Source organism: Acipenser ruthenus, chromosome 14, assembly GCF_902713425.1.
Source record: "Acipenser ruthenus chromosome 14, fAciRut3.2 maternal haplotype, whole genome shotgun sequence".
In the NCBI taxonomy this organism is placed as follows: domain Eukaryota; kingdom Metazoa; phylum Chordata; class Actinopteri; order Acipenseriformes; family Acipenseridae; genus Acipenser; species Acipenser ruthenus.
Window position 1 is genome coordinate 2,334,165 of NC_081202.1, and position 124,012 is coordinate 2,458,176.

At 40.8% G+C, this 124,012-nt stretch overlaps 6 protein-coding genes and 1 pseudogene across 9 annotated transcripts; 3 read left to right on the forward strand and 4 right to left on the reverse strand.

Annotated features, from left to right (window-relative positions):
* The first annotated feature begins 13,480 nt into the window (after positions 1-13,480).
* LOC117419721 (glycogen [starch] synthase, liver-like) lies at positions 13,481-42,611 on the forward strand (annotated as a pseudogene).
* Positions 42,612-42,964: 353 nt separating this feature from the next.
* On the reverse strand, positions 42,965-49,219 carry LOC117419488 (spexin prohormone 1-like). Its single transcript, XM_034032263.3, has 6 exons — positions 48,004-49,219; positions 47,455-47,535; positions 47,294-47,351; positions 45,544-45,606; positions 45,147-45,233; positions 42,965-44,648 (listed from the first exon to the last, which is right to left on the reverse strand). Exons 1-6 carry the CDS (start codon positions 48,007-48,009, stop codon positions 44,584-44,586), a joined length of 360 nt encoding a protein of 119 aa, XP_033888154.2. The 5' UTR covers positions 48,010-49,219; the 3' UTR covers positions 42,965-44,583.
* Positions 49,220-52,416: 3,197 nt separating this feature from the next.
* On the reverse strand, positions 52,417-60,300 carry LOC117419596 (vesicle transport protein GOT1B). 2 transcript variants are annotated; one of them, XM_034032488.3, is made up of 6 exons: positions 60,139-60,300; positions 58,491-58,582; positions 55,655-55,833; positions 55,106-55,187; positions 54,832-54,866; positions 52,417-53,336 (listed from the first exon to the last, which is right to left on the reverse strand). In XM_034032488.3, the coding sequence occupies exons 1-5, from the start codon at positions 60,161-60,163 to the stop codon at positions 54,858-54,860; spliced, it is 387 nt and encodes a 128-aa protein (XP_033888379.1). In that variant the 5' UTR covers positions 60,164-60,300; the 3' UTR covers positions 52,417-53,336; positions 54,832-54,857. The 2 variants fall into 2 exon arrangements, with proteins under 2 accessions (XP_033888379.1, XP_033888378.3); XM_034032487.3 differs by lacking the exon at positions 54,832-54,866 and having other exon boundaries at positions 60,139-60,298.
* A 208-nt stretch (positions 60,301-60,508) lies between these two features.
* Positions 60,509-79,723, forward strand: LOC117419779 (ATP-dependent DNA helicase Q1-like). 2 transcript variants are annotated; one of them, XM_058985555.1, is made up of 15 exons: positions 60,509-60,608; positions 64,749-64,828; positions 65,050-65,235; positions 65,385-65,561; positions 66,036-66,142; positions 66,225-66,423; positions 66,727-66,893; positions 67,724-67,805; positions 67,997-68,145; positions 68,669-68,786; positions 69,582-69,720; positions 70,917-71,008; positions 71,897-72,116; positions 72,830-72,956; positions 78,032-79,723. In XM_058985555.1, exons 2-15 carry the CDS (start codon positions 64,813-64,815, stop codon positions 78,641-78,643), a joined length of 2,391 nt encoding a protein of 796 aa, XP_058841538.1. In that variant the 5' UTR covers positions 60,509-60,608; positions 64,749-64,812; the 3' UTR covers positions 78,644-79,723. The 2 variants fall into 2 exon arrangements, with proteins under 2 accessions (XP_058841538.1, XP_058841539.1); XM_058985556.1 differs by lacking the exons at positions 60,509-60,608; positions 64,749-64,828 and having other exon boundaries at positions 65,034-65,235.
* A 4,666-nt stretch (positions 79,724-84,389) lies between these two features.
* Positions 84,390-97,081, forward strand: LOC117419720 (ATP-dependent DNA helicase Q1-like). Its single transcript, XM_058986490.1, has 15 exons — positions 84,390-85,021; positions 87,793-87,892; positions 88,463-88,539; positions 89,130-89,209; positions 89,441-89,626; positions 89,776-89,952; positions 90,427-90,533; positions 90,616-90,814; positions 91,118-91,284; positions 92,104-92,190; positions 92,655-92,871; positions 93,759-93,978; positions 94,693-94,819; positions 96,517-96,696; positions 96,962-97,081. The coding sequence occupies exons 4-14, from the start codon at positions 89,194-89,196 to the stop codon at positions 96,673-96,675; spliced, it is 1,662 nt and encodes a 553-aa protein (XP_058842473.1). The 5' UTR covers positions 84,390-85,021; positions 87,793-87,892; positions 88,463-88,539; positions 89,130-89,193; the 3' UTR covers positions 96,676-96,696; positions 96,962-97,081.
* A 1,459-nt stretch (positions 97,082-98,540) lies between these two features.
* Positions 98,541-110,815, reverse strand: pyroxd1 (pyridine nucleotide-disulphide oxidoreductase domain 1). 2 transcript variants are annotated; one of them, XM_034032879.3, is made up of 12 exons: positions 110,456-110,815; positions 110,063-110,143; positions 105,945-106,064; positions 104,024-104,152; positions 103,445-103,518; positions 103,112-103,272; positions 102,672-102,772; positions 101,690-101,828; positions 100,801-100,913; positions 100,049-100,171; positions 99,554-99,691; positions 98,541-99,204 (listed from the first exon to the last, which is right to left on the reverse strand). In XM_034032879.3, exons 1-12 carry the CDS (start codon positions 110,531-110,533, stop codon positions 98,956-98,958), a joined length of 1,506 nt encoding a protein of 501 aa, XP_033888770.2. In that variant the 5' UTR covers positions 110,534-110,815; the 3' UTR covers positions 98,541-98,955. The 2 variants fall into 2 exon arrangements, with proteins under 2 accessions (XP_033888770.2, XP_033888769.2); XM_034032878.3 differs by having other exon boundaries at positions 102,672-102,787; positions 110,456-110,814.
* Positions 110,816-117,762: 6,947 nt separating this feature from the next.
* On the reverse strand, positions 117,763-121,046 carry LOC117419514 (islet amyloid polypeptide-like). Its single transcript, XM_034032307.2, has 4 exons — positions 120,962-121,046; positions 120,587-120,675; positions 120,075-120,191; positions 117,763-118,149 (listed from the first exon to the last, which is right to left on the reverse strand). The coding sequence occupies exons 2-4, from the start codon at positions 120,664-120,666 to the stop codon at positions 117,960-117,962; spliced, it is 387 nt and encodes a 128-aa protein (XP_033888198.1). The 5' UTR covers positions 120,667-120,675; positions 120,962-121,046; the 3' UTR covers positions 117,763-117,959.
* Between the last annotated feature and the right edge of the window lie 2,966 nt (positions 121,047-124,012).

The window sequence follows — 124,012 nt, forward strand, 5'->3', positions numbered from 1 at the left end:
ATTCAACTCAAAATACACAGTTAACTTTACAGCATCAAAACTGCCAACAACTCAATTTACAATTGAAACAAACTATACTTACAAGAGCGACCATTGTTTGCCATGTTTTTATCTACCAGATGGGTGTCCATTAAGAAACCAATAAAGGAGTATATATAGTTTCGTATTCCTTTTGTCTTAAGACAAAAATTCTTAAGTCCAACTTTTTTCTTAACTTTTAAAGTTAAAAACTGTTATTCCTGAAAAGAAGTCAAGTATTTTCTTAACTTTTTTCTTATCTTTTTTCTTAAGAACAATTAGTATTCTTAAAAAAAAGAATTAAAGATGTTCCTAACTTTATGTGATGTATTTATAGCTAAATCACAATACATGTTAAACGCTGTTTACCAGCGTTTACATGTAGGGTGATTTTTTAATTATTATTTTTCTTAAGACAATATTTAAGAAGTTCTAAGAAGAAATTTAGGAAGATCATGAGAAAAATTGAAGAATTTAACTTAAGAACAATCTTAAGAAGATCTTAACTATTTTCCTAAGAACTTTAATAAGTTTTATCTTAAGAAGACTTTCAGGAATATGGCCCCTGGGTTCCAGTTTCAGGGCAACACTGATCAATGCTTTTGGACACGATGTCTACAAAAAGGGCCAGTTTATACATTTAAAAAAACAGCCAGTTAAGCAAGGCACGCTTGGAGCTTGTTAGGAAACTAATAAACTAATTGATGTCTGTGAACGAGTGACACAATGTCAAGTAAAGTCAAGATTTTCTTCAGCATTATTGTCAACTTACCTATTAAAGAACTGCTTCATTGACACTTCAATACAAAAAGCGGGCATTCCAGGTCTCTTGACCAGACTGCACCCAGCTACCTCCAGACCCTCATCTCTCCCTACACACCCACTCGCCCTCTCCACTCCTCCTGCACTAGAAGACTGGCTGAACCTCCTCTACACTCCCCTGCTTCCAGAGCCTGCTCCTTCTCCACCCTCGCCCCGCAGTGGTGGAATGACCTTCCTACAGATGTCAGGACTGCCCAGTCCCTGACCACCTTCCGGCGCCTCCTCAAGACTCACCTCTTCAGACAGCACCTGTAGAACTCCTCTTTTCCCTCTGGACACTTTATCACTCTTCCTTAATGTGCTTTACTTGCACTTATCTACTCCCTATTTTACTACATTTAATCCTGTACTTTACAGAGTACTGTACTGTAATCTGTCACAAGTGTTATTTAATCTGTAGTATTTTGTATTTAATCGTATCCTGATGTAACTATCACTGACACTGTTATCTGCTCCGTTATTGAATCGTATTTTGTCATATACTTGTACTTGCTAGAACTGAAGTCATTGTATTTTATCTTGCACTTAATTGTATAAATACTTGTACTGTGATTCTTGAAATGTATTTTTTGTTTACGACTGTAAGTCGTCCTGGGTAAGGGCGTCTGCTGAGAAATAAATAAAAATAATAATAATAATAATCAGGAGAGGATTCAGGTAGCTGTTCTCACTCACACTAATGAGTGCCTATCTTGCTTAACTGTGTGTGTGAAGCTAAACTTTGCGTGCTCTCTGTTTTCTTAACCATATCTCAATGTTAATTTCTTGGGATGTCAGCAATGTTCAGCTTCAGAACATCTTCTGAACAAGGTCAAATTCCACCACCTTATCAGTTCCTTGTTCATCTGTATCCTGAGCCAAAAACATCCTCCCACAACTTCTTACCTTGCAGCTGATCCACAGTGTTCTCAAGTGTGCTGTTTAACCTTCATTAACCCTGCAAGCTATTTCCCCCAAATTCAATGTTTGAGATGAGCACAGCGAATAGTAACTAGATCTCAAGGTAGACCTCTAGAATCCTGTGAGTGTGACATAGCTGATGTGAAGGGATAGGCAGCTATGCACAAGATGCATGTAAAATTGAAGTGTGACATATATACCTAAAGATAAGCAGTCTAAATCTTTTTACAGCACTCTAGCAGTCAACACACACACACATACACGCACACACACACACACACACTCGATATTAAAGGAGAACTTTATTTATCTCATTTACTGAGTAAAAACAACAAGCTCTGACATATGAAATGATCACAATGACTGAATGAAAAATACAAACGTGACATTAAGTTTGGCATAGTATGATGACAATATTCCATTTGATTTGATTCTTGCCATTATTAAACAACACTAAGGTACGAGCATCATACACGTGGTTGAGACAATTGTTTTGATGTCAATACAATGGAACCTGTGCACCCTCCCTTTAGCAGTCCTCATACTGCACGCACTCTGCCAGCCTGGTTTGTTTGAGATGCAGCAGGTATGGCAGGAGTGTGCTGCTCCCGGAGACTGGACGCCGCGACATTGTCACGCTACCCTGGTCCCGTTTCCCATAGCGGAGTCCAAATGGGTTGAAGTTAAATTTACTCCTGGTGAATCGGAGTCTGCAGGAGATCTGACTCTCAATCTCGCTCTCTTGGATAAAGTAGCACAGGCTGGCTGGCTCGGCCGAGTGTTCCGCCTCCACTCCTCTGATCTTCACAAGGGGGCTGCTTTCAGGTCCCATTGACCGGCTGGCTGGATTCAGAGGATCTGTAGAGGAAGAGTGAGCAGAGCTGGTATCAGATGAGCAGGGCTAGCTCCTGCACACGGATGAGCTGCAATGCACTAACATACTTGTCTATAAGGTGACATTGGAAATCACAGTCAAGTCATTTCTCAGCTTGCCACACTCTGCCATGTTTTTATAGTTGATAATATTCATGGGTATATTTTCAAAGCATCCACTCGACTGTCATTTATTCCTGTGTGGCTGATCCGTTATTTATCAACTGTGTCATCCACCTTTTTTCTACTCAATTTGAAACGTCCATGTCGAATGCTAACCCACTGCTGCCACTTATAAAAGTTTACAGCGGTAATTTTGCAGTTTTACATTGCTTTCCAATGGTTATACAGTGCTGTGCATTACCATAGTTTACCCTAATTGGCTATGTTTATTCATATGCTTTACCATAACTTGTAATTCTTTACAATGCTTCCCTATGCTTTAGCATAGATTCACTATGCTTTATTACACTTTGCTATGCTTTTACTATGGGAAACTATAATAAGATCAATAGGATAAATCCCTTCTCTCTTTCAAGCCAATCCTCCAAATCTAAGCAAAAAATGTTCAAATGCTGAACTGTGTCCAGATGATTTTCCTCCCCACAGACACGCAGGACTGTCCGTGCACTCCACTCACAAGTGCCTTTACTGGGAGAGACCCTGAGATCCTTTCTGTTACAGAATGAGAAACAGACACGCAGGACTGTCCCTGCACTCCACTCACAAGTGCCTTTACTGGGAGAGACCCTGAGATCCTTTCTGTTACAGAATGAGAAACAGACACGCAGGACTGTCCCTGCACTCCACTCAGCAGTGCCTTTACTAGGACAGACTTTGAGATCCTTTCTGTTACAGAATGAGAAACAGACACGCAGGACTGTCCCTGCACTCCACTCACAAGTGCCTTTACTGGGAGAGACTCTCAGATCCTTTCTGTTACAGAATGAGAAACAGACACGCAGGACTGTCCCTGCACTTCACTCACAAGTGCCTTTACTGGGAGAGACTCTGAGATCCTTTCTGTTACAGAATGAGAAACAGACACCTTCAAAGTGTTTTACAGATTACATATGATGTTACTTTGTTTTGGTTCTGGATTTGTAAAATTAACATGTGTTTTTCGCCTTCAAAATAAAATCTCTGTTTATTGCAGCCCACAGTAAAGACTTTGTGTACTAAATGTATCCCCCAGTTTGTGTTGGATTCCAGAAATCTCCGTTTGTGTTTCATACAAATATTCATGTAGTTTACCTTACAATCACATGCAGGACTGAGTTAGTACACTGAATCATTTAATTACACCATGCCATGCTTTTTACTATGCAGTGCCGCACTTCGCTAGTGTTTTACCATGGTAAACTGTTTATTTGAAAATAATGAGAAAATGACAAAGCATCACGTTATAGTGCAGCACTGTGAAGACTTGTTACAATTTACCAAGCTACTCAAACATTTGAGCAAGTATTATATGTTTGAACGATGATGGCATTTGAGATTAAAAAGATTCATCTAAAACTGTAGGAGCTGGATTCGACTAATAGTGGTGCGTGTATAGGTTCGCAATGCATTCTGCTTCGATTTAAACTTTTCACACTAATACATACGGTATATGTCTGTAGCCTAATGTAAGTGACTCGGGAGTCCAGTATCGGAGAGCAGCAAGATATTCCTCTTCAGTCCCTGCGTGTACAATTGTACCACATTAAGCTTCCTATCTATGTATCTATTTGCATAATGTTTTTTTTTCTGAGTTTTGGCTGGGCATCTTTTCGATTTCACACAAACTGCTTTCAAATTTCTAAAAATGTCATTACAAAATCGAGAACGAAAGAGACATATGAGAAGAGAAACACCTGTAAAAATCAGCCGGTATATGTAATGAAATAATTATACTACTCACTTTAGTTTAGCATGTATCTAAAATGCGACCGAAATTACTATATGTATTTATTATTATTATTATTATTATTATTATTATTATTATTATTATTATTATTCATGTTAAAGAAACAGACCAAAAAAAGACTTACCTGAAATTTCTAAGTGTTCGTCGGGTAATAAATCGCCATACACAGCTTTCCCGAGAGTCCCATACTGGCAAACTACAACTGTAGCTAGTAACAGCCCCAACCTGTTCATGTTACTTCTCTGCAAAGAAAATGAAGTGTGTGAATAGCACGCGGAGTGGCTTTTAAAGGATCTGCAGCGCTGGTAATGAGCGTCCTAACTGCTGCCCGCTGGTGTACTTCACGGAGAGGCGCTGCCTTCTTTGCTAAACAAAGCTTACAGACACTCGATTTGTTTCCCTCTGAAACTAATTGAACGAATATACTCAACTTCAAAAGACAAGCTCATTCACTTTTGGGACTAGACTATACATGAAAATCAATACGTCTATTGAGAACATTTCGTACAGCCTGGGGAGGAACTGTCCACTTTGAATAGGTGCTGAAAATGTGTAGCGCAGTCCTTCAAGCGCCTTTATTACTTCTAGGTGAGATCTCGATTAACAACTTGAGTTTTTAAAACAAACACAGCATTAGTGTTAGTCGTTGCACTCTGACCCCCGTCGTGCCCCCCCCCCCCCCCCCCCACTCCAGCTTTGAAGCGTTTTTTATGTAAATCACATTCACTTTTTTCTACATAAACATCTTTCTTTTCTTTTTTTTTTTTTTGCAACTAAAACCAGCTTTTATACAACTGTAATAAATAAATCAATCGATCTAAAAGCCGTACACTCATAATACAAATACAAAGTGCCCGCACCACCCTTCCCAGAACCAGCTAGGGCCAAACGTTTTGCATTAGGATTGAGATATAATTATTATGTTTTTAACTACTGAATATGAACATAATTTAGATATTTAATTTCACATCGTGCAATCAAGGAAACTACAAAATTGTATTGCAAAAGTCTACCAGAAGCCAGAATAATAGTGCTGTATTTCATGTTACATTTCAAAATGTCACATTTATCATTTATTGTCAGTTTTTGAGTATATGGAAAACTACAAAGCGGTATGTAATTCAAATTGTTAAGGTAACATTATTCAGCCGGTTTCATTCGATTTTATGAAGAAATGTAGTTAATTATATAGGGTGATGCAAAACTTTTGACCATAGCTGTATATTTGAGTAATATTGTACCAAACACGCGATGAATTAAAAACGATACACGTGGTTGAATCTGGTCTTGCGAGGCACGATATAGATCTGTACTTTACAATGCAGTCTAAAATGATCAGTAAACACTTTCAGACGTTACTGCAGTATCGATGTTATCTCAACCAGTGACTACAATGTGCTAAAGCCGTTGCAATAAACAAAATAACTTAAGTAACATCAACAACAACAACAACAACAACAACAACAAAACAAGCCGATTATTTAGATGTGTTATTGTGATAATCGGTCTTCAAGTGATTCACTAAGTTATAAAACAGACAAACAAACAAACAAACAATAACACAAGTCAAGGATTGTGAACAGAGACGCCTACAAGAATCTAGGACGTTGAGAAAAGCGTGAGGTTAGTGAAACAGGACTCGCATTCATTTAGAATGGTGAAGAAGGCTTTGTCTGCTTAGCTGTTGTTCGTGTCTTTTAAAAAGGAAAAAGAAAAAAGAAAAGCATACGTGATAGCGTACCTGCCCTGCTGTACACAGTATATTCCAGACACGTTTTACAGGATAAATGCGAACACCCCGCCTCGGTTTACAAACTGCCTGTATTGTACTTTAACTGAGTAAGTCGGGCTCAAGTGAAATGCTGTTTTGATTACAGTACAATAGGATATTGTAAATATGTGTCCGTGATTTATTTATTTATTTTCGGTTTGTTACACAACAAAGGAAACCCATTTTTTGTTTTATTGTTCATCTGGTTTCGCTTATAGCTGCCAGAGACCTGTTCACGGCTCCACTTCAGACAGTTAAACACGGGTCCGTTCTTATCATACACGTGATTTAAGATGTTTGTGTGCGCGGTGTAGCCAATGCTTTTTATATAAACAACAGATTATTAATAGAATACAACAACACAAACCCCTCCCTCACCCAAAGCATTCGCGTTTGGGATTAAATAAAGACAAACAGTGAGCAAATTCAACCACAACTACAGCCCACTATCAGTGCAAAGATAAACTATATCGAAATACATTTTTTTTTAATGAAAAACACTTTTTTCTAACCATGAGATTATTATATATTTTTTTAATACTGCAATTTATTTCAGTATTCTAAAGTAAATACTACAGTGTAGCGTATTACATTGCATCAGTACTGACGTATACTCTGGATTTTGGGCTGTAAATACTATAGTTGGCTATAGTTGCCATAATTTACAGCAATATCCCAATTATATGCTCTATATTGTAGTTTACTACAGTATTAAAATTGACTGATGTGAAATATGGTATGCTGTAGTAAAGATGGGCACGTTAAGTATCTTTGAAAAGATCGTTGCTACATGTCTGTTTTTGCTATAGTTTACTGCGGTACGCTTTGGAATCATGGCTTAGCTGACTGTGACTATCTGTATGTAAAATACAGCAGAATACTATTGTGCAACCAAGCGGTAAGACTTGGTTGCACAATAATGACGCTTTACATGGTGTGTCTAATTACTGTGTACTGTGTACTGTGTATTGTTTTGCTGGACTATTCTCTCTTACAGAACTGCATCGGGCTGTGGCAGGAGCAGTAGTATTCCCAGCAGGTCTGTATTTCCAATGTGAAGGAGCATATTAGAGAGCCCCCTAGTGGTTATTATTGAGAGCTATCTCGAGGGTAGCATTCGCGCTGCTCGGTGGCTCGCTCTTTCAGTCCGTTCTAATCCAGGTCCTTGTTTCAATCGGGTCTTAAATTAGTCAATGAAAATCCCAGGTTCAATTAAACAAACACCTGGACTGGAGAACCTTTACAAAAATGGAAGGAAGGAATCCTATATCCTAAATTCGAACCCGCTTCTAAATTCCAGTATCAGAAAACTCAATCAGTGCACGTGCAGTGCTTTGCGTAGTACCCGACCAATGTGTGTGCAGCTCAGCGCCTTTCATATTTTGAAATGTCATACATTTCTCATACATATGCGCAGGCCCCACTTTTCATGTCTAGGTGATATTTTGGTTATTTGTCTGTATTTTAAACTTAAATTAGAAATATTCAGATATTTCAATGACTTAGAAAAGGGACAATTTGCTTTGTGACCTACAGTAGCGGAAATGATTAGGCACCAGCACTTTACTTTTAAATGAATAGGAAAAATCCTGAATAAATCACTAAAACGACGAGACTAGTCATGTCGCCCTGGATAAGGGCGTCTGCTAAGAAATAAATAATAAGAAGAAGAAGAAGAACAAAAGAAAGTTTACAAACGAGAGGAGGCCATTCGGCCCATCTTGCTCGTTTGGTTGTTAGTAGCTTATTGATCCCAGAATCTCATCAAGCAGCTTCTTGAAGGATCCCGGGTGTCAGCTTCAACAACATTAATGCTGATTGCGTTATTGGAGGTTATAAAATGGAAAATGAGAACGATACTAATGCGAATTTACAAGGCTTGACACTGATTTACCATGTTATTATCATGCATATTATCGTTGTGCTTTAAACATATCATACCCACAGTAACCTGTTATTATTACATTCTTACATTTACTAGCTTGTACATCAACTTCCTGAATAACTTTAGTACCATAGAGGGGTCGCCTTCAGTGTCTGAACCTCCTTCAGCGATAAGAACACGTTAATAAAGCGGACCGGTAAAATTGTAACAAGCAGCATTCGCCACAAGATGGCAACAAAGACGTACGAGAGAGATTTCTCATTGCTGACAAATCTCAAGCAATGATCTGCCTCAGGTGAATGTCAACTTGAGCCTCTGTTAAATTATCTCTCTAATAAGAAAAACATGTCGAGAAACAACCAAACCCTCGGAAAATTTGGAAGCGACATAATGTAAATCATTGTGTGGATTTGATATCGATAGCAAATATATTAGAAAATAAAACAGCAAATTCGAACACTTTGCATTAAAGATGCTTTTTTTAAGGCATTGTTAAATTGATTGACACATGTTTCAACTGTGTACCTCCGGTAGTAAGCCTATTAGGGGATATATACACAAGTGCATTGAACAGTAAATCGTATGTATTTAGTTATGCAACCCTGTTGAAATCAAAACTCATCTGAAAATACTTTTGAAATCTATAAATAATAATAATAATAATAATAATAATAATAATAATAATAATAATAATAATAATAATAATAATAATAATTTAAAGCAGCCCTGAACGCGTTAAATCTTCGATACGCAGCTCAGTGTAGCAGGTTCACATCTGTACACATAGTTCAACGGTCATGACCGATGCATACCTTCTTGCGCGTCGCCCCTTGCAGCAGTCAGAAACAGGATAGGCAGAGCAGTTTGTCTTTCAGTGACAGGAGTTCAGCCGGGAGCTCTTTACTGCCGTGAGTATCCCGTTTTGGAACCAGCAAATCCACGGGATTAAGTTTAATGTAATCCCTGCAGACAGACACTTTAAAAACCCATTATCTTTTCAGCACTAATCAGGTCGAAAGGAGTGCTATTCAAGGTAAAGAAGGAACAGACAGCAGTTTTTAATAACTTACGGGGAGCAGTATTTTTTAAAAGTGCTTTGTATTTAAAGATTATTCTTTTTGTATTATTATTTGAACTTTGTGGGAGTTTAAACCAGAAGGAATATGCCTCTCTCGAGATCTCTCTCGATGACCTCTCTGAATGGATTGCCCCAATGGGAAGATGAAGATTTACCAGTGGAAGATTTATTGCTTTTTGAAGTTTCTTGGGAAGTAACTAACAAAGGTGTGTGGCTTTATTTAGTTCACTATTCTCGTGAATTCTTATAGACGCGCACCACGGGAAACGTGCAAGGTAGTTTTGCATTGAAACCATGGTTGTGGTTATACTTTATCATATCTACCTGTGATTTACCGTGCTTTCACTACGCTTTACTATGCTTTTACCATGGTATACTGCAGGGCATGACTGAGCAGTCCATTTAAAGCAATTTTAGTATTGCATAATACGTTACGTGCCTGAAAAAGAGGGCTATAACGAACTCTGTGGTTTAAATACATTGCTAGACTGTACAAAACGTTTAGTATTGTCCAGCACTGCAGTATGTAAATGTCACATGACATGCTATTTCAATTCCTTGGAGTATGATTCATTAGCCCCCTGTTTCTGAGTGCTGGGCAAAGCAGAAATGTAGGTTTTACACAATAAATAATCCTGATTCTGATGGGCTTTATTCAGACTTTCTAGAAGCCAATCTAGTTTATATGGAATCTAGGGACCGTGGGGTAGTCAGTGAGACCAGGGCCAACAAACGCTTGGCAAGTTCACAAATATTGATTTAGAAAAGTTTAATAAACTCACTCACCAGAGCAGTTATTGATATCGCTCCCTCAGAAAAACATTTACTATTAGTAAATCATTCAGTAATTGACATTGACTTTTAAAAACAGAGGATTCAATACAGGCGATATGTTTAAACAGAGGATTCAATACAATCGATATGTTTAAACAGAGGATTCAATACCATCGATATGTTTAAACAGAGGATTCAATACCATCGATATGTTTAAACAGAGGATTCATATAGGCAATATGTTTAAAAAGAGGATTCAATATAGCCGATATGTTTAAACAGAGAATTCAATACAATCGATATGTTTAAACAGAGGATTCAATACCATCGATATGTTTAAACAGAGGATTCATATAGGCAATATGTTTAAAAAGAGGATTCAATATAGCCGATATGTTTAAACAGAGAATTCAATACAGGCGACGGTTTTTATTTGTTTTTTTTGTACTGCACTTGGGGGTTTTATTTGTAATACAGTTTCTCTAATTATAAAATTTACCAACAGGTGGCACCAAACGTCAAGTTTAAAGCAGTCTTGTTTCTAAGTTTTGACTCACTGTTTTGATTAAGCAGATGCTATTTGGCAGTTCATTAAACTTCTCTTCTCTGTGGCAAAAGAAGCCAGAATGCATGTTGTCAAATTCTCCAGGAACGTCGATGCTAACTACCAGTAAATTGACAGCCTGTGACAGGAAGACACATTATTCCTGAAGAGGGTAGTTTTCATACAGTTTAGCAGAAACACTTTACATTAAGAGTCTATAATTACTGTGTGCTTACATAGTAGTTATTTAGTAAATACATGTGTACTTACACATAATTACAGTGTTATTATGCATAGATACAATGTACTTCATGTGCAAATCTTTTTGCAGGATATTGTATCAGAAAAGGGTTAGGGTTAGGGTTAGTGTTAGGCTTATATATTGTATAAAAATATTTCCACATTAAATACATTGTAACTATGCATAATACCATTGTACTTGTGTGTAAGTACATATGTATTAACTAAGTAACTACTATGTAAATGCACAGTAATTAAAGACACCATGTAAAGTGTTACCCAGTTATCTTAGTAAATACACTGCTATCACTATAACATCTGTGTCTGATGAAGACATTGGCCTAGGCGTTTGTCTGCTTGGCTTAGTTTTACCTCAAAGCATTGACAAAGGCATACATTTAACTTACTGTCCTTAATGAAGTCTTATTTTTGGAAAGAGGTAAAACTTCTGTCAGTTTTACAAAACTAAACCCAAACAACTACTGTATGTTATATATTTCAAGTTCTCTTCCGCATTCTCAAGGTGTTTTTGCATCTCATTATGTAACATTATTAACATGTTTTTTCTCCTTTAAAAAATAGGAGTTAATTAAAGAATTGAAGAAACACTTTGACAATGGCATCAGGAGAGAGACCCCACTTAGAAGAAGGACTTCCCTGATTTCAAAAGCATGGGTTTGAGTCTCAGGAATGCTTCATCATGATACAGACCCCACTTAGAAGAAGGACTTGCCTGATTTCAAAAGCATGGGTTTGAGTCTCAGGAATGCTTCATCATGATACAGACCCCACTTAGAAAAAGGACTTGCCTGATTTCAAAAGCATGGGTTTGTCTCAGGAATGCTTCATCATGATACAGACCCCACTTAGAAGAAGGACTTGCCTGATTTCAAAAGCATGGGTTTGTCTCAGGAATGCTTCATCAAGAACAGGTATTTTGAATTGTAGTGTAAACTATTTCTTAGGCAAGCCCTGCTAGCAACATACAGCTTCTGAACAGGGGATCACTTCAGCTGCAGTATCTCTGAATGCAGAACTTGCACACCCCAAATAGCACCAAAGCAGCGTTTTAGATGCTCAGCGTATACAAATGCAAGTGACTGATTGATTTGTTACGACTCCCTGACATGTATTCTGTAATATCTAAAAGCTGCATCTCCCTGTTTAAGGCTCAATCAAGATGACAAACAGCAGTAACAGCACAGCCAATGGACTTTGCAGTAGACTTTTGCTTGACAGCTGCTTCTGTACCAAGACTGCACAATTTACTGATGCTTCAAAACACATGAGCCATTCTGCAGAGTTCAACCACCAACCTCCCTGAAAGTGTGCATGGCTAACAAAATAATATTATATCTCAAATGTGCAAAGAAACACATGGTACAGTAAGCATGTATTTACACATGGTACAGTAAGCATGTATTTACACATGGTACAGTAAGCATGTATTTACACATGGTACAGTAAGCATGTATTTTCATTTGAACCCTGATAGCTGGTACTACACTACAGTGCGTAATCTCAGTTTGCTTTTAGGCAGTGTTGCAGTTCTTTGGTCATTTCGCCTGGACAGTGGAATTGTCCACACCCCTTCCATGCCTGCTTTCTTGCCATTAACCAGCTAGTTGCTTCCCCTATTAACTAACATGCTTTCAGTCAGTAACATGCTTTGACCCAGAAGACAAAGGTGAATTGACCTAGGAAGTGAAGCAGTAACAGACACTCAGAGAGCAAGGCACAGAACCTTCTTTAACCTGCTGTAGTCCCAGATGTCATGATTTAAAATGAAAATACATGTCTGCTACAACATGTGTTTCTTTCAACACTGCACACTGGGAGAGATACGTAGCAAAGGGAAGTGCACAACATGAAAGATGAATGGAATGACTTTGTAGGTCCAACCTCTTGAAGAAACTGGATGCTGTGATCAATGAGTGAAGGCTACTTATCCATCCAGAACAATATATACAGCTTACAGCCTTCTCGAATCAGTGTCTGTCATGGTGATCCCACTGTCAGCAGTGTGCTGTTTCTCATGACCCCCTGTCAGCAGTGTGCTGTTTCTCATGACCCCTTGTCAGCAGTGTGCTGTTTCTCATGGCATGGGGCTGTCACACTTCTCAAGGTCAGCAGGCTCAACCTTTTAGGCAGCTTACCTTTGATACGAGCTGTGAAGGAAGCGTATCAGTCATTGTACATTATTTTAGTTTAGGTTCATCTAATTAACTGTCTGGTAGCATTACATCTGTAACAGATTAATGCTATCATGTACACTTTAAATACTGGGAGTAAATGACAGCATGCAGTACAAGTCTTTAGCTTTGTTGTTATTATTATTATTATTATTATTATTATTATTATTATTATTATTATTATTATTATTATTATTATTATTATTATTTATTTCTTAGCAGGCGCCCTTATCCAGGGCGACTTACAATTGTTACAAGATATCACATTATTTTTACATACAATTACATTATTTTTTACACTTTATTTTTACACACAATTACCCATTTATACAGTTGGGTTTTTACTGGAGCAATCTAGGTAAAGTACCTTGTTCAAGGGTACAGCAGCAGTGTCCCACACCTGGGATTGAACCCACGACCCTGTATTTTCAAAGCTGCATGATGACAAGCCGTACAGCAATCCCATTGACCATAATGATGAAGGTGGTAACCCTAACCCTAACCCTAACCCTAACCCTAACCGTACAGCAATCCCCTTGACTGTAATGATGAAGCTGGTAACCCTAACCCTAACCCTAACCTTAACAGTACAGCAATCCCCTTGACTGTAATGATGAAGCTGGTAACCCTAACCCTAACCGTACAGCAATCCCCTTGACTGTAATGATGAAGCTGGTAACCCTAACTCTAACCGTACAGCAATCCCCTTGACTGTAATGATGAAGCTGGTAACCCTAACTCTAACCGTACAGCAATCCCCTTGACTGTAATGATGAAGCTGGGACTCGGTACACTTTCTACACTTTCCTTCTTTTCTCATGACAGCTGTTCATCCTGGCTTAATGTATTGTTGTTGACACTCATCAGTATTATTTGAAATGGATCCAGACAACGTTTAATAAGGTTCAGTAAGGCAGCTAGGAGATTTAGTTCATTCATAACAACTGTCAAGTAACTGTTTGTGGAGCAGTTGTGAAAAGCTCATGTAACTGGAGCTTGGGGATGGGGACCCTATACATGGTAAGTTTGGTTGTGCCTTACTTATAATACCTAAAGCTGGATTGCATTTTACCACAGAACCGGGAGACAATGTGCTGCAGGTTACAATGTGTTGCTGTCATTTAAATTATTATTAATATTTTGTTTATCTGCACAGCTCCCCCTAATTGATAGGTCTGGACATGTGAACAGTTTGGGATCTTAAGCAGTCAAAAAGGAAAACTCAGTGTAAGACATAACGAGTAACCCGTTTTCAAGGCTTTTCAAGGCATGGCTAGCCATGCTGTGCACAGTAAGTACTGCACAGCCACATATATTGTGCAGTGTTTACTACCTATTGTTTCCTCACCCATTCATTCAATTAGATAGGCACTGCTGCAGCTACAATGCGCTCTGCTTCTGCCTCCCCTGAACAGAGGTCGTGTCAGAGGACAGTCTTTAGTGGTGGGGTCAGTGAACTTATAGCAAGCACACTGTGTGCCAAGTATCTATACAAGTATCTATACACAAGCACTATAAATGAGCACACATATTAAAGACCAACTCGGTATGGTTCTGAAATATTACATTGTCTCTTTAAAACTCAGAAGCCTAACACAGCTCTGTAAGCTCAGACCGGCTCTAAGACATGATATTACATTGAAATGCAAAGTGATTTTGAACCAAAAGAAGAATACAATACTTGTTTTTTAAGCAACGGCTTAATTCTAGACACATCTACAGTGGATAATATTGTTTTTCTGCTTTACATTTGTGAATAGATGGATACAGTACTATGACTTGAAACTATGGAGTTGTGAGGAGGCACATACCTTGTTTATTTATTTGCTATATTTGTAATGTCTTTCAGATAACTGGTCAAGGTCTCTATGTAGCGTAACTTTTGGATTTTTCTTCAGATATATGAAAAGCTCCTATACATGCTTATTTGTGTTCTCACAGATCTAGATTACACTAGAATAGACTTTATTCAGATCTAGATTACACTTTATTCCAGCAGGGGGCAGAGTAGCGTTGCTTTTAAAGATTCTCTGCAAACACAGGTAACACTGCAGGCCTTTTTGTTATCATTCATTGCTTTTATATATAGAAAGTTATTAAAAAATTTTAATTTTTGGGCAGACAAATATGTATTTCAATATAAACTGAATCCAATTTTCATGCAAGTGTACTGCAGTGATTTCTTCTTATTTCTTTGAATCGCAGCAGGAGATGGTGAAGTCCATGTTCATGCAAATATAGGGACATTACTTTTCCAATTGTATTTTTGGTCTGTATGAAGAATCCCCTTTGTCCTCGACTCCATACAGAAAGTGAACAGCAGTAAAAGACAATGCACACAATGAGAATCACCATGTTAATGTGATTCAGCACAGAGGTTTGTAGGAACAGCAGTGGCATTGTAAACCTGCAAGCTAGTCTGGTTTCTACTAAAATACAGATTTACCCTCAGAGGATTTTACAAAACACAATGCAGATCGCTTTAATGTTTACTCCAGTAAGGCTCAGTGCTATGTTAGCTCTTGTTCAACTTTGTGAATATATTTTAATAAACTAATCACGTTGACGTATCATGAATTACACTGATGAAGGCATTACTGAAACGTTTGTCTCCCTGATTCAGCGGTTCCTTATAGGTTGTGCGTTGTGACTCTAACGCTCCTGTGTTTGCTGTTCAGGTGTATTTCGGCCGGTGGTTAATTGAAGGCAGTCCGTACGTAGTCCTGTTTGACATCGGTGCCGCTGCTTGGAACCTGGACCGCTGGAAAGGGGAATTCTGGGATGTGGCAGGCATTGGGCTTCCCTTTCACGATAGAGAAGCTACTGACTCCTTACTCTTCGGGTCCCTAACAGCATGGTTCTTTAGGTATGCATGCAAAGAGGATTTACACTTTCCTGTAGTCAGGTAGAAATCGAGACTAGCGCACATGAATATCTGGATCTGTAGATCCTCCTCTAGTGTGACCATCTCTCTAGAGGGTAGATTCAATCAAAACATGCTTTATAAACTGCTTTATAGCCCTGTAAAGTGTACTGCTTTAAAAACAGTGTATAAAAGCACAGTAAAGGCACATTGAAAGCGTGTTAAAGCATGGTAAAGTATTTGTAATCATGGGAAAGCACAATAGTATAAGCATGGGAAAGTATGGTTAAATGCAAATTTACTGTGCAAATATACCATGGTAAACCTATCTGAGGGTAATGGCATTCTTCAATGACTGAAGAACACTGGGGGGCTGAGCACACTAAGAGGCTTTGAAGAGAAATGACAGGTCTCCTGGGGAATGTATTCCCCATGTAACTTACAACCCATGATCTGAGAATACAAATATCAAAACAATCAGGATGATGTCAATAAATCTATTGTTGTAATACAGACAACAAGGGATGCAGCGAAGGTAAAGGAATGGGGTTTGTAATCACTGCACGGTGTTCTGTAACCCTTTACCATTCTATTAGCCCTTCATCTAAAAGCTGCACGTCTCTGTAACGGGCACTGCTGTGTGACGGATTCTATCCCCTGTCAGTGAGATGAGGTGAGGTTGAAAGCTCTTACACCATGAATGCAGACGAGCCTGGCTCTTTTGCATAGTGGTTAAGACACTTGCTTGCAGTCTGAGGTTCAGTTCACGCCCAGCCTCTGCCCTGTTACGCCTCCGTGGGTGATGCTTTTGTTTTTAGTATTTTTGGATTGAACGATATTAAGCAGTCCACCCTGGTGAGATATTTCTGTTACTGGAGTTTTATTGTATTTTTTTTTTTTGGTTTCTGTGAGTGTCTGGGTACAGATTTTCATACAGGAAATCCTCTTCTCCAGCTCACAGATCAGTTTCAAGGGACACCGAGCATCATTGCCCATTTCCACGAGTGGCAGGCGGGAGCCGGGCTAATACTGTGCCGCTCCCGCAAGCTGCCCATAGCGACCATCTTCACCTGTGTACCGGCAATGCTGATTTCTACAACAACCTGGACAAGGTAATCTTAGAACAACAGGTCGCACAAACAGTGTGACCATCATCTTATTATATAATGTGTAACTCTTTTACGCATTTTAAATTCTGCTTGCTACACAGGCTGCAGAGTGCGCATTATAATCGGGTAATAGCATTCTAGAATGACTGACCAAATAAATTACAGAATGGACTAAACAGTGGCTAGGACCAGGTAGCTCCCTGCACATTCTAAACAGTGGCTAGGACCAGGTAGCTCCGTGCACATTCTAAACAGTGGCTAGGACCAGGTAGCTCCTTGCACATTCTAAACAGTGGCTAGGACCAGGTAGCTCCCTGCACATTCTAAACAGTGGCTAGGACCAGGTAGCTCCCTGCACATTCTAAACAGTGGCTAGGACCAGGTAGCTCCTTGCACATTCTAAACAGTGGCTAGGACCAGGTAGCTCCTTGCACATTCTAAACAGTGGCTAGGACCAGGTAGCTCCCTGCACATTCTAAACAGTGGCTAGGACCAGGTAGCTCCTTGCACATTCTAAACAGTGGCTAGGACCAGGTAGCTCCTTGCACATTCTAAACAGTGGCTAGGACCAGGTAGCTCCCTGCACATTCTAAACAGTGGCTAGGACCATGTAGCTCCCTGCACATTCTAAACAGTGGCTAGTGTGTATTTTACAGTGTGTGCATTATACAGGGGATATGAGCCCAGGCTTTTCAGTCATGTGTGTTGAATTCTGAAATTACCAGTCTGTTTTCGATTGCACCTTTTTCAGTGTCTCGTAGTGCTTCGGCTTTCATAGCTCTGTTCAGGATGTGTACAGACTCCATTGTATCCACATCAATGTGGCTCGAGATAACAGGTGCAGTCTGTGTAAGGACTGTGGCCTGTGTCGGTTATGCTTTATAATAATACACTTTTTATACAGCTTTAATTCTCCTATTGTGAATGTGATTCCCAATTCTGAAATCAGCACATCGTAGGCTACCTGTAATTGCTTTGTTTGCTTATAACTCCTGTCAGTGCCTCAATTCTTTGGTTTTTTGTACTCGTGACATTTGAAGCAATAGTTTCATACGCATATTGCATTCCATCCTGCAAAGGGAGTTAACATTTCCCTGTATAACAAGGCAGTCTGACATTTATAGGCTAGGACCATGCCGAATAATGCCAAGAAGTGGAGCTCGCTCCTCTAGACAAGTTATTTGCTGCTGCTCTAAATGTTCCCTGTCTAACAGTAACATTTACAAAGAGATCAGAAAGCCTTGTGAGACCCTCTTTTTCTGCAAAAAGGTCAGTCTGAGCCAAAGGCCAGTTGTTAAGCTGATTGCTGATTTGCAATTGTTACATGATACAGATAGTGAAGTGGGGTTGATATTGAACAAGCTCTGGTGGAATCAAGTAAGATGGGTGATGTGCAAGACAAGCCAGGACTCTCTGTACAATGTATGATGTTTAACCTTTTACACTAAAGTTTAATCACAGTGTCTTAGTAAGGTATTCAATGTGGCACTATCACCCAAAGAGACCTGCAGGTTATACCAAATGTTAAAGTGATTGTACAGCAGCTAACAAAATGACATGACCACACACACCTGAAGCAGTGACATGACCACACACACCTGAAGCAGTGACATGACCACACACACCTGAAGCAGTGACATGACCACACACTTGAAGCAGTGACATGACCACACACACCTGAAGCAGTGACATGACCACACACACCTGAAGCAGTGATATGACCACACACACCTGAAGCAGTGACATGACCACACACTTGAAGCAGTGACATGACCACACACACCTGAAGCAGTGACATGACCACACACACCTGAAGCAGTGATATGACCACACACACCTGAAGCAGTGACATGACCACACACTTGAAGCAGTGACATGACCACACACACCTGAAGCAGTGACATGACCACACACACCTGAAGCAGTGATATGACCACACACACCTGAAGCAGTGACATGACCACACACTTGAAGCAGTGACATGACCACACACACCTGAAGCAGTGACATGACCACACACACCTGAAGCAGTGATATGACCACACACACCTGAAGCAGTGACATGACCACACACTTGAAGCAGTGACATGACCACACACACCTGAAGCAGTGACATGACCACACACACCTGAAGCAGTGATATGACCACACACACCTGAAGCAGTGACATGACCACACACTTGAAGCAGTGACATGACCACACACACCTGAAGCAGTGACATGACCACACACACCTGAAGCAGTGATATGACCACACACACCTGAAGCAGTGACATGACCACACACTTGAAGCAGTGACATGACCACACACACCTGAAGCAGTGACATGACCACACACACCTGAAGCAGTGACATGACCACACACTTGAAGCAGTGACATGACCACACACACCTGAAGCAGTGACATGACCACACACACCTGAAGCAGTGATATGACCACACACACCTGAAGCAGTGACATGACCACACACACCTGAAGCAGTGATATGACCACACACACCTGAAGCAGTGACATGACCACACACTTGAAGCAGTGACATGACCACACACACCTGAAGCAGTGACATGACCACACACTTGAAGCAGTGACATGACCACACACACCTGAAGCAGTGACATGACCACACACACCTGAAGCAGTGACATGACCACACACACCTGAAGCAGTGACATGACCACACACACCTGAAGCAGTGACATGACCACACACACCTGAAGCAGTGACATGACCACACACACCTGAAGCAGTGACATGACCACACACACCTGAAGCAGTGACATGACCACACACACTTGAAGCAGTGACATGACCACACACACCTGAAGCAGTGACATGACCACACACACCTGAAGCAGTGACATGACCACACACACCTGAAGCAGTGACATGACCACACACACCTGAAGCAGTGACATGACCACACACACCTGAAGCAGTGACATGACCACACACACCTGAAGCAGTGACATGACCACACACACCTGAAGCAGTGACATGACCACACACACTTGAAGCAGTGACATGACCACACACACTTGAAGCAGTGACATGACCACACACACCTGAAGCAGTGACATGACCACACACACCTGAAGCAGTGACATGACCACACACACCTGAAGCAGTGACATGACCACACACACCTGAAGCAGTGACATGACCACACACACCTGAAGCAGTGACATGACCACACACACCTGAAGCAGTGACATGACCACACACACCTGAAGCAGTGACATGACCACACACACTTGAAGCAGTGACATGACCACACACACCTGAAGCAGTGACATGACCACACACACCTGAAGCAGTGACATGACCACACACACCTGAAGCAGTGACATGACCACACACACCTGAAGCAGTGACATGACCACACACACCTGAAGCAGTGACATGACCACACACACCTGAAGCAGTGACATGACCACACACACCTGAAGCAGTGACATGACCACACACACCTGAAGCAGTGACATGACCACACACACCTGAAGCGACACAGACGCGATGCTACAAATTGGAAAACTGCCAGATCCCAAAGCCTATGTATATACTTTTTTTTTTTTTTTTACATATTTTTATATGGGCTCAGTTTCACTCCAAAACAAATATAAAACTATTACATTGCAACTGACAAGACTATGATAAGACTGGTACATATTAATCAACATGATGTGGAAATTAGGAGTCTTCTCTGACGGCATTTCAATATATATGGCAATACATATTGTACCAGGCATATCCAGTTCCTTCAAAATTGACTCCCATACATTATCTTTCATCTTTATTTTATAATTGCCATGACCTTTGATATAAAGCTCTGGGTATTTTTCCACAGCAAGTGTTATTTTTTTCCTTTGTCATTTTAGACACGTGCACTGAAGCTGTTCTCTGATGTCTCAATTCCTTAGTTGACGCGCAAAGAAATCGCAAAAAAGTAGGATTCAATCCTATTTATTTTGTGCCACCACAGTATTGCCCTCACGTTGCCTGAGATGTGAAAGATAGGTTCTCATGTGTAGTAACCTTTATTTGTGGATTTGTGTTAGTTGCCAAACTCCACAGTCCCACAGCCATGAGACCTGTTAATGTGCCCCCCTGTTTCCCTCTGCATGTCCTGGGCAGTTCAACGTTGATAAAGAGGCCAGGGAGAGGTAGATATACCACCAGTACTGCATGGAACGGGCTGCTGTTCACTGTGCACACGTCTTCACCACAGTGTCACAGATCACTGCCATCGAGGCTGACCACATGCTGCTGTCAGACTGGGATGAAAGCCAGGTAAGGGCCCTGTGTCTCTGATGCTGTCAGACTGGGATGGAGGCCAGGTAAGGGCCCTGTGTCTCTGCTGCTGTCAGACTGGGATGGAAGCCAGGTAAGGGCCCTGTGTCTCTGCTGTCAGACTTGGATAGAGGCCAGGTAAGGGCCCTGTGTCTCTGCTGCTGTCAGACTGGGATGGAGGCCAGGTAAGGGCCCTGTGTCTCTGCTGCTGTCAGACTGGGATGGAAGCCAGGTAAGGGCCCTGTGTCTCTGATGCTGTCAGACTGGGATGGAGGCCAGGTAAGGGCCCTGTGTCTCTGCTGCTGTCAGACTGGGATGGAAGCCAGGTAAGGGTCCTGTGTCTCTGATGCTGTCAGACTGGGATGGAGGCCAGATAAGGGCCCTGTGTCTCTGCTGCTGTCAGACTGGGATGGAAGCCAGGTAAGGGTCCTGTGTCTCTGCTGTCAGACTGGGATGGAGGCCAGGTAAGGGTCCTGTGTCTCTGCTGTCAGACTGGGATGGAGGCCAGGTAAGGGCCCTGTGTCTCTGCTGCTGTCAGACTGGGATGAAAGCCAGGTAAGGGCCCTGTGTCTCTGATGCTGTCAGACTGGGATGGAGGCCAGGTAAGGGCCCTGTGTCTCTGCTGCTGTCAGACTGGGATGAAAGCCAGGTAAGGGCCCTGTGTCTCTGCTGCTGTCAGACTGGGATGGAAGCTAGGTAAGGGCCCTGTGTCTCTGCTGCTGTCAGACTGGGATGGAAGCCAGGTAAGGGCCCTGTTGCTCTGCTGTCAGACTGGGATGGAGGCCAGGTAAGGGCCCTGTGTCTCTGATGCTGTCAGATTGGGATGGAAGCCAGGTAAGGGCCCTGTGTCTCTGCTGCTGTCAGACTGGGATGGAAGCCAGGTAAGGGCCCTGTTGCTCTGCTGTCAGACTGGGATGGAGGCCACGTAAGGGCCCTGTGTCTCTGCTGTCAGACTGGAATGGAAGCCAGGTAAGGGCCCTGTGTCTCTGCTGTCAGACTTGGATAGAGGCCAGGTAAGGGCCCTGTGTCTCTGCTGCTGTCAGACTGGGATGGAAGCCAGGTAAGGGTCCTGTGTCTCTGATGCTGTCAGACTGGGATGGAGGCCAGGTAAGGACCCTGTGTCTGTGAGAGGAAGGGGAGGACCAGTAAACAACAGAAAACTGACAACTGAAGAATAAACTAGTTATAGATATTTATATGAAATTAGGAAACCGTTTTCACCAAGTTTCTCAAATCAAACATTGCTCTGATGTTGTTGTTTAAATTCCTAAAACTAAAGAGGGTGTTCAAGTATTACATCATTAAAGTTTTTCTTCATTTTCCATCACCACAAACCCATTACCTCATTCAAAGTTCCTGGGAAAAAGTCCTGTAGAACGCGGTTGCTTGAAAAGATGCTGTTTCCATTTGTTTTCACTGTTAGCTGTTCTGGCACGTGTCACATACAGGATAGCTATGGCCTTGCTCGGTGCATGCCAGCCCATCACTGTGCTTTTCAATGCCGCTAATCAGTCGAGTCTCTGTCTCTTGGATGTGTTTCAAGATGAATTATTCACTAATAGATTGTCGACTTCTGCAGTCACTGACGCTGCCCTTTCGAATTTCACAACTCAAATTCTGCTGCCCGGGCTCTTCATGAAACAGATGAGAGCGCGAATCAGTGTAATCTTCCTTATCGGAGAGCTGAGGGCTGATTTCACTCAGCCTCGCAGCTTCCCTTTCCCTGCATGTTTTTCGCGCTGCAGTCATTGTTCAGCACGTACACTGCAGTACTGATGGATGTGACCAACGCCAGGGAAATGATTGCCATTCATAAGCATAGACAGCGTTCACATTGCCTGCCAGCTAGCCCACTAAACTCGTTCATTACTAATACAAATCTAAAGTATTGATCTGGTGAGGCTGGATGTGCAAACATCGCCAAGAAACGGGGTTTAAACTGCTAATGCATTCACCTTTGTCATCATAAGAATTAAAAGGAACCTCAAGTGGCTTTTTACAGGTCGTTTGTATTGCTGCATGTGCAATGCTAAACAGCAAAACCTTATTTAAAACACTGCGGTGGAGGCACAGTCTGCTATTCTCCCATCAGTTGTTCTATTCCTGTTTATTACATTCACAGTGATACACAGACGCTGGCTCTCAAGATCGCAAAGCTCTCTTCTTCATCATATCAAAGTGCCCAGTTAAAGAAACAGGTGTTGTTGTTTAAGTTTGCATGTCTGAAGAATTGTCTTTTTATGACATGATTTCAAGCACAATAACATGTGATTTCTCAATGCTGTTATTTTTTGTTTGTTTGGCCTCCCTGCCCCTCTGATCATTAGCGTTCTCATCCTAATTGCTGGCCAGTCTCTTCTGTATCACTTCCCTTTGCCCTGAAGCATTTTTGTTGTCACCCAACATTAGGTTTGTTCCAATTGGTGAGTATGCTCATCTAGGTATCACTCAGTAAGGATGTATGCTATTGGAACAAAGCCCCTAATGGCTTTACAACCCATTGCCCTATGACACATCCTGATACTAATTCAATTCCCCTAAAGCCACACCACAGCAATGTTTTCAACAGCTAACTGAATACAACCCATCTTAGAAATGAAGTGTCCTCATAATTGTGTGAACATTTTCTCTGTGTTCCTAAAGTACCAATAGCAGTTTTATCCCACCCTGGGGCTTTATTCAACTTGCATTATCATTACGAAATCTAATAGGTAATCTATATTTAATGGACCTGATCTTCAGTGGTGTAGTGGTAAAAAAAATTAAGTAGGTAAACTAACCTGTGTGATGTTCATAGCATACACTGAGGGTGTGCAGAGATGCTCTGAGATTACACACATGTCATTGTGATGTTCATAGTATGCACTGAGGGTGTGTAGAGATGCTCTGAGATTACACACATGTCATTGTGATGTTCATAGCATGCACTGAGGGTGTGCAGAGATGCTCTGAGATTACACACATGTCATTGTGATGTTCATAGCAGGCACTGAGGGTGTGCAGAGATGCTCTGAGATTACACACATGTCATTGTGATGTTCATAGTATGCACTGAGGGTGTGCAGAGATGCTCTGAGATTACACACATGTCATTGTGATGTTCATAGCATGCACTGAGGGTGTGCAGAGATGCTCTGAGATTACACACATGTCATTGTGATGTTCATAGCAGGCACTGAGGGTGTGCAGAGATGCTCTGAGATTACACACATGTCATTGTGATGTTCATAGCAGGCACTGAGGGTGTGCAGTGATGCTCTGAGATTACACACATGTCATTGTGATGTTCATAGCATGCACTGAGGGTGTGCAGAGATGCTCTGAGATTACACACATGTCATTGTGATGTTCATAGCATGCACTGAGGGTGTGCAGAGATGCTCTGAGATTACACACATGTCATTGTGATGTTCATAGCATGCACTGAGGGTGTGCAGAGATGCTCTGAGATTACACACATGTCATTGTGATGTTCATAGCATGCACTGAGGGTGTGCAGAGATGCTCTGAGATTACACACATGTCATTGTGATGTTCATAGCATGCACTGAGGGTGTGCAGAGATGCTCTGAGATTACACACATGTCATTGTGATGTTCATAGCATGCACTGAGGGTGTGCAGAGATGCTCTGAGATTACACACATGTCATTGTGATGTTCATAGCATGCATTGAGGGTGTGCAGAGATGCTCTGAGATTACGAGCATTTCAGTGTGGTGGTCGTGCAGGATTGTGGGTTCAAGGTTAATCAGAAGAGGACATGCCCATCACTAAATGCACCAAGTCTCTTTATATAATAAACTGGAACATACCTTGGCTTTAACCCTTGGTATAGCCAGGACCTGCTTACCTCAGGAGAGTAGGAGTGAGTAAACGATTTATTCCTTAAATGAGAAGTGGGTAAACTCCTTATTGAGAAGTGAGTAAATTCAGTTTACCCTCAGCTCCACTAACACTGATCTGCAGTGCTTGCTAAGTGAAGTATACTTCTGCTTTGCTGTTATTTACCAACTGAAGCTGAATGTTGAAATGTGGCTTATTGTGTGGATGAACCCCTAATGATTCTCTCAATACAGCAGTTAGTCAGTTTAATATGAATACTGCATTAGACATCAAAACCAGCACACACAAAACACAAAACAGGCATTTTATGGGCATAATTACCAGCCCCGGGGGTGAGAGTGTGCAGTCTTCATTCCTTCCTCTGGTCCAACAAAAGAGCTCTATACATGCATTTTTATAGCTAACCTGTGGTTATATCATTTTAACAATTCCTTCTTTTGTAACTGTTTTCCAGTGTAGCTTGATATCCTTTCAGGGCTTCTTATAAACACCCTTACAATTCATTGTGTAACTACTCCATTGCAGCTTTGGAATCCTTTTAGACCTTCTAATAAACACAATTCATGCATTTGACCCCCCCCCCCTAATAATAAGATTTATTACTACAAGAGATTACAACAGAAGAGTACCAGAAACCGACAACCTCCAGATATCATACCCAGATAAGCAATGTGAATGAATTGAAAGAAAATACACAGACAAACCATAGCAACATATACAATAGAAAAGTAACCCAAAAGGCACCCTTTTAATTCTGACAGGAGAGAAGTCCCCTGGGTCTGAACAGTGAGACCCATGTCAGAAGGTGTTGCAGTTTCTTTGCTGACCTGTCTGTACTGCTGCTTTTGTTTTACAGACGTAGTCACTCCCAACAGTCTGAATGTTAAGAAGTTTTCGGTCATGCACGAGTTCCAGAACCTTCATTCCACGAACAAAGTAACGGCTTCAGGAGTTTGTCCGCGGACACTTCTACGGGTAGAGTACCAGTAACCTGCTGCTGTAGTGAAACTACACGACTTCTCTTTAGATTTCTTTATTTTGTAGTGTATACAGTAGCTGGTGTTTAAGATTGGTACTACTATGGAATTCATATACCTGTGAGCTCTGCTGTTGAGAATTTGTAAAGATTGGGTTTAATTCTTAAAAAAGAAAAAAAGAATCAAACCCAGGTCCAAATACTTAATCTTAATTGAAGGTTTGAGAATGATAGGTGAGTAATAAATGAATAATTGAAATAATCTTTAATTAGATCAGCCGTTTTGAGATTCGTAATGGGAAATGATCAGTGCACACCTGAACTACCCCAGTGTAATTCTTATACTGGCCTCATTAAAGAAGTGCCCCCTTGCCTAGTGCTCAGCTATTGCAATTTGGATTGTCCACATTATCATTTCCTTGCTCATGTTTTGCAGATGGCTGAAGCGTTGGGTTGGAACGGGTTTTTAAAGTCAGACGCTGTTAAAAATGCATCTTTTAAAAAACATGTTTTATTTGAACTTGCAGGCACCTTGATTTCAATTTGGAAAAGATCCTGTTCTTCTTTATCGCCGGGAGATACGAGTTTATGAACAAAGGCACTGATATCTTCTTGGAGTCGCTCTCCAGATTAAACTTTCTGCTCAGGGTAAGGTATCTGGGAAGTTGTGTGAAATCCCCCTCATAATATCTAGTGCCCTCAGCAGAATTAGATTGTGGTGTCTAATATTCCCTGGACCCCGGGTGCTTTGTACAGTGAGGTGGCTGCCTTTGTTCATCATAGGAGGCTTAGCTCATGGAGTGAGGCTACAAGTCTCTCTTCAGTCTAAACCAGTTACCTACAGGGCTTATCTTGTTCTGAATGTCCACCCTTCCTTTGTTGCTAAAATTCCCTTTTGTGGGTAAAGGGGTCCTAGTCTCGGATGCCCCCATTGGAGGGTGACTCCCACCCAAGATAAGATTTATTATGCTTTATTAAAACTGTTTGCTTCTCCATTGAATTGCTCTTTCCTAGTAAGCCAGACCACAGCCACCCTCCACTCAGAAAGCTTTAAAATTCCCAGGACTCTATCATGGTACTATTGATCTAGGCTGTTATCAGGCATGTAAAAGATTCCTTTATGCATAGCATGTATTTCTACTCCTGCAGCTCAAGGTTGTACTTGAGCCAGATTTTAAGAAATGTCAGTCTAAAACTGAAGCCTTAGTGTGCCGTCCCAGCATACGGTACCCTCCTCCAGCACCAATTTTAGGACCTACTGCAGCATAAAAGACATGCTGTCGTTTGTGCGCACATAATGTCTTGTCCCAGCAGCACTAAAGTAAAGTCAAGCTGTTCTTTGGCTCCAAGGGTTTAGATGAAGCAACATCAATCCCCACGTGTGTAAAAGGGAAGTGCTGTTGAATTATTGCCAGCGTTTTCCATCTCCTGTTTCGACAAACAAGAGAACCATCTCAGTGCTGGGGTTCTCCATGGTTGAGGATAAGCTTGGTTGACAGCTAGTATATAGCTGTGCACGAGTCAGTGTTTGCAGAGATGAATCCCCTGCCTGTGGGCTTCTCCTGGATTAAATGACTTGAACTCTGAAGTTCTGCAGAGCAATGGCTCACAATATCTGCTGCTGCTCCGCGTATTCAATTTCTTTTGTGTCATTTGTGTGTGTGTGGGGGGGGGGTGTATGTGTTTAAAATAGATTGAATATATTTAGTAATATTCCCTGCAGTCCATGGGACTGTAAAAATGGTCATACACGAGCACTCCTTCCTTTAACTATACGTATATCATATAAGTATATTATATACTGCTTACAAAATACAACTAATTTTCATTGAAGAGAGAGAAAAGGCTGATGACGAGAATTTTGTGAGATACGGGTCTGATTTGGACTTTGCTGCTTTGAATTGACATAGAATTGGCAGGGAATTCCTCTTCTTCCAGCAGGTGATGTCAACAGTACCGCTATTAAACCACGGCAGAAATGTCTGGAATGGGTGTTGTTTGTGAAGCGAAGTGGTACACAGCAGGTGAAACTGGTGCTATGAAAGAAAGATCCTCAGCTGTCTTTAAAGTAATATATGTAATGTTTTCTTCAGCTGAGGCACTCATGTATTTTGTTTTTTCAGGTTCATGAGCGCGATGTCACGGTTGTGGTGTTTTTCATTATGCCAGCCAAGACGAACAACTTCAACGTGGAAACACTGAAGGGACAGGCCATCCGGAAGCAGCTGTGGTAAAGACGTCTGTCTGTTCTTGTGCTTTTGCTTCTTACTGAACCCGTGTTGAGTGCTTGTTCTACAGCTTCGGAGACTGGACTTCCATAGAGTGGAATTACAATGCTACCTTCCTCACATTATCATAGGTGTTGTTAAATGAATGAAGGTCACAAGCACGTTAGATTACAAGGCATAAATAGCCATGTAATTACAGTGTAATAATGTGGTAACTATCAATGGTTCCTGCACTTACATGGTAACTACTGTGCAAGTACATAGCAATGGCCAACACTGTGTTACCAGATGTCATTCTCAAGTTCTTTTCTGGTGCAAATTTGCTTCTGTTTAGAAAAATGTCCTTTTATGTGTGTGCCTATTGCTTGTGTTTAAAACATATTGGGATGGGTGATGCAAAATATACAGAGAAATGGCATTGCTCAAAAGCCTCCCTTTACTGTTTTACACAGGGATACTGCTCTCTCAGTTAAAGAGAAATTTGGAAAGAAGCTGTAAGAAGCATTGTTAAAGTGAGTGTTTCCTAATATCAAATTCATCATTACATTATTGAATGATGCTATGTGCTTATTGCACTCTGGCACACCCATCATCCCACTCTCCTGTCCATTTCAGGATTAGACCTGTCAGTAACTACTTTTTTTTTACTTACTAATCTGATGCTTGCTTTATAGAATCCTCCTTTCTGAGAAACCAGGACAAGATCTTTCACATGGGTGCTTCATTTCCATTTGTCATCCAGTGTACTGTGAAAGACCTCGGCCCTCAATCACTTGCCTTGTCCCATTGGTGAAAATGACCTTTTTCCCAATACATGGATAGTGGTATTGTAATTTAGAATGGCCAGATCTGGAATTAATGCATTTCTGGGTCCCAGGTTTCATCAACTGGAATGATGGTCCAGACTATTTAGTTTTGGGGTATCCCCATTCCTCCAGAACATTTTGAAGTAATCTGACCTAAATTATTACATTTACATTTTGAATCAATAAAAGAAAAAAGAAAACAACAACATTGGTTCATTTAAATTGATATAATTTGCAGCTTTAATTCAGAGCCCCTCAATGAATGGAGTGTACTTACTATCCTATGTTGTAAAACTTGATGGTATTTAGCATAAGTAAAAAATAATAATGTATTCTCATAGGAACAAATATGCATTAATAATAATGCTGTAATAATAACAATATAATAATGTATCTGTCCATAGTGGTTACAAATAAATTCAAATTGTATGATTTTATAAGTGTTTTGAGAGTGTGGACTGTTGAAAGTACTATGAATAGCATTTGCAGCTCTGGTTCGCTTAAAAAATGATATCCGTCTTTCCTGTTAAAACAAACATTGAAAACCTCTTACAAAACAATAAGCACGGTAACAGAAGCCTGTCAACACATTAAAAACCAGGCTGAGCAGTGCAGAGCCATTCCTGCTCTTAAAAGGGAGATGAGATGCTTAGAGTCACAATCTGAATTTCAAAGGCAAAGGCAAGGCCCACAGAGATTCTTTTAATAAAGAACGTCAGGAATATTTTTGAGGTTGAAATCCAAACAGCTCTATGCAAGAAAGGGTCAGCTACATCAGCGAGACTCCAACAGCTAATAAATACAGGTTTGTTTCAGACAGCAATAGAAAAAAAGTGTCTGGAGCACAAAAACATATAAACAAGCTCAGAAGAGAAAACAATCATCTGCTTTTATAAGCACACAATAAGAGCCGCATTCATGCACACTGGCACTGCAGCATACATTGAAACATCAGTTCAGAATTCAATAGGTGTACACTTTGAATAGCATCTGCTCCGCACTGGGATCCTGGTTGAATTGAAGAGCTCCGAGCAGGTACACGTTGAATAGCACCTGGAAACGGGGATGTAGGTTTCACAGCAGGTTCTCCTGGAAACGTGGATGTAGGTTTCTCATCAGGTTCTCCTGGAAACGTGGATGTAGGTTTCTCAGCGGGTTCTCCTGGAAACGTGGATGTAGGTTTCTCAGCAGGTTCTCCTGGAAACGTGGATGTAGGTTTCTCAGCAGGTTCTCCTGGAAACGTGGATGTAGGTTTCTCAGCAGGTTCTCCTGGAAACGTGGATGTAGGTTTCTCAGCAGATTCTCCTGGAAACATGGATGTAGGTTTCTCAGCAGGTTCTCCTGGAAACGTGGATGTAGGTTTCTCAGCGGGTTCTCCTGGAAACGTGGATGTAGGTTTCTTAGCAGGTTCTCCTGGAAACGTGGATGTAGGTTTCTCAGCAGATTCTCCTGGAAACGTGGATGTAGGTTTCTCAGCAGGTTCTCCTGGAAACGTGGATGTAGGTTTCTCAGCAGATTCTCCTGGAAACATGGATGTAGGTTTCTCAGCAGGTTCTCCTGGAAACGTGGATGTAGGTTTCTCAGCGGGTTCTCCTGGAAACGTGGATGTAGGTTTCTCAGCAGGTTTTCCTGGAAACGTGGATGTAGGTTTCTCAGCAGGTTCTCCTGGAAACGTGGATGTAGGTTTCTCAGCAGGTTCTCCTGGAAACGTGGATGTCGGTTTCTCAGCAGGTTCTCCTGGAAACGTGGATGTAGGTTTCTCAGCAGGTTCTCCTGGAAACGTGGATGTAGGTTTCTCAGCAGGTTCTGGAAACGTGGATGTAGGTTTCTCAGCAGGTTCTGGAAACGTGGATGTAGGTTTCTCAGCAGGTTTTGGAAACGTGGATGTAGGTTTCTCAGCAGGTTCTCCTGGAAACATGGATATTTTTGCATTTACCTCTGGATACACCGGCTCTTAGGGACTCTAGAGTTTATTTCCAGCAGTGTTGTGGTATTAACAGGTATTTCACTCTGTAAAGAAAACATGGTGCTAATAACACTTTGGAGTAAAAGTCTTTGTGAATATCCACCATAGCCTTCAAGAGTCCTAGTAAACTCTGTTTGTCACAGGGCTAATGCCTGCATGCTGCTTACATTTCATAGTGTTCCAGCGTTTCACAGGGGTCCACTTGGTGACTGCCAGTAGAGAGATTAAAGAGCTTCTTTATACACTCCTAACTGTGTCAAGGGTGGAAATTCAATACTTCCCAAGTTGCCCTTATTGCATTGTGAAAGCTGTGCATAAATGAGCTGCTCTGCAATATGCTAAATCTCTATTTACAAATCATTTCCACATGTTAATAGAGAGTGGAAATGTGTTGGTAATGTTAAACCAGTTTGCTGGTGGTGACGTTGGCATAAATAGAGTTGCTAAGTTTACTTAGGTTTAGAATGATTGAATGTATGGGAAAGCCTGTGCAGGAATGTATGGGAAAGGAGAAAATAAAACAATTCTCCACAGTAACCCTGTGTAACAGAGTAGTTAGGGGCTGGTTGCACTTGAATGGAGTAACAGCTGACTAATTAATGTCTATTATAATTTGTAAGATAACAGAAACAAACTGTAGTCTCTGAGCCTACTAGAGTATAAATACCAGGCATAGAGGCGACACAGACAGAGAAGCTCTCATTGTCTATCTCTCCAGGGGTTCAGGTAATCCAATCAATTGCTTATCTCTGTTAATACTAGTGGCACATATTGTATCTAAACAATAATATTCAACGTAGAACATAATGTGCTTGTTTGGAACTAATAAATGGTAAACATTGTTAAAATTTGAAACATGGTATAGTTTGGTATAGTATAGTGTCTCTATGTCTCCACTGTGTTAAGCTGCACACTGGGTTACCTGTCATTGCAGTGTCTCTGTGTCTCCACTATGTTAAGCTGCACACTGGGTTACCTGTCACTGCAGTGTCTCTGTGTCTCCACTGTGTTAAGCTGCACACTGGGTTACCTGTCACTGCAGTGTCTCTGTGTCTCTGTGTCTCCACTGTGTTAAGCTGCACACTGGGTTACCTGTCACTGCAGTGTCTCTGTGTCTCTGTGTCTCCACTGTGTTAAGCTGCACACTGGGTTACCTGTCACTGCAGTGTCTCTGTGTCTCCACTGTGCTCCTGCCCAGGTGAGTGTACAGTGATGGGGATCCCCAACTTCACCACCAACCTGTCTGGATTCGGCTGTTTCATGCAGGAGCACGTAGCCGACCCAGCTGCATATGGTAGGTATAAACAGACAGCTTGTACAATGTTGCTTTTGGTCTCAGTGCTTTTGGTAAGTGCAGTCCTTCTGTGAAAGGTACCTGAGATAGGTCAAATGTACCAGAATGCATTGCGATATGAGTTGAAAAGACTGAACTGTCCCAGTGAACATGGAGTCCTATGGTAACCCTATACTTACAAGCATCTGCCATTGTAATTTTTGCAAATTTAATTTTTTTTAAATCTATAATTTTCTAATCATTTACCATATCAATTTCATTTATGTAGCATCCATCATATACATAAAACGATGTTAAGCTTATATTTAAAAACATATAAATTAACACTGCATTGCGAATAGAACATGGAAGTTGGAGAACAAGATATTCTTGGAATTTACCATGGATTCAATTCAGTCTGATTTACTATGTGTGCCTGACCTTTATCTTCAATCTTTTTTTTTGTATCATTTTGGCTGGTTCTTGGTATTGAGTTATTGTCATTGGTTCTCTATATCTGTGTTCACCAGTCTGTGGACTGCCAATAACTGAACAGACTCATTATTAGAGCAACAGTACCCAGAACCACTCAGAATGATAACAAACTCCATAAAAACACAAGGGGCAGGTATATGGTGTGGTTGTGGCACCAGAGCTGACAGTGCTAATATCAACTGGTTTATCCATGGATTAAATGTAATCCACACAACCGGAGTTACAGCTGCCTCTCCTCCTCCAGGCATCTACATCCTGGACCGCCGGGTATTATGGGTCTGTAACAAGGTGATGTGTAACATGTGTGGGTCATCACTGAATTATACTGAGACAGACAAAAAAACAACGCTGACAGAACAAAATAAAAAGGTTTAACAACACCAATCTCGCAACACAAAACGAATCCCTCCACCCAAAACAAGTACCGTGCTGGTCTTTCCAGCATGTGTAGCATTTGTTTTCTTTTCATGTTCGTTTTACTTCTCCCGTCTCTCTCTCACGTTCTCTCCTCAGAACACCCACTAAAAGGAACGTTCCGCTCCAGGAACCTGCTGCTCTTCGTATCCCTCTCTATACTGTGGTGGGATCAACATCCCTTAAACTGACCGACTTCTGGGCTTCCGGAGTCCCAGCTCTCTCACAGAAACTCCTGTCTCTTCACATGGCCTTGGTTGGGCAATGCCTTCAAAAGCACCGTCTTGGAATGGAAGGGTTTTGTAGTAGTTGTCCTGTAGAGTGGACGCTCCGCTCCTTGATGCAAACAAAAGCTCCACTTAGCATCCATCTGTGTGTCAATGGCATTGCAGAAGCCCAGAGCTGTGGCACAGCCATTTTTTGAGCTCCATGCCGCATCCACGGTCACGCCCCCCGGACCTCTCGATCAGCTCAGCGCAGGGCAAGCCCACTGCTCATCTAGTCTCCTAGCAACACGTCTCCTGTTGCACGTTGCAGCTGCTTCCTCAAAGGTACACACATACTCCACGAATCAGCGACAGGGATCTCCTGGAAGGTATTGACAATGTCGACCCAGAGGACTTTCTCGACCTGAAAAAAGAAACAAGGACCAGGGGTCACAAATGGAGATTAGATAAAGGGGCATTCAAAACAGAAAATAGGAGGCACTTTTTTACACAGAGATTGTGAGGGTCTGGAACCAACTCTACAGTAATGTTGTTGAAGCTGACACCCTGGGATCCTTCAAGAAGCTGCTTGATGAGATTCTGGGATCAGTAAGCTACTAACAACCAAATGAGCAAGATGGGCCAAATGGCCTCCTCTCGTTAGTAAACTTTCTTATATTCTTATGTCATCCAAAATTATTATCAATTACAGCAAGCGTGCACAGTGTGCTCTTTTTCAATATCATGAACTTTGCAGTAGGATATGTTAATATTTTTTAATCGCATGCTTTGTACGCTTTCAGAAAATGAAGATCATTTTGGACGGTTTCTTTACAGTGTTACTGGTCCCCCCTTTTTAAAAATCTTTTGATCCTGCATAAAATGTGTTCAAATTTGACACCACAAAATACTCAGGCCCATATTTTCAAAGCGCTTGCTCCAGTCATTGAGGGAGAGCAGTCTCATCCAGCAGGGTCGTCCATAGAAGGGCATTGCTTTCCAACTGATATTATTAGCCTTACAGTGCATTTATCACCAGTCAATGATAATGCTTCTTATAAGCCAGTAAATACTGCACTGGCCCATTAACTTTTAGCGGATTATCAAGGAACTGATTCAGCTGTCAATAGATAATGTCATCATTCATTCACATCCAATGCAGACTCAGCTAAATATAGACATCAGTCCTCACTTACATATAACCATCAGTCTGACCAACAAGAAATGCAAAGAATGTGATAGTGGGCTGTTTTATCTGGCATGCCATCAACACAAAACCTTACAAATCTATTTAAATAAAAAGAAATACAAAAAAATGGTCAAATACATCTCAAATGGACCACAAGCTTCAAGACGACATCACATAGGGGAATTCTCTTTGTATGCAGTGTATCGATGTACCCCAATTCTCAACGCGTCCATTTCACCCTAATTCTATTCTTCATACTCTTATTCTTTATAACGTGCTTCCAGAGCTTTGCAGTGTCTCGGTTTCACAGTTAATGTTTTCCAATTAACCTTCCGACTGTCTCTTAGCTCTACAAATCTCACTGCCCTTTTATCAATGGATTATCGATTACACATCTGAAGAGGCTTGTTTGATGTTGTTGGTTGTCAAGCTGTTCCATTGATGTACTGGCTGCTAGCACTTAAAAAAAAATACAGTCAGCTCAAATAGAAAATGAATGTGCCGGAGCTTTATGTGTTGGGATCTTAATCTTCAGCTTTTACAGTCACCATCAGAACACTTCGGGACAAACTGCTGTACTAAATATTGAAGCTGCTTCCTGGGTTTCAATGTGATGCCACATTTATCTTGACGATTCCAATACCCCACAAACGCAATAAATCACAGGATGATTTGTCTTCTGTGGTGTTAATCTCAGCCACAGATTCGATTGCAGTTTGTGCTGAAGTAGTTGTGAGCGTAGGTGTGTGGAGGAGAGCAGTCACTTAGTTTGAGGCTTAAACTGGGACAGATGCACTAGGGCAATCAATCTGCCCAAGTAGAAGCATTGAGAAAGTTAAGGAAGGAAAATTGTGTAAGGTCAAAAAAAGTTAAGGCAGCTAATACAGCAATGGGCAGTACTGCGATACCTATATAAAAGGCTCCTGGCATCCACAGTATGAAAGGGTCACCTGCCTATTATGACCACTAATATATTCCTATTCCAATACCATTGCTACCAGATCTGATCCGTCATTTATTATCCATTACACTATGTAACACAATTTTTGTTCCTGGGTAGTAAGTGTTATTTCCTAATTGCTTATGCCTCAAAAGTATAGAAAATGGCCATTATTCCCCACAAACTTTGCTTTTGTGACCAGGACAGTGATATTTTGAAATTTACCTATTTCCAATGAGAAAACGGGAGAATTTTTGTCTTTTTGTTCACATAAAGTCAGAAAAAAACAACATATGAATCCAAATTAACATGTATTTATACTAAAGTAATACAAAAATGACTACAAAAGATTTAGAAGTGAGTAGTTTTTCGAGATTTACAATTGTACTGTAAATCACTTTCACGAATCAGCCCCGAAATGTAGTCTCCCATCATGTTCTCGTTATACTGTCCTTGGTAGCGGCGTTCAAAGTCCAGTATATCCTGGTGGAAGCGCTCGCCTTGCTCCTCCGAGTACGGTCCCATGTTCTCCTTGAATTTATCAAGATGAGCATCAAGGATATGGACTTTGAGGGACATCCTACAGCCCATTGTGCCGTAGTTCTTCACCAGAGTCTCAACCAGCTCCACATAGTTTTCGGCCTTGTGATTGCCCAGGAAGCCCCGAACCACTGCAACAAAGCTGTTCCAAGCCGCTTTCTCCTCACTAGTGAGCTTCTTGGGGAATTCATTGCACTCCAGGATCTTCTTTATCTGTGGTCCGACGAAGACACCGGCTTTGACCTTTGCCTCAGACAGCTTAGGGAAGAAGTCTTGAAGGTACTTGAAGGCAGCCGACTCCTTATCTAGAGCTCTGACAAATTGTTTCATAAGGCCCAATTTGATGTGCAGTGGTGGCATCAGCACCTTCCGGGGGTCCACCAGTGGCTCCCACTTGACATTGTTCCTCCCCACAGAGAACTCGGTCCGCTGTGGCCAGTCCCGCCTGTGGTAGTGCACCTTGGTGTCCCTGCTGTCCCAAAGGCAAAGATAGCAGGGAAACTTGGTAAAACTGCCTTGGAGACCCATCAGGAATGCCACCATTTTGAAGTCTCCTATGACCTTGATGCCATCTCAGAAAAATGCAGATATGTATCCACTTAGGCAGCTGGAACTAAACTGAACTGGTGGGCTTAAGGCCCCTGTATTTATACTACTATTTATATTACTGGAAAGTTCTAGAAAGTTCTAGAAGTTACTCCAAGTTTACTCAGCACTGAATCTATCTGGAATGTTCTGGAAAATAGGTAAATTTCAAAATATCACTGTCCTGGTCACAAAAGCAAAGTTTGTGGGGAATAATAGCCATTTTCTATACTTTTGAGGCATAAGCAATTAGGAAATAACACTTACTACCCAGGAACAAAAAAAAAAAAAAAATTGTTACACTGTGTTATCAATAATGACAAGTTAATTTCACACCAGACGCCTTTGCTACTCGAACATTCTAGTAATGAAGAAGAAGGTATAGTACAAATTCTACGGAGTAGACGCTGTAAGGGGATGCCAAACTCATGTGTGTGCACAGTACAGACATGAAATATACATCATGTATGGATGAAAGAAAGGTGTCTGCCCCACGACAGCACCACTGCTGGGAAGTAAATTAATCACTGTATTGATCAGTCACTGATTAGATCAAAGTTAAAGATGACAAACTGGCTTCACCTTAACAGAGTCAGAGAGTTGCAAGAATGCTGTTAAGCTAGTAGGAAATGTTAACATGTATTTGTAAAGACTTGGTTATGAACCCCTGAATGCGACTCAACAGTGACGCTGTCATGTCCAGACACCATCCTCTCATGCTTTATAACACTGATATATAGAAGGTATTGCTGCTTTTCTTTCAGTATTACATGCATGCATGGCACCTCATGCTGAGCAGAGCTTTTCCTGAGAAGTTCAAGATGGGTCCGACAGCCCCTCCACAGGTAGGAGACACAATCCCAGCACTGAAGTTACACTAACAGCCCCTCCACAGGTAGGAGACACAATCCCAGCACTGAAGTTACACTGACAGCCCCTCCACTGATGAAGTTACACTGACAGCCCCTCCACAGGTGGGATACACAATCCCAGCACTGAAGTTACACTGACAGCCCCTCCACAGGTAGGAGACACAATCCCAGCACTGAAGTTACACTGACAGCCCCTCCACAGGTAGGAGACACAATCCCAGCACTGAAGTTACACTGACAGCCCCTCCACAGGTGGGATACACAATCCCAGCACTGAAGTTACACTGACAGCCCCTCCACAGGTAGGAGACACAATCCCAGCACTGAAGTTACACTGACAGCCCCTCCACAGGTAGGAGACACAATCCCAGCACTGAAGTTACACTGACAGCCCCTCCACAGGTAGGAGACACAATCCCAGCACTGAAGTTACACTGACAGCCCCTCCACAGGTAGGAGACACAATCCCAGCACTGAAGTTACACTGACAGCCCCTCCACAGGTAGGAGACACAATCCCAGCACTGAAGTTACACTGACAGCCCCTCCACAGGTAGGAGACACAATCCCAGCACTGAAGTTACACTGACAGCCCCTCCACAGGTAGGAGACACAATCCCAGCACTGAAGTTACACTGACAGCCCCTCCACAGGTGGGATACACAATCCCCGCACTGAAGTTACACTGACAGCCCCTCCACAGGTAGGAGACACAATCCCAGCACTGAAGTTACACTGACAGCCCCTCCACAGGTGGGAGACACAATCCCAGCACTGAAGTTACACTGACAGCCCCTCCACAGGTAGGAGACACAATCCCAGCACTGAAGTTACACTGACAGCCCCTCCACAGGTGGGATACACAATCCCAGCACTGAAGTTACACTGACAGCCCCTCCACAGGTAGGAGACACAATCCCAGCACTGAAGTTACACTGACAGCCCCTCCACAGGTGGGATACACAATCCCAGCACTGAAGTTACACTGACAGCCCCTCCACAGGTAGGAGACACAATCCCAGCACTGAAGTTACACTGACAGCCCCTCCACAGGTAGGAGACACAATCCCAGCACTGAAGTTACACTGACAGCCCCTCCACAGGTAGGAGACACAATCCCAGCACTGAAGTTACACTGACAGCCCCTCCACTGATGAAGTTACACTGACAGCCCCTCCACAGGTGGGATACACAATCCCAGCACTGAAGTTACACTGACAGCCCCTCCACAGGTGGGATACACAATCCCCGCACTGAAGTCACACTGACAGCCCCTCCACAGGTAGGAGACACAATCCCAGCACTGAAGTTACACTGACAGCCCCTCCACAGGTGGGATACACAATCCCAGCACTGAAGTTACACTGACAGCCCCTCCACAGGTAGGAGACACAATCCCAGCACTGAAGTTACACTGACAGCCCCTCCACAGGTAGGAGACACAATCCCAGCACTGAAGTTACACTGACAGCCCCTCCACAGGTAGGAGACACAATCCCAGCACTGAAGTTACACTGACAGCCCCTCCACAGGTGGGATACACAATCCCAGCACTGAAGTTACACTGACAGCCCCTCCACAGGTAGGAGACACAATCCCAGCACTGAAGTTACACTGACAGCCCCTCCACAGGTGGGATACACAATCCCAGCACTGAAGTCACACTGACAGCCCCTCCACAGGTAGGAGACACAATCCCAGCACTGAAGTTACACTGACAGCCCCTCCACAGGTAGGAGACACAATCCCCGCACTGAAGTTACACTGACAGCCCCTCCACAGGTGGGATACACAATCCCAGCACTGAAGTTACACTGACAGCCCCTCCACAGATGAAGTTACACTGACAGCCCCTCCACAGGTGAAGTTACACTGACAGCCCCTCCACAGATGAAGTCACACTGACAGCCCCTCCACAGATGAAGTTACACTGACAGCCCCTCCACAGATGAAGTTACACTGACAGCCCCTCCACAGATGAAGTCACACTGACAGCCCCTCCACAGATGAAGTCACACTGACAGCCCCTCCACAGGTAGGAGACACAATCCCAGCACTGAAGTCACACTGACAGCCCCTCCACAGATGAAGTCACACTGACAGCCCCTCCACAGATGAAGTCACACTGACAGCCCCTCCACAGATGAAGTTACACTGACAGCCCCTCCACAGATGAAGTCACACTGACAGCCCCTCCACAGATGAAGTCACACTGACAGCCCCTCCACAGGTAGGAGATACAATCCCAGCACTGAAGTTACACTGACAGCCCCTCCACAGATGAAGTTACACTGACAGCCCCTCCACAGATGAAGTTACACTGACAGCCCCTCCACAGATGAAGTCACACTGACAGCCCCTCCACAGATGAAGTCACACTGACAGCCCCTCCACAGGTAGGAGACACAATCCCAGCACTGAAGTCACACTGACAGCCCCTCCACAGATGAAGTCACACTGACAGCCCCTCCACAGATGAAGTCACACTGACAGCCCCTCCACAGGTAGGAGACACAATCCCAGCACTGAAGTCACACTGACAGCCCCTCCACTGATGAAGTTACACTGACAGCCCCTCCACAGATGAAGTCGTGCTAAATCACTTAGTTGCTTTACTGTGCCTTTTCCTTTTTATGATTTTTCAATTATTTTTTTTTCTTTTTCTTTTACTGTCTGATGTTTTCTGAGTTGTGGTGCTTTGACTCAAGTTTTATAATGAATTGAGCCGTATCTATGCACAGGATGACACCTGTACGCATGGTACGATTTTGTCAAATCCACAGGTTTGATTGGTTGATTTCTTGTATGTGGATTCTAATATAGCATATGATTCTGTCAATACTGCTCTTACTCCAGCTCAGAGAGAGGACATCAGTAATTATCCTGGAGTGTAGCCCTTTGCTATAATCTGTTTGTTTGTGTCTTCCTGAGGTGTTAACCTAATGAAGCCTTTGGATCCTTGATCCACAGCTGAGGGATGGGCAGGCTGAGACATTAAAAGACAGGCAGGGCTGTGCACAAGTTAAATGTTAAAAACGGAATTAGATTCCTCTACAGTAATTGAAGTGACATTTTGCCCTGTGAATGGTGGAGTGTCAGTGCGGGGGATCTGCCCTTTTCTTTGCTTAATGACCCGGTCAAGGCTATAGCTCAGTTCCTTGGCGTTAACATGATTAAAGTGACAAGCAGGTAGAAAATTCGATGGACGGACAGCCAAACAGAAAAAACAAATAGATTTAGGCTCATCTGGTCTGACTCACTGATGCACCTCCAAGCACAATTTACTGATTATTCACATGGAACAGTCTCAAAGGTGAAGACTCTGGAACAGGAACACTCAAAAACAAATCAAAATCCATGCAGACTCGGAATCTCAAATCACTGCCTTCCTAGCAGCCCATGGTGGACCCATTGACAGTGTTAGAGCAAAGTGGCCACAGAATGTTTATAGGCAGAGTGCTTGGCCCCATATAGAAGCACCATCCTGAATCTGCTTTTCTGTGTTTCAGACGGAGGGCTTCCATTTCCCCAGGCCGTCATCAGTGCCACCCTCCCCCTCAGCCTCTGTTCACTCAACCCCTCACCACAGCGACGAGGAAGAGGAGGATGACGAGGAGAGGTATGATGAGGAAGAGGAGGCCAAGAAGGACAGGCAGAACATCAAGGGGCCCTTCACTGGGGGGGAGGTCCCGCACTAGTGCTACCTTCAGCCAGCTTACACTGCAGCTGCTGTGCAAAGCATGACACCCCTGCAGAGCCAGGACCCAGGGCTACTCGACATCCACTGCATTCCCTCATACTAAACTCCTTACCTGTTTAATGTAGAATGATGTATGTTCTGTGTGTTTCTACTGTATAGTGCTGAGTCCATAGCAAAAAAAGACTGTAGCAGAAACAACAATAGAGAATGATAGAGAAAAACACATCATAGGATGCTAATCGGGTAAGACATTGAATATTAGAAAATTGTTGATAATCCATACAATGGACCCATTCATTCTAACAATGACACTTTAACCATTCAATCTTTTCATCAGCAGTCTTCGGTGACTTTAATCCATATGTAATTTGTAAAAAAAATATTTTAAATTTATTCGCCAATGGTTTTATTTACACCGGTTTTCTCCCCAATTTGGAATGCACAATTATTATTTTTTTTATCCCGGTTCACCGCTGCAACACCCGGGCGACTCAGGAAATGGAGGCTGAAACACACATCCTCTGAAATGTGTTCCTGCCAATCTGTCATTTTTTGCACTGTGAATTCACAGCGAAGCCAACAGACCTATAGTGCTGGAGGACAACACAGATCTGAATGGCTCCACTGCAGACCCGCAGGCACCCTATCAGCCACAGGGGTCACTGGTGCGCGGTGAACTGTGGATTGCCCTGCCGACCTAAGCCCTCCCTACCGGGGCGGCGCTCGGCCAATTGTGCGCCGTCCCCTAGGAACCCCTGGTCACGGTTGGCAATGACATAGTCTGGATTTGAACCTGCGATCTCCAGGCTATAGGGATCATCCTGCACTCCATGCAGAGTGCCTTTACTGGATGCGCCACACGGGAGCCCCCAAAAGTGGTAATTTTGTTACTTTCTGTTCAAACCCATTTAATGTTCAAATGTAAGGTGGCTGCATAATTTAAGATGACTTTTGACTATTTTAATGTTTGTTACAGATTCCTGTGACAAATACTATTAAAATGACTTTGATAAAGCATAGCTTCCATGCCACCCCCCTGTCTTCTAGACGTGTACTCTCTGGGTCAAATAAATTATAATGAACCTCGATGAGTCTGCATGGTAAGACTATGTAAGGACTAGGGCTTTCAATTGATCAAAGATGTTAGACAAATTAGAAATATTTTACAGGAATTATAAGATGTGTGACTACAGTATGCTGAACTATTAAAAGAAGCGTCTAAGATTCTTTGGCAACAGTTTGGACTAGTATTTTCAATGTCTTCCATTGCTTTTAGTTTTACATATTGTACTTTTGAATTTAAAAATGTGTGAATGAGCCATGAACATATATATATATATATATATATATATATATATATATATATATATATATATATATATATATATATATATACAGACATGCTCAAATTTGTTGGTACCCCTCCACAAAAAACGAAGAATGCACAATTTTCTCTGAAATAACTTGAAACTGACAAAAGTAATTGGCATCCACCATTGTTTATTCCATATTTAATAGAAATCAGACTTTGCTTTTGATTTTTTATTCAACATAATATTGTAAATAATAAAACAAATGAAAATGACATGGACAAAAATGATGGGACCGATAACCTAATATTTTGTTGCACAGCCTTTAAGTTTCCTGAGCAAACTGCTCCAGCTGTCTCAGGTTTGATGGGTGCCTTCTCCAGACTGCAAGTTTCAGCTCTTTCCATAGATGTTCGATAGGATTCAGATCAGGACTCATAGAAGGCCACTTCAGAATAGTCCAGTGTTTTGTTCTTTATCCATTCTTGGGTGCTTTTAGCTGTGTGTTTTGGGTCATTATCCTGTTGGAGGACCCATGACCTGCGACTGAGACAGAGCTTTCTGACACTGGGCAGTACGTTTCGCTCCAGAATGCCTTGATAGTCTTGAGATTTCATTGTACCCTGCACAGATTCAAGGGTACCAACAAATGTGTCCAGGCCATTTTAGAATATCTTTGTAGAATAAGCAATAATTCATCTCTTTTCACAGCTTCTTTGCTTTATTCCATGACATACCAAAGGCATGCAAGTATACATGATAAAATAGCTTTTAATTTCATCACTTTTCAGGAGGAATGAAGCATTATTTCAATGAGCTGTAAGGGTACCAACAAATTTGAGCACGTCTGTATATAAGAAAAAAGAAAGGACTTGTAGTCCGAAACAACATGATAATTGATTTGTAATCAATTATTCTACCTTTTTAAGTACCTGAAATATCCTTTTCTTTTTTCTTATTGATCATTTTGGCACACAGCAGTTTTCCTTTTAAGCTTCAATATTAAACCCTGTAAGGACCCATCCTTAACTCACAGCCCTCAATATTTAACAAGTCACAAAGGGAAATAACGAGAGAGCATTGTCATTCTATCCCCAATACTCGACTCAAGACGGGCGCACTGTATAGGCTGCTGTGTATAGTTGCTACAGACTTTTAATGAGATGCACCAGCCACATAGCACAGGATGCTGTGCAAATTGTATAATGCTGTTTAACAATTCAGTGCCTGGATCATGGCTACGTGACTGGGGGTATGAGTGATGTCACTGCTTATAGATTTGGCTGTTGGTCCCGTCTCTCAAGGGGAGAAGGAAGCCACCACCCTCTGAAAGAGGAACTGATCTGACGAGGCCAGGTCAGCAGGGTGGACCGTGATGAAGCCATGCACTGCCCACCCATCGAGGGGACTGCCTGCAAATAAAGTGGAGGCTGGGGAAGTGGAGACTGGGATTGCACCAGCAACAGCCAGGTGAGTTTGCTTGAGGTTTAAACAAGTTAGGGAGGAGGGGTCAATAGGAGAAGCAAGTTCCCATGATCCCTCCCCCAAATCTCAGGCTTATCGTTAAACTTAATATGATTTCTGTTTATTGGGGGGTAAAAAAAATGCTACTTGTTTACACTTTTGTTATAACATTTTTATTGTACAAAAGAACATTTGCAGGTCAGTTTTTATAACTGTTGATCATGTGTTTCTTGAATCGCTTTAAACTTTCTGTGCAGAGACAGGAGTTTCCAGTCTCCATTTCAGAAACACTGTGATTATGGTGACTTCCCTTTTGGAGTGATGAAAGATGGCTTCTTTTGAACGCAAAGGCTTCTTTTAATTGACTTTACATTCGAAGCATGGCATTGGTCAAGTCCAAGCCATATTAAGGAATCCACAGTGTTGTACAGTATGTGTGAATATTCTAAACATGTAATAAAATCAAAGACAATCCTTTCAAACTACAATACTACACAAGTTAACAGGCTATTAGAAGTATCCTCTTTTCCATGTTGGGGTCTCTTGCAAATGTATTTGCTCTGTGTTTTCTTCAGCTGTGAAATAGAAAAGATAACATATAAAAGGGTATATATATAAAAAAGCTAACTCTGAGTACTTAGACTTCAGTGGCACCAACAATAAACAGTATACTGTAATTAGGTTCAACTGTATTTGTTTGGTCTACAAGCTGCCCACACTGTCAAGTGTTAAGTGCACAGTATTATATGCTATTGTTAATTACTAATATTCTCTTGTACCTTGACTTGTAAATGGATCAAATAAGCACAATGACATGTATTCAGCTCTAAACAGTAACAGATCTTACTGACTCTGTGATGAAAGACAGCTAGCACCTCTAACTGAGCTTCTCTTTCTGTAACACGTCACACTTTATGTGAAGGGCAGTGCTATAGATATGCCACTGTTTTAGGTCAGGTGAGTGCAATAACAGTGCCCCGTTCACTCGTTCGTGTTCCAGTTTCCAGCAGCATATTGCGTCACTGCCCTAAGGCATGAGGCTGGAGGAGCAGGGTGTGCAGTGCCTTCCTTACCTTGCTCCCCTGCCTTGCTGATGAAGGCCAGCAGCACTGCCAGTGCATCCAACAGACTCCTGGGGTTTGGGTTTGGGCTTCTGGTTGCTGATTTTTAATTAAAATCAATAATTATTTTTAATTAAAATCAATAGATAGATAGATAGATAGATAGATAGATAGATAGATAGATAGATAGATAGATAGATAGATAGATTGTCTAAATGATATTTGTCTGAAATGTATGTTCTTTGGCAACAAAACCATATCTAGTGATTCTTTTTTACAAATGCCTTGGATACCAGCAAGTTAAAATGACAATTATAATATTGTCACTTGATATCAACTCAGCAGAGCAACTTGAAACCACGTGAATATATTTCAGAATCTAACTGATCCTTAATGTCATCGTTCTTACCTAAATGTAGTCTCTCATAAAACTCGCCATCTTTTCTTTCCTCCGATATGAAACGGCGACCCTCTGCAAAACATATTAAATAGGTCATTTTTATTTTAAATTATTATTATTATTATTATTATTATTATTATTATTATTATTATTATTATTATTATTATTATTATTATTATTAAATGAGAACGAACTAGTAGTAGTAGGTTATAATGCCTCCCGTTCCCCTACCATAAAACCAGTATTCCAAAATGTGTATTTATTTATTTATTTACATATATAGTTAGGGCAAAATTAGGGCAGCAGTGTGGAGTAGTGGTTAGGGCTTTGGACTCTTGACCTGGGGTCGTGGGTTCAATCCCAGGTGGAGGACACTGCTGCTGTACCCTTGAGCAAGGTACTTTACCTAGATTGGTCCAGTAAAAACCCAACTGTATAAATGGCTAATTGTATGTAAAAATAATGTGATATCTTGTAACAATTATAAATCGCCCTGGGTAAGGGCGTCTGCTAAGAAATAAATAATAATAATAAAATCGCCCACCCTGGTACGACTTTTGAGTACCTCTGAAGCAAAGTAGAAAGATGGCCTTTCCTTCCTGGCGATGGATGGATAACCGAGGCATCACGCACTGACCACAAAATACAACACATTAATGCAACAGACCCAAGGACTGTACTAACACCCTCCTTACACCTATCGTTTCAATATTCTTCTTCGGAGTTGCTATAAGTACATTTGGACTCTGTTTTAACACTCGGTTGGTTAGCCTGCATGATTCTTGGCGTCCAGTTCTACAGCCAATCGAACACATGTGAAAGAGGTTGCAGATGAAGAGACGACTGTCTTAAAGTATATTGTAGATTAAACTGATTTGTTGACAAGAATGTCAAAAAATACGCTCCACAAAAAGTTTGATAGGCTACATCCTATTAGCCTAGAAGATACGGTAAATCCGAACGAGGGCGTCAATTAAGTGATAAGGGAACTTTACTCAAGCAGAGAACCAGCGATTACCTATCTGAAAACCTAGGAGTCCACATGTTTATCAGCCACTGCACCTGGCCAGTAAACGGGTTAATCTACACAACAAAGTCTATTTCTGATGACAAGGTAATCGTGACAATGGATTTGAGGAGCCGACACTATCTATTAGATTAACTGTTACAGACAAACTCCAGCTTTTAAAACTTCAAAAGGTGTGCATAACATTATGTAGCCTCAACGATGTTATGATGCTCATTGCACCTTTATTTAATAACATTATGTAGCCTCAACGATGTTATGATGCTCATTGCACCTTTATTTAATAACATTATGTAGCCTCAACGATGTTATGATGCTCATTGCACCTTTATTTAATAACATTATGTAGCCTCAACGATGTTATGATGCTCATTGCACCTTTATTTAATAATAGGTAACCTTTACTGTAACACTACAAATTGTGATTATTATTATTATTATTATTATTATTATTATTATTATTATTATTATTATTATTAGTTCTGATTAAAAGATCTGCAGTATATACTTGATCACTATCTATCCAAGATTGAAAGCAGATTGTAATAAAGGAAACCGTGTACATTATAATTCCATTTAGGAGGGAGTTACTGTAGCACAGTAAACACGGACTAGCTGGTTAAACTGCAAATCCGTGACAATGGAATGTATGGGACTAGGAAATGACACCTGATCTGACAGAAAACAAAAAGAGGTGCGCAGCCTCGCATAGAGTTAAAAATGAACACTTACGAGCCCCCTTCAAGTAAAGCATTGCCTGCGGGGTCCAGTTTCTCCTCTGAAAGTGACCCTGCGTAAAGAAAGTGCAACATTGGTGTCAACACAGCAGCAGCTTGCGGAGAGGTACAGTACAAATCTGATCTGAGCTGAAGGTATAGAAGCGAGCTCAATACCTGAGGCGCGCTCCAGGACTGAGGAATGAAAGCAGCCGTAAGAAGCAAAGCCAATGCGTAAGCCTTGACAGTCCCTATACCCTATAAGAATAAGGAAGCAATTAATATCGAAACTTCTCATATATGCATTATTTTAGCCTCCAAATGTTGCATATCTATCTATAATACAGGGTTGCGTTCATGTTTCAGTGCAGTTTAAAATTGTATGTGTGTGTGTGTGTGTGTGTGTGTGTGTGTGTGTGTGTATAATATATATATATATATATATATATATATATATATATATATATATATATATAGTATTCTTTATTAGTATTATTTATTAAATAAATAAAATTAACACATAAATAGCCTACTTGTATAGTTTTAGATAGTAACGAGTTTTGTTATTCTATTACAACATATCCATTACGTTTTGTAGAAGACAGTCCTGCATTTTAATTCACCATAAAGGTGATCCACAGTTCGCCAATCTGGCAAAATAAAACTACGCTTACTTGATAAATATCCACACACACACATGTAAGAAAACCAGCTGCCTGTGCTTACCTTCATCGCTGTCTTGTGAGTTCTCTGCTCACGTCTCTGGAGTATGCCTGCGCGTTAAAAGTTCCTTGCTCGGGTCCTGCTCTCCAGCTCCTTATAAACGGCTCAGGAGAGCGCCCCTGTCAGGGCGGTGGATTCCGAGGGGATCTCCTGTCAGTTCTTGTAGAAAGAAGGATATGTAATGTGACCCCCCTCTTTGTCCGGGGGGACCGGGATAAGTGAACGAGATGATTGAACGGTGGGCACCATCGCCTGAAGACCCTCAAACACGTGAATCACCACAACGCTATGAGGAATACCTCACTGACGCGACTCAGACCCGGTCTATCATGGGCGTTCTTCAAAAGCCTCATTCATTGATTTCACAGCACCTGCTATGTTTTCTTCTGTTAAACAGTGTGTATGATTAGTTTAAACACTATATCGAATGATATCTGTGGCCATTCACCGGACGTGATTCAGTGCTACATCAATATGTAATTAATTCTTCAGTACACTATTTATTTGAATGCCTTGATTTACATTAATAAAAAGAGAGGGGATACGAAATATGAATTCTTACCTATATAGTGTTCTCAGGAAACGTGTATTCATTTGTATTTGGGAGGTACAACGCCGAACATCCGCTGTCAGAATTTGAAGATTTTTTATGTTTGTTTGTTTGTTTGTTTGTTTGTTTGTTTGTTTGTTTGCCTCAACTTTTTAACCACTTTTTTAAATTTATTTATTTATTTTAACGCTCGCAGCTGCTAAGGTATGACGTCAAAGTTGGCATTTCTGTTCACATTTCCGGATATTCTGACATGTAATCAATACGGTCGTCAGCGACCAGAGGGAAAATACTCATTGTAAACATTTATCAACAGTAATAAACAGGGTATTGAACGTTTACTCCTCCGTGTCATTAAGATTTTCAACTTGCTGTTTTTTTATATTTAATAACCGCTTTTCCTAAGAGAATAAATCTTTTGGCGTGTACAGATCTTCACGGTTCATTAAAGCTTCAGCGGGTTATCTTTTTAGGACAGCAATGTTTTCCATTCTAGATCAGAATTCCAGAACTTGTGACTGGGTGTGTAATACACTCGCTAACAAATGCTGAACAAGACTTGTATTTGCTGTGTTAATCAGGGTAATAGTGATGACAGAAGATTTTATTCTGTTTGTTAGATTAAATCACTAGCTTTCAAAATCAAGTCATTTCTTTGGGTGCAAGTGGGCTTTTAAAAACAGGTGATCACATTTTGATATGCACACGTTTCTTTACATTTAAAAACAGGTGTTCACATTTTGATATGCACACGTTTCTTACATTTCCACTTGAAGAAAAGACTTACGAGATCTTAAAACATACTGATTTTCTATAATTGTTAATAAACAGGTTCAGATTTTCAGTGGGAAGTAAATGCGAATCATAACAAAATGTTGGGTCTTAAAAAAGCGTAACCAATTTGATTTAAAATATGGTCTTGTTCACACTAATGAGGATGAATAATGGGACACACCTGTCAAATTAATACATATATTTTTTTCAGTTAAAACGTAAACCTAATTTAGTATTCATAACCATGTTTATAGTTCACTTTGTATGTTTATTTCAGATGTTACAATGCTTTTCACACACACACACACACACAATTACAATTGTTTACAATGCATCAATATGCTATAAATGTGAAAATACTCACGGCATGGCCATTCCACTCCAGGTTTAACAGGTCAAATGATATAATTACCTACTTCAGGGTCTGGACGGAGGTTTCATTGGTTCAATTAAACAATTTAGAAAAGCATTGGAATAAAGACCAGGAGTGGAAGGGTTAACTTTGGCCACCCCTGGGGTACTATGCCGTTTAGAATTACTATTTCCTTTTAATGTCTAAACCAGGGCTTCTCAAACTCGGTCCTGGGGACCCCCCTGTGGCTGCTGGTTTTCATTCCAACAGAGCTCTCAATTACTTAACTGGACCCTTAATTGAACTGATCATTTACTTAATTCAACCTTTTTACTTGTTTTCAGCTCTTGAACAGTCGCATATCTCAAGTTAGCTATACCATTTGATAAGTAACTTGAACTGCAACTGTTTAAAAGCTGAAAACAAGTAAAAATGTCTAATTAAGCAAATTATTAGTTCAATTAAGGGTATAGTTAAGTAATTGAGAGCTCGGTTGGAATGAAAACCAGTCGACACAGGGGGTCCCCAGGACCGAGTTTGAGAAGCCCTGCTATATCAGGAATCTGGGTTGCTTCTAACCCAGTGGTGCACAACTCAGGTCATGGAGGGCCAGTGTCCCTCCTCATTTTTATTCTAACCATACAGTGAAATTAATACAATACGTTTTTGAGTGGTGTAGTTATAATCTGATTGAATGGGTTTAATTTAGCTTGTTTAATGTGTAGAGCAGCAGTGTGGAGTAGTGGACTCTTGACCGGAGGGTTGTGGGTTCAATCGCAGGTGGCGGACACTGCTGCTGTGCCCTTGAGCAAAGTACTTTACCTAGATTGCTCCAGTAAAAACCCAACTGTATAAATGGGTAATTGTATGTAAAAATAATGTGATATCTTGTAACAATTGTAAGTTGCTCTGGATAAAGGTGTGGTCCAGTGGTTAAAGAAAAGGGCTTGTAATTAGGAAGTCCCTGGTTCAAATCCAACCTCAGCCAGTGACTCATTGTGTGACTCTCAGCAAGTCACTTCACCTCCTTGTGCTCTGTCTTTTGGGTGAGACGTAGTTGTAAGTGACTCTGCAGCTGATGCATAGTTCACACACCCTAGTCTCTGTAAGTTGCCTTGGATAAAGGCATCTGCTAAATAAATAAACTAATAATAATAATAACCACTTGAAGTTCTGTCTTTTCACTTTGGCTAATGATATTTTTTCCCTGGGGCTACAAGATCTTACAGTATAAGACTCTTACGTCTCCAACCTCACCAAATACGAGAGAAGAAACCCTCAGTCACTCAACTGAATCCGACAGAAACCCAGAGATCAAAGGTTAAACGTCACTGTCCTGTTAAAGGTAAACATGTCACCCAGTCACCCTCAATTGGAAAGAATCTTTGGAGAGGGTGTTGTGGGGGAAGAGCTGTCATATGAAAACAGTAAGTATTGATCACTGGTGGGATTAAGACATTTCAATAATTGCAAGCCCTTTTGCTGCCTACGTCATACTTCCAGTTGTATTAGACTCCGAGTGCTTCGATGTCAATTACCGTGTTTGCTATTGATAATTGCTAGGACCCAGGGCCATTGCTAATCTCATTAGAAGGTACCTTCACGTAACTCCCATGTGCCCATTGGAAACAGATTATAGTGGTTCTTTTGATTTCATTTGAGTTTTGGAGACGTAGTTATGTGCAGAGCTGGATAGTCTGGAGTTTGTTTTAATGATTTAGAAATTATTTTAAACCCCTTGTTAGCACTCATTTAGGTTCCATTTTCACTGAACATCGTTTTGTTTCAGGGAAGCAGTTACCATGTTTAAATTGCCTGGCGACTTTATTAGGATCTGTACCTAATATTGGGGTTGGGGGGCCCTGACCACAGCTCACATGGCATCACTCCACAAGGGTCTGGAAGGTGTATTGATGGATGTGAACTCATCCAATCGGTAATAATGCATGCAGTTTGTGCAGAAAGGTAGACAGGTTATTGTGATGACAAAAAGCATCTTTCAAGTTCATCCCAAACAACCTCAACTGGATCGAGATCTGGGGATTGTAGTAGTCATGGGAGATGCCTGTGCCGTGCTCCTCAAACCATTCTGATCGAGATCCGGGGATTGTGGTAGCCATGGGAGATGCCTGTGCCGTGCTCCTCAAACCATTCTGATCGAGATCCGGGGATTGTGGTAGCCATGGGAGATGCCTGTGCCGTGCTCCTCAAACCATTCTGATCGAGATCCAGGGATTGTGGTAGCCATGGGAGATGCCTGTGCCGTGCTCCTCAAACCATTCTGATCGAGATCCGGGGATTGTGGTAGCCATGGGAGATGCCTGTGCCGTGCTCCTCAAACCATTCTGATCGAGATCCGGGGATTGTGGTAGCCATGGGAGATGCCTGTGCCGTGCTCCTCAAACCATTCTGATCGAGATCCGGGGATTGTGGTAGCCATGGGAGATGCCAGTGCATTCTGGCACGCCATTAGGGTTGAAGTGCAGCATTGGACATGATCTGCAACGATGCCGATGTAAACTCCAGCAGCTTTTTAGTGCTGTAGGACACATCATATGGCCAACCTAATTTGCATCAGGGTGATCCCAAAACCAAATTGGGTACACAGAGTCTAACAAGGTGGCCAATCAGCGTATGTTCAAGTAGTGTCTCAATTTGATGTTTATTTACCAGTAATATGATTAAAAGTAGTCCATCATTCATTTGAATTGTCTTAAATAATAAAAACACATAACACAAATTTTATTGAAAATGTGTATTTACAAAAGTTCCATACAGCAAAACAAGGTAGGTTTTAAATCCTTTCCTTCTTTATTTTTCAATACTGTACACTGATAAAAGTGACCCAAATTGTATTTAAGAAAATGATATCACAGTCTAACCTTCATGCATCGTTTTCATAGATACATTACTGGTTAGAACAGTTTTTTTTTTTTTTTTTTTTTTTTTATTAAACAGAAAAAAGGCTGCCATTTCTGGCACTTAAAAACCTAGTTGTTTCACAGTACTTAAGCTCTCCTCAAAAGAAAGTTTAGTACAGGCACAGCAGTATATTGCAGCTGACGATCTCTGTAACAGATTTCCAACGCCATCTCAAAAGAAAGTTTAGTACAACGACATAGGGTCATAGCCTACAGTAGCTGTCAGGATGCCTGTTTTAAATGATAATTATCCTGATACATTTCATTTGGTCAGCCACAGTATACATCTCTTACAATTCATTTACGCGCAGAAATGATCTGTATAGCAAAAAGGCTCATGTAAGGTCTTCATACGTGAGCCTAACCCTGTGCTAAAAGTTTCTTCAGTCACTGTGTCCCCCTCCTTTTATCTGATAATGCTGGTAAAATCGTGAGATCTTCAACTTTCATTGGCATGAAAACACTCACTGTACAGTACAACCTCGTCCAGCATTTGACTGATTGTAGATTCATCAGATCGAAAATAACCAAGAAAGTAGATTAAACTCTACTAGCTGTTTTAAAACAACAACAACAACAAAAAGGTTTTAGGTAATAACCTTCTGGGTCAGATTTGGTAGGCAGGGGATACAGTTACTTTGGGACACGATTATAAATTTAATATAATATAGCAATTCAAAAAGTTCTCATGTAGTCTGTGTTATACCATGTTGTTGCTCTCACCGACTTTATCCACTAACTGAAAAATAAAATAGAAAAAGGAGATTTGATTAGACTTTATATTAATAACCTTTTAAAGTATTTACCTAATAATAATAATAATATTTCAAAGATGCAATAACTTCAATTCAGTTTAATTTACCAACTTGTTCCAGACATCTTTGTGATAAAAGTATAGCTGGTGCATGTATTTGTTTAATGAAAGTTGCTCACACTGGATTAAGGTCTAATATAGAAGGTGGTCTTGCTATTGTTGAGGAAAACTAAATTGACTTGAAACAGGTAGAACATGTCTAGAATAGGCAATGTCTAGTCAGACCACATTCTTTACCTAGCAGCACTGTATGGCTTTTAAATATTGACGCATTAGCAAAGGACACCTGCAATGTATAGCTGTGTTTAGCCTTCAAAACAGCAGTGATAAAAAAGTACTATAGTATTTATTTTGCATATGGGGGGCTGCCCATTCCACGAGCCACCTTTTACACACCCACTGTAGTTTTCCTTATATTTTAATTATGTTTGCAAACATTCTTCAGGTGCTTTGACTGATTTCAGGAGCTGCCCTTCAGGTCTAGTTGCCTGGCAGAGACTTATGCAATGTAGGCTCTGTCAAGTGTGTTTGTATCAGTGCCACTATCTAGGGCACAGCACTGTAGTGCCAGAAGAACAAAAGGAAACTTGACCCAAAGTGGCAGATCAGTAGATGGCACTGACCTTTACTTCTATAAAGCCTATCTATGGGGGGGAAATACTGGAGAACTGAAAAGCTTCTAAACACAGACTAATAAAAAACAAGAGTGTATAAGACATTGCAGTCAGAACGATTCAGAGTGATTGCAAACATAAAAAAAAAACCCACACACACACACAAACGAATCATTTTATTTGAAGCTTTTGAATTATCTTTTAAGATTCGTCCTGGGCCCATTCAACAATTTCTTTCTACATCCAAAGCATGGAAACATACTGTGCCTACAACTGAAAATCATGTAGCGAGAATACTTGTAGTAGTTTTATATTGTAGTACAATGCAGAGAATGCTAGTAGTAGTTTTATATTGTAATACAATACAGAGAATACTAGTAGTTTTATACTGCAGTACAATGCAGAGAATACTAGTAGTTTTATACTGCAGTACAATACAGAGAATACTAGTAGTTTTATATTTTAGTACAATGCAAGGTGTCTGCAGTACAATGGATGATGTCTGTAGTATAATGCAAGTTGTCATCTCTAGTCGTTGATAGCCAGGGACAGTCTATACATTGCAGGTACACTTTGACACTATACATTATTAATTGGTGAACTTGGCAGCAAACAGATGTTGAGGAAAACACAATCTACATCATGTAAAAACACATGACATGTAGAATTACTTTAACATTGAGGATTATGTTGGGTGAAATGTCAGGTAGTGAGAGAATTACAATTACAGTGTCACCAGAGGACAAACAAAAAAGGTACTAGAAATCCATGCAATAGAAACCTGATAGAAAAAGAGAACAACTAACCATTACTGGGGATTCTTGTCTCAGCCTTACGTAGGCTTTAAAAAACACACATTCAAAACATGAAATGTTACATTAAGAATTAAAAAAAAACACACATATATCTGTACTTCATCAATGCACTACCCTACCTGTATCAGTTCATACTACAGAATTATTATTTCTGTCCATTTGTATATGTTTAATGTTGATCATCAGTTACACTACAAATACAACACACAGGTAACTTGGCGTATGTTTACGTGTGTTTCTTGAACTGCTGTTGCAGAATACTTACCGAGCTAATTCCAGGTAAATTCAGCAAGTATCCAAGTACTGGCACCCTTCTGATGAAACCAACAGCCACAGGAAAGAACCCCCTAAAACAGATGAAGAAAAACTCAGAACATCAAAGAAATATCAAATACCAGGGATGGAAACAAGAACCCCCATTCATATAGCAGGATAAGGGCGTCTGCTAAGAAATAAATAATAATAGCAGTTTAATCTATTCCTGGTTTTACTATGAGTTTAATAACACACACTTGAGCTTCTTGCCTATACACTGTGGCTAATCAAGCTTGTAGTAAAACCTGGAATGGATTAGGAATAGGAGTCCTGTTTCCATCACTGAACACAGCCATTAACATCTGAATCAACAAGGAAAGGTGTTCAATGCACCATCTGATTTACCAGAAAACATTACATTAACATGACTACTTGGAACGATTGCAAATATCTTAAAAAGGGAAAGGAAGAACAGCTTTTAGAAACAGTCAATGTGAAACTACTTGGAATCTTGTTGCTCGTTCACCTGTCCACAGGCTGCGTCTGCCTTTAATCTTACCTGAACAAAAGAAAAAACCCATAAATCTCCAGAACCATTCCGACCATGGGCCAGCCAATCAGGACAATAAAGACGCCTCCCAGGAAGAAACCGGTGGCCTTCATTTTGTGCTTCTGGAAGAAGAACTTGAACGTCCTCTCCAGGCCGATGACAAAGGACAAGCCTGCCACAAACAGGATCTACAAACACGAGCAAACAAAAAAACAAAACACAGTTACAAACCCGCGTCAGCACATCATCATCATCATCATCATCATCATCATCATCATCATCATCTCGTATGCAAACTTGATGCGTTATGGCAGTTCCAATTCGGAGAAGCTGAAAGGATCTCCAAACGTCTACCAACGAGACGAGGTTCCCTTGGGTGAATGACGCACTGGTAAACGCAAGCAGGAATTCTGAAAAGGTCACTACTGCAGGAAATCAAAGAAACAGTAAGCTGTTGTGATCGGAGACAAAGTATAAACAATACCTACAGTTCACCAATATTGTTTCTGTAGCCTCGGAGACGGCAGCAGCATTTAAATTACATATTAGATTAACAAATCAAAACCAAAAAAAGATTGTTTGTAAAACAATTCAAAGTGGAAATCAGGTGCAGAATTGTTCCTCTTTCCTGCCTTTGCCTGGATTCATGGCAAACACTCAACTGAAACTTGTGAATCACCTCCCTGTTTGTGCAAGTTACACTCCCTCTGTAGTGTAAATGTGTATCTTTATTAGGAGAAGGGAATATGTTTTATACTGCTGGTGAAATTATAAAGGACGCTTTTCAGCCCTTTAAAGAATAAGTTCTGAAAAATCTAGCAGTACACGTCCCCACGTGCTGCTACAACTGTTTAAATAACATACCTGTCATTTTAAAATCTAGCGTCACACGTCCCTGCGTGCTGCTACAACTGTTTAAATAACATACCTGTCATTTTAAAATCTAGCATCACACGTCCCCATGTGCTGCTACAACTGTTTAAATAACATACCTGTCATTTTAAAATCTAGCGTCACACGTCCCTGCGTGCTGCTACAACTGTTTAAATAACATACCTGTAATTTTTCAAAATGGCCACTTTAATGTACTGGGGTCCTGTAAATCACTGCAGGAAGAGCAATTATATATATATATGTATTAAAAAAAAAAGTGTTCTGGCTTTTGTGTTCCTTACAACATCATGGATCGTTATTGCTGTGTTACCTGTTTGACAATGTGGGCAATAATCCTTACATTATCAGTGCACTAGAACGGCCATTTAAAAAAATGCCTTGAAACACGCTTTACGTTATATAAACAGTTGTTCAAACGTGGGGACGTGTAACACTATATTTTTCAGAACCCCGCTACTTACTCTTAAAGGTACAAGGGACATCAATTTAGCTCAATTATGTGTACCTTAATGAGATGAGATATATATATATATATATATATATATATATATATATATATATAAATAAAATTAACAAACCAAAATTTTATTTCCATCCCCTGCTTTGAAATGGCTCTAGTATGACAAATGTGGTTTAGTGATATTTCTGTGGTGTGTGCCATTTATCAGCAACCAACATGCAGTTGGAAGTGTGAATAGCTTTTCTATGACCTGGTGTGCAGTTAGCAAAAACTGTCCATAATCTGCTTGAAAACAAGGAACCCTGGTATTCTGTACAGATCTTCAGTATTACACATATGTTCCATTAACAATTTGATTTCATATAGCTGAACTGGAAAAACTGGGTCTTTAAAAAAAGACATACAAATAATATATCGATATGCTGCTTTAATAAAAACAATGCAAGTATCAAGTATTTTATTTCTAATTTTGATGACAAGGCTTTATTGCTTTTGTGAGCTTTTACCTGGCCACACGCTATGAGAAACACTTCCAGCAGACACTTGTCATAAAAATTGAGCTTCACCCTTTCGCAATGGAAGTCTTACAAGAAAGAATATTGGTTTGACTGTGTAATAAGCAGTGAAACTGGGTGAACCAGAAAGAGTTACTGCTGTGCTGCTTCATTATTAGAACCGCTACTTCTCAGATTGACCTGTAAATTGCAAGCTGCGTCTTGAGCCTCCAAACTGGGACACCACTGAGAACCATGAGAACCGCTCTGTGTGGGGAAAACGGCATGAAACCTACTGACTCTAAACCTAGATTACACAATTACAGTTGGCTATTAGTTAGTCCAGTTGTGTTTCACAACAGACACAGTGCATATTTCTGTAAATCACTAGATGCAATCACACTTGTGTTGCGTGATCACATTTCAATAACATCACACATTAGTTTGACTGACATCATCGTCAAACTTCACCCATTGTTTGCTGGAGATGGACTGCTCAGAACACCTACTGAATTTAAAAAAAAAAAAAAAAGTGTGAATAGTAATACTATTCTTCTCCATTAAATCTGAGATCTTTATTATTACTACAAGTTTTATTGCACAGCATAATCGTGGATGACATTAAAATTAGAGACAACCAATTTCTCAAGGCAGGGACAGAAATAAGATTCCTTTGAGTTAAATAAGGCACACCTGAATGTGTTAGCGATACACTAGGGCTAATCAAGCTCCTACGAAAACCTGGAATGGGTGAAACTATTATGCAATAGGAGTCTTCTTTCCACCCCTGCAAAGAAAAATATTGTGCTCCTCGGGTTCTACAGTGACAGGGAATCCCTCCTGAATCGCATCCTGGGAAAACCCCAGCTAGGAAAAACTTGCAAAGCAAATAACGTCTAGATCTTACCTGAAAAGTAAGCCTTTTAGTAAGACAACCCCCAATATATATTCGGTGTGATCAGCAAACGTTCAAAAACAAGACCAAAAAAGTACTTACATTCCCAATAGCTAGAAGTGCCTTGTCAAAGAATAGGATCATTCCGAAGAAAAGGAAAAACACACCGAAGCCTGTTAATCCCATTCCGATTTCTGGAAAAAAAGAAAAGACCAATGTACTGTAGTATATGCGTTGGACATGGTGTGGAGACTATTTGAAGTGCACATTGTGTATGTTCTCATTAACCGGGGCTGGTCTCATTTTCACAGCTACACATTAAAACTCAACTGGTACGACTTATGTGTGTGAGGTTTAACAGGTAAAATGAAATAATGGACTACTTTACACTCTGAATGGAGGGTTAATAGGTTCAATTAAACAAAACAGGACTGGAACAAAGACTTGACTTGGAAGGGTCATCCCTGAGAAGCATGGTGTGCTGTATGTTCTTATGCTTAAACTATATCCTGTGCTTTGAATGCAATGCAAATGAGTCTCCTTGCCAAAACATGCATTACTGGTTGGAATTCATTTAAACCCGGAAAGGTACACCTGTTAAAGCAGCTCCCATCATCATACAGTAAACAATGAACTCCCCTAAATCAATGGATGATTTCTAATAAAAAATAAAAATAAATAAAAGGGTGGCCTTGAATGACAAAAACATTTTGCATAATAATAATGAGATAACTGTCCAATGGAAGGCACCACTTGAGCTGTAAAACGAATCCTATCTGTGGCTCTGCTCCCGGTGACAAAGGTATGACTGGATGCAATGTGTAAATGCGGGTATCAAGGTACAATGCATTTCTCTTCAGGTTTGCAAATTAACAACAAACTACTCGTGGACTTGGCTGGAAGTTTAAATATTGTACTGGTTTGAACCACTGCTGTCGTATAGGCTACAGTGTTGTAATTAACGAATCAGACTGAACTAGACGTGGTTACTACAATAAAACCGAGTCAGCTGTGAAACATAAACGGCAATGCGAACTGGGAAACAGTGCTTAGGCAACGTGGGATATTCCATATGTTCAATGTTGTAAATACTACAATGCTAAAGACATTTGACCAAAAGTAACATCTTAGAAATGTCGCTCTGAAGTGTTTGTTTGTTTTAAACCAGTAGCAGTATTTAAGAAGCTTGACAAATATCCAGCAGTTTGGAAATCCTGCATCCTAGTACAGAACGCATCTCTCCTAATGGTGTTTGTGCACACGTATGCACAATCAGCTGGCAAACAATTTCCGCTATAAAAAAACAAGATACAAGTGGGTGATTTAAATACACAATAAAGGGGTAGCGGTAACACTCCTTTTCATTAGCAGTTCCGCTACAATACATTTCCACCCTGTGAGCGTGATACCTTGCGATCGCTCATGTAACATCATGCAGACTGGCTGCCCAGGTCATGTCTTTACATTTTACACTGCACTCTTCTTTCATACAGAGTCTGTTCTCTTATTATTGCACCATCTCGCTGTACGAATGAACAGTTACACAATCGCCTGTGTGCTATCTTCTAGGAAAGGGAATAATCTGTGTACTTTATTTCTTATAGCACCAATATCAACTAGGCCTCCAAGCCGGTCCTTTCATTCATCATTCAAAAACAGACAGCACACGACCGCTCCCGTTTCCTAATTCCCCAAAATTAACACTGCCCAGAGCGTACCACCAGAACTGACTAAATTGCAAGTGCCTTACTCTGTGAATCCGATAAGGAGATCATGTTTGCAGTTGAAAGCCACGCAGACACGGCAGTCCAAACCAATAAAGACAGACAATTCTGCAGATCAACAACATACACTGCCTGTTACACAGCAGCCGCCACGTCTTCCGGAACCACGCACCCCAAAACAAGCGGGGCACTCATTGGTCGGGCGGGGAACTCAATCCGTGGTAGGTTTACAGGCTGAAGAACGCGAAGAAACTGCGCCCCTGTGTTCGCCATGTTGGACTAACGACTCAATACTTTACAAAGAGAACCGCGCTCTTGCATAGATCCAAAATGACGCCAGTTTCACGCTCCCCTTGACGCCCAATGAGAGCCCGGTATCCCTCTGATTGGCTGGCGCCAATGGTTACGCTCACAGGAAAGATTACGCAGGAGTGAAGGGTTTTTGACGAGCTGCAAACTGAAACAACGCCCCAGAAGGAGAGCAGGTGGAGGAGTGGTGAGTGTTTTAGCAGCGCTTGCATTTCAGCTCGCATGCAGCCCGTTTTGAACTGTATTGCCAAAAGGGGCTTGCTTTATCACCAGTGCCATCAGAAGTGCGTGCTTTGCTTTTTTTTATTATTATTACTGTATTGTAGTCGGATAAGGCGCGGCTGCTGTAGGAAATCTCGACTCAACTAGCACTGCATACTTTTAAAAAAAAATAAGAATACAGTGAAATTAATACAATCCGTTTTTATGAGTGGTGCAGTTATATAATCACATTGAATGGGTTTAATTTAGCTTGTTTAATGTGTAGGGCAGCAGTGTGGAGTAGTGGTTAGGGCTCTTGACCGGAGGGTTGTGGGTTCAATCCCTGGTAGGGGACACTGCTGCTGTACCCTTGAGCAAGGTACTTTACCTAGATTGCTCCAGTAAAAACCCAACTCTAAATGGGTAATTGTATGTAAAAAATAATGTGATATCTTGTAACAATTGTAAGTCTCCCTGGATAAGGGCGTCTGCTAAGAAATAATTAATAATAAAATGTACTTTTTTAAATAGCGGGTGTAAAATGTACGTATTATTGAAAGCAATTTCGTGTGATTTACGAGTAAATGGGCGGGGGGCTAGGCACAGTAAAACGGGTTAGCAGAAATACACGTTCTGGACTTGGCACTCTGCAAATCTAATTAACACACGACTTTGTGTAATTACATATCTGCTGTATGTCACCGTTTTAAACTTGTAAGTCGTTGATAGGAAATGGTGAGCTCATGGTAGAAAAAGAGAAGGAGCTGTGATAACTTTTATTGGACTAACTGATCAATACTTAATCCCAAGCTTTCAAGACCTCAAAGCTCTCTATCCTACTTTTCACCCGAAGAAGAGACCTGAGGTCTGGAAGCTTCGGGTTAATGAACTAGTCCAGTACAATGTGTCGCATTTCCTTCTCTTTGTCTAAACTTGAAAGTGAAAGTTCGGCTCTTCAGCTGTTTATTCATGATGTGCTTTCCGCAGTATAGCCCGCGTTACTATTTTGAATACACAACGAGCACGCCAGGCTGTTGCTGTGGAAATACCCGAACTGTCTCGTGTGTTATAGCGCCCCCGCTTCTCCACAACTAATGGATTGTATCTGACTAGCGGTTATGCCAATCGGAAATCACCTATTTATCACGGAGGCGGGAAGCAGATAATCTTAATTGTGTTGACTTTAATACTTTATGTTCAGGGGTGTAGTGCTGGGGGGTCGCGGGAGAGCCCCTCTCCCCCACTTGTCTCGGGCAGGGAGACACCGCTTCCATACTTCGTGTAGAATATTGAACTGTTTTGCTCCTATTAATATATGGAGATAGATATACATGCATGTAACCCATACAAATAAGCAAAGAATACAATAACCGTAAGAAACACTTGAGATAAATAATGAAAAAAGTTTGAATATAGCGTGCCTGGTCTGGAACAACAGGTGTGAATAATGAGGTGAAGGGAACCTGTATCAACGCTGTGCTGAGGTGTCAGCGTTTTACAATTAGATGTAATAATTGAAACAGTTGTTATTTTTAGACCCATATAATAAGAAATAATGTAGATAAAATAAGCTAAACATTTATTTAAAAGATAAAACTCAATCGCACCATGCCTATAAAGGGTACTTGCGGTCTTACGCGTCTTTTTTTGCAAACGGATGCACTTCTGTTTCAAAACCTCAGTCTCATTCACTCTTATAAGCGGCTGCAATAGGACAGTGAGACGAGCAGATTCGGGGGGGGGGGGCTTCTAAATATAGCACTGCACCACTGTTTATATTGACCTTGAAACTGGTTGTGAAAATATGTACAGTATTTGTGTATTTAGTAGGAGTATTTATAAGGAGAGCACAAGGCGGAGGAGTGGCAAGTATATTAGGAGCGCTTGGATTGCTACTCGCCGGCAGTCTTCTACGTTTTGAACTGTATTGCCGAAAGGGGCTTGCTTTGTCACCAGTGCAATCAGAAGTGCGTGCTTTGCTTTTTTAAATTATTATTACTGTATTGTAGTCGGATAAGGCGCGGCTGCTGTGACTTTTTTAGTTTAGGAAATCTCTCCTCAACTAGCACTGCATACTTAAAAAATAAGAATACAGTGAAATTAATACAATCCGTTTTAATGAGTGGTGCAGTTATAATCACATTGAATGTGTTTGATTTAGCTTATTTGATGCAATCTTTTAATAGCGGGTGCAAAATGTATTCATTATTGAAAACCGAGTAAATGGGCGGGGGGCTAGGCACAGTAAAACGGGTTAGCAGAAATACACGTTCTGGACTTGGCACTCTGCAAATCTAATTAACACACGACTTTGTGTAATTAAATATCTGCTGTATGTCACCGTTTTAAACTTGTAAGCCGTTGATAGGAAATGGTGAGCTCATGGTAGAAAAAGAGAAGGAGCTGTGATAACTTTTATTGGACTAACTGATCAATACTTAATCCCAAGCTTTCAAGACCTCAAAGCTCTCTATCCTACTTTTCACCCGAAGAAGAGACCTGAGGTCTGGAAGCTTCGGGTTAATGAACTAGTCCAGTACAATGTGTCGCATTTCCTTCTCTTTGTCTAAACTTGAAAGTGAAAGTTCGGCTCTTCAGCTGTTTATTCATGATGTGCTTTCCGCAGTATAGCCCGCGTTACTATTTTGAATACACAACGAGCACGCCAGGCTGTTGCTGTGGAAATACCCGAACTGTCTCGTGTGTTATAGCGCCCCCGCTTCTCCACAACTAATGGATTGTATCTGACTAGCGGTTATGCCAATCGGAAATCACCTATTTATCACGGAGGCGGGAAGCAGATAATCTTAATTGTGTTGACTTTAATACTTTATGTTCAGGGGTGTAGTGCTGGGGGGTCGCGGGAGAGCCCCTCTCCCCCACTTGTCTCGGGCAGGGAGACACCGCTTCCATACTTCGTGTAGAATATTGAACTGTTTTGCTCCTATTAATATGTGGAGATAGATATACATGTGTATAACGCATACAAATAAGCAAAGAATACAATAACCGTAAGAAACCCTTGAGATAAATAATGAAAAAAGTTTGAATATAGCGTGCCTGGTCTGGAACAACAGGTGTGAATAATGAGGTGAAGGGAACCTGTATCAACGCTGTGCTGAGGTGTCAACGTTTTACAATTAGATGTAATAATTGAAACAGTTGTTATTTTTAGACCCATATAATAAGAAATAATGTAGATAAAATAAGCTAAACATTTATTTAAAAGATACAGCTCAATCGCACCATGCATATAAAGGGTACTTGCGGTCTTACGCGTCTTTTTTTGCAAACGGATGCACTTCTGTTTCAAAACCTCAGTCTCATTCACTCTTATAAGCGGCTGCAATAGGACAGTGAGACGAGCAGATTCGGGGGGGGGGGGGGGGGCTTCTAAATATAGCACTGCACCACTGTTTATACTGATTTTTCCACTCCTGTACTATGATTAATACTGGAGACCTGCCGACTGAATGGTTTGTTATGAACTGTTTGAGGACAAACACACACACACACACACACACCCTGTGTATGACGGTGTTGTAGCCAATGAACTTCAAAAGTGTAAACATGCTTATGTATTTAAACTTTTTTGTTAAGTTATGTTGCAACCTGCAAGTCAGTAAACAAGCACACATTGTCATTACAGTCATTGGAGTCAAGTCATAGAGTGGGGAGGGGCCCATGGATCACATTTGATGAGTGTAGTGAAGATCTGATTTTGAATGTCCCTGCTTTCTAGTGGTGTGCTTGATTGAGCAGTCCGTTTGTTAGAGTGGGTTTGGAATTGAGGTTATACTGTACATTGATATGATACTCTGTTCAGTTCTTCAGTTGGATGGGTCTTCTTCCAAGCTGTCAACTGGGGTTTCACTACTGCAGCAATCCTGTAGACCAGTAGCTCTCCTTTATAGTGACAGTCTTAGAGAATGTATGCAGCAGCAATACAGTATATGAGCACTGTACTTAACAGCCTCCTTCTCTGCACTGGGCTGGAGCAGGAGGGGAGAGGGCACATTACCTTAAAAGGTAATTTGCTTGTCACTGTATTAAACATCTGCAATGTGTATATATGCAGTTCAAAAAATGAACGAAGAACTAAGTGCTTTTTAAAATGTTTTTACAGGTGTTTTGAAAAATAGCAAATTATTTGAGGACCTGAATGTTCATTGTTCAGACTGGTGTTTGAAATGGCTGATTCTGCTGGTAGGTAACTTTTAAAGTCTTTTTTAAAATCTTTTTAGAGTTGAAAAAGAAACAGTGCCTGAAAAGAATGTGTAGACTTTCTTTAGATGTGCAGGATTTATTGCATTAGGTTTGTGTGCGCATGTGTTTGGGGGGTGGGTTGGGCTAGGGGGTGGAGTTTCAAAGTGATGGGAGTTACAAGATTGTGTTTGCTGGGTTTGTGAAAATGTTGTTTCTTGCAGAGATATTGCAGGAGTTGGACTCCATTGAGAATGAACTGAAGGCAGTGGAGCTACAGATTAGTGATCTTCAGGAACGTCAGAAGGATCTGAATGCCAGCAAGGACCGGTTGCAGAAGAAGCTGAAACAGTGCACCAAGGATGCAGGGCCAAGCAAAAAGTTGGACTTGCAAAGCTTCACTAAGCAAGGTTTTTATATGTTGATTGTTGTTAAACTTGGCATCATTTATATGCAGTATATGTATAGTTTGCATGCGTAAACGTGAGACATCCGCAAAATGAAGTTGCCGCAGTTATTTAGTGTTTTACAGTATTTGCTTGACTGCTTATTTTCCCAGATTTCCCTTGGTCCAAGAAGGTTCAGAAAGCTCTCGGAATGTTCAAACTCTCCGCATTCCGGCCCCTGCAGCTCAAGACCATCAACATCACCATGTCTGGGAGGGACGTGTTCCTGATCATGCCCACCGGAGGAGGGAAGAGTCTGTGCTACCAGCTGCCAGCGGGCTGCTCCGAGGGTACTGTCTGTGCACGCCCTTCCTCGCAATGTCCACTGCAGCTTCTGTTTAATATTCACCCTTGACGTTCTGCTGTACATTTTTAGTTTTCATTCTGACTGAGACCAAGCTGGTTTATCCTGATGCCACACTATAAATGAACTTCCTGTCCAGCATGTATTAAGACCCCACCTGCCACACAGAGCCCTAGTGTCTGAGGCCCAGGTTGGCTGCACAGGTAGTAAACTGTGATGTGGTGGCAGGATGAATCGGTTCACAGTGGATTAGAAGGGACTTGTATGATTGTATAAAGTAGACAGGATGCCAAGGTAGATTTGTATTCTCAGTTTCCAAATACAGTTTCCTCATTTTAGTTAATCACTGGAAATGGGGATGTAAGAAGTGCCACTGATCATTAAGCAGGTACATGTGTTTATTTAAACACATGCTCTTGGTGGAACTGTGTAAATTAATGAAACATTCTTTTTATTGCAGGGTTTACCTTGGTAATTGCTCCACTGGTTTCCTTGATAGAGGACCAGCTTATGAGTTTGGATAAGTTAGGGATTTCAGCAGCTACGATTAATACATCTAGCTCAAAGGTAATCTTGTATCCATTCATATTTCTGTGAAGATTAGGACTGAGGCTGGAACAAAGCAGAAATGTGTTTTTTTCTTTCCCAGGAACATGTTAAATCAGTTCAGAATGCGATGCTTGACAAGACGTCTGATATGAAACTGCTTTACGTCACCCCGGAGAAAATTGCTAAAAGCAAAATGTTCATGTCCAACCTGGAAAAAGCTTACAATGCTGGCCGGCTGACACGCATTGCAGTGGATGAGGTGCACTGTTGCAGCCAGTGGGGACATGACTTCAGACCAGGTATCCATGATGGTTAGGGTTAGGGTACTCCATGAGGATTAAGAGGCTGGTATTCCTTAAAGGAACCATGTTAGTCTAATAAAAGCTTTTCTCTTCCATAGCCATCCGTAACAAAGCAGTCGGGGCTCGGGTTGTTGTTCTAGTGCGTATGTTGATGTGTTTGCACAAGACGTTGCTGTCGAAACGTCTCGGGATATTTATTGTGACGCCTCAATACAGATGTTCTTCAGCTGGAAATGATTTATTCTGATGTGTTTGCTCTTCCCATGTGGTTTGTAAACCTCCTTCTGTTTCAATATCCAGACTACAAGGCCCTTGGTATCCTGAAACGACAGTTCCCAAGCGTTCCTTTGATCGGACTGACTGCGACTGCCACCAAGAGCGTGCTCAAGGACTGTGAGGAAATCCTGTGCCTCAAAGATACCATTACGCTGTCTGCCTCGTTCAATAGGCCTAACCTTTATTATGAGGTGTGTTCAAATTAATAAATACATACTGTGAATAAATCCTCCTCAGATCCAGCTCCACAAGTTGGATGCTTTTTACTTGAATGTATCGGAGAGCAATGAATATGAAGCAAGATTTCAGCAATCAGCACTGATGGGGAGTTTTTCATTTAGAAATTATACATGGTAGGGTTTTGGTGCTGCAACCTAGCTGCCTCCACTTGCATTCGTTCTTGGTATTAATAACCTAATGTGTATTAATTCCAATGAAAACACCAATGTCCATATACTGTATATATTAGGACCAATAAGTTTGTGAGACTATTTATTTAAATACCAAACATGCTCAATTGGACTGAGATCAGGGGATTGCAGTGGCCATGGAAGGTGGCTAAAGTCTACGTCAGAGGTGGTGAAACGCGGCTCACGTGCGGTTCTTTTGCAGTTCAAGTGCGACTCCCGGTGAAATGCTTTACAGTACGTGTCTTGCAGCTCTTGACTGTATGGAAATGTATGGAAATGTTGCTGTGTGGCTCTCAGGGTCAGGAAGTTTGGCCGCCCCTGGTCTGTTTCATGGTCCTCAAGCCGTTGGCTCCTGTTTCTGGCATGGTGGATGGGTGCATTCTCTTGAAAGTAGCCATCGCCATCAGGGTACAGCTGCAGCATTGTTGGATGGACTTGATCTGAACAGCGCCAATGTAAAATGAGGCGTTGGAGGAGAACACCAGGAAAACATTCCCCACACCAGGGCAATGCCAAATCCAAGCGGATAGATAGTGCCCAGGCAGCGCATGTGTTCTGGCTTTTTGGTCCGCTGCTCCATATTGCTGAATATTGCCTTTGCTTATTTAAAGGTACGTCTGAAACCGTCAAGCACTGAAGATTTCACTGAAGACATTGTGAAATTAATCAATAAGAGATACAAAGATCAGTCAGGTATAGTACTTGGCCATAATAATAAAAAAAATCAATACTGTGGATTTATTGTATTTTAATAAAGGTACTATTTATTAATGGAAGTGCCCTGGCAATTGACTGCAATGCATGTTCTCACCTCAGTTATTTTTCCATGGTATCTGTATTGTATACATAATTACCAGCAGCCTCTATATCTGAATTTTCCACAGGTATCATTTACTGCCTTTCCCATAAGGACTCTGAGTACGTCTCTGTAAATCTGCAGAAAATGGGAATAAAGGCCAAGCCTTACCATGCCAACATGGAAGCTACTGAGAAGTCCAGTGTGCATAAAGAGTGGACTGAGAACAAACTCCAGGTACTGTGGCCAGCATGTCTAATAGCCATGCCACTGATTGCAGCTGCTGGTAGCAAGTTATTGATTTAGTCCTGTAATGCGAATCAAAGCAGTTATTAATGAGACTGGAAAAGCACTCTCTCAACTCACTCACTCACTCACTCACTTGTGAATCCTGTTGATTGATATCCAGGGAGAGGGAGAGGGGGGGTAAAGTAAATCTGAACCCTGTGTAATTCTCTATTAATGGAGAGAAACTCTCTTCTGTAGTAACAGAATGTGCGTTTATGTATTGGTCCCTTTGCATGATTGTCTTTTGATGCAGTCATTTGTAGATTCCGATATTTGGTCATTTTGGCTTCCAAGTACATTTCAAGCAGTGTCAGCATAGTAGAATACAAGTCCCAGTGCTACAGTTAACTGGTCCTGGTCTTGTCTATGCCCCTATCCCGAAACTATTTTTTTAGTTATAGCAGGGTTTATATAGCTATTTATTTATACTGTGTGCAATTGAGTTAACTGCATTTGATCTGTTTCCTTGTAGGTTGTGGTGGCAACAGTAGCCTTTGGAATGGGGATTGATAAGCCTAACGTGAGGTTTGTTATTCATCATACAATGAGCAAATCTATGGAGAATTACTACCAGGAGAGCGGCCGTGCAGGTACTAAACTATCGCTTGCTGAAACCCAACTCTCTGAAAGGGCTATTGTGATAGATCTCTGCACTGGTTTAAATGTGTCGGTTCACACTCAATTCAGCCAGGAAGATGCACATTTCAGTTGCACCCACCTGCAAATAGTAGCTATTTCATTATGTGACATTTTTACTCTGGGTTAAGTCGCTTGGAAACATCTGCTGCTTCGGTTGTTTAGGTGCAAAGGGGTGATTGGCTTGACCGGAGGAACAGAGGTGGCTCGTTGGTCTTCAGTCCACCTGGGGCGGTACATGGGTAACAGAGATGGGGGTGACTTTAAAAACTGCAGAACATAATACAGCCTGCCACTAACTAGCCGCAGCTGAACATCGGCACATGTTTTAAATTGGATCTTCTACACTGTGTCTTGGTTTTATATTCGGCTGACCTGATGCACTACATTGTGTCCTTCCTGGTCAATCTCTTTGTGTTTTTAGCCCCTTGCACGAAGCAGCTAAGTGTTTGTTTGAGGGTGCTCCACCGCTCCCTTGCACAAGTTATGGATACATGACACTTCTTAATAAGCCTCAAAGTATGTTCTGTTTAGAACTGAATTCCTGCTCTGACACATGATTGACGTGCCTCTACAGCACTGAACAAGGTTCTGACTATGAGCATCTCTAGTTAACATCTTTAGTAACGGTGTCAGTCCTGAAAGGTGCTCTGCTGAATCCAGGGGACTGGTCTTAATCTCAAAGGGATATGATGCTGTGCATGTAAACAAGTTCAGTTTTTTTATTTTTTAGTATTTTGTATTTGTAGGTCAAGATGACCGGAATGCGGATTGCATTTTGTACTACAGTTTTGTAGACATCTTTAAAGTAAGTTCGACGGTCGTAATGGAGAAAGTAGGTCAACAGAAGCTCTACCAAATGGTGTCCTACTGCCAGGATGCAACCAGGTACAGTATAGAATAATTCCTAATTATTCAAAATTAGCCTTATCCCTCATGCAAGTCAAGGAAAGTATATATTCATTAGTTTATAATGAATGTGTTTTTGCTTGTTTATCTTAAACATTCAATGTACTGTTCAAATATAAATTTGTGGAAGGATGAACATTTTTTTTCCTTTTTTTAATGTTTGAATATTCATTAAATTTAAACGAATATTGTTTAATTTTTAATTGGCTGGAAATATAAAATAATAATAATAATAATCTCAGTAACAGTAAAATCAACTCTGTACTGCATCAATTTACAAAATAAAGAAAAAAGAGAAACACTCCTGTAATTTTCAGACCATTACTTCTGAATTATATTCCTTGCATGATACTGTATCTTTTTGATGCAGTCATTTTCAAATTCTGTTATATTAAGGAATCAGGGTTGGCATCAGCTCCTGTTTTTCAATTCTCATTCCCTTTTAATCATTTCCAGCACATCATTGATTAAAATTACAATTTGCAGTATTCTGTTAAAATGAGCTTCCGCAGTGGCAACAAATTACTTAAATAATCACCGTTGGTCAATTAAATTGGCTTCACACGAAAGCAGTTGGAACAATCACAACAATTCTGTAAAATTTAAATAGATCTTCTGTTTTTCGGTTTATTAATTTCATTTTTCGGTGCTTATTTTTTAGCTATTTCAGTGGTAGTAAATTGACTGCAATGCACACTTAGTTGTACCTTCTTTCCTTTGCTGTCTTCCACAACGAAATCCTTAGTCACGGGTACATTCTTCTGGGGTTTTTGTGTCTCTCAAGCAGAGTCTCCAATAGAAATGTAGAATTTGCTGCCACTCAGTAGTTGGGTGGGTTTAAAGTATTCAGAACAAATCAATGATAGAAACGAGTCAGGAAGGAGGGACATTGCCCAGTAGTTTTGTTTTAGTTTTTTTGTAGTAGGTTCTTTTTTTTAATGGTCAGTGTGAATTGAGTAACCGTTTCCAGTGTTTATTGGCAATACACCGATTTCATTTTTTGTATCGAGGGTGTTTTATCACTTTTTATCGGTTAAAACCGAAAATCAGAAGCCACGGAATACATTTCAAGCAGCGATGGAATACATGGACCAGCTCCAATATATATTTACAGTATATAATAAAACATTTCAACCATGCAATGAAGCAATATTAATTTGGTATCTTGCTCCCAGGTGTCGCCGCGTGCTGATCGCAAAGCATTTTGATGAAGTGTGGGATACAAAGCATTGCAACAAGATGTGTGATCAATGCCGTCATAATCCATGTGAGTGTCTGCAATGCGTGACCTGCACTGCTTCATTCAAATGTCCTCCTGTGTGTTTGCAAGACTGCCAGTGTCTTTTCCATTTTACCATTAGACAATAGCATAGTGAGTGTGTCTGCATAGGGGCTCCTCTTTCCTACTTCATCCATAACTAGTGCTAAATTAAACACAGAAAGAAGCTTAAATGAAATGACATGCGTTTCAACTAGAAGTCTTTTTTTTTTAGTGTCTTCGATAAGTCCAGATCCTGTAGCTAATATCAGTGTTAAAATGCATTTTGATTTATATACTTGCATGACAGGATGTGGTGAAGTGTAAAGGCTGTCAATGTTTCTGTGCTGAGTTTGAACATTACTAGACATTAGCCTTGCAGAGGTGTGAATGGTGCTACAACAGGCAAGGCAAAAGTTAAGACATTTTAAATACTTTAAAAGTATAACAACGACAGTGCATCTTCCCTAATACTGTATGTATTACTGTCACTTTGTAGGTCTAACATTTACCATTAAGAAAGACGCAAACAATATGGTAAATGTGTTTTTGATTCGATTTATTTTTTCTGCATGAAGGAACTTATTCATTGGTTTCTGGGAATTACCTCTATAAAAGTTTACCCCCCCCCCCCTGTATTTTTTCACTGTCAGTTTTCCCATGGTTACACTACGCATTAACCATAGCCATGTTTTCCATGTTTATTAATATGCTTTACCAGACCTTGCTGGCCTTTACAGTGCTTGCCTATGCTATACCATACCACACTTCGCTCTGCTTTCACCGTGGGGAACTTTTATAAGGGTAAGAGTTTTTTTTTGTTTTTTTTTAAGAATAAAAAAAGTAGAATTAAAAGATGGCACACTTTTTATTTGAGTGGGTCTTTCTTCCTTCCAGCCTCGGAGTCGGTGGACGTGGCAGACCACTGCAGGGACCTGCTTCAGATCCTACAGCAGGCTCAGCAGATGGATGAGAAGCTCACTCCGCTGAAGACCATCGATTCCTGGATGGGGAAGGGAGCTGCCAAGCACAGGGTCGTGGGCGTGCCTCCGTCCAGCCTCCCCAGACTGGAGATGGAGATGGTCATCGCTCACCTGCTGGTGCAGCAGTATCTCAGGTGCACACTTTGACACGGCGCAACTCGTACCTCCTGATATCACACAGTAGATATGTCACACCGCCATTTAACAAAATGTCTTTGGTGATTGACAAAACGCCTAGGCATTGAGCACAAAGGAGCGATATCATTTCAAAGTTTCATTCTGGTTTCACCGACTGCCTTCAATTAAATACCTGCTGGGTTTCTTAGTCTCTTAGTCCCAGTTAAAATTCTAGCTGCAGCATTTTGTATAAGTTGCAGTCGAGATATAACATGGCTATATGTACCAGAGAATAGGGCATTACAATAATCAATTCTAGAAGATACAAAAGCATGCAACAATCTCTCAGTATCTGAGTGGGAAAGAATGCTTCTCAATTTGGCGATATTTCTTAGATGATAAAAATAAACTTATCTGGCCCAAATCAGGCCTGGTTGTTAACCAAAGTACTCAAACAGCTGACCCTAATTATCCCTTTAATTGGGTTGAGTTAACACCTGAAGATTGCATGTTTGATTACCTTGCACACCAGACAAATGAAAGAAGCACCAGGCTTTGGTGTCATTTTTTCTCAGACTCCCTCTATATACTACTACAACCCACAAAAAAATCTGACCAAATACAATGTGAAAAATGTGCAAAAGTGCAGAAAATCAGACAGGGCAAATACTTTTTCATGGCACTGTATATAATATATATAATTTTTTTTTTTTTCTTCCAACTTCTCCAGAGAGGATTTTAGCTTTACTCCATATGCTACAATTTCCTACATCAAATTGGGCCCGAAGGCTGATCTGCTGAAGAACGAGAAGCACAAGATCATGATGCAAATGAAGAAGTTCACAAGCATTGATCCAGTAAGTCTTTGTGATCCCGCTCCAGACTGAACTCTCGTCACTCTCTAAAGCTGCTATGCTGTACTTGTCCTGTTAGAACTTCAGGAGTTATTCATGTTGTTTCGGTCACATCACATTGTCACCAAAAAAGAAAAGACAGAGCTAACTTAATAATTCCAGTAAATCTTTCCCAATATGTATTACCATCGCTGTGTTAAAAAAAAAAAAAAAACACATTCTGCTAAAAGTCATTTGTTATCTTCTGTTTTGTAGCTGCAGTGAGGATAAATTGTCCCGAGTGCTTTTGCTTATTTCAGTCTGTTTTTAATAAGTAGCTGAGGCCATATATCTTACCCTTGTATTTGCCTAACACTTTACAGTACTGTTTTTTATTTATAGTTGGATGTGATCTTAAACTGCAGTATGTAATTTTTTCCTTGTAAAACTGTTTATTAGTTTGATGCTTTTTTTTATTCTATACTCGATTTCTTTTCTCTTTCTCCCTCTCTTATATTTACTTGATGACTGTGCTACCTTAAATGGAACCGTTGCGAGGATTTGAGCAGGTTTATTGGTTTTTTTAAATTTAGTGTGCCCAATTATTTGACCCCCGATTTTTATAAAAGGAAATCCCATTTGGAATGTCCAGTTATTTTTTCCCCGTCAATGTAGCAATTCCCAACACAGCACAGGGACCTGAAGGTTCCGAGGCGTCCTCCGATCCTACGACCTGAGCTCACCGGGCGCCTGGCCAGTAGGGTCCGCTGTAGCACGATGAGGAGAAACGGTCCCTGACGGTTTTACCTCCCTAACCTGCAGGAGCGCCGGAGCCAATGCCACGCTCCTTTCGGAATCCCCAGCGAAGTCCGCCGGCTCCGCACAGCCAGGATGCGAACCTGCGCTCCCCTGACTGTATGACTCACCCTGGACACCATGCGGCCGTGCTTTTACCAGGAGAGCTACTCAGGGACTCCTTGCAGGTCTATTTGTGTCTTCTGTATCTCTTATGAGATTGAGACTGCTTACAATCCTGGTCACCGGTCTTTTTTATTTTATTTTTACAGCCAGATGAGTGTGGTTTATTTATGTACTTCTTTACTAACGCTGAAAAATGACAAATTTTGTTTGTATTGTATTTGTTAAGAGTCATTTAATTTCATTCTTGTTTTTTCTTATACCTTGGACTCAGTCCCAAACTTGCCAGGAATTATTGCTAGCAAGATATTATCAGGCTTATGGTGCACTGTAACTGCTCCCCGGTTTAATGACGGAAAACATAGGGTCTTCCTCTGTCTTCTAGTGCAATCTAGTCTACCGCTTACCCCCATCTGATTTTTTTTTTTTAATTTTTTAAATTTGGAATCACCAATTATTTTTTCTGATTTTCTCCCCAATTTGAAATGCCCAATTATTTTTACTTCAACCCGGCCCACTGCTGCCACCCCCGCGCTGACTCGGGAGAGACGAAGACGGACACACGCGTCCTCAGAAACGTGTGCCATCAGCTGTCCGCTTCTTTTCAGTCTGCTGGCCTGCCATGCAGCCACCTCAGACTCTTGGCCAATTGTGTGCCGCCACCTGGGAGCTCCCGTCCACGGTCGGCAGTGGAATAGCTTGGACTCAAACCGGCGACCTCCAGTCTATAGGGCGCATCCTGCACTCCACGTGGAGTGCCTTTACCGGATGCGCCACTCGGGAGCCCCCATCTGATTTCAGGGTCATAATTAGGGGTCTGCTTAATTCGAGATTTTGTGGAAATCAGGAAATTAAGGGGTCACTGCGAAATTCACCTCTTTTAGGGGCCAATGCGTACCGGACTAGTACGGAGAGAAAAAAAATAAATTCAATGAACTGCTGCCCAAAGGAGCTCTTCAACAAATGAAATAATGAAAAAAACACACACAAGCATTGCAAGTAAAGATAACAGTCGTGTCGCTCCAGCTCCAGCGCAGAACGAGTGAGTGATTTCACTGTCTGAGTAGGGTGGCCCGGCTGCCTGCTCAACTCAATAATACGGTTATTTTAAAACGTAAAGGTAGATAAAACACTGAACTGATTAAACTACTAACACTGAACATTTAAACTCTAGAGAGTAAACTTACCTAGTAAGTACTACACATTTTTAAAAGAAGCAACATCATACAATGACAATCCCGCTCTGCTATTTTAAATATGTAAGTCAGCCACGTGTGCGCTCAACGCTCACTCGCTGCCAGCAGCCAGCTGTATTCAGTTAACCTCGCCCAACAGAAAGGAAACGTACACCAGTACGGCTGTGCTTTGATTTGAAAGGAGATTCAACATTCTTGATTTGATTGCTAAGTCATAAAGTACTACAACGTGGTTAAAAAAAAAAAAGCGTTGTCCGCCATTACAGGATTTTTCTCGTGTACCCCAGTTTGAAAACCACTGCTCTAGTGGAATGCCAATTCTAATGTACAGAGCTGTTCAAAAATGACCTGCTCATGGTAACTTTTCAACCACCCTATATTTGGTAATATGTAATTATTTCAAATATAACAAATATGAGGTGTGTGTGTCTATTTTTATAGATTTTATATATATATATATACAGTGCCTTGCGAAAGTATTCGGCCCCCTTGAACTTTGCAACCTTTTGCCACATTTCAGGCTTCAAACATAAAGATATGAAACTGTAATTTTTTTGTGAAGAATCAACAACAAGTGGGACACAATCATGAAGTGGAACAAAATTTATTGGATATTTCAAACTTTTTTAACAAATAAAAAACTGAAAAATTGGGCGTGCAAAATAATTCAGCCCCCTTAAGTTAATACTTTGTAGCGCCACCTTTTGCTGCGATTACAGCTGTAAGTCGCTTGGGGTATGTCTCTATCAGTTTTGCCCATCGAGAGACTGAAATTTTTGCCCATTCCTCCTTGCAAAACAGCTCGAGCTCAGTGAGGTTGGATGGAGAGCATTTGTGAACAGCAGTTTTCAGTTCTTTCCACAGATTCTCGATTGGATTCAGGTCTGGACTTTGACTTGGCCATTCTAACACCTGGATATGTTTATTTGTGAACCATTCCATTGTAGATTTTGCTTTATGTTTTGGATCATTGTCTTGTTGGAAGACAAATCTCTGTCCCAGTCTCAGGTCTTTTGCAGACTCCATCAGGTTTTCTTCCAGAATGGTCCTGTATTTGGCTCCATCCATCTTCCCATCAATTTTAACCATCTTCCCTGTCCCTGCTGAAGAAAAGCAGGCCCAAACCATGATGCTGCCACCACCATGTTTGACAGTGGGGATGGTGTGTTCAGGGTTATGAGCTGTGTTGCTTTTACGCCAAACATAACGTTTTGCATTGTTGCCAAAAAGTTCGATTTTGGTTTCATCTGACCAGAGCACCTTCTTCCACATGTTTGGTGTGTCTCCCAGGTGGCTTGTGGCAAACTGTAAACGACACTTTTTATGGATATCTTTAAGAAATGGCTTTCTTCTTGCCACTCTTCCATAAAGGCCAGATTTGTGCAGTATACGACTGATTGTTGTCCTATGGACAGAGTCTCCCACCTCAGCTGTAGATCTCTGCAGTTCATCCAGAGTGAGTCTTCTCCTTGTATGAGCTGAAAGTTTAGAGGGACGGCCAGGTCTTGGTAGACTTGATACTCCTTCCATTTCAATATTATCGCTTGCACAGTGCTCCTTGGGATGTTTAAAGCTTGGGAAATCTTTTTGTATCCAAATCCGGCTTTAAACTTCTCCACAACAGTATCTCGGACCTGCCTGGTGTGTTCCTTGTTCTTCATGATGCTCTCTGCGCTTTAAACGGACCTCTGAGACTATCACAGTGCAGGTGCATTTATACGGAGACTTGATTACACACAGGTGGATTCTATTTATCATCATTAGTCATTTAGGTCAACATTGGATCATTCAGAGATCCTCACTGAACTTCTGGAGAGAGTTTGCTGCACTGAAAGTAAAGGGGCTGAATAATGTTGCACGCCCAATTTTTCAGTTTTTTATTTGTTAAAAAAGTTTGAAATATCCGATAAATTTCATTCCACTTCATGATTGTGTCCCACTTGTTGTTGATTCTTCACAAAAAATTACAGTTTCATATCTTTATGTTTGAAGCCTGAAATGTGGCAAAAGGTCGCAAAGTTCAAGGGGGCCGAATACTTTCGCAAGGCACTGTATATATATATATATATATATATATATATATATTAATCCATCTAAAGATTGCAAATGACAATAATCAATAATAGTGCCTCCCATGTAAAGGAATGGTAAGTATTCTCGCTGTGTTGCAGAAGGTAATATATGTGCACTTGTGATTTGAGTCTCGGATGTTTCGCTAACAAATCCAAGCTTAGCTACAGTCTTCACGCTTTGTGTATAATATTAAGATCCAGTCTGTTTTTTGTTTTTTTAACAAAAACAAAGGTTTAATTTAACCCCGACCAGGCTTTTAGCATTGTACTTTTAATACACTGTGCCCTCCTGTTACAGTAACAAGACCAGGAATAGGCAAGCTTATTGTTATTCCAAGCTTTTTTTATTCTAAGCATACCGCTTTGTCAGTGCTGGCATTACCACTGGATATAACTATAAGCTTTAATCCCTGTTTCTCAGTTTTTATATACGGTCTCATGGTCCTGGATTGCATTGATAATCCACAGGTAAAGTCCTCTATGGATTCCAAGACACAGTCTGCCCATACAAGCGCACAAGGAGGAGGAGGAGGAGGTATAAATAGTGCAGGAATAAAGAAGGATGGGGGGCAGCGGAAAAGATCTCTTCCTGCCGATGCCGGAAATCCAAGAAAATCAAGGAAGTGATTGACCAGGAGAACAAGAAAAGTACAGTCAATTACATAATTTCCAATTTATAACAAACCCTTTCTTTTCATCACCTTAAGTGAAGCCTCAATATAAAAATAAATAAAATGGAGCATGTTTCCAGTGCATGTTACGATTCATGCTGTGTCATACTAACGGCAGGTAATCTGTAACATGGGTACTAACGTGTTCGCTAGAGAGCGCATGGTGGGTTACGCATGACGGTGCATGATTTTTGTTCTGCTCCTTTTTAAAGTATTAATTCTGTTTCTGATTCTTCCTGCAGGATGATGTATTGCCACCGATATCTGAGGCAGAGAGCTCTCCTACATTGGCTATTAGGGACAACCCCTCTGTACAAAAGAGAAAAAAATCAACAAAGAAAACAAGAAACCTGCAGCGTGACCAAGCTGGACAATGTAACCCAAGCCCCTTAGAAACCCGGGCTTCAGAAGAGGCACCGCAAATCAGTGATGACGAAACGGAAGTCGCAGATCGCCGTGTTAATGCAGAGGGAAAGTTGATACAGGGATATGCTGCCATAGAGGTTGACGTGCAAATAGATAACAAAGAGAAAGAAAGCCACGCGGACAGTCCCTCAGCATGCCCAGCTGGAGCTTCACCAGTTAGAGCGAAGCAGAAGGCAGACACACCCAAAGAGAAGAAGAGAAAGAACAGGCAGGACACCGCTCAAGCTCCTACAGGGGAACACAAGTGCCAACACAAAGCAAATCTGGCGAGTGCTCCATCTGAAATGTCAATTATTTCTGCAGCTGCGGTTGAAGAACTGCGTCACCTGCGCAGCTATTACTCCAAACAGCTGCAAAGGATCAATTGCATTTCCAGGGAAAACCTGCGAGACTCTGATTACGGGGATAAAGCCCCCTCAGCAATATGAGACTCAGCTGTGGGCCTTCGTTAATCGGGACTGTTAGGAGTCTGTGGAGACGGGTCAGTATGCAGAGGAAATGCTCCATTAGGAAGTGACAGAAAGGTTACCAAATAGATTAGTCAACATTTTCAGGCCTGGATCTCTGTGTGTGTGTTTGCTCTTCAGGGTTTCATTTTAGCAATTTAAAAAACAATTTTATTATTATTATTATTATTATTATTATTATTATTAAGCTCTCCAAAATCATTCCTGAGCCCTCTAGCTCAACTGCTAAGAACTTATTCACTGAAATCACTAGTACACAATTGTTTGTAATAAAAAAATGTATCTCTATTTAACAGTATACACTGTTAAATGGCACTTACTGTAGTCTGTAAAGTATACTTGTATTCCTTATGAGTACTCTGTTGATTGGCACTTAGCACAGACTAACTTAAGACTATTGCAAAGCAGTTTGTATGGTTCCAGATTGTCCCATGAGCCTTCATTACTAATGACCTGTACAGGAGGTACAGTATGTGGTGTGTCCTAATTAGGCCAATATTAAAAGCTTATTCCAGAGTCAGCCTACCTGCTTTAAAACACAACTTTATACTTATTTGTTTAACATGACGTGATTAAAAAATTACTTTGCATTGAATTAGCTATCCAGAGATGAATGTGTACTGTAATTCAGAATGCATTCACTGTTTTCTGCCTCAGGTATCCAATTGTAATATTTTCACTTTCCGTTTTCTAGTAACAAGGTTTTGATTTGCCTTGGCTTTTGTTAAAATGTATAATCAAGTGCAGTAGCCACGTCATAATGAACGTATGGGGACAAAGCCCAACACATTTTGCTGGGTGATGACAGCTCATTTATGCAGAAGTGTGGTGCTGTAAGCACTTTTTATTTTGTATAATTCACATGCTTTTAAAATATATATATATATATATATATATATATATATATATATATATATATATATATATATATATAATTTTTTAATTAGTTCTGCCATCACTATTGAACCTATAAAGACTGTAGGCTTTTATTAAACAAATTGTACACTGCCATACATTTTGAAATTAAAAAAAAATTAATAACCATGTAGTCCTTGGCTTTTTTTATGCTTTACATTTCCGTTACATACACTTCAGTCATCACACATTATTATGGTGTCAGCTCAGTGAATGGAGATGGCTCTTACACAAAGCCCTTTATACAGTGCACTGGGACTAGTTTGGGAATTCTGGAGGTCCCACTAGGGGTGTAATGATACCCTAATGGCACAGTATGAAATGTATCACGATACTGTACCTGTCGCGGCCCTGACTGGCTGCTTGCATGATGCATAATAAGATCAAATGGTCATTTAACGATGGACTCTTGTTAAGAAACAAAAATTACATGAGATAGGGAGGGTATGTATTCATACCAACTAAAACACACTTTCGGACACAAGACTTCACTAGACGTGGTTGTTACAATAAAATGAGTCATCTGTGACACAAAGGGCAATGCAAACTGGGAATCGGTGCTTATAATCTGGGGGCCCAGGACAGGTATTTTTCATGACATACCATCCCCTGTACAGAAACCAACAGCGATGTTATTTTGATAGACGTATCCCTTCGGTGCTTTTCTAGGGTGGATGTGGTGTTGTAAAGTGGTAGCAAGGTATGCCAATGCAAGGTTTTTGTACCCATGTCAAAACATTTTGCGCAAGTGAAAAGGCCACCAAAATGTACTTAAGTTGTCAAGAAAAGTTTGAAAGGAGAAATGACCAATAAAATGGGATTTTAACCATTTTATTTAAAAAAACAGAAACACCTTTGAGTCATGTAAAGGTTTCTTTGGGACGAATTATTACCAATTTATCTTAAAAGACAAAAACAAATTCTAGTCATAAAAAAAGGTTTGTTTGACAAAAATAATTAATAAAGCTCTAAAGCATGTTAAATGGACAGATTATTCAATTACGCAAAAGTTTTAAATACTGTATTCATTATAAAGGTATACTACTGCACATCAGGGTGCTAACAAAACACTAATAGCCACTGGATTCCCTCTCAATGATGGGTAACATGACAGTATATATGTGTGTCCAGCTTTTTTCAATATATTTGCCATACCCTGGTCACTCGTTCATATTACATCATAAGAATGTTCCTGGTTCCCGCTAAACAAAAATGGCTACGTGTGCAGGTGGACACTCTCAGTTAAACATTTCCTCACAGAACACAGGGTGTACAGACTCGGCATCTCCTCACAGAACACAGGGTGTACAGACTCGGCATCTCCTCACAGAACACAGGGTGTACAGACTCGGCATCTCCTCACAGAACACAGGGTGTACAGACTCGGCATCTCCTCACAGAACACAGGGTGTACAGACTCGGCATCTCCTCACAGAACACAGGGTGTACAGACTCAGGATGACCTGAACAAAAACTGCTGCATGTTCAAGTTCAAGTGAGCTCAAACAAGCCAGCATTCTGTGGTTCGTCCTTGGTAAAGCAAAACCACACAATGTACTGTAGTTTGTAAATAGTTTCCGGTGAGTAAAAATTGAAAAGGCTACAATCCTAGTGTTTGATTTGCATTTCTTTTTTTGTCTATTTAGGCTTGCCTGCTTGTTCTCTTGAGTTTGTTTCAACATGTTATTTACAGTTTTCAAAACGTTTACGTGAATACATCTATTTCTGTATAAATATAACTGTGTACTAATTATTTACTTGCACCACACAACATTGCAGGCAATGTGACAATCAGAAAATATACATCCTAGTGTTAATACATTTTTTAAATGGTTTTGCTTTACGTATATGGGCCAATGCAAAAAAAAAAATTAATAATTCAATAAAGATGGCGGATTTGCACTGGGTACAGGGTTCAGTCTCACATGTCTACGTCTGAATCATAGTGTCAGACTCATCTGGTTCCACACTGACAGTTTTAGAGGATTAGAAGTCCTCTGGAACAGCTGCAGCTGCACTCATACTTGGCTTTTTTACACCCACATGTAATGAGTTCCAGGAGTGCTTCAGGTGTCTGTGTCATTGGTGTTGGAGAAATGGGTCCATCCTTGTCATGATGCCAGTCATTTCCAACTGGGGAGGGGGTGTCAGGCTGAGCCTCCAGGGCATGGTTCCAGATAAGGGTCTGGTCATTTGTGTGCTTGGTATGCTGCATAAGTTGGGGGGATGGCTTCATTGCGGGCCTGTTTGCCACAGAAAAGCTTATTATATCACACACCATTTACATTTGCCGAGTCAGTCGCTGAGTCATAGAGAAGGGTTATATAGAGAAGTTCTACTGATTTCAACTGTGCAGGAGGTCTCGCCACTGTAGTGCCAAACTTGGTAAGGCTTCTAAATGTGTGTGGATTCTTCCTGACCTTTAGTTTGCCAACCCTTGCAAGACTGCTGGTTGAATCACCCCCAGTCAGTCAGTGTGTGTACTGCTGGCAACATTCTGCACAGTCTTTGGCCAAGTTCAGCTGCTATGGTGTGGGTTGGTATAAACTTGGCTTTATCCTTCACACCAGTACGAAACCAAAGCTCTTGAGTTGCTTCCAACTTGTGAATAAAATGTACACAAAGAACTGCAACGTCAGTGTCTGGAGACCACACCACTACACGAGGGTATTCTTGAGAAGCATGTGCAACATGAACTAGAAGCCAAGTATCTGCTTCTTCGTGCGATGAGAATAGCTCTTCTTGGTTAGAACTCCATCTGAAGTGACTATGCGAGCAATGAGGCCGTCCTTGAATCCACCTGCAATAACCATTTTCTGAGCTGGGCCAAGTAAAGTTTCTGCCATATCACACCATGATTCTGACTGGGGTTTTACCAGATGTTATTTATTCTTGGGAATTCCAATTAACTTCCTCCACTGCGTTGGGATGGGTGTTTTGGGACCATGGATTCTGACTACATTGCTTTGTGAGGATTGTCTTCATGCACGCTCAAAAGCTTTAATTGAATCTTTTACATCACATCGATCAAAGACAATATCTACTCTTTTGCAGCTCATAACTCTGTAGAGGCAAGCATACTTTTCTGAAGACCAACTCAGCAAGATCTCCAAAGCTAGTTGCACCTCCTTGCCTGACAATTTGTATAACAGCCATGCCATCCACTATCCAAGCTGTGGGCATGTTGGATGCAGGCAGTTGATATAACTGACTGTTTCTTTTTCTAATTCAGGTAATAGCTTACTCTTTGCAGTTTTGTTCAGAGTGTGCTAGAGAATATGGAAAAGCTCATGTGTGAAAACCTCCTTCAGACCAATCTCTCTTCTTTGTGGAGCTTGTGCAATGGTTCAATAATCCAGTGGTATTTGAGTTTCATCTGTCTTCCACAAACTGTTTCATTGCTTTGATTCCTGCATCATTCGCAGTAGCAAGCTTGGTGGCAACCTCTGCGGGTGCAGCAATGCCAGTTGCAATGGTGGTGAGCGCTATCAAGTCAGCATTCAAATCAAATGCGTTTGTCATGGAATTGGTGCTGGCGCTAACCCTCTTAACTACATCTCCATCTCATTGCATGCGACGTGGCGCAGCCTCCTTGTGTTTTCCTTGTGAAACGTCTGAGTCTACCATATCACACACATTACCTTCATGGAAGCTGTGATAGCTGAGCGCTCATGGGCAGTGCTGAACCATCTGCCAAAGCTCCTGGATTTAAAGTTAAAGCCACTATACACTATTAGGCCATATGCTGAACTGAAATATGTGCCTAGAAAAAGAGTTTCATTCCAGCAACAGGGCACTACCTCGTCTATGCAGATGCATATAGCCAATAACCTGACAGACCTTGTGTTAAAACCCTGCAGTTCCAAAGTTACTTGCAGGCCATCAACCAATTCTTATATCATACTGGTGAAGGGTTCGTCCATAACTCATATGTGCATATAACAGTGATTGAAATGTAAACGGAAGTAGATTAAAGTCAAGACTGAACGGACTGGGAAACTTAGAAGTCATACACATGAAAAACATATTGCAAATGTCAATCAAATGTGCTGAAGAGCCAGAAATCCTGAGAAGTCATACACATGACAGATAATGTGCATTAAATTACCATATCTATCTCTATTATAAAAGAAAATAAATAATACAATGGCATCATAACAATCCAAATTATTTGATTCTGAGGTAAAAAATGAACTGTATTTATTGGAAATTGAAACAGCGACCCAGGAAAAGAAGGGAAGGCGGAGGAGTACTGTATTAGCTGTGGCGAGTTTTCTTCGCCGCTCAGGTAGATGTTTCGAATAAGGAGCACACATTTTAAGCAGCACTTGGATTGCTACTCGCCGGCAGTCTTCTACGTTTCGAACTGTATTGCCGAAAGGGGCTTGCTTTGTCACCAGTGCAATCAGAAGTGCGTGCTTTGCTTTTTTAAATTATTATTACTGTATTGTAGTCGGATAAGGCGCGGCTGCTGTGACTTTTTTTAGTTTAGGAAATCTCGCCTCAACTAGGACTGCATACTTAAAAAATAAGAATACAGTGAAATTAATACAATCCGTTTTAATGAGTGGTGCAGTTATAATCACATTGAATGGGTTTGATTTAGCTTATTTGATGCAATCTTTTAATAGCGGGTGCACAATGTATTCATTATTTAAACAACTTCGTGTGATTTACGAGTAAATGAGACGCTAGACACAGTAAAACGGGTTAGCAAATACACGTTCTGGACTTTGCACTCTGCAAATCAAATTAATACACGACTTTGTGGAATTACATATCTGCTGTATGTCACCGTTTTAAACTTGTAAGCCGTTGATAGGAGTGGTGGGCGCATCAGTCCAGGGATGACACTGAAAGAGGAGATGGGATACCTTTCATTGGACTAAACTGAGATTACAATTTAGTTCGAAAGGATGATCAATGACGTCACGTTTCACCTGTACCGGTATCTCCGCTTCCGGCCACAGAGCGGCGTATTCGAAATCCTGTTTACATTTTGTTTGTTCTTGTGCTGAACAATTTACAAATATGTATCACTTACTTACCTTTTTACTAGCTCAGAGAAAAGTGGTACTTAAGGCACAACTGTGAAAACCTTTAATTATCAGCGATGAGAAGGAAATGGTTGTGATCACTATTCTGAGCTTCAGCATGGTACAACTTATCTGCACGTTTTCATGCTTTTCTGGTGCATGAAGAGACGATGAAATGTGGCTTACAAATATTCGAGAGATAAATTCACAGTCACTAAACACACGGAAGTTTGCAGTCGGCATTTTGTTTAGAAATACCTAACTGAGCCAACACCAGGAGGCTGCATCATTCGCTGTTCCAGTTCTGTTTCACTGGAATCAGTATCCTTGTCTGTGTTGGTCTCCAAGGGTTTGCAGGCTGTGACGTGTTCATCCGGTTGTACACACGGTTAGTATTATTCATTTAATGTAAGCAATTAATTCAGAGTTTATACGGTTATATAATGTAGTGCACGGTCTTGATCAAGTATGTTTATAGCACACATTTGTGTACCGGGCGTAAGCTATTTAATTCGCAGCATGCAAATATTTACAAATGTTAACAGTACATTTCTTTTTTAATGATAATGTCGTGAAACTGTACAATTTTGTGTTCATTGTTATTCTTTATATACAAAACAGATACAAGAACTGGAACTCTGAACTTTTTAACCCTACTATTAAACTGTGCGGCTTTTCATTCTTCAAGGATTTGAAACAGTGAGCCCTTATCTAGATTTCTACTGTCACCTTGTCTTTGACACTAACAGAAAAAGGAATTCGAGTTTGGAGAGTAATTTTATAATAATATTTTTTATATACACACTCCTATATAATTACAGCAGACTTTGCATATTAAAAAACACAGCACACATACAAGTTAAACATAAGCATTATTAAGTAAGCTGGAATGCTAATAAAAAAGAAAAGAAAATGTTAAACGTTTTTTTTTAAAAAATGTCAATTTTCAGGGTCTGATCGCCTGTGGGAGTGTTAAATAACCTTTAGATTGTCAACTTGGTTATAAACGCATTATGCACCACATAAAAATAACGACAGTAACACATGCTAACTGAAACAATTTAAAATTAAGGCGAGCGATATTGATTTAAAAAGAAAAAATAAATACATCGACAAAAATGTAACAACTTCCCTTCATAGGCACAGAGGTAGCTGGAGATACTGCTTGAACCCCTTTTCACTCTTGCATGATGGAGCTTTGTATGAGGCTTTTGCAATGCTGTGCAAGTCGTTTGTTGTTAACGTCCGGAAGGTCTTGAAGACATCTCGTATAAAAGATATCCATTGTAATATCTGATGATAAATTTGAAATCGCTGGTGAAAGTAAGATTGAAAGCTTGAGCGGTAGCAGCAGCAAACATGGAATTTGCAGTGACCGGAAGCTGTGTAATAGAAATGTTACAGAAAATAGGATTGGCTCGACATAATGTACTGGCATTTTGCACTCCTATAACCTTGCTCACATAACCTTGTATGCTTTGCTTAAGATAAAGTCAGAACAAGGAACCGCAAGATGCCTACACTGCAGCTGCGGCTGTGAAGATAACAGGATGAGCCAGACGTGTCTTTTTGCACGTACACCCAAACCACCCATCCTGTTATCTGCTTGCTTAGCTATATGCCACGTATACATAGTTATAAGTTGTTTTTTTCTTATATGCTAATATCTGAATCATCATTGGCTAACCCTCTGCCTTGCTGACGGTTTTAAGGTATATAAGAAACTGATCTAACTCTGTATGTTGGAACACTGCTCGATGATTATCTAGCACCCTGTGTGTTGAGTGTTTTCAGTTTGCAAACTTAAGAAATAAAGGCCTGTGTGTTTGGAACTCGCAGTCTCTCTTCCTTTTATTAGAATTTCCACGACAGCTGCTTTACCGGTATAGCTAAATGCAGAAGTGTGACATGCAAGTAGCCTATTCAATATTTACCTCACCTCTGCAATCAAGTCCCGGTCACTCCCGCTATGACGTCATTTCTGATCGCCGCCTCCCAGGATGCAGCACGAAGGAATATCCACTAGAAACTGTCTTCAGGGCATCAGATGATTCTTAGTGGTTAGGTTTTAGGGTTGGGTTAGGGTCAGGGTGGGTTGATGTCGGAGAGGTGCCGAGCTCTGGAAATGAAAGCTGGAAGTGCTTGGCAAATGTCCTAGAATCATCTGATGCCTTGAGGACAGTTTTTCTAGTCGATATTCCTTTACGCTGCTCCCAGGACCTTCCTGCCATACAGCTTCCACTGCTTCTTGGCCACCGCGGGCGCAGACATTTTTGGATACGTAACCCTGCTGCTCTAACTCCCGCTGCCTCCACTTCAATCAGTCAAGACGCATTTCAGCAACCCCGCATCAGCTCAATTACCTGCTTTAGCCACAGGCATCCCACGGCCCCTGTGGTTGTATCAACTCCTGTGAATCCTGGTAGGAAACATATTTTTGGCCCCTGTTCAACCAGGTGTCCTACCCTCCCTATTGGGTTCATCAGGCGTTCAAAATTTTAAGTTTGTCGGCAGGTGTTCAGACGGCTTCTGTCTTTTTATGAGTGTTCAACAGGCTTGACCACGCACCTTCCCTCTCATCTGTCCTCCGTGGGTGTCCAACAGGCTCCGACCATGCTCCTTCCCTCTCATCTGTCCTCCGTGGGTGTCCAACAGGCTCCGACCACGCTCCTTCCCTCTCATCTGTCCTCTGTGGGTGTCCAACAGGCCCCCACTTTGTTTCGTCCTTCTTTCTTTTCTGTCCACTGCAGGTGTCCAACAGGCCCCCGTAGCCCCCCCACCGGCTTTTCCTTCCTCTGTTCAACAGCCTTACTCGGTCCTTCAGTCTTTCCAGCCCTTCAATCTTTCTCCTCTCACTCTCTCTCTCCCATGCTTTCCTCCCGGTTTTCTCTCAGCACCGCTGTTCACAACCCTCTCTTTAGTTCCCAGATTGTCTGCATGGAGGAAAGGCAATTCACTTAGCCATGGATTCCCAGAGGTTTATTTACCCTGAATAATTTCCCCTCATGCATGCAAAATGTTTAATTGACAATCACTTTAAATTCACCTTTTTCTTTTTTTTTTTTGGGTGGAGGGGGGTTCTGCCTCGTCTAATGGCGAGGCAGCAGATCCCAATCTGAGCTGGATTCAATCATAATTCTCACTATTTTATTCCTGCAGTCACCATCTCCATTTCTACTCACGGCATTGAGATCTGCTTGGATAATTTTTGGGGGTCTCCTGCCGTGTCCTACAGCCAGGTAGAGGATCTTCGATCCAAGTAGGTGTTATGCCAAATTGTCTGTTCATGTTCGTTGCTGGGCAAACCTCATCAATAAAGTAATTGCTTCGCATACCTCATCAGTAAGGTTTGTTTATGTAAAACATTGCGTTGTGGGGTTTGTCATGAACTACTGAACTGAAAAATAATTAATCCCAAGCTTTTCTCTCTTCTCTACATTCATCTGAAGAGGAGACCTTTCAGGTCTTGAAAGCTTGTTATGAGTTATTGTTTAGTTCAAAAAAAAGGTATCACATCTTCTCTATCTAAACTTGAAAGTGAAAGTTCGCCTCGCCAACTCTTAATTCATTAGGTGCTTTCCGCAGTCTTTAGCCTGTGTTACTATTCTGAATGCGCAAAATACAACAAGCATGCCAGGCTGTTGCTGTGGAAATACCCGAACTGTCAAGTGTGATCGCACCCCCCCCTTCTCCCCCACTAATGTATTGTGTTGTATTTGACTAACGGTTATGCTAGTTGGAAATCACCTATTTATCATGGAGGCGGGAAGCAGATAATCTTAATTGTTGACATTAATACTTTATATTGACCTTTCCACTCCTGTACTAGGATTGATCCAGGAGACCTGCTGACTGACTGGTTTGTTATGAACAGTTTGAGGACAAACACACACCCTGCGTATGAAGGTGTTGTAGCCAATGAACTTCAAAAGTGTAAACATGCTTATGTATTTAAACTTTTTTGTTAAGTTGTGTTGCAACCTGCAAGTCAGTAAACAAGCACACATTGTCATTACAGTCATTGGAGTCAAGTAATAGAGTGGGGAGGGGCCCATGGATCACATTTGATGAGTGTAGTGAAGATCTGATTTTGAATGTCCCTGCTTTCTAGTGGTGTGCTTGATTGAGCAGTCAGTTTGTTAGAGTGGGTTTGGAATTGAGGTTATACTGTACATTGATATGATACTCTGTTCAGTTCTTCAGTTGGATGGGTCTTCTTCCAAGCTGTCAACTGGGGTTTCACTACTGCAGCAATCCTGTAGACCTGGAGCTCTCCTTTATAGTGACAGTCTTAGAGAATGTATGCAGCAGCAATACAGTATATGAGCACTGTACTTAACAGCCTCCTTCTCTGCACTGGGCTGGAGCAGTAGGGGAGAGGGCACATTACCTTAAAAGGTCATTTGCTTGTCACTGTATTAAACGTCCTGTAATATATTTATATGCAGTTCAAAAAATGAACGAAGAACCAAGTGCTCTTTAAAATGTTTTTACAGGTGTTTTGAAAAATAGCAAATTATTTGAGGACCTGAATGTTCATTGTTCAGACTGGTGTTTGAAATGGCCGATACTGCTGGTAGGTAACTTTTAAAATCTTTCTTTTTTAAAAAAAATCTTTTTAGAGTTGAAAAAGGAACAGTGACTGAAAAGAATGTGTAGACTTTCTTTAGATATGCAGGATTTATTGCATTAGGTTTGTGTGCGCATGTGTTTGGGGGGTGGGTTGGGCTAGGGGGTGGAGTTTCAAAGTGATGGGAGTTACAAGATTGTGTTTGCTGGGTTTGTGAAAATGTTCTGTTTCTTGCAGAGATATTGCAGGAGTTGGACTCCATTGAGAATGAACTGAAGGCAGTGGAGCTACAGATTAGTGATCTTCAGGAACATCAGAGGGATCTGAATGCCAGCAAGGACCGGTTGCAGAAGAAGCTGAAACAGTGCACCAAGGATGCAGGGCCAAGCAAAAAGTTGGACTTGCAAAGCTTCACTAAGCAAGGTTTTTATATGTTGATTGTTGTTAAACTTGGCATCATTTATATGCAGTATATGTATAGTTTGCATGCGTACACGTGAGACATCTGCAAAATGAAGTTGCCGCAGTTATTTAGTGTTTTACAGTATTTGCTTGACTGCTTATTTTCCCAGATTTCCCTTGGTCCAAGAAGGTTCAGAAAGCTCTCGGAATGTTCAAACTCTCCGCATTCCGGCCCCTGCAGCTCGAGACCATCAACATCGCCATGTCTGGGAGGGACGTGTTCCTGATCATGCCCACCGGAGGAGGGAAGAGTCTGTGCTACCAGCTGCCAGCGGGCTGCTCCGAGGGTACTATCTGTGCACGCCCTTCCTCGCAACGTCCACTGCAGCTTCTGTTTAATATTCACCCTTGTCGTTCTGCTGTACATTTTTCGTTTTCATTCTGACTGAGACCAAGCTGGTTTATCCTGATGCCACACTATAAATGAACTTCCTGTCCAGCATGTATTAAGACCCCACCTGCCACACAGAGCCCTAGTGTCTGAGGCCCAGGTTGGCTGCACAGGTAGTAAACTGTGATGTGGTGGCAGGATGAATCGGTTCACTGTGGATTAGAAGGGACTTGTATGATTGTATAAAGTAGACAGGATGCCAAGGTAGATTTGTATTCTCAGTTTCCAAATACAGTTTCCACATTTTAGTTAATCTCTGGAAATGGGGATGTAAGAAGTGCCACTGATCATTAAGCAGGTACATGTGTTTATTTAAACACATGCTCTTGGTGGAACTGTGTAAATTAATGAAACATTCTTTTTATTGCAGGGTTTACCTTGGTAATTGCTCCACTGGTTTCCTTGATAGAGGACCAGCTTATGAGTTTGGAGAAGTTAGGGATTTCAGCAGCCACGATTAATACATCTAGCTCAAAGGTAATCTTGTATCCATTTATATTTCTGTGAAGATTAGGACTGAGGCTGGAACAAAGCAGAAATGTGTTTTTTTCTTTCCCAGGAACATGTTAAATCAGTTCAGAATGCGATGCTTGACAAGACGTCTAATATGAAACTGCTATACGTCACCCCGGAGAAAATTGCTAAAAGCAAAATCTTCATGTCCAACCTGGAAAAAGCTTACAATGCTGGCCGGCTGACACGGATTGCAGTGGATGAGGTGCACTGTTGCAGCCAGTGGGGACATGACTTCAGACCAGGTATCCATGATGGTTAGGGTTAGGGTACTCCATGAGGATTAAGAGGCTGGTATTCCTTAAAGGAACCATGTTAGTCTAATAAAAGCTTTTCTCTTCCATAGCCATCCGTAACAAAGCAGTCGGGGCTCGGGTTGTTGTTCTAGTGCGTATGTTGATGTGTTTGCACAAGACGTTGCTGTCGAAATGTCTCGGGATATTTATTGTGACGCCTCAATACAGATGTTCTTCAGCTGGAAATGATTTATTCTGATGTGTTTGCTCTTCCCATGTGGTTTGTAAACCTCCTTCTGTTTCAATATCCAGACTACAAGGTCCTTGGTACCCTGAAACGACAGTTCCCAAGCGTTCCTTTGATCGGACTGACTGCGACTGCCACCAACAGCGTGCTCAAGGACTGCGAGGAAATCCTGTGCCTCAAAGATACCATTACGCTGTCTGCTTCGTTCAATAGGCCTAACCTTTATTATGAGGTGTGTTCAAATTAATAAATACATACTGTGAATAAATCCTCCTCAGATCCAGCTCCACAAGTTGGATGCTTTTTACTTGAATGTATCAGAGATCAATGAATATGAAGCAAGATTTCAGCAATCAGCACTGATGGGGAGTTTTTCATTTAGAAATTATACATGGTAGGGTTTTGGTGCTGCAACCTAGCTGCCTCCACTTGCATTCGTTCTTGGTATTAATAACCTAATGTGTATTAATTCCAATGAAAACACCAATGTCCATATACTGTATATATTAGGACCAATAAGTTTGTGAGACTATTTATTTAAATACCAAACATGCTCAATTGGACTGAGATCATGGTCATGGAAGGTGGCTAAAGTCTACGTCAGAGGTGGTGAAACGCGGCTCACGTGCGGTTCTTTTGCAGTTCAAGTGCGACTCCCGGTGAAATGCTTTACAGTACGTGTCTTGCAGCTCTTGACTGTATGTAAATGTATGGAAATGTTGCTGTGCGGCTCTCAGGGTCAGGAAGTTTGGCCGCCCCTGGTCTGTTTCATGGTCCTCAAACCGTTGGCGCCTGTTTCTGGCATGGTGGATGGGTGCATTCTCTTGAAAGTAGCCATCGCCATCAGGGTACAGCTGCAGCATTGTTGGATGGACTTGATCTGAACAGCGCCAATGTAAAATGAGGCATTGGAGGAGAACACCAGGAAAACATTCCCCACACCAGGGCAATGCCAAATCCAAGCAGATAGATAGTGCCCAGGCAGCGGATGTGTTCTGGCTTTTTGGTCCGCTGCTTCTTATTGCTGAATATTGCCTTTGCTTATTTAAAGGTACGTCTGAAACCGTCAAGCACTGAAGATTTCACTGAAGACATTGTGAAATTAATCAATAAGAGATACAAAGATCAGTCAGGTATAGTACTTGGCCATAATAATAATAAAAAAAACAATATTGTGGATTTATTGTATTTTAATAAAGGTACTGTTTATTGATGGAAGTGCCCTGGCAATTGACTGCAATGCACACTTAGTTGTACCTTCTTTCCTTTGCTGTCTTTCACAACGAAATCCTTAGTCACGGGTACATTCTTCTGGGGTTTTTGTGTCTCTCAAGCAGAGTCTCCAATAGAAATGTAGAATTTGCTGCCACTCAGTAGTTGGGTGGGTTTAAAGTATTCAGAACAAATCAATGATAGAAACGAGTCAGGAAGGAGGGGCATTGCCCAGTAGTTTTGTTTTAGTTTTTTTGTAGTAGGTTCTTTTTTTTAATGGTCAGTGTGAATTGAGTAACCGTTTCCAGTGTTTATTGGCAATACACCGATTTCATTTTTTGTATCGAGGGTGTTTTATCACTTTTTATCGGTTAAAACCGAAAATCAGAAGCCACGGAATACATTTCAAGCAGCGATGGAATACATGGCCCAGCTCCAATATATCTATTTACAGTATATAATAAAACATTTCAACCATGCAATGAAGCAATATTAATTTGGTATCTTGCTCCCAGGTGTCGCCGCGTGCTGATCGCAAAGCATTTTGATGAAGTGTGGGATACAAAGCATTGCAACAAGATGTGTGATCAATGCCGTCATAATCCATGTGAGTGTCTGCAATGCGTGACCTGCACTGCTTCATTCAAATGTCCTCCTGTGTGTTTGCAAGACTGCCAGTGTCTTTTCCATTTTACCATTAGACAATAGCATAGTGAGTGTGTCTGCATAGGGGCTCCTCTTTCCTACTTCATCCATAACTAGTGCTAAATTAAACACAGAAAGAAGCTTAAATGAAATGACATGCGTTTCAACTAGAAGTCTTTTTTTTAGTGTCTTCGATAAGTCCAGATCCTGTAACTAATATCAGTGTTAAAATGCATTTTGATTTATATACTTGCATGACAGGATGTGGTGAAGTGTAAAGGCTGTCAATGTTTCTGTGCTGAGTTTGAACATTACTAGACATTAGCCTTGCAGAGGTGTGAATGGTGCTACAACAGGCAAGGCAAAAGTTAAGATATTTTAAATACTTTAAAAGTATAACAACGACAGTGCATCTTCCCTAATACTGTATGTATTACTGTCACTTTGTAGGTCTAACATTTACCATTAAGAAAGACGCAAACAATATGGTAAATGTGTTTTTGATTCGATTTATTTTTTCTGCATGAAGGAACGTATTCATTGGTTTCTGGGAATTACCTCTATAAAAGTTTACCCCCCCTGTATTTTTTCACTGTCAGTTTTCCCATGGTTACACTACGCATTAACCATAGCCATGTTTTCCATGTTTATTAATATGCTTTACCAGACCTTGCTGGCCTTTACAGTGCTTACCTATGCTATACCATACCACACTTCGCTCTGCTTTCACCGTGGGGAACTTTTATAAGGGTAAGAGAGAGGTTTTTTTTTTTTTTTTTTTTAAGAATAAAAAAAGTAGAATTAAAAGATGGCACACTTTTTATTTGAGTGGGTCTTTCTTCCTTCCAGCCTCGGAGTCAGTGGACGTGGCAGACCACTGCAGGGACCTGCTTCAGATCCTACAGCAGGCTCAGCAGATGGATGAGAAGCTCACTCCGCTGAAGACCATCGATTCCTGGATGGGGAAGGGAGCTGCCAAGCACAGGGTCGTGGGCGTGCCTCCGTCCAGCCTCCCCAGACTGGAGATGGAGATGGTCATCGCTCACCTGCTGGTGCAGCAGTATCTCAGGTGCACACTTTGACACGGCGCAACTCGTACCTCCTTGATATCACACAGTAGATATGTCACATCGCCATTTAACAAAATGTCTTTGGTGATTGACAAAACGCCTAGGCATTGAGCACAAAGGAGCGATATCATTTCAAAGTTTCATTCAGGTTTCACCAACTGCCTTCAATTAAATACCTGCTGGGTTTCTTAGTCTCTTAGTCCCAGTTAAAATTCTAGCTGCAGCATTTTGTATAAGTTGCAGTCGAGATATAACATGGCTATATGTACCAGAGAATAGGGCATTACAATAATCAATTCTAGAAGATACAAAAGCATGCAACAATCTCTCAGTATCTGAGTGGGAAAGAATACTTCTCAATTTGGCGATATTTCTTAGATGATAAAAATAAACTTATCTGGCCCAAATCAGGCCTGGTTGTTAACCAAAGTACTCAAACAGTTGACCCTAATTATCCCTTTAATTGGGTTGAGTTAACACCTGAAGATTGCATGTTTGATTACCTTGCACACCAGACAAATGAAAGAAGCACCAAACTTTGGTGTCATTTTTTCTCAGACTCCCTCTATATACTACTACAACCCACAAAAAAATCTGACCAAATACAATGTGAAAAATGTGCAAAAGTGCAGAAAATCAGACAGGGCAAATACTTTTTCACGGCACTGTATATAATATATATAATTTTTTTTTTTTTCTTCCAACTTCTCCAGAGAGGATTTTAGCTTTACTCCATATGCTACAATTTCCTACATCAAATTGGGCCCGAAGGCTGATCTGCTGAAGAACGAGAAGCACAAGATCATGATGCAAATGAAGAAGTTCACAAACGTTGATCCAGTAAGTCTTTGTGATCCCGCTCCAGACTGAACTCTCGTCACTCTCTAAAGCTGCTATGCTGTACTTGTCCTGTTAGAACTTCAGGAGTTATTCATGTTGTTTCGGTCACATCACATTGTCACCAAAAAAGAAAAGACAGAGCTAACTTAATAATTCCAGTAAATCTTTCCCAATATGTATTACCATCGCTGTGTTAAGAAAAACCAAACACATTCTGCTAAAAGTCATTTGTTATCTTGTTTTGTAGCTGCAGTGAGGATAAATTGTCCCGAGTGCTTTTGCTTATTTCAGTCCTCACTTAAGCGTGAAACAGGCACGGCCCGGCATGCGAGGCATTTCGCTGCCTGTATCGCTGCCATTGCTTTCATATGGTGTCGTCCCGCGGTGACGCTCAATTCAATTCAATTCAATTCAATTCAATTCAAATCAAATCAAATCCAGAGCGATTTTTTTTTTTTTTTTTTTTTTCTGGCTGCTGCGCGGTACCATCAGTGGATTAACCAATCGCTGCCAAGTTATGACATGTGCTTGACAGAAAAAATCATGAATGAAATTTGTCTACGGAGGTGTCCAAGCACCCTGAAGTGTTTGATCCCTCCCATATTTCATACAAGGACAGGCAGGTCAGTATTTTATATATCGCCCCTGATAAGCATCCTTCCTGTAGCCAGTTTGATACTATTTTTTTTATTTATTTTTTTAATCATTTCTGTAGTTCTCTACTATTTTTACTAAAACTGTCTGTAAAAGGATATATTTTCGAACACTTCAGTAGTAGGCTGCTTGCTGTCAGCAACATATTGTATGTTTCTTTGCTAAGTTGATTGCTGATTTCATACACCTGAACATAAATGACAAAAACAACTTTTGATAAACAAACCACTTTTTATTTAGTAGATTATATGGGGAGGTATTACAGCTATGGCCAAAGGTTTTGTATCTCACCCTATAGAATTACTGTTTTTGCTTTATAAAGTAAAATGAAACCTACTGAATAATGTTATGTTAACATATTGAATTGCATATCACTATAGTTTTCCAAAAATTAAGAAAATGACATTTAGAAAGCTAACATGAAATACTGTACTACAATTGTTTCCGGTAGACTTTTGCAATATCATTTTGTCGTTTCTTTGATTGCATGATGTCAGATAGAAATTGTGAATAGTGTTTGGTGGGTGTTGTGTTTTTTTTTTGTGTAATTGTCTCCATCCTAATATTCTAGGTGATGCAAAACTTTTGGCCATATATATGTAAATTTATATTTGAGTACATAGCCTACGGTGTGGTACTGACAACTACTGTACTGTACGATTAAATTTTTCTACAGCATTGTCAGTCGCGTCGTGCATACCTCTCGTGTGCTTGGGTGCAGACTAGCGGTATTGCACCAAAATTTTTTTTTTTTAAATGCCCAGCAGTGCCGTGCTGTCCGTCTGTCTGTTTGTTAAAAAAAAATACATTTAATTTAACCCCGACCTGGCTTTTAGCATTGTACTTTTAATACACTGTGCCCTCCTGTTACAGTAACAAGACCAGGAATAGGCAAGCTTATTGTTATTCCAAGCTTTTTTTATTCTAAGCATACCGCTTTGTCAATGCTGGCATTACCACTGGATATAACTATAAGCTTTAATCCCTGTTTCTCAGTTTTTATATACGGTCTCATGGTCCTGGATTGCATTGATAATCCACAGGTAAAGTCCTCTATGGATTCCAAGACACAGTCTGCCCATACAAGCGCACAAGGAGGAGGAGGAGGAGGTATAAATAGTGCAGGAATAAAGAAGGATGGGGGGCAGCGGAAAAGATCACTTCCTGCCGATGCCGGAAATCCAAGAAAATCAAGGAAGTGATTGACCAGGAGAACAAGAAAAGTACAGTCAATTACGTAATTTCCAATTTATAACAAACCCTTTCTTTTCATCACCTCAAGTGAAGCCTCAATATAAAAATAAATAAAATGGAGCATGTTTCCAGTGCATGTTACGATTCATGCTGTGTCATACTAACGGCAGGTAATCTGTAACATGGGTACTAACGTGTTCGCTAGAGAGCGCATGGTGGGTTACGCATGACGGTGCATGATTTTTGTTCTATTCCTTTTTAAAGTATTAATTCTGTTTCTGAATCTTCCAGCAGGATGATGTATTGCCACCGATATCTGAGGCAGAGAGCTCTCCTACATTGGCTATTAGGGACAACCCCTCTGTACAAAAGAGAAAAAAATCAACAAAGAAAACAAGAAACCTGCAGCGTGACCAAGCTGGACAAGTAACCCAAGCCCCTTAGAAACCCGGGCTTCAGAAGAGGAACTCGCCGTGTTAATGCAGAGGGAAAGTTGATACAGGGACATGCTGCCATAGAGGTTGACGTGCAAATAGATAACAAAGAGAAAGAAAGCCACGCGGACAGTCCCTCAGCATGCCCAGCTGGAGCTTCACCAGTTAGAGCGAAGCAGAAGGCAGACACACCCAAAGAGAAGAAGAGAAAGAACAGGCAGGACACCGCTCAAGCTCCTACAGGGGAACACAAGTGCCAACACAAAGCAAATCTGGCGAGTGCTCCATCTGAAATGTCAATTATTTCTGCAGCTGCGGTTGAAGAACTGCGTCACCTGCGCAGCTATTACTCCAAACAGCTGCAAAGGATCAATTGCATTTCCAGGGAAAACCTGCGAGACTCTGATTACGGGGATAAAGCCCCCTCAGAAATATGAGACTCAACTGTGGGCCTTCGTTAATCAGGACTGTTAGGAGTCTGTGGAGACGGGTCAGTATGCAGAGGAAATGCTCCATTAGGAAGTGACAGAAAGGTTACCAAATAGATTAGTCAACATTTTCAGGCTTGGATCTCTGTGTTTTTGCTCTTCTGTAGTTTTATTTTGTTTATTTGAAACTTTCTTTTTACATTTTGGTTTTGTTTGCATTTGCAGAATAGTACAGCAGTGAACAGGGTTTCATTTTAGCAATTCATAAAACAATTATGATTATTAAGCTCTCCTGAGCCTTCTAGCTCAACTGCTAAGTACTTCTTTCTATGGCTTTGGAATATAATGGGTTAATACTGCCGGTATTCTGCACAATACCTGAAATACAAAGCTGTACCAATCAAGACTCGCAAGCATAATTTTGGTTTTTCACTGAAATCCGTAGTACACAATTAATTTTTTTTATAAATCTGGATGTATCTGTTACAGTATACACTGTTAAATGGCACTTACTGTAGTCTGTAAAGATTACTTGTATTCCTTATGAGTACTCTGTTGATTTAAATTAGTCTGTGCTAAGTGCCAGACTATTGCAAAGCAGTTTGTATGATTCTAGATTGTCCCATGAGCCTTAATTACTAATGACCTGTACAGGAGGTACAGTATGTGGTGTGTCCTAATTAGGCCAACATTAAAAGCTTATTCCGGAGAACGCCTACCTGCTTTAAAACAAAACTTTATACTTATTTGTTTAGCATGATGTGATTAAAATAAATTACTTGCTGTTCAATTAGCCAGCTGGAGATGAATGTGTACTGTAATTCAGAATGCATTCGCTGTTTTCTGCCTCAGGTATCCAATTGTAATATTTTCACTTTCCGTTTTCTAGTAACAAGGTTTTGATTTGCCTTGACTTTTGTTAATGTATAATCGAACGTACTAGCCACGTCATAATAAACGTACGCTAACGTTAAGACAGTAAAGGTTCTTTGAGTGATTACACCGTGTCCATTGCTTTTAGCAAATTTATTTTGTAATGTGGGCATTTTATTTTCAGAGCATAGTCAACAGTAATCCACACATTTTGCTGGGTGAGAACAGCTCATTTATGCAAAAGTGTGGTATTGTAAGCACTTTTATTTGTGTAATTCACATGCTTTTAAAAAAAGAAAAAAATGTAGTTAGTTCTGCAATCACTACCGAACCTATAAAGAGTGTAGGCTTTTATTAAACAAACTGTACACTGCAATACATTTTGAAATTAAAAAAAAAAAAACATGCAGTCCTTGGCTTTTTTATGCTTTACATTTCCATCATCACACATTATTATGGTTGTACTCTTTACCTTCACTTAATAATAAAAAGAGTTTCTACAGTGTCCCTTGAGCACCATCGATCTTACACTGATATTCATTTCTGCTCCTCACTAATCAAAGTAGTCCTCTATATCGATATTGGGGTTCAGAAGGTCCTCCCCGTATGCAGACAGGTCCATCTGGTTCAGGATCAGGTTTTCAAATGTTTCCTCCAGGTCTGTGTCCCCAATGAGCACAGCGCCCATCATCCTCCCGCGCTGCATGACCACCTTCACGTACTCATGACCTTTAGTGCATCGAAGCAGCAGCTCGTGATCCCTGCCCAGGCCCTGAGCGTTGTACTTTCCCAGTAAGACCACCTGGAAAACACAGAGTGGTACATGTATGTGCATGGGAGATCAGAGATGTTTGGTCATTCTGGGGGAAAAAAATGCTTTTCATTTGTACACATTTCCAGAATGAATTCATCGCACAGGCCTATTGAACTGTTTCTGAAGAGGTGTGAGTTTTTTTTTTATTTTACTTTATTTATATATAAGAAATACAGTACTAAAAGAAACAAATGCAATGGCAAACGTTTTTACTATTAGTCTTTTTTGGAAGACAGAAAACCACTTATTTGACTGAAAGCTTGGACATAATAACCAAAACCTCTGGACCCAGAAGACTGGAAAGCATGTTTCAGGACATGCCATGGATCATACTCACCTTATGATTGAAAAACTTAGTGATGTGTGCAAAGAGCTCAAAGCAGAAGTCCATCTCAATAGACTGTCCCAGTGTATCTGCTGCCATGCACTTCGCTGCGTACCATCCCATCTGCCTGGCTTGTGTCCACAACCTCATCTAAAAAAATACATACAGAACATGACACACACACTTTACACTGAGTGTCTCCAATTACTGTGTATTTACATTGTAGTTACTTAGTAAAACAAATACATGCATACTTGTTATTATGCACAGTTACAATGTACTTAATGTGTAAAACCTTTTGCACATAATCCTAACCCTTTTCTGCTACAACTGCATTTCTATATATATATATATATATATTTACACATTAAGTGCATTGTAACTATGCATAATAGCATTGTAATTGTGTAAGTACATGTGTATTTACTAAGTAACCACTGTGTAAATACACAGTAAATCAGAGACACAATGCACAGTGTGTTCAGAGCAATATCTCTGTAGTCTTACCTGCTGCCACAGAGAGCTGGGCTCCCATGCAGTTGTGCACACATCTCCAGCTGCATAGATGTCAGGCTCCGAGGTGCACATGTGTTCATTGACTTTAAGGCCACAATCTTCAGCTACTTCAAGCTACAACATCAAACAAATAAATTAAATAAAGCTGTATGAACAAATTAATATTCCAGCAGCATTTTAAATGAAAGAATATTCAAAAATGTGTTTACATTTTGAAAGAATATTTGAACATGAAAAACTTGTTACAACTTCACATTAACAGAGATGTTGTATAAAACTTTGCAAATGGTCAAATCATATACTGTATATATACAGTATTGTTCTTTTACCAATCTAAAAACTAAAAGGTTTTCGAGCACCATCCTGTGGCCACTGAGTGAACAGTATGGAAATATGACCTACTATTCTTTGACTGTCAGTTCTTAAGCAGATTTATAGATTTGAGTGGTTTACCCTGCAGTTCAAAATCCAAAAGCACATGTCACAAAACACTGCGTGCATTGGTCAAATTATATGCACGCAGTGTTTTGTGACATGTGCTTTTGGATTTTGGATTAATGTTGTAAACACACACATACATATGTATATATATATGTATGTGTATATATATATATATATATATATATATATATATATATATATATATATATATATAGAATTATATAATGTGTGTGTTTACAACATTACAATGCTGAACTATGGAAGGCTGCAGTAAACAGCAAAACTGAAGTATCTATGCTTACATTGTTACCTCTGACAAAAGGCTCAGTATTTGGGATAACTCCGGTTGCACTAACAATGAAATCACAGCCATACGTCTTCCCGTTGGTTAACTGTATGTACACTGGCCAAAGCTCTGGAGGTTTGGAAAAAACAAAACAAACAAAAAAAAAAGTTGATCTGCAATACATTTGAACTGGATTCATGTTTTAAAAAGGGATAGAGGGCACATTCTTAATATCCCATATACACTTCTCTCCAGTGTACATTTTTTGACATGCAATCTACAAAGTCACCACCAGATAGGGATGAAGGGTCTTTTTATTGCTCATACTGCATTAAACAAAATCCAAAATGTGAGATTGTTTATACCCAAGAACAAAATCATTCAATTACAAATACTGTACTGAACTAATGAACCCCTAAATGCATGAGCGCACTCTGACATGCACCTTTATCCAATGAATCCTAAATGCATGAGCTCACTTTGACATGCACCTTTATCCAATGAATCCTAAATGCATGAGCTCACTTTGACATGCACCTTTATCCAATGAATCCTAAATGCATGAGCGCACTTTGACATGCACCTTTATCCAATGAATCCTAAATGCATGAGCGCACTTTGACATGCACCTTTATCCAATGAATCCTAAATGCATGAGCGCACTTTGACATGCACCTTTATCCAATGAATCCTAAATGCATGAGCGCACTTTGACATGCACCTTTATCCAATGAATCCTAAATGCATGAGCGCACTTTGACATGCACCTTTATCCAATGAATCCTAAATGCATGAGCGCACTTTGACATGCACCTTTATCCAATGAATCCTAAATGCATGAGCGCACTTTGACATGCACCTTTATCCAATGAATCCTAAATGCATGAGCGCACTTTGACATGCACCTTTATCTGCTGTTGATTCTGTTTGATCTGAACCATGCTCTGGGAATGCCAGGGGTGTTTTCATTAACTTTGTGAATTCCTCCTGTTGGTATATTTGACTGATTTCACACTGATACTCAAAGTGGACTTTGTGTGAAACCTGAAAAACAAAAACACTATTAATAAGGTGCCCCGGGGAAAACAACGTACTAAAAATGTGTTAATAAATACCAAGTATCAAAGTATCAAACCGTTACTGTTGGTAAAACACAAATCAATGGATGTTATTGAATGTAAGCATGACTAATAACACACTGCTGGTTTTGATTCCGTTTTTTAACACTGGGTGTTGGAAACATATGCTCCATATCTCTCACCCCAGTTCTGAATCTAATCGAGAATTTGGGTTGAAGAGGGTGGTGAAAGTCTTCATAACTGTCCTGTTGAAGTGTGTTTAAGATATACCACAGACAAGTGCAGAAAGCTTGTACCTGCTGCGACAGGTCGACTAGGAGCTGTGACAACCCCAGAGGAGTTAATACAGATACATTGAATGAGCGGACATTGAGTGGCCTACTTTTTATTATTTGTCATGTTTATTTTTGATAAATGGGGAAAATATATGCTGTCACTGAAAGTGATGTCTTTGAAAGTTAATTAAGTATTTATTTATATGTGTCGGCTCTGAGAAGGTTTGCAGCAATAATCGATTGCCATGATGTTATCAGAAGATTTGTTCAGTCTAGTTTATTTGTTATACTGTATTATCATCAATAACCATGTTTTATACCATCAGACTGCTAAATGACTGATTGAGTATCTGAAACCACTCTATATTTCCAATATATAACATGCACTATAACCCACCAATGCCTACAGTCCGGTGGAATTGGCATACTATAGATAACTCTAGGGTGTGACAGCTCATTTTCCACAGGGTAAAGAAAAACACAAAGCTGCAAACTCATGTGCCTGATTATTTTTAGTATCCTAAAACAATGACCTCTTTAGTCCCTTTCAGTTTTATTCCTTCATGCCAATCGGGGCCCAGGGCGCTGCCAAGCTCTCCCCTTTCAGCAGCACTTTGTTCCTGGTGTTCAGGACCTAGAACAAAGCAAGCTGGAAATAAACTGCGATTAGAACACGCGGTCACAGGTGCATTCAAGGGTGATCCTTAAGAGCAGCTCAAGTCAGAGCAAATGAAACCCTGAGAGAACACAGCCTTTCTGCACAATACAAATGCCAATTTCATTCCTTTAAATAAACAGAGAGGAAAGCCTATCGATACATGCAGGATGTAAGCAATGTGCTGGTTAAACAGACTTTAACACTGAACCAAGACCGTGGGAGTGGCCTGCATCATCAGAAGTGATCAGGAAGAAACAGAAGTACAAGTAAAGGGGAGCACTGGTAATGTTGCTAGTGCTAATAACACAAGCTTACCTTCGGTGCTGTATTTAGTCCTTTTACAAATTGCTGGAGCCTTCGGCTTCGCAGATTCCAACTGAGGAACTAAAAAATGAGCTGCTCCAGCATCAAAGAATGTGTTTCCCATGGCTTTATCCTTTACAGCCCAGATCACTTCACATCCCTCTATTTCATACCTGGTGAGGACAGCAAACACCCTGTTAAGCTAATGCCAAAGGAACCTGCAAAACCAAATCATTTAATCACACGCTCCTCGTCTTTGAGAAACTCTGTGCTCCAATCCTCTCTCTGTGTCTGGGGACTCCTTTCTTACTTGCTTGTTTATCAAACCACATGAAAGGTACTTACACAAGCTCCAGAGCTATTCCTCCATTCCCCACCACGGCAATTCTTCTGGCACTGGACAAACGTTTCTGAAAAACCTGCATGCAAACAAAAGCAACAAACAGGGCCCCACTATTAATGAGATGCAGGAAATCGATTGTCACTGACAGAGTAAGTACAAGAAACCTCTGGAGCACTGCTGCGTATTGCCAGCAAATCAAAAGAGAACTTGAACAGAAGTGTCAGCTCAGTGAATGGAGATGGCTCTTACCTATACAAAGCCCTGTATACAGTGCACTGGGACTAGTTTGGGAATTCTGGAGGTCCCACTAGGGGTGTAATGATACCCTAATGGCACAGTATGAAATGTATCACGATGCTGTACCTGTCGCGGCCCTGACTGGCTGCTTGCATGATGCATAATAAGATCAAATGGTCATTTAACGATGGACTCTTGTTAAGAAACAAAAATTACATGAGATAGGGAGGGTATGTATTCATACCAACTAAAACACACTTTCGGACACAAGAAGTAAAGACTGTCTCGTCGATACGTGATGACTCGTTACAACCCCAGTGCTCACACTGCCTGCCGTTCTTTACCTGTGCACTGTCTGTGTCACGGATTCCAAGCACGTGAGGGTTGCCGTGGGTGATCAGCTTTGGTCTCGCTCCTGCACATATGCACAACTTTTCATATACATAACGTCTCCCATCTTCGGTGCATACTGTCTAAAATCCCCCAAAAACAAGCATGTTAAAAAAAGATCACCACAACAAGGTTAGTTACAGTACCTTAATGTATTACCATCAACGTCCACACAGAGGCAGTGTTGAGGACTTTTTCCCTTTAACCCTTTTCTCCTTCAAACCTAGCTAACCACTTTAAAAATATATATATATATATATCAATTATATATATATATATATATATATATATATATATATATATATATATATATATATATATATATATATATATATATATATAATCTCAATGTAACCCCCCTCAAATACGTAACTAAATAAATAAAAAAAAACAAGCTTGCATTTTCAGGTAAATGCATAGTTTTAAACTCTGATCTGGTGGATTGGTATATTTTAGTGCTGGCTGTATATATATATTTTTTCCCCCCAATCCCCTCCCTCTGACTCTGCCTGTCCCCACTGTTCTCCTGTACACCACAACACCCAGGAGACTCTGCGAGAGTAGACTGAACTGCCGAAGTATGCTAAAGAGCTTCCAGATCAGAGCAAGAAGTGCCGATAGATAGATAGATAGATAAATAGATACATAGATAGATACATACATACATACATACATGAAATCTAAAAGCATCCTGAAAATGCCTGGGTATCCATTTGGCTAATTACAACTTATAAACAAGGCCTATTTAAGATCTAAACATGGGCTACATGGGTACGCTACAATGTTTGTTGTTTGTAAATTACATAATGTACCCGTCTGATTTAAGTCTAACACAAACATGGCAAAAGGCAGCAAGGTAAAAAGTAATCTGGAATGTTTTACAATACTTAAAGGTATAAAATATAAAAGCACTTGTGTAGAAAATGTCTTTGTTAATTGTGTGATGAGTGCATTCCAAGAGGAGATGTACTACCCAGTCTTGTCAATACGTCCAAGCAGCCCATGTGCATGTGGTAATTGATTAACTGACCGCCCCAACTGACAAGTTAAGCTCAGATGTGCTGCTGGACAGGAATGTATTGGAGTCAAGGACCATCGGGTTAGGGTATTGTGTTCAAGTGCTGGCCACAGTTATTGACCTTGTGTCCATGTGGTAAGGGAGAGAAGCGTTTGAAGCCTTACCCTTTGTTAAAAAGACTGTGCTAAATTTAGATTTTGTATGGAAGCAGTAATAGTGAACAGTTTACTGTGTCGTCTTTCTTATGCATAATTCCTGCCCACTCGGACACTTGTCACGCTACTCTCTTACAAGGACCTCCACAATCATTTACAGCAAACCTCAATGCTATTATTGTGAGCTTCATTAGAAATGAGAATACTTATCACCAGGCAAACTACCCTTAAAAACAAATCCATTCTTGTTTAAGTAAGAAGCAGTAACACTTCTGGAAATGCCTGATGCAGTGAACATGAAAAGCAGGTCTTGTAACACTCCCAGAACCTGCAAGAGATCATAGTGACTGATCTGTGAATGAAACCACATGCTTCTGCTTGTAATGCTAGCGGGTGCACAAGCAAAGTGCAATAGATTCATTATCACATTCGAAATGAAATGAACACACGCACAAGACGTGGGTCTACATATACAACTTCTTCTATATGTCCAAAATGTAATAAATATTAAAAGACATGTAACTACAAAAGCTATACATATCTATCTATACAAGGACATTGTGGGCCACTACTGAACACTACAGTAGGAGACGCACAGAGTTTCTGATTTATTGATTATTGATTTATTAAGTGGTAGCGAACAGTATTATGAAAGAAAAGCAAACCGAGTATTAAGGGAAACAAAGAAGGTGCATTTGTTACGTGCTGGTCTGCTGCCAGTGCCTTCACTGCAGACTGGATCACTCGGACATTCGGGTTCCTCTCTTCCAAGAAACTGTGGGGCTGCTCTTCCACATCAAAATCTTCTAGAACTTTAGAGACCTTCCAGTTCAAAACAAAGAATGGGGTGAGAACTTACTGTAGCAGAGACTGAGTGAGGAGTGAGGAATAAGGTTAGGGTTAGGGTTAGAACTTACTGTAGCAGTCTCCCTGGCAGAGACTGAGTGAGGAGTGAGGTTAGGGTTAGAACTTACTGTAACAGTCTCCCTGGCAGAGACTGAGTGAGGAGTGAGGTTAGGGTTAGGGTTAGGGTTAGAACTTACTGTAGCAGAGACTGAGTGAGGAGTGAGGTTAGGGTTAGGGTTAGGGTTAGAACTTACTGTAGCAGAGACTGAGTGAGGAGTGAGGTTAGGGTTAGGGTTAGAGCTTACTGTAGCAGAGACTGAGTGAGGAGTGAGGTTAGGGTTAGAGCTTACTGTAGCAGAGACTGAGTGAGGAGTGAGGTTAGGGTTAGAACTTACTGTAGCAGTCTTTCTGGCAGAGACTGAGTGAGGAGTGAGGTTAGGGTTAGAACTTACTGTAGCAGTCTCCCTGGCAGAGACTGAGTGAGGAGTGAGGTTAGGGTTAGGGTTAGAACTTACTGTAGCAGTCTCCCTGGCAGAGACTGAGTGAGGAGTGAGGTTAGGGTTAGAACTTACTGTAGCAGTCTCCCTGGCAGAGACTGAGTGAGGAGTGAGGTTAGGGTTAGGGTTAGAACTTACTGTAGCAGTCTCCCTGGCAGAGACTGACTGAGGTTAGGGTTAGGGTTAGAACTTACTGTAGCAGTCTCCCTGGCAGAGACTGACTGAGGTTAGGGTTAGGGTTAGGGTTAGAACTTACTGTAGCAGTGTCCCTGGCAGAGACTGAGTGAGGAGTGAGGTTAGGGTTAGAACTTACTGTAGCAGAGACTGACTGAGGTTAGGGTTAGGGTTAGGGTTAGAACTTACTGTAGCAGTCTTTCTGGCAGAGACTGAGTGAGGTTAGGGTTAGGGTTAGGGTTAGAACTTACTGTAGCAGTCTCCCTGGCAGAGACTGAGTGAGGTTAGGGTTAGGGTTAGAACTTACTGTAGCAGTCTCCCTGGCAGAGACTGAGTGAGGAGTGAGGTTAGGGTTAGAACTTACTGTAGCAGTCTCCCTGGCAGAGACTGAGTGAGGAGTGAGGTTAGGGTTAGAACTTACTGTAGCAGTCTTTCTGGCAGAGACTGACTGAGGTTAGGGTTAGGGTTAGGGTTAGAACTTACTGTAGCAGTGTCCCTGGCAGAGACTGAGTGAGGAGTGAGGTTAGGGTTAGAACTTACTGTAGCAGAGACTGAGTGAGGTTAGGGTTAGGGTTAGAACTTACTGTAGCAGTCTTTCTGGCAGAGACTGAGTGAGGTTAGGGTTAGGGTTAGAACTTACTGTAGCAGTCTCCCTGGCAGAGACTGACTGAGGTTAGGGTTAGGGTTAGGGTTAGAACTTACTGTAGCAGTGTCCCTGGCAGAGACTGAGTGAGGAGTGAGGTTAGGGTTAGAACTTACTGTAGCAGAGACTGACTGAGGTTAGGGTTAGGGTTAGGGTTAGAACTTACTGTAGCAGTGTCCCTGGCAGAGACTGAGTGAGGAGTGAGGTTAGGGTTAGAACTTACTGTAGCAGAGACTGACTGAGGTTAGGGTTAGGGTTAGGGTTAGAACTTACTGTAGCAGTGTCCCTGGCAGAGACTGAGTGAGGAGTGAGGTTAGGGTTAGAACTTACTGTAGCAGTCTCCCTGGCAGAGACTGAGTGAGGAGTGAGGTTAGGGTTAGGGTTAGAACTTACTGTAGCAGTCTCCCTGGCAGAGACTGAGTGAGGTTAGGGTTAGGGTTAGAACTTACTGTAGCAGTCTCCCTGGCAGAGACTGAGTGAGGAGTGAGGTTAGGGTTAGAACTTACTGTAGCAGAGACTGACTGAGGTTAGGGTTAGGGTTAGGGTTAGAACTTACTGTAGCAGTCTCCCTGGCAGAGACTGAGTGAGGAGTGAGGTTAGGGTTAGAACTTACTGTAGCAGAGACTGACTGAGGTTAGGGTTAGGGTTAGGGTTAGAACTTACTGTAGCAGTGTCCCTGGCAGAGACTGAGTGAGGAGTGAGGTTAGGGTTAGAACTTACTGTAGCAGAGACTGACTGAGGTTAGGGTTAGGGTTAGGGTTAGAACTTACTGTAGCAGTGTCCCTGGCAGAGACTGAGTGAGGAGTGAGGTTAGGGTTAGAACTTACTGTAGCAGAGACTGACTGAGGTTAGGGTTAGGGTTAGGGTTAGAACTTACTGTAGCAGTCTCCCTGGCAGAGACTGAGTGAGGAGTGAGGTTAGGGTTAGAACTTACTGTAGCAGAGACTGAGTGAGGTTAGGGTTAGGGTTAGGGTTAGAACTTACTGTAGCAGTCTTTCTGGCAGAGACTGAGTGAGGTTAGGGTTAGGGTTAGAACTTACTGTAGCAGTCTCCCTGGCAGAGACTGACTGAGGTTAGGGTTAGGGTTAGGGTTAGAACTTACTGTAGCAGTGTCCCTGGCAGAGACTGAGTGAGGAGTGAGGTTAGGGTTAGAACTTACTGTAGCAGAGACTGACTGAGGTTAGGGTTAGGGTTAGGGTTAGAACTTACTGTAGCAGTCTTTCTGGCAGAGACTGAGTGAGGTTAGGGTTAGGGTTAGGGTTAGAACTTACTGTAGCAGTCTTTCTGGCAGAGACTGAGTGAGGTTAGGGTTAGGGTTAGAACTTACTGTAGCAGTCTCCCTGGCAGAGACTGAGTGAGGAGTGAGGTTAGGGTTAGAACTTACTGTAGCAGAGACTGAGTGAGGTTAGGGTTAGGGTTAGGGTTAGAACTTACTGTAGCAGTCTTTCTGGCAGAGACTGAGTGAGGTTAGGGTTAGGGTTAGAACTTACTGTAGCAGTCTCCCTGGCAGAGACTGACTGAGGTTAGGGTTAGGGTTAGGGTTAGAACTTACTGTAGCAGTGTCCCTGGCAGAGACTGAGTGAGGAGTGAGGTTAGGGTTAGAACTTACTGTAGCAGAGACTGACTGAGGTTAGGGTTAGGGTTAGGGTTAGAACTTACTGTAGCAGTCTTTCTGGCAGAGACTGAGTGAGGTTAGGGTTAGGGTTAGGGTTAGAACTTACTGTAGCAGTCTTTCTGGCAGAGACTGAGTGAGGTTAGGGTTAGGGTTAGAACTTACTGTAGCAGTCTCCCTGGCAGAGACTGAGCGAGGAGTGAGGTTCAAATCATCTGCACCAGCATTTCATATACTGATACACGTATTTGGAACAAGCACCTCACAAAGTAAAAGTATACACAATATAACCGCAACCACTGTAAGCACTGTGTGCTGTACAAGCCTTCTTTCCACTGTGCACATGTTTCTGTTGTCAAACAGTGAGGTGGCTTGGCTATGTCAAAGTTTAACAGTCATAAAGTTGAAATGTGTAAGAAATGAATCAGAACCTAACGCCACCATCACATCCATTTCGGGGTTAGCCCAGGACAGTTGATTTTTGCCCAATGCTTCAACATCGATGCTGGGCGAATCTGGTTTGCCCATGCCATTAATTTGGGCGAGTCTAGTTTCGTCAAAAGCTTCAACACCAATGCTTGGCCAATCTAGATTTGCCTCTGCGAATTATTTGGGCAAGTCTAGTTTTGCATTTCTACACTCTTCCCTGCCAGCATCCAGGTGTGTGTCGGGGTACCTGCCTCGCCTCCACTTCTGACAACAATGTAGCGACTGTGCGCTGGGTTTCCAGCGCCGGTGCAGAAAAGGCAGGACACCAGGGCTGGTTTTCAATAGTGGTTAAAAACACTCTTTTTATTAGCTCTCTCTCCCAAAAAGTTAAGTCAAAAAGTCTTGCTCCTCCATAAGAGCACAAAACTGCATCACACCTCCTGGGTTAAATACATGGTAATTAAACCCTGTGCAAAAAAAAAAAATCTACTTTATTCTACTTAAAAGAAAGTACTTACTAAAGTCTTCTCTGTATCTTCTGGTTTAGTGTCTAAGGTTCGTTACAGTACTAGGACTCAACAAGGCATCTCATACACAGTAGTGGCTTTTAATCTCTTACCTGTTTGAAATTTGTTACAGCTTTAATTAGAGGGGACGCGGTGAGTAGGATGATTTCATCAGATGGAAACTGGGAGGCAAGCTATAAAAAGACAAAGGTTTTAGTTACATGTAAAACACAGGAAGTAAATGACAAAGTAACACCTACAAATCAATGACATTGTGGCGTAATAAAGTAAGGGTCAAATCTCGTACACTTGACTTACAATAACAATTTACAATAATAACCGTGAGCTTTCTGAAAATGTAAACGGACATTCATAACATTAACAGAATGTGCACCATTTTACCACAGTCGTGACACAAACAAATTATTGCTACTTTTTAGTTTCATATTTCTGACCGTACAGAACTTAAGTTAAATGCGGTTTTCAGTTAAACTCAAACCGCTAACCTGCTCAGCACATGTGACCCCTGCGATGCCTCCACCCACGATTAAAAACTTGCACTTCTCCGATTCTGCAGCCGCCATCGCTGTCAGTATTTTTCTTTGCAAAGCTGAGTGTAACCGAGAAACCGTGGATTTGAATGACCACTTCCGCGGTGTTCAGTTTACACGGGCAACGCTGTCAAAGATATATCAGAAACTAAGAATGCTTAGGTTCATGATATTATTCAAACAACCAATCGGTGTGTGAAGAACAACATGCGCTGTGTAATTTCAACTCAAACACAGTAAACAGCCGGATTTTAAAAGGAGTTAGAAAAAGCAAAATGAAACTACGGTGCTCTGAGAAGGTCAAACGTCATCAAGTAAAAGGCGAATGCTTAAATGCTTCCCCAAAGCATTCGAGTGGCAACAATGACAGCGTAAAAGCGTTACGTAAATAAAGCGTGGTTGTTATGATTTGTTGGAGGGTGTGTGTGACACAAACGGTAGTAGAAGACATGAAAAAAACAAAAACCTGAAGGCCTGTTTAATTAAAAAATGACTCTGAATTCATGAACATTTGAACCAACCCTTATATTTTTAACAGAGTATGTAGTGGAGTGCTGGAAATGAATTGGTCGTGACAGTGCTGATAAACATTCTTGTAGGGATGACATAAAAAGCCATGCCATAAATGATAAATATTCTGGCATATTATTCCAGCTTTTATAATATATCTTTTTTTTTTTTTTTCCAGGCCAGATGCTTCTGCCGTCTATTTATAACATTTGACGCAGGTTCCACGATTGGGTTGCATTTCATTTAGACAAGGTGTATCAGGCTATGCAACAGAAAGAGATTGGAGATGACACTACCTGTCTGTGGTTCAAACCAGAAGGAATGCATAATTTATTTGCAAAATGTTTTTTTTTTTTTTTGTCAATAAAATTGATTGGGGGTGGGTGATGATGAGTCGGGGAAAAAAACATTTTAGCATGTTAATGTAGACTGAACCTAAAAAAGATACCTTTAAAAATAATGATTGAGATGTAGGATGCAATTTAGTTTGTGCCTTTACAAGTAACAGACCCATGGTTGATTTGGAATGGGTATGTTTCATTTAATATAGAATTGAATTGGTAAATGTCAGTCCAGAAATCACAGCATGTTTTGTTGATATATCATTTCATACAATGAAATGAGTACTGTGAAGGAGAGACAAGCATTTAGAGACACAGAATTCATTGAAGTGAGTGGATTAGCTATAAGAGTAGACTCTCATAAAAGTACTGGGTATATTTCTTTCCATATGAATTCTCACAATAAACTATTTTTTAACAGCTTAATAAATGTTAATTGTTTAAAACATGACTAAAAACAAGCTTCCCTCTTTCAAACTTTATCAAAGTTTTAGTTTGTTCTATTATTTGGTATGCAGCACCTGAATTTAAATTTAAGGTAATGCTTTTATTTAAAGGGCAATTTGTTAGTGTATTAACTGTTTATAAGGGAACTAACTTACACTCATAGACAAGACCGCTGTGAAGAGTTTCAAGGTTCTAAAGTCCTGTGAGGTGATCTATGAGGTTTATAAAATAATAATAAAACAGGATAACAGGAAATACAATTATTCATAGTGCTTGCATAAAATAAATCATACATAAATAACGTGCTGGTGGTTTAGATCCTCTAAAACAAATAGCACTGCAGAAAATGAGGAGAACGCTTGGACGCTGATCGTGTCTGTCTGTCACACTGTACACAGTGAACACAACAGCGCTCTCGATCTTCACCAGACTTTTATCATACACCCCTAGCCTCCTGTAGAGGTTTCCGATTGCATTTGGCTCTTGTCTGAAAAACTCTCGGTTTTATACCAGTAATTGTGTGATTATTGCATGATTAGGCCCCTCGCTCGCTGCACCAGCATCCCCACATTTTGGCTCGTTGTTCATAGCAGGATTAGGGTCATGCCAGGTAAGGAGACACGGCTCTGAACCTGCATCTCCACCCATCACCTCTTTTCAACAGGCAGCTGGTGTTCACAAGGTACTGAACCTCGCTGTCCACTTCTGACCTGTAGGGAGCGAACCAACCCCAGTCATTCTTCCTCCTTAGACGACAAGACCTCAAATGTCAATGTACCAGCGCCTGAATAATGACTCAGCAGCGCCTTTACAATGTGAGCCACTGAACTGTAGACCTCTGGCTTTGATATTATCTGTTATCCAGGTCCAGTTTGCATATGTGTTACACTGTAATGGGCTTTGCGAAGTAGTGCTGGTCAAGGTTTAACAGTTTAACTGAAGCGCTTGGTTCTGAAAGGGTATAACAGTAGCATAATTAATGTTAAGGAGCAGTAATTTGCCTTAATTAAAGCAATGTAATACAGTATCTGCTTTACCCTTAGCAGAGTACTCTCTCGCGACACTGTAGGCTATAGAGTACTTTTCTATTACTTGTAATATTAGAGAGCTCAAATAAGCGGTGTACCGGGGATGGAAATAAGACTCCCACTGCATAGCAGTTTGACCCATTCCTGGTTTTACTGTGAGTTTAATAAGACACACCTGAGCATGTTACCTATACACACTGTGGCTAATCAAGCTCATAGTAAAACCTGGAGAGAGTGAAACTGCTATGCAATAGGAGTCTTATTTCCATCCCTGGTGTACTAAGGGCAGCTTAAGGTAAGAACGTTACTTCACAGGTCAGTGCTCTGTTGGTATAGTACCGATTTAAATAATAACATGCTACAGTTTCCTAGGCATTGTGTTCACTGTTTTCATCAATTTACTACACGTGTGATGTATTACATTGTAGTATTTGTTGTTCGTTTTACACACAAAAAATGGGTTACTGGAAATTGTTGTCACAGTTCCATTTAAAATACCAACTAAAATAACTTTTTAATAAAAAAAAAAATCTATTTAAATGATTATTATTATTTTTAAATATGAAGGTATGATGGACAAAACCTTTCTTCTGTGGATATTTAGAAGCTGGTTTCTGGGAAAGCTTTTGACTCAGAACTTTTGGGTAAATCTGTATACGCCTTCATAATTGTGGTGGAACAAAAGCCGCACAATCCCAGATTGTTATAACAAAGCATTCCCCCCAAACCCCACTGTCAATAGACACAATAGCACAATATTAGAAATAATATTTACGAGCGCACGTTAGTGTGATGTGCTGTGTTAGGCAAACACCCTTTTAGTTAATACAATAAAAATAGGCTGGAAAGAGTCACACATTACACACAGTTTAGGGAAGGCTGATCTGATGCTGTTATGCTGCTAAAATCCCCTTAACCAAAGATATCCTGATTCCCTTGGGATCCAGATGAATTGCTCCTACCACCCCCAGTGTCCTCTCTACTTATAACATTGTGTGATGCAGTTAAATTCAAAGAGAAGTTAACTGACAGACCATTAAGTACCTGTAAAGCCAATTATTTATGCTGCCAGAATAATTACGCCCCCAAATAAAAAATAAAATAAAACACAACACGTCAACAGCCAATAATCATTATGAGTCACAATACATTAATTTGTTATTTAAGGGTCTGTGGCTTTCAGATTCTCTGGTGCATCTAATATTTTTCATGTGGTATACATCGTTGTTGGGTTTCTTGTCTTTCATGAAAGGAAAGACCGCTTGGATGAGTAGACCTTGTACACTTGCTCTACCGAGTAGCTCTCTGTTCTGTATTCATTGCTATTATTAAGGGGATCAGTAAGTCACCCTTGAGGGGAAAACACCAGCAGCATTACTATAGAGATAATGTATTTCCATCAGTCCCGGTTTAGATCATTTAAATGGATCCAGTTGTGTTAAATGTGTCTAACCATATATTCCAAAAAGGTGCCATGGGAGAAATGTACACAGTATAGCGTCATTGCCAGTCACTGGCTTCAATTTGTCTCCATTGCTGGGTGCCGATTAGGTGTCATGCTTGTGTCACCACATCCACGCCACCTTATCAAGCAAATGGCCAGCTTTGTAGATTGGTTCACCTGCATTTCAACCTTGGAGACTGATTTCCTCTCCTCCCCCCTGAAACATCTATTTGATTTATTCTGGTTTTACGGGCTCTTTTGTAAGGGCCATCCTCTAGGGAGTCGTTTCGGATTTCGAGTGGCTTTCTTATTCTATAAAGGCCTGTAAATGACATGCATATATTTGTATCGCTGTTAAGGACAGTCCACCTCTCATTTTTGAATCTGTACTTACTGTACTCTCCACCTGCAGGGCTTGCCTTTCCAATGGGTTGTGATGCCAGTTCATTACAGGTTGTAAGAAGACATTCACGAGGATTTCACATTATAAAACATTTGTCTGGTTTTAAAAGTAACTTTTAGTGCTGTGCCATTGAGGATCCTATGATGAAGTAATCCGTGTTACTGATGTGATGTGCCATCAGAAATGCCTTTGCTCGAGCTAGTAAGCAGTATACCACAGGGTTTTTAGAGAAATTTAGCACAAGGAGCATGCTGGCCAAGTGTAAAAAGGAACTTATTTATTTATTTGACCATCTGTGTAAAGTTTTTATATACTTGAATAGCCTCAACAGAGCTGTCAGTATCATGTCTAAACTCTGTACAGATATATAATAAAGAAGAAAAGTCATTGATAAACTGAAAACTCACTATTTTAATAATTAGCTACAACACGGCTCAAAGCCAGGTAATACTCTGGGCCGCTGTGCAGTATCTATCAGTGTGCACTCGTGCGTCACAGTCAGCACGACCGCTGTGCAGTATCTATCAGTGTGTACTCGTGCGTCACAGTCAGCAGGACCGCTGTGCAGTATCTATCAGTGTGTACTCGTGCGTCACGGTCAGCAGGACCGCTGTGCAGTATCTATCAGTGTGTACTCGTGCGTCACGGTCAGCAGGACCGCTGTGCAGTATCTATCAGTGTGTACTCGTGCGTCACAGTCAGCAGGACCGCTGTGCAGTATCTATCAGTGTGTACTCGTGCGTCACAGTCAGCAGGACCGCTGTGCAGTATCTATCAGGGTGTACTTGTGCGTCACGGTCAGCAGGACCGCTGTGCAGTATCTATCAGTGTGTACTCGTGCGTCACGGTCAGCAGGACCGCTGTGCAGTATCTATCAGTGTGTACTCGTGCGTCACAGTCAGCAGTCAGCAGGACCGCTGTGCAGTATCTATCAGTGTGTACTCGTGCGTCACAGTCAGCAGTCAGCAGGACCGCTGTGCAGTATCTATCAGTGTGTGCTCGTGCGTCACGGTCAGCAGGACCGCTGTGCAGTATCTATCAGTGTGTACTCGTGTGTCACAGTCAGCAGGACCGCTGTGCAGTATCTATCAGTGTGTACTCGTGCGTCACGGTCAGCAGGACCGCTGTGCAGTATCTATCAGTGTGTACTCGTGCGTCACGGTCAGCAGGACCGCTGTGCAGTATCTATCAGTGTGTACTCGTGTGTCACAGTCAGCAGGACCGCTGTGCAGTATTTGTTCCAGCTTCCCTTGTGTTGCCATTGCTGACCATGTTGCAATCTGAAAGGTTCGTTGGTATTGTAGAGGTATCATATTGGCATTTGCCAACTTTTCTGCAAGGAATCAGCAAAAACAAATGAGTGACATGTTAAAGCACTGAGCCATTCTGGGGATAGACTCTCAAGAAATGTCTTCCCTGCTGGAACAGTATCAATAATTAACAAACACACTCAATTAAATGTAAGATCAACATGAATTGGGTATGCAATCATCATCCACTAGTACGGGGGCAGTGACTGCCACCACTCAAGTACTTTTTCTTTAAATGAAAGTAACCATTAAAATAGAAGAGATATACAGACCATTTAATCATGCCTGCATTTTTTTATGTGAAATTATTATTATTATTATTATTATTATTATTATTATTATTATTATTATTATTATTATTATTATTATTTTATTTTATTTTATTTTTTGCTGTTGTAATTTCTATGTTAAACAAGACGCATTCATTATGAGCTAAATTTGTGTGGGGTCAAACAGGCCCACTGGTGGTGATTCAGCGCGTTGTTGAAGTAATTTAAACTAATGGCATGCTTTGCTTTGCAGTAATGTTTGGATGGGGTGCGTAATGGATTTCCAGTACACTCAATGGCCACAGAACATAAGCTCACCAGCTAATGGGCTGTAACCTATGTAAAATATGATTACCACTTTAAAAAAAAAGTGCATCAAATTATAAACAAGAAGCGGATTCGGCATCCTATTCACAAAAACCTCAAGGACAGTTTCAAGAACTGTTTTAAAGCACATTTGAATTAATGAAATCAATCTTTTTTCCAACTTCGAAAGCCAAACACAAACACACACACTTCCACCATTTAAGTATGTTAATGTGTCAGAAAGCTGAGGGTAAATCAGCACTACTTCATTTGTGCATGCTAACAGCTCATTATTACTGTGATAACATATTGCAACAAACCAACCGAGCGAAGCTAGAAAGGGTAACGGAATCCATTCATTAACAAAAGGGTTTGATAATGTCATACACCAATCTGTCAAACACATTACAATTGGAAGAGGCAGCAACGTTTTTCCTGAGAATGTTTCCCATAGTGTAGTTTTGTCTTTATTTTGCACCTGTTCGGGCCTGTGTTTCATAGCAATAGTTTTGTGTTCTGTACTGTACATACACCGTTTTAAAAGCAGGGATTTGTTGCTGTTGTTTTCCTGAAAGGCAGGGTACTGAGTAGAAAAGGCTTGTTCGGGGCTGCATACAGCATTGCACAGGAAAGCGCTCGCTGTGTTTGTGTTGCTTTGCATGGCACAGTTCCATTGCTCCTTTTTTGGGGCAGGAAGCTTTAAATAATGCATGCGGATTCATCTTGTTTTCTAATTTACAGATGTTAAATGTTTAATGAATATTTTTGTGTAGGCCTATTTCATGTTGCTATGCCAGCACGCCTCACTTGTGTGGTGCAGCGCACATTGTGTAATACCTGAATGCACTGGACTCCATCACTGTGACCAGCTCATTACGAAGCTGACTCAAACCCTTTGTTCTTCAGAATTGAGCAATTCCTCTGTGTTTGTTTTTTTCTACAACCCTTTAACAATAGCTTCCGTGCTTCATCACATCGAATAAAGATATTGACATTATCAAAAGCTTTTTAAGTCTGACCTACAATGTATATATTTTTATGTAATATATTTATCTCTGAATGTTTTGATAATGATAAGCACACAAATTATGTATTTTCAATTTCTTTAATTAAAAAAAAAAGATTAATACAGCTCTTTTAATTTGGACCCCCTCCCCTCCCCTCCCCTCCCCTCCACCAATTATTTACAATTCTAAATGCTTAATCAAGAAGTGAAATTAAATGCACTCAATTTATAAACAGTGTACACTTAAAAACACAAATACAGTAGTCTTAACCAGACACGTCACAACAAAAAAGGCACTGGTAGTTTACAGTTTAAAAACAACTACATTTATTATTTATTTTTTCTTTTTGTTTTGTACAGAAAACTACGATTGATTTCCATGACTACGCCGTGTCCTAAAACGGTATATATTTCAGAGTTTCTCTGCTGAGTGGAGCCAGTCCGGCCCTCTTTCCATACGTGTTGGAGCCCACATTAGTCGGCGTGTAGACCGCGCCGATGCTGTTGCTGGATCGGACGAGGAAGTCCGCTAAGCGTTGCGTCACGCAGGTAGCTGTGTTGCACCTCCTCTTTTCCATATGACCTCTGAAAATGAAAAACAAAACTTTTTTTTTTTAAATAAGCCATTTTTAATGTTCTCATTAAAATAATAAATAATCCAATGCAGAAATACCATTTTAGTCCATGTCCAAAGTCAAAAATTGGTTTCTATTCAGTCCAAAAATATTAGTAAATGCTCGAATTCTCCAGCCACACTGATGAAGGCACTTGCCGAAACAACAGTTTCCTATGAATTCAAGCTTATATTCTTCATTGAGTGGTTTGAGATGATGGGAGAATAATTATAAAGCTAGACCTAGCCTTAATGCATATAGTCTATGTAAACATCAGAGGATGTTGCAGATTGAATACGATATGTTGAGACAGGTTGGAAAAATGTCACTTGTATTTCTTTGTGCTTGGTTTGACCAGTCTTCCATGCTTATTTCAAACATTTTTGTAGGAAAAAGGCACTGACAAAAAAAAAAAGTTGTACATTCAAAACTGTATGTAACCACACTCATGAACAATATTCCCCTGTACCTTAATTCTGTTTAAATGTTCGTCATGGGATGTAATGTCAGATGAAAGTTCTCACACTAGGATGTCTTTTTATTGAATCCAGATCTTTTAAAAGGAAAAGCCTCTTGTGATTGACAGGACTGTACAGTGTAGAGCTCGGATGAGGTCTAAACATGCAGCTTTATTGACTGTACAGTGTAGAGCTTGGATGAGGTCTAAACATGCAGCTTTATTGACTGTACAGTGTAGAGCTCGGATGAGGTCTAAACATGCAGCTTTATTGACTGTACAGTGTAGAGCTTGTATGAGGTCTAAACATGCAGCTTTATTGACTGTACAGTGTAGAGCTCGGATGAGGTCTAAACATGCAGCTTTATTGACTGTACAGTGTAGAGCTCGGATGAGGTCTAAACATGCAGCTTTATTGACTGTACAGTGTAGCGCTCGGATGAGGTCTAAACATGCAGCTTTATTGACTGTACAGTGTAGAGCTCAGATGAGGTCTAAACATGCAGCTTTATTGATTGCTTTCAACGCCTTCATGTAAATACACATACTGTAACATTTGAGTAAAATCTTTATATCAACTGGGAAACATTACCTGTAATTCTTAATGTTATTAAGACATTACCAGTTCATTTTGTATTATTTATTACTACCCCAACTCGATTCATTAGTAACAGTTATAACTGAGATAATGACACACGACTCTGTACTCTGCAACAGAGAACTCTGTCATTACTTTGGTAACTGTCGCCTGGTTAATATAAAATGCAGCTATGCTCATTGCAAAATACTTTGTTAAAAACCTGATCCTATACACATTTCATGCATTAGTTTGTGTTACATTACAAGTCGACAAGCTTAATCCATGACTCTGAATAATGGAAACAATTCAAGAAAACATTTCAAAAGATCCAGCTGATTCAAAATGAAATTCTATCTTTTTTTTTTTTTCATATTTCCTTTGTAATCAGTTACAGTAAAGTCTGGTTCCTTAATACACAGTTCTATATACAAATATAATATTGCAAATGGAAACATGTAGCTGGTCATGATCAACCATGCATTTTTATTTTTAACTGAAGAGGACATCATAGTTCAGTTTCTAAGACTAGCATGCTTCTATTGTAAATTTATAACTATATATAACTATTATATATGTGTGATGCTGACACACAACTATTATACATGTGTGATGCTGACACACAACTATTATACATGTGTGATGCTGACACACAACTATTATACATGTGTGATGCTGACACACAACTATTATACATGTCTGATGCTTACACATACATGTGTGATGCGACACACTTGCGTTATCAGTCAGCATCAACATCCCATGCAGTGCACTGTAGATAGCAAGATGCGCTCATCTGCGGCGCTGATGCTGCACAGACGCGTTGCAAAGTAATTGAGAAATAGCAAAGCAACCCCGGTACCTCTTTGCCTTGACGGACTCCTGCTCTGGCTCTGTAGCGGTGAGGCTGATGAAGGAGTTTTTTGCGAAGCCAGGCAGCAGCCAGCTCTCTCTGCCTGGTCGAACATCAGACTGCTCCCTTGAATCAGGCAGGGGACAAAGAAACACATTAAAATACTGCCTTAATGGTTTCCAAAGAGAAAAAGAAATCACAGTCACTTCATATTGCAATACTAGGGGATATATATATATATATATATATATATATATATATATATATATATATATATATATATATATATATATATATATAATTAGTTGTCTTATTTTGTGACAAGGTTCCATACTCAAAAATGACAAATAGAAGATACATGTATCCGCATTAGAGGAAAGAAAATTGAATGTGCAATCTGAAGAAAATGATTCAAATAAGAAGTTATGAGATTGGAAGGTACAGCTAGTGAAACAGAAGTATATGTATTTAAGTCTAGTGCAATATGATAGTTTTGTTACTGAATGCAGTGTGTTACAGACCTGTTTGTCGGGGTGGCGCTGAGACAGTTTAGAGTCATAGACAGCACAATGAGAACAGTAGACAGCCTCAAGTAACACATTGTACACTTCTGAAAACCAGAGCAATCATCACAGTATCATTAATCGTCCTGACAATGAAAGCAATTACAAAACCTATGCAAAACTGCATACATTTAAAGCAGAAAACCAGCCTACAATAATATAAGCATCTTTTCAATAAGATTGAAAAATGACTATCAATGCCCCATAATTAAACATTCAAAATGTATAAGCTAAACATGAGCATGTGCCTGTAGGGTTCTGTACCGGTAGAAGGAATCTGTGCTATTTAGAATTCTACAGCAGGTAGGCACACAAATAAAGGCATTCACTTACTATTAGTATCTTGGAATCAGGGTTAAGTAAAGGAACAGGTCCAGCCTAGTTCTGCAGCAGGGTCTGGTGTGTGCTGGACCTAGGCTTCAGTTTCTCTGAGCTTCAAGAGATTGCAGGAGTTATATATGCTTCACACCTTACCCACCTGTGACATCACCCAATCCAAATATAGCCTGTGATTTAGATGTACATAGAAAGAGGGAGCTACGAGAAGCTGGAGACACATAACGATCAGAGCATCGTCACTGCATCATCATCATCATCATCATCATCATCATCATCATCATCAGCAGCAGCAGCAGCAGCAGCAGCATTTGGTTTTTCCAATTGGATCATTTTTCAAACTGTACGGTTAGGTATTCCACTTGCTTAATCTTATCGGTTTACTAGTATGTTTTAAAAATATGTATTATTATTATTATTATTATTATTATTATTATTATTATTATTATTATTATTATTATTATTATTATTATTTATAATAGACTGTTGAGATTAAAACAAGTCCTCAAAAAATACCAGGTCAAAAAATACAAACACCCGTTACACATCATTAAAAGGGTAGCTGTGCATTGTTATTGCCACTACTCTGTGAGATTGTTGCACATTGATGCTTTTAAGCACTCATCTAATTGATTGTACAGTATCAAAGTGATGTGGAATCTCTTTAGAAAATTAAATACCTAGCTCATGCAATTCTAAACAAAGTAAAACAACAACAGCATTTTTAAAGGAACATTATATTGAGTACATCTGTAAATGCAGCTTGCATTTTGTGAATAATTACTTTATTTACTTACATAACAGGGCACACAACAATATTATTTTAGACAGGAATATAAATATAAAAGCAGACTTATACTTTTAAAAACGCAAAAGGTGTGTACATTTAATCAAAATCTACTTATAGTAAGAGACAGGTCTCCTGGCTTCTGTCAAAGATATAAAGATCAAACGCTGTGAATTTTACCAGTTAAACACAGCACTCCTGGCTTATTTTTAGCTTTCTTATTATTATTTCTAATTTTAAATGTATGGACATTTGGCTTTGCCTTTAACTCTTTGAGGTAAAAGGGACCCATGTGTCCCACAAATAAAATTATGCTAACTTCCTTATTTTTTCAATGAGGGGCATGAAACAAGATTTATAATGTACTGACAGGTTGGATCCGGTCATTCAAATAAGTCAGTCTCCTCGTGATACTTGAGTCACACTCAATTGTATTTTGAGAAGCAACTGCTTGAACAGCCGCTCAATTCCTTGTGTACCTGAAGGGGTTAAGGAATTGAAGGTACACTCACCAATTCAGCGGCGAAGGGCTGTTCCACAGTAGCATTTCAATTCAGCGGTGAAGGGCTGTTCCACAGTAGCATTTCAATTCAGCATTGAAGGACTGTTCCACAGTAGCATTTCAATTCAGCAGTGAAGGGTAGATCCACAGTAGCATTTCAATTCAGCAGTGAAGGGTAGTTCCACAGTAGCATTTCAATTCAGCGGTGAAGGGCTGTTCCACAGTAGCATTTCAATTCAGCGGTGAAGGGTAGCTCCACAGTAGCATTTCAATTCAGCGGTGAAGGACTGTTCCACAGTAACATTTCAATTCAGCGGTGAAGGGCTGTTCCACAGTAGCATTTCAATTCAGCAGTGAAGGGCTGTTCCACAGTAGCATTTCAATTCAGCAGTGAAGGGCTGTTCCACAGTAGCATTTCAATTCAGCATTGAAGGGCTGTTCCACAGTAGCATTTCAATTCAGCAGTGAAGGGCTGTTCCACAGTAGCATTTCAATTCAGCGGTGAAGGGCTGTTCCACAGTAGCATTTCAATTCAGCGGTGAAGGGCTGTTCCACAGTAGCATTTCAATTCAGCGGTGAAGGGCTGTTCCACAGTAGCATTTCAATTCAGCGGTGAAGGGCTGTTCCACAGTAGCATTTCAATTCAGCGGTGAAGGGCTGTTCCACAGTAGCATTTCAATTCAGCGGTGAAGGGCTGTTCCACAGTAGCATTTCAATTCAGCGGTGAAGGGCTGTTCCACAGTAGCATTTCAATTCAGCAGTGAAGGGCTGTTCCACAGTAGCATTTCAATTCAGCAGTGAAGGGCTGTTCCACAGTAGCATTTCAATTCAGCGGTGAAGGGCTGTTCCACAGTAGCATTTCAATTCAGCGGTGAAGGGCTGTTCCACAGTAGCATTTCAATTCAGCGGTGAAGGGTAGCTCCACAGTAGCATTTCAATTCAGCGGTGAAGGACTGTTCCACAGTAGCATTTCAATTCAGCATTGAAGGACTGTTCCACAGTAGCATTTCAATTCAGCATTGAAGGACTGTTCCACAGTAGCATTTCAATTCAGCATTGAAGGACTGTTCCACAGTAGCATTTCAATTCAGCGGTGAAGGGCTGTTACGGTCTGTAATCAGTGATGTAGAAATAATAGGCACTCAAGTGTAAAAATGTTCGACCACTTTGTGCTTTAATTAGGCATCTTAAACAACTTCTACAAAGTCTCCTGCATTTTATCGTTTGTGGCTCTGTTTTTCTTTTTCTCTTACTATTTTAAATTAATTCCATGTGTGACCTAATAAAGTCATCAATTAAATTAGACAATCACTAAGTTGCCTATTTTGACAATTTTATAAGCACAACAAATCAAAACGACAGAAGCAACGGTGTGTTCTAATAAATTTGCACACAGCTGTATATAACAATACAGATAACAACACCTACAGTAATCCCCTGCCTTCCCCCCCCCCGACCTCCCCCCCCCCCGTCCCAATCTTGTGAACAGTCTAATATAGAGCATACTCTATGCATGTTTGTGGGGTACTGCAGTTCCACAAACAGACCACTAACCAATGAGCCTCTGAAGGGGGTGAGTGGGTTGTTTACGGCTGTCCTCATAAGTGAAATAAACACAACACTCCAGTAACTATGGTGAAGTATTCTGCTTATGTAACAAGCACAATGTAGGTATGCTGTATTTAAGCCTTCCTTAAAGAGCCGTACCAGCTGGACTTGGAAAGAAGACATGTTGAAGAGCCCTTTTTAGGCCACAGTG

Coding starts and splice junctions, on each gene's coding strand:
- LOC117419779 (XM_058985555.1), top strand. Junction 66,424..66,726: donor GGGACATGACTTCAGACCAG/GTATCCATGATG, acceptor TTCAATATCCAG/ACTACAAGGCCCTTGGTATC. Junction 72,957..78,031: donor AGTTCACAAGCATTGATCCA/GTAAGTCTTTGT, acceptor TTCTTCCTGCAG/GATGATGTATTGCCACCGAT.
- LOC117419720 (XM_058986490.1), top strand. Junction 89,627..89,775: donor GCAAAGCTTCACTAAGCAAG/GTTTTTATATGT, acceptor TTATTTTCCCAG/ATTTCCCTTGGTCCAAGAAG. Junction 94,820..96,516: donor AGTTCACAAACGTTGATCCA/GTAAGTCTTTGT, acceptor GATAATCCACAG/GTAAAGTCCTCTATGGATTC.
- pyroxd1 (XM_034032878.3), bottom strand. CDS start 110,533: ATGGCGGCTGCAGAATCGGAGAAGTGCAAGTTTTTAATCGTGGGTGGA. Junction 110,144..110,455: donor GGGTCACATGTGCTGAGCAG/GTTAGCGGTTTG, acceptor GTCTTTTTATAG/CTTGCCTCCCAGTTTCCATC. Junction 99,205..99,553: donor CTAAGTTTTTCAATCATAAG/GTGAGTATGATC, acceptor TGTGTTTTCCAG/GTGGTCTTACTGGGAAAGTA.
- LOC117419514 (XM_034032307.2), bottom strand. CDS start 120,666: ATGTGTTACTTGAGGCTGTCTACTGTTCTCATTGTGCTGTCTATGACT. Junction 120,192..120,586: donor AGCGCCACCCCGACAAACAG/GTCTGTAACACA, acceptor GCCTGATTCAAG/GGAGCAGTCTGATGTTCGAC. Junction 118,150..120,074: donor GAGTCCGTCAAGGCAAAGAG/GTACCGGGGTTG, acceptor TTTCATTTTCAG/AGGTCATATGGAAAAGAGGA.
- LOC117419488 (XM_034032263.3), bottom strand. Junction 47,352..47,454: donor AGTCCTGGAGCGCGCCTCAG/GTATTGAGCTCG, acceptor TTCTTTACGCAG/GGTCACTTTCAGAGGAGAAA. Junction 44,649..45,146: donor CAGCAAGGCAGGGGAGCAAG/GTAAGGAAGGCA, acceptor TCTATTTCACAG/CTGAAGAAAACACAGAGCAA.
- LOC117419596 (XM_034032487.3), bottom strand. CDS start 60,163: ATGATCTCCTTATCGGATTCACAGA. Junction 55,188..55,654: donor GGGTTTTTTCTTTTGTTCAG/GTAAGATTAAAG, acceptor CATCTGTTTTAG/GGGGTTCTTTCCTGTGGCTG. Junction 53,337..55,105: donor ATTTACCTGGAATTAGCTCG/GTAAGTATTCTG, acceptor TTTATTTTTCAG/TTAGTGGATAAAGTCGGTGA.